At 42.5% G+C, this 142,242-nt stretch overlaps 10 protein-coding genes across 13 annotated transcripts in view; 2 read left to right on the top strand and 8 right to left on the bottom strand.

Moving 5' to 3' along the window:
• The window catches only part of LOC115180270 (diphosphoinositol polyphosphate phosphohydrolase 3-beta), a 13,048-nt gene extending 1,003 nt beyond the window's left edge, over positions 1-12,045 (bottom strand). Inside the window, exons 1-5 of the mRNA XM_029742223.1 lie at positions 11,605-12,045; positions 6,577-6,687; positions 5,106-5,150; positions 4,749-4,836; positions 1-1,686 (exon numbers count right to left, since the gene is read on the bottom strand). The exon at positions 1-1,686 is cut by the window's left edge and continues 1,003 nt beyond it. Coding sequence (XP_029598083.1) covers positions 1,478-1,686; positions 4,749-4,836; positions 5,106-5,150; positions 6,577-6,687; positions 11,605-11,700 — 549 coding nt within the window. The 5' untranslated portion in view covers positions 11,701-12,045 and the 3' untranslated portion in view covers positions 1-1,477. The remainder of the gene's footprint in view (positions 1,687-4,748; positions 4,837-5,105; positions 5,151-6,576; positions 6,688-11,604) is intronic.
• A 14,190-nt stretch (positions 12,046-26,235) lies between these two features.
• LOC115180556 (ubiquitin-conjugating enzyme E2 N) lies at positions 26,236-29,801 on the bottom strand. Its single transcript, XM_029742730.1, has 4 exons — positions 29,668-29,801; positions 28,079-28,325; positions 27,845-27,985; positions 26,236-27,543 (listed from the first exon to the last, which is right to left on the bottom strand). Exons 1-4 carry the CDS (start codon positions 29,695-29,697, stop codon positions 27,497-27,499), a joined length of 465 nt encoding a protein of 154 aa, XP_029598590.1. The 5' UTR covers positions 29,698-29,801; the 3' UTR covers positions 26,236-27,496.
• A 103-nt stretch (positions 29,802-29,904) lies between these two features.
• On the bottom strand, positions 29,905-33,695 carry LOC115180557 (39S ribosomal protein L42, mitochondrial). Its single transcript, XM_029742731.1, has 5 exons — positions 33,570-33,695; positions 33,288-33,345; positions 33,109-33,193; positions 32,655-32,818; positions 29,905-30,406 (listed from the first exon to the last, which is right to left on the bottom strand). The coding sequence occupies exons 1-5, from the start codon at positions 33,649-33,651 to the stop codon at positions 30,361-30,363; spliced, it is 435 nt and encodes a 144-aa protein (XP_029598591.1). The 5' UTR covers positions 33,652-33,695; the 3' UTR covers positions 29,905-30,360.
• Positions 33,696-36,675: 2,980 nt separating this feature from the next.
• Positions 36,676-42,405, bottom strand: LOC115180042 (periodic tryptophan protein 1 homolog). The gene is made up of 15 exons (XM_029741934.1): positions 42,177-42,405; positions 41,701-41,759; positions 41,197-41,375; positions 40,948-41,033; positions 40,213-40,309; positions 39,628-39,735; positions 39,323-39,453; positions 39,148-39,215; positions 38,893-38,989; positions 38,677-38,738; positions 38,430-38,541; positions 38,225-38,315; positions 37,949-38,070; positions 37,704-37,809; positions 36,676-37,194 (listed from the first exon to the last, which is right to left on the bottom strand). Exons 1-15 carry the CDS (start codon positions 42,240-42,242, stop codon positions 37,097-37,099), a joined length of 1,482 nt encoding a protein of 493 aa, XP_029597794.1. The 5' UTR covers positions 42,243-42,405; the 3' UTR covers positions 36,676-37,096.
• Positions 42,406-51,581: 9,176 nt separating this feature from the next.
• On the bottom strand, positions 51,582-65,735 carry LOC115180263 (anoctamin-6-like). The gene is made up of 20 exons (XM_029742207.1): positions 65,430-65,735; positions 61,464-61,534; positions 60,802-60,930; positions 59,804-59,869; positions 58,880-59,167; positions 58,452-58,565; positions 58,204-58,319; positions 57,892-58,026; positions 57,554-57,659; positions 57,179-57,239; positions 56,825-56,970; positions 56,584-56,661; positions 56,215-56,440; positions 55,699-55,868; positions 55,298-55,395; positions 54,441-54,571; positions 53,100-53,305; positions 52,654-52,859; positions 52,463-52,568; positions 51,582-52,316 (listed from the first exon to the last, which is right to left on the bottom strand). The coding sequence occupies exons 1-20, from the start codon at positions 65,521-65,523 to the stop codon at positions 52,101-52,103; spliced, it is 2,763 nt and encodes a 920-aa protein (XP_029598067.1). The 5' UTR covers positions 65,524-65,735; the 3' UTR covers positions 51,582-52,100.
• A 4,307-nt stretch (positions 65,736-70,042) lies between these two features.
• On the top strand, positions 70,043-81,440 carry LOC115180111 (integrator complex subunit 13). Of its 4 annotated transcripts, none has more exons than XM_029742008.1 (17): positions 70,043-70,186; positions 70,731-70,976; positions 71,128-71,202; positions 71,450-71,652; positions 74,567-74,647; positions 74,873-74,963; positions 75,236-75,364; positions 76,806-76,890; positions 77,029-77,121; positions 77,385-77,474; positions 77,601-77,779; positions 78,577-78,744; positions 78,882-79,036; positions 79,352-79,582; positions 80,154-80,287; positions 80,548-80,683; positions 81,149-81,440. In XM_029742008.1, the coding sequence occupies exons 1-17, from the start codon at positions 70,184-70,186 to the stop codon at positions 81,183-81,185; spliced, it is 2,136 nt and encodes a 711-aa protein (XP_029597868.1). In that variant the 5' UTR covers positions 70,043-70,183; the 3' UTR covers positions 81,186-81,440. The 4 variants fall into 4 exon arrangements, with proteins under 4 accessions (XP_029597868.1, XP_029597870.1, XP_029597871.1 ...); XM_029742010.1 differs by having other exon boundaries at positions 70,043-70,326; XM_029742011.1 differs by lacking the exon at positions 70,043-70,186 and adding an exon at positions 70,376-70,494.
• Positions 81,441-81,966: 526 nt separating this feature from the next.
• Positions 81,967-84,139, bottom strand: LOC115180135 (uncharacterized). The gene is made up of 3 exons (XM_029742025.1): positions 83,248-84,139; positions 82,482-83,137; positions 81,967-82,236 (listed from the first exon to the last, which is right to left on the bottom strand). Exons 1-3 carry the CDS (start codon positions 84,137-84,139, stop codon positions 81,967-81,969), a joined length of 1,818 nt encoding a protein of 605 aa, XP_029597885.1.
• Positions 84,140-108,424: 24,285 nt separating this feature from the next.
• LOC115180392 (oocyte zinc finger protein XlCOF28-like) lies at positions 108,425-109,360 on the top strand. Its single transcript, XM_029742449.1, has 3 exons — positions 108,425-108,797; positions 108,966-109,030; positions 109,126-109,360. Exons 1-3 carry the CDS (start codon positions 108,742-108,744, stop codon positions 109,320-109,322), a joined length of 318 nt encoding a protein of 105 aa, XP_029598309.1. The 5' UTR covers positions 108,425-108,741; the 3' UTR covers positions 109,323-109,360.
• A 4,158-nt stretch (positions 109,361-113,518) lies between these two features.
• Positions 113,519-120,296, bottom strand: LOC115180531 (oocyte zinc finger protein XlCOF22). Its single transcript, XM_029742694.1, has 9 exons — positions 120,156-120,296; positions 119,115-119,317; positions 118,921-119,010; positions 118,607-118,702; positions 118,038-118,148; positions 117,803-117,926; positions 117,289-117,499; positions 115,589-115,638; positions 113,519-115,476 (listed from the first exon to the last, which is right to left on the bottom strand). Exons 1-9 carry the CDS (start codon positions 120,211-120,213, stop codon positions 114,362-114,364), a joined length of 2,058 nt encoding a protein of 685 aa, XP_029598554.1. The 5' UTR covers positions 120,214-120,296; the 3' UTR covers positions 113,519-114,361.
• A 3,360-nt stretch (positions 120,297-123,656) lies between these two features.
• On the bottom strand, positions 123,657-140,969 carry LOC115180530 (zinc finger protein ZFMSA12A-like). Its single transcript, XM_029742692.1, has 9 exons — positions 140,825-140,969; positions 139,970-140,172; positions 139,500-139,559; positions 139,220-139,315; positions 127,173-127,283; positions 126,940-127,063; positions 126,050-126,299; positions 125,858-125,907; positions 123,657-125,734 (listed from the first exon to the last, which is right to left on the bottom strand). Exons 1-9 carry the CDS (start codon positions 140,880-140,882, stop codon positions 124,419-124,421), a joined length of 2,268 nt encoding a protein of 755 aa, XP_029598552.1. The 5' UTR covers positions 140,883-140,969; the 3' UTR covers positions 123,657-124,418.
• Between the last annotated feature and the right edge of the window lie 1,273 nt (positions 140,970-142,242).

The raw sequence follows: 142,242 nt of genomic DNA, 5'->3' as shown, positions 1-142,242 counted from the left end.
AAGTATTTGAAAGTTGACATACTGGTATGTATTTGACAATGTCTGCCTCAGAGGAGTATTCTTGTGATAAAATGAATGCTGGGAGTCTGGGTGAGATAGTGGTTGAGTGATAAGATTAAAAAGTGAAACCGCTTATGTTTGTGTAATCTCCAGCAAAGCACTACAATTTACAAGTGTGTTCTCAACTACAATATCTCACATCCATGTCCATCGTAAGAACATTTCCATGTTCAGCCTAACCGCCAGTGTCGTTCCACCATAAATCTAACACGGAAAGCACTCATTTCCATCCTTTCCCTTTCAGACTACTTCCATATTCGTTGTTCCATGTCATGTCATCTCTGTTTTTAGGTGGAACTGAGAGGAACATTTTTACTGTCACACCTTCACTACATGGCACAGCACTTTCTCCATGAAACACACTTTTTTTTTTTTTTTTTACATCATTAGAAAAACAATCGCAAATATGGAGGAGAAAAGTTAATACGGTTGCATTTCTGTTAACCAGACACATAACTCTACACTTCTCTGCAGCAAAGTATTTACACGTCCCCTGTGTGGGGGTTGTTCAATCCTCATTCAGTGGTCAGACAAGATGCTCAAGTGTGGATTAAGGTATATTATCTCAGCATTGAGGAGACATCATTTGTGGCAATTTAATGAAATATAGATATTATTATATTAAAGAGGGCCTGCCTTCAACTAGTAAAGAGACTCTTATGAAGATTGACCAGATCATATATGGGGCGGGGGTTAATAATTAAATTAGTATATCAAATTATTGTTATTCATGATGATGATAGATGGAGAAAAAAACTGATGACAATCAAGGCAACACAATTAAAGGCAATTAAATGTGAAATTCTCCATATAAGAAATTCAAAATGTGTTGTTTTTACAACTAAACTTGAAGAAGGGCACCAATTACTGAGGTAAAGGGGGAGGGACAATAGTGAGCCCTTGTCTTCTGTTCACACATTATGGTACTACTTGAAGTAGATAAACAGTCATATTTTTGAGCTGTAGTTTGTTTGTACAGGTTAAACACCAGCCAAAGTGAATCCGACACCGTGCTAAGACATCCTTCCAGTGCTCGTCCAACTGAGGTAGCATCTCTTTGTTGTCAATACTGCGCCAGCTCCCGAGGTCCAATGACACTGCCATTTTCCATCCTATTGTCAGCCAATGACCCCTTTTCTATGGCAGCCATGTTGTGTGATTTTCTTAATTATGGAAGAAAATAATAATACAATTGACCCCAATAGAACATTCTTAAAGAAGTTACTGAAAGGCATTCCTTAACTGAATCATCCAGACACAGTTCCAAGTATGGCTTTGGTTTGTCCAAGTATACAGTAATTTACATACATGTGGCGTGAGCCGTGACTCTGAGGATTCGTATATTCATGCAAAATGTCAGTTTTCAGTGTATCTGTACAGGTAGAAGATAGTTCATAGGTGTGGGAAGGGGCCAGTCCTATCTGCACGAGGGGCCCAGAACAGATCCTGTGGTGAGGGGGCCATAATGGGGGAAGTTGTCATTAGAGGGCTGGCTGGGGAGCAGGGAGTTCCCATTAGTTGGAGAGCAGCTGAGATGAAGCCGCTTCAAGTACTCAGCGTGGTCCGGCTTGTGGTGCTGCAGGACTTTGATGGCTTCGTCCACTGTGAACCACTCCCGTTTACGACCTGCAGAGGGAGACAGAGATTCAGTGTGAATCACTCATTTCTCATTTTAGTCATTTAGCAGACGCTCTTATCCAGAGCGACTTACAGTAGTGAATGCATACATTTCATTTCATGCATTTTTTTTTTGTACTGGCCCCCCGTGGGAATCAAACCCACAACCCTGGCGTTGCACACACCATGCTGGCGTTGCAAACACCATGCTCTACCAACTGAGCCACAGGGAAGACATACAGCCACAGGGAAGACATACAGCCACAGGGAAGACATACAGCCACAGGGAAGACATACAGCCACAGGGAAGACATACTCCTGCTGTTGACCACGGGGGGGGGGGGTCTATAATACACTCCCAATAACCAATCAGCGTTCAGAACTACTGGGGTTTTCCACATGAACTCAGTGTGACATTTGCCCTTTGAGGGATGGGGATCTTCTCACAAAGAAATCGGATCAGGATCAACCCCATGTGGCACTGTCAATAAAATATTCTGGTATCCCCTTACCAATCTTCAAACACGCCCAATGTTTGTCATCTAAACATTCAAAATGCCCCTATTAATTTCAGCCTACCTAAAGTATTGTGAAGGGTGCTAATAGCCAGTTTGAATACATGTTTACAGAATAGATGTTATCAGAATACATTGATTATCTCTAACAACAGCTACATTGTTATTGCGTGAAGATGAGGCCATAGACATGAGCTGATTTAAAGGTCATTCATAGTGGCATGCTTTCACAACATTCTTTTTGAGGAACAAGTCGTAGCCCATGTTTGGTAATCCTGTGTGTTAACAGGAATGAGGATTATTAGTGCAAAGGAACAAATATTGGTGCGGTTAAGTGGGTAAAAAAAAAGGAAAGAAAGACTGAGGCTGATATACTGCCTACTGTAAGATCTAGAAGGACTAAAAGCTCCAGCCACTCAGGAAAAAGACTGATGAAGTCTAAAGGATGTTTAATGGATTTTCAGAGGTCAGGTCACACTGTTCGGTGCAGTCAGTGGTGAGTCAAGGTCTGTTTGGGAAGGCCTGGGATAGATGACCTGCTCAGTAATCCAATCGCACGTTCACATTTTACTCTACCTTTTACCAGCTATTTTAGTCCACCTCTCCAAAGCTAGCAGGCTGGTGTGATTTAGCAGTTAGCAGCATAAGTTGAGTCTTAATCAGCCACTTTGGAATTGATGTGTTATGACTCCAAACTTTAGATTAGGTGAAGCCGGATATTATTGGAAAAATATTGAACTTGTTTGTTGCTTGTTTTCTGCAATCCCAGGCCTTTTAGTCAGTGTGTGGGATTTCATTATTTAGTCTGTGAGGCCTGTTGGTACTGGCAATATCCTTCCTGGAAAACATATTATTATACTAGACTTTGAAGTCCTGATTATAGGTCGGCCGATTGTGATTTTTCAACGCCGATACCGATACTGATTATTGGAGGACCCAAAAAAAAACGATACCGATTAATCGGCCGATTTTTATATATATATATTTGTAATAATGACAATTACAACAATACTGAAAGAACAATGAACACTTTTATTTCAATGTAATATAATATAATACATAAATAAAATCTTTTTAGTCTTAAATAAATAATGAAACATGCTCAATTTGGTTTAAATAATGCAAAAACACAGTGTTGGAGAAAAAAGTAAAAGTGCAATATGTGCCATGTAAAAAAGCGAACGTTTAAGTTCCTTGCTCAGAACATGAGAACATATGAAAGCTGGTGGTTCAATATTCCCAGTTAAGAAGTTTTAGGTTGTAGTTATTATAGGAATTATGACGCATCGACTATTTCTCCATTTGTATTTCATATACCTTTGACTATTGGATGTTCTAATAGGCACTTTAGTATTGCCAGCCTAATCTCAGGAGTTGATAGGCTTGAAGTCAAGCTAAGAGCTGCTGGAAAACGCAGTAAAGTTTGAATGAATGCTTACGAGCCTGCTGCCGCCTACCACCGCTCAGTCATACTGCTCTATCAAATCGTAGACTTAATTATAATATAATAAACACAGAAATTCGGGGCAGCAGGGTAGCCTAGTGGTTAGAGTATTGGGCTAGTAACCGCAAGGTTGCAAGTTCAAATCCCCGAGCTGACAAGGTACAAATCTGTCGTTCTGCCCCTGAACAAGGCAATTAACCCACTATTCCTAGGCTGTCATTGAAAATAAAAATTTGTTCTTAACTGACTTGCCTAGTTAAATAAAGGTAAAAATGAATATGGTGAAATCCAGGAACTATCATTTCAAAAATAAAATGTTTATTCTTTCAGTGAAATACGGAACCGTTATGTATTTTATCAAACGGGTGGCTACCCTAAATCTAAATATTCCTGTTACATTGTACAACCTTCAATGTTATGTCATAATTATGTAAAATTCTGGCAAATTAGTTCGCAACGAGCCAGGCGGCCCAAACTGTTGCATATACCCTGACTCTGCATGCAATGAACGCAAGAGAAGTGACACAATTTCCCTAGTTAATATTGCCTGCTAACATTAATTTCATACACAGAAGTATATATTTTTAAATTTCATTAACATAACTAAATATGCAGGTTTAAAAATATATACTTCTGTGTATTGATTTTAAGAAATGCATTGATGTTTATGGTTAGGTACATTCGTGCAATGATTGTGCTTTTTTCGCGAATGCGCTTTTGTTAAATCATTCCCCGTTTGGCAAAGTAGGCTGTGATTCGATAAAAAATGTACAGGCACCGCATTGATTATATGCAACGCATGACAAGCTAGTTAACCTAGTAATATTATCAACCATGTGTAGTTAACTAGTAACTATGTGAAGATTGATAGTTTTTTTATAAGATAAGTTTAATGCTAACTAGCAACTTACCTTGGCTCCTTGCTGCACTCGCATAACAGGTGGTCAGCCTGTCACGCAGTCTCCTCGTGGAATGCAATGTAATCGGCCATAATCGGCATCAAAAATGCTGATTACCGATTGTTATGAATACTTGAAATCGGCCCTAATTAATCAGCCATGCCGATTAATCGGTCGACCTCTAGTCCTGATGTCATGTGACCATAAACTCACCTATGTTGACCGAGTCTTCCCATGCTTCCAATGTCTCCGTCACGGTCAACACGTAAACGTACGTTCGGTGCTTTCGGTCTTGATTCTGCTGTAAAGTTAAAAAGAAAACTACATTTCAAAATTCAGGTTGGAAGAATCTCTACCTGTGGCACCCCAAGAAAAAACAGCTGCTTTCAGAGGATGCACATGCTTTAGGGTAGTTTGTCAACCCTTGACTAGGCATCAACCAAATCCACTCATTTTCTATTCTTGAATTTCATTCATGTGACAATTTACACTAAGAGAGCAATGGCAGTTTTTCAGGGAGTAAAAATGTAACTGTCTTATAATTACTGTCAGCCCAGAGTCACGCCTTACCTCAAACACACCTAGGAGACGTCCCAACTTGCCTTTCACTCCTGCCTGGTGGGAGAGAGGCATTAGGGGGATGTGAGATGACAGTATTGGGCCTTTGACAATTTGACAAACCAAAACACTTGTGTTAGATTAAAAAGGAAAGTAGAGAAATCCCAATTCTTGACAATACTGTGTGGGGGTTTAGAATGAAAACCTTTGACTGGAGTTAGGAGTGTGTGTTGAGATGTGAAGAGTGTGTGTTGAGATGTGAAGAGAGAGAGAGAGTGTGTGTGTGTGTGTGTGTGTGTGTGTGTGTGTGTGTGTGTTTGTGTGTGTGTGTGCGTGTGTGTGTGTGAGATCAGAACACGTTGACCAATATAACGTGATTGTATATCACAACACAAACCCACCCAGTCCTGCTGTATATTTAGAGGTCAAAATCAGAGAGGTTACTGGTTCCAAAAAGACACATGACCCAACCCCTTTTCCCCTTCCTGCCCCTTTATCAAGCTTCACAAAGAATCTGCCCACGTCCACTGGACAGGCTTTAGGACCTGTGAATGTGCTGGAATCCAGCAGGGAGACAAGTTTAGCCTGCTGACGTACCCAAGTACGTTAGGTTTCCCACCAGCTGGACCTTTGGAATACCCTGAGCTCCTCAGTCACTACCCGAACCAAATCCTTCTGACCCCTTTCTCTACAAACCCGCTTTGGACCCACCAAAATGTACCTCCAAATTGTGTCATGTCATAAGTGAGTTCCCGTCACCCGCAATCATTGCATACATCAAGTCTCTCAGAACTTAACCCTTTTTAGCTGTGAAGCCACTTTGGAGAGGACATGCTGTGAAGTGCCAATGAGATATCCCAGGAGATCGACAAGGTCAGTCACATGCCACAAGGAAGGCAGTGATGAATTATAGAGAGTGTCTCTCTCTATCGCTCTCATAGTGTATATGAGAAAATGTAGGGCCTGCACGTTGCCTTTAAATACCAATCAGGGGCCAGCAATACTTTTGATACTCATATAGATGACATGATCACTACATGACTTGAAGCCAGAGTTTACAACTAACACATTACAATAGTCTCACCCATCACTAAAAGGCATGTTCTTTACAGACAAATCAATGAATGACAATCAGATCAATGTGTGTTTTGTGCGTGCATATAGCTATTAGTTATACACCCACTGTGATTCATTTCAATTTCATTATCACTGATGATTATGGTGATGATTGATTGGATTAAAGTAAAGATCCAATCATTCTGAATGTGATGTTGTTTTTGTGCATCTCTGAGCGATGCTCTATCGACTCCCGGGTCATTCTTTTATTTTTTATGTGCACCTGAAAAACTTTTGCATCATATGAAAACATGTAATGACCCCGGGAATTGATAGAGCATCGCTCAGAGAGGCACAGAAACAATATAACATTCAAAATGGTTGGATCTTTCCTTTATATGATGAAGATGATGACAGGTGAACTCACCTCTTCAAACACTTCTCTGACCGCTGCGCCACAGGGCTCCTCCTCCGGCTCCATCCCTCCACCTGGGACAATCCACTGGTCCGGGTGCCGACTGCTGCTCACCAGCAACACCTGGAAGAGAAAACACAATAGCTCTGTGAGTCCAGCTCCACCACAGGGCCCTCTGCTCCACCACAGGGCCCTATGCTCCACCACAGGGCCCTATGCTCCACCACAGGGCCCTATGCTCCACCACAGGGCCCTATGCTCCACCACAGGGCCCTATGCTCCACCACAGGGCCCTATGCTCCACCACAGGGCCCTATGCTACACCACAGGGCCCTATGCTACACCTTTGCTGATTGACCCAGATCAGGTCCTTTTGGGGGCATCGAAGCAGGTGCCTGAGCTAAAATTACACCACAGTCTGCCTTGTACAACGATCCGAACAGATTGAATGAGCCTGTATCTGCATTTTCATGATGCAATACACACACATGACCTAAACACACACACACACACACTCATGACCTATGGGGCTCATAGTTGCTCAGTTGTCTCTCACCATGCTGAGGAAACATCCAACTCAAGTCAGTCGAATACGACATACGACAGTGATCCAGCGTCAGCAGCAGCTTGTGTGGCTTTCACCTTCCATCTTTTCCCCATCCACACCCCTCTATACGGGACCAGTGTGTCAGCCTGACAACCATGTAATATCAGCTAGCAGCTCGGCTTTGACACTCCTCTGTGCTGCTCTAATGGGATTGTGGGATTGCTGGAGCAGACCCGTTGTTGTCCGAGCCAGGAGCCAGGCAGTAACAAGTCAAGTGGCCAAGAGAGGCCACCCAGTGGATATGGCACGTGTCACCCTTCCACTCTGGGTCCCCCAGTCATGTTCCCGGGCCCTAACTGAGCCGACATCTCATCAGGCTCATCCTGGGCTAAGAGGGGATGGAGGGTGGACAGGGAGTGGGACGGTTAGCTATATTTACGGGCGCCACATACAGAGGGGATCCATCTGAAGCAGCGGGGTAAACCAGACTGTCTGCTTAGTACCCTACATTATAAAGCCATAAACCATGGAGATAGGTTAGTAGGTTCATTCTATTTATAACAGACTGCTAGCGCTTCAGAATGTGAGTATACATGTGTGTACACAAGTGTGTGTGGCTCTGTGGTAGAGCATGGTGTGGCTCTGTGGCTCAGTTGGTAGAGCATGGTGTGTGCAATGCCAGGGTTGTGGGTTCGATTCCCATGGGGGGCCAGTACAAAAATGCATGAAATGAAATGTATGCATTCACTACTGTAAGTCGCTCTGGATAAGAGTGTCTGCTAAATGACTAAAATGTAATGTGTGTGTTGGGGGGGTACTGTCTGTGTTTATATATGGGGGTGGGGCACCGCTGTGTGACTTTTGCAAATATTCTTTTGGGGGGGGCAAGGCTTTAAGCAGCTCAGGGATGCCACTGTGTTTGACAGTGTCTACTGTGGAGTTTACAAAACAAAGCTAGCTATACATCCTGACAGTGTTATTTTTGCCTCACTTTAAGTCCTATTTTTTCTATTTCTTGCTCAAAATGTGATTGGATATGAACTGTTACGAATTTAACTCTTTCCAGGAAAGATATAAGGCTTGTCAGCACCTCATACAAATTCATGCAATATACAAAACATTGTTCATGTCATTTATGTCAACAGCTTAGGCTAACAAGGTATGTCCCACTGAAAAATCATGGCACTGTGGAACACTCGGCACAGTGAGGAGCAAAACGCCACACCAACATATTAGATAGGTCAAAGGTCAGGTGCCGATGGAGGGGGGAGACCAAAGGGAATAGAGCAGCGTCTCCCAGCGAGATTCCAGTGTGTTTTGTAAGCCTGCTAAACGGGCCAGGAATCTCAGGGAGGAAATAAACACCTAGTTTCTCGGAGGAGCAACACTGTGGCTGTCAAATAAACCAGTCTCCCACATGCCAGCCTACGGAGGTTTGAAGTTTTAGACTGGAGTATTTTAATGCATTAGGAGAGCGGTTAGTCATAACCAAAATAGACCTATGAAGTCAGTTGTCAGTTTGCTGCCCCTTGTTTTACACCAAATACTTTCAGCCTAGTTTCAACCTAGTTTCAGCCTAGTCGGTATAAAAAAAACAAGCCCAAATATATGCCAACTCCAGACCACACGCATTCAATACAGCTTTAACTCCTATCTAGCTATGTACAAGTAAGGCAACATCATTTGCCTAGTAATAGGCTACCCTTTAGTCCATCCAGACTAACAATAAACCATACTTCAACTTCACCAAGTGTCAACAAACCCTTAGTCTTGTAGCAACACAGTGGACTGAAAAGACACTATGTACTGTAATGCAGTCTCGGGGAGACACCCATTTCTGGATGAAGGCACCTATAACAGATCGCTCCTACCCTCCGGCATGAACGCTCTTCTAGTCTCTACTGTTGTTGGATGAAAATGACCCACCCACTGGCCCTGAGGGATGGAATGTTCCAGTTTTCCCTTGATGGACTTTAAACCTTGTCACTGAACACCTGAACCTAGAGGGTTCCTCTTTCTCCTTTTCCATTCCTTAAATAAAGTCTCTGACATCACACAGAGTTCCTATTAACCTACTCAGGCACTCTCAATGGGGGGACATGTCTAACATGTCGTGTGTGTGTGTGGGGGGGGGGGTGGGGTGTTGGAAAACAGATAGGCCACAATCCTTCAGGGATTGAACAGCGTGGGATTGGCACAAAGAGGTGGCAATGGCCACACAGGAGCCACAGAGGCTTTTCTCCTGTTCAGGCTTAACGAGTTTTTCATGCAAGTACGACAGAGTAGCTGGACAGACCCAGAGCAAACTCTGTAAAGATGCTCCTGGGGATGGGCTCTATACATTACAGCAGCTCAGTAACAGTTGAACAGACACAGGCAAAGCATTTCCTGACCTAACAATACCCTTGACCAGAGACACCGGTGGGTGATTGAAGCTGGTCTCCATTTGTTCCACCACAGGTATCTTAAATCTTAAAACAAGCTAAGATATTACACAAAGGTTGACTTGTTTTATAGAATCACAAATGAAATGTCAGCAACAAGATTGTATGTGTAGGTAATTACTCATGTGAATAAATATTTGATTGGGATGTAGCACTGAGACTGAGATTGGGCAGTCTCATTAACATAACTCAGTGAGAAAGCCTTCCAGCTACCCAGCTGCTCGACCACAATGCAATGTGCCTATGGCATGGCACACACTGACACACAGCAAACTGATATATCTCTATTCCTTGTTCCTGAGAGAACCGGCTATGCATGAGGGAGAGAACAAGTCTCCCGCAGTCTTAAGGGACAACAGTTTCTCCTTCTGGCCACCTCTCTCTGTGTGTGTGTGTGTGTGTGTGTGTGTGTGTGTGTGTGTGTGTGTGTGTGTGTGTGTGTGTGTGTGTGTGTGTGTGTGTGTGTGTGTGTGTGTGTGTGTGTGTGTGTGTGTGTGTGTGGTACAAATACTTGAGTGCTCTGATAGAGTTCTTAATGACAGACAGACAGATAAAGTCTGCAGCTTATATATTGCATAACGGTGGTGCAGGGGAAGTCAGAGGCTGCAGCGTCTTGAACTGTCTGATACAGATTTGGATTTCTATCAGACAGTACAAATCCAAATGTAGGAGCTGTTCATAAACAAGGCGTGTGGCTCAGTAAGAAATGAAAAGCATTGCCACTTTTACATTAATGACCAACCTTAGTCTTCTCGACTTTAGTTCATGCTCTGAAACATGACATCATTTGCTTACTAAGTCTCCTATGACAACAAATCAAATCAATCAAATTGTATTTGTCACATGTGCAGACTGGTGTATACTTTACCGTGAAATGCTTGCTTACAAGCCCTACCCAACAATGCAGTTTAAATAAAAATAGTAACACATAACAATGGAATAGGTCCATAGATTTTGGTTTTCATAAAGTGGGCCTATTTAACTTGTTACGGTAGCAGATATAAGTCATATCTGTATAAATTGTGGCTTTAAACATTTAAATAGACCTCCAATTGGAACATGCTAACGTCATATTGACTGAAAGGACACATGCACAACAATATAGCCTATTACATGGAAATAATTGCTTCCCATTTAATAAAATGTAAAAAAAATTGTGGAACAAGTTCTATATGTTGTTATAATTTCGGGGAAATTGACTTGGGTAGATAGTCCATTTTGTCAAACCATAGTGAACGCTTGCATCATGGTGGTACGTAGGCTATGGTGAAGCCCGTTAAAAAACACAAGCTATTACGAGGAATATGTCTAGGTCTACAGAAATTTGTTAAAGATATTCTCTCAAACCAGAAATATAAAAACAAAGCCTTGATTGAGACTACTTTTCAGTTGACTACCTTTGGTTTTAGCCTAGTATACTTGAAAACCTGTCTTACAAAATGGCCACTTCATCAATAACGCATTTTCATTTCATTTTTATGAGGCAGCAGAGATTATAAGGTGTAAAATGATGACGGTGATATTGTTAGTAGTATTTAAACTAGTATGCGTTAGTACAGTGGTATCATCATACAATGGCTGGACTGATGAAACATGCAACAGAGCGCCTCGCCCCCCTCGCTTTGCTCTCAAACTAGCTAAAACTGGATAGCCGCGGGCAGCCACACAACACCACTAAGGATGTATTACTAAAGCTATGGGACGTAGGCGAATAAAAAGCGTATAAATAGACTATAACACTCCTGTTTTTTTTGTGGGGGTGGGGGGGGTTGTTTAACACCAACCCTACTTCTCTAATCATTAGGTTTTAAAAACCCGCAGAAGCATTTATTTCAGTCACGGCAAGACAGCCCCCGCACATCGACGTTTTCTGATGAATTAAGTGGTAAAACCACAATGAAAACCTATTTAAGTCTATTACAATAGGCAAATATAGATCAAATATTGACACGTGTATGATATAGCCGAGAACAGTGGTTTTGTTTAAAAACAGGGACAGCATCGATCCCCTGAACTGTCAATGAGAAATATAACCATCTAACGTTATACCTCTTCTTCACGTTCGTTCTTGAAGCACAAGCATGCCGCTCGTTTCTTGAAGCCCTCGCCATCATAAGTTCTGGTCTGGTTCGGCTTGAACTTCATTATGTAGGTTACTCCTCTCCTCACCGGGCAGGCAACGAAATCCAGAAAAATTAACGAACGAAGAGTGAGTCACCAAACCAAGGTTCTGGATGGCGAAGAGAAAACCTGCATATGTGTATCACTGAGGTACAAGAACGAGATATACCGGCAATCTACCCATTGACGGTGTATTTTCCCATTCACTCCAATTGCGTTTAGTGCGTTCTTTTCAGGGAATTCCCTCCGTGATGTTGGGTTATTGGATGCAGTTCAGTCCCCCATACCCTCCACTTCTATGTGCAATCTCTTATTTAAGTAGAGGGAGTCGATACTGTACCCTCCTCCGAAGTCCTCCCACCTTAGGTAGTAGTCTACGAGGTAGGCTTTGCGCAGTCGCTGACTGTAAATAGACAGAAGGCAACCTAGCAGAGCGCTGTTACGCACGTCACCATACGTCTGATAACTGTTGGAGGATAGGATAAAAATGCAGGACAAATCTAGCTGTGATTGAACCCCTATGCAGTGCTCACTCCATCAGACTTTAGGCTTTCTTGAAAAGTAGCCTATCCTGTTTGTTCCATAGGCCCACCCATTCGGATAGGTAATCTAGAAAAATAGTAAGGTTACAATTTTTAACCCTTAAGCCTATAACTTCATCAGAGTATTTTCTTAATATAAGATGTAATGTGACGTATTGCCCTGAAATGGCAGTAGCCAAGGTCTTTAAAAGACTCCTTATAATAGCCTCAACTGTAAACCACTGTCTTGGGATTGGGGGTGGTGGAAAAGAGGGTTTCTGATCTTCCACTTTTTCTGTATTCACATCAGACAAATAATTTCACAAATAAAGCACTTTTATAGCCTACCTTAGCTACCCTGTGACGACTATTCATGCTATTGACTGAAAGCAAGTTGGGGATATAGACCTATTCTAGGTTTGTTCTGTTTATAGCCTATAAAGGAAGGTGGGCCTACTTGAAGATGTCTAGTTTTGTTGTGTTAATGTATAGCTTTTACGTTATATAAGACAGGTCACACCTACCTTACCCTCATAGAAAAAGGTTGTGAAGCAAGTGATATAACTGTTATGTTTTAAGTGTGTATACACATACAAAGATGTTGTATAGGAGTTCCTCTATCTTAGTCACTGCATTTCACTGTTAGTCTACAGCTGTTGTTTACGACGCATGCGACAAGCATTTGCTGAAGGTGTTGTAAAAGTAGAAAATAGTTATTATTGAGACAATGTTTTAGCAACTGTAAATGCACATTTGTTTTGTTACTTTCTGAAACTAGTGTTGCATAGCAGTAGAGAAATTGTGCAGACTATACATTCAACAACATCTCTACCGGAACCTGAATATTATATTTGTCATTACTGGTACAGGGATCCTTTAGTTGGTTTTGAAATACAAAGTCTCCTGAACACACCGTTTTTCCTCTGCAGAATCTATTATCAATGTTTCGGTCAGAGACCTTTGTCAAGACAAAGTGAGATTCACACAAACATACACATATATGATATATATACACACCTCTGAGTTCATTCATTACACCTGTGTTTTGGTGCTGTAACTCTCTGCATCACAAGCGAGAAAAGCATATAATTGTTAACCCTTCACCTCTAAAGGTTTTTGAAATACCAGTAAGGCCAGTGTAGTCATCTGTCAAACCTGTGTTCTCGTCAAAATTGGAATTCAACGACTGAATCAAAAGAGTTGCCTGCACTGAGCGACGAGCGTTGTGTAGGAGTGACGAAAAGCAATGGGGTAGCCTTTGATGTGTAAAAATCTCATATGAGCGGAATTGCAAAGATGTCAGACTGTGTTGTGGAACACCAAAATAACATATGCCTCCATGTTATTTTCCCTGTCTCAATGGATCTCTACCATCTTTCCATAACTTGAATTGGTCTCTAAAATCACTTTTACCAAAATAATAACTTCTCTCTACCCCCTTCTCTTACACAAAGTACTGTATATCTCTGTCATTATCTTAGAATAGACAGGGTCTCAAAGTCAATAGACCTAGATAAAAAGTCAATATCGTCATCTAACCCAAAAGCAGTTATCTACAGCATCATCTTGCCCAAAGTAGAATGGATATCAACAACCCATAATATTAGCTGCAGTCCAAGTGAGAGGGAGAAGGGGGATTTGATTTCACATGCTTTAAGGATGACAGAAAGATGTGTATGAAGGTACCAGATTTGAACCTCTGCCCATTCCTGTCACCACTCTAATGATAGTGCCGCAGTCTAACACATCTGTTCTCTGCCATCGCCAAGGCAATCTCAAAACACACACAGAACACACACAGCTAGGCTAATCCGACTGTTCTTCATCTATTCTGTCACTTTCCTCATTTGCTAATGATCCACTCTCTCAGCACAGCCGGCTCGGATTGCCCGTGGTGCCAATTAGAATCTGAGATGATCAAGTCACTTACTGTAAGTCCCTTTTAGACAGTATTAAAGGGGAGGTGCTTTGGTCTTTGAATCTCCCAGAATCATGAGGGCATGGCCCATTGCCAGTTAATTCTAAGAGCAGCAGGCTCTTGAGTGGCAATAGCACAGCCCCCACCACGACCCATAAACCTTTCCCTAAAATGTCATATTAGGATATTTATATATGGCTTGTTGAGCAGCACGGGGTGTAATGTCACTACTACTTCTTGGATGGGGTTAGCGAAAGCTAATGGTCCTTTAAGCATAATTTATCCTATATCACACATCTACACTCTCTCTAACGCACGCACGCATGCACGCACGCACGCACGCACGCACGCACACACACACACACACACACACACACAGGTGCTGCAACCAGACTCGTATTTAATATTGCTCATACTGCTAAATTTAAACACTTGTCCCCCAATGCTCCCTTCTCTGATAAATGTGTACATTTTGGACTATAAATTGTGCCGTGCTGTAATATATTTATGCTAAAATGTCTATTCTATTCTACTGAGTCATTTACTTTATGTTCCTACTCTTATCTTCTATTATTTATTATTGTTGTTGATTGTCGAGAAAGAAACTGCAAGTAAGCATTTTATTGGACAGTGTATACCATATGTATCCTCTACATATGACTAATAAAAACTTAAAACTTGAAATTGAAACTATATATCATGTGTACATCTAGATATTTGAAGTGTGTGTAATGTGAAATACTACCACTATTACTACGAAGAATAATAACAGTAATCAAAATTTCATTGTTATATCTGTTCTTTAAAACATTTCTACATGTTTTAATGTTGAGACCATTGTTTTTTTTCTCTCTAGAGAAATCAAATCAAATCCAATTTTATTTGTCACAAGCGCTGAATACAACAGGTGTAGAGTCCTTACAGTGAAATGCTTACTTACAAGAACTTAACAAACAACACAGTTTAAAAAAGATACCTACAAAAAAATAAGAATAAGAAAATAAAGTAACAATAATTAAAGCGCTGTAGTAAAATAACAATAGTGAGGCTATTTTTGAGCAAAAATAGATATCCATCCACCTGATGCCAGTTTTTCTTGATGTCATACTCTGACAGTGTGTCCTCATTGAGAGACAAATAACGGATGATGAAGTGAACTCTGACCGTCTGCTTCGACGGCCATGATGGATCTAATGTTGCTGTTGTCACTATTGAATATAGAACTCCCCTCTATCTGTGTGAAACAGAATCCTCTGCCTCCATATCAGTATTTACCAATGAATGATCAGTGACCCAAAAATATAACCACAAAGAGCAAAATCATGCAGTGTCATTGTAGGTTACCATATAAGGCTGTCATGAAGCCTTTATAAGCATTACATGAAACATTTGTACACATGTACTCACAGCAATTGTCATAACTGATCACCAGGAAACCTGGAAGATGTTTTATACCCAACCAAACAAATGGCTGTTGGCTTAATTTTATATCCATTTTTTTTCTTCCCTGACCCTCAGGTCAATAGTACATTGCCCTCTGACCCTAACTCTATAAATTGAAGGGTCAAACAAGCAAACAAACAAAATTATAGGATTAGGGAATGTCACAAGGTAAAGGAAACAGAGAAACTATTGTGACAGGGAATGAGGCCATAAGTAAACACAGCTTTCACAATCATTATATCATCACAATAACCTGCTCTTCAAGACATAAGACTAACAATGGGTGTTTATCACGGCCAGGTCTTTCTCATGGCCTTTCATTAGGATAGGGAAAACATCACTTAAACACAGACCACCTGACATTATAAGCTACGCTATTATAGGGTTGTGTGTGTGTCTCTCTGTGGGTGTCTCTGTGTGTGTGTGTGTGTGTGTGTGTGTGTGTGTGTGTGTGTGTGTGTGTGTGTGTGTGTGTGTGTGTAATGGTATTATATTACCAACTACAGTTACTTATAGGCCTGTTTTACCTCCCCCTGAGGAAAACAACCTAGTCCTCTGTTGTGTTGCACTCACAATGATAGCACTGTCTCCTTGAGCTGGAACAAACATGGACATGCTGTAATCATGGGAAGAACAGTGTGCTGAGACATAAACAAGGCCAGGGAGCGACATGTAATTGCTAGATTGTGGGAAAGTTCTCTGAATCAAAATACACAGCATGGACAGAGGATATTGTGAAGAACAGTCTGACCTCCTCCAGGTAGACAAAGGCAGTTCACTTCATTCTTTGAATGGGCATTGGATTAATGTGTTTTATTATACTTAGGGCTTCAGAAGTAGACTTGAACTGAAAAAGCAACCTTTATGGTGTGGTGCCTTGAGGGGTAGAAACTTAACGGGTAACTTTAGACATGTAGTCAGCCTGGAACGCTCATGCTGGGGTAGTCTACTAAACTATATGGATTTTTTTTAAAGAAGGTCATACCAAAGATAAAATTCCAAATCAAATAGCTAAATTAAGACTCCTTGAAGTATAAAAAAATATTTGATGGTATTACTGGTATTAGCCCATACAAATGCATTAAATAACAGATTCACTATATGGAACAACAGATAGTCCCCCCCAAAAAATCGAAGGAAGTTTGTTCTGAACTGTCTGTCCTATATCTGAAAGATACCCCGTATTTTTGGCGCTAAACATTCTCCATATATACTTCAATATTTTCAACTTGTACCGGGGACCTTCAGACAAGTCTTGAGAGGCCTGTGGGTGTCCTAGAGCAAAACAACCGAAATGTACAGTACGTGTTCGTGAGATCATAATATTTTGTAGGCCAAGCCGTTTGGACTCTACAGAAGATGTTGTGAGAAGAACAATTTTCTGGATGTCTCATGGTCTGACAAACACCGCTTTAGCTCTGTCACCTTTCACCGCAGATGCGGAAGTGCGAAATCGGCGGATAGAGACTCATCCAATGCAAAAAAACAGATCTCTCTTAATCTAACAGATTTTATGGGATTTTTTTATTACGCTAATTAGATTTATGCGGGGGCTCGGACATCGACTCTAGGGTGTTTTAAGGGTGTGGCTCACAGCTCAATCAGCCACCACACCATGGGTTGTGTCCCCATAATCTCTCCTTCCTCCTCAAGTGTGCACTCATTCACTGTTCTCCACAAGTTTAAAAGCATTGGATAGGTGTAGGCATGGGCTGGAGGAGTTTACGTTCAACAGTAATTTCCTTTCAAATCCATGAAAGGAAGTGAATAAGTCCACACTTTGAGAGAAAGGAGATGTTATTGGGACACAACCCATTATCAGTGGCTGCCTCCTTCATTTCGAGCAGTGTATACCAACTCCAGTCCTCCAGTACCCCCACCAGCACAGATTTATGTTGTAGCCACAGACAAACTCACCTGATTCAACTCATTGAGGGCTTGATGATTAGTTGACAAGTTGATCAGGTGTGCTCACAAAAAATGTGAGCTGTTGAGGGTACTAAAGGATGAGTCGGGAAAAACTGGTTTAGAGGAGAGGACTGAGAGCAGGTAGCTCTGTTCGCACATTTGTGTTGCTGAACATTTATGTTTTATTCATTATTGATTCTTTAGGTTGTAAACTTCATAGGCAATAAAGCTATTTTCTTTTGAATTTACCCTGTCTCACGAGCCTCTGTAGTGGAAGCCTAGATCTGGTCAGTGGCAGCACTTCTCCCCCCGTGCTGACACAATGGCTTTAACCTGGCTTTATAGCTTTAAAAAAATTCAACTAAACAGAAATGATTTTCAATCTATGACAAATTGTACCATGAAAAACACTAAGCAGAATGACACATCAAATGTGACTGCAGAGGGGGTTTAGACGGACAGTGGAATCTTGAGCAGGTTATATTAGAGCACCGTACACTGTGGCTAAAAGCCTGAGTGAACAGAGATGATACACCTGAAGGACAGCATCATCCATCTAAGAGTAATATTTTCCACCATTGTGACTCAATTTGACCTCGGTACGGAATGCTCTCAAGGGGACGGCTGCAGAACTCGCAAGATGAAGAGATGACAATATAAGAGGCTCCATGACATGAATTGTAGCCATCCCTCTAGTGTTCAGAGTACCTTGCTACTTATGTAATGCCCCATTCATAAATCAACATCAGCTTGCTGGGAAATGAGATGTGGACTCAGTTCTGGATTTGGAAGTGTAAAAGGGGTCCTTGCTATTTGGAATCCTTGGGATATCCCTAACCTATTGAAATTGACATTTAAAATTGTTACGGTAAGGGTAAAGGTTAGGATTAGGGTTTGGCAAGGGTTATGATTAAGGTTAGGGGTTATGGTTTTGGACGGGGACGGCCCAGGGATACCGGATAGCACTAACTGTGTTGAAATGGGCAGTCGGAAAACAGGAATTCACTGCAGTTTGTAAATCTGTCTTGCTCCCAACAAATCCTAGCATTGCTTGTGTGTTGCTAGCAATTAGCTAAGAGTCATACTCATTTCTCTCCACTTCTAAAGCAGATTATTCCTCCTCTGTTGACATTGTTGGGCGATGTCACCCATACTAGCTACCTAATCTCTGTCCTCAGACTTGTGGACTGGGTTTGGGTGTTCATTAAGCACTGATCTACAACATATTCAAATAGTGTCATATAGCTATTATCTAATCACTCACAAAGCTCGCCTACTGAGTAATATCGTATTCTAATAGATGTCACAACACTTTGACCCTAAATGCCCAACCCCTGCAATCAGTACGTCTACACGAAAAAAAGTCATCAATTCTATTTGAATGTAACAGGACAGGTAATTCATCACTGACATAGTTGTTATGATGTATATAGTGCTATTTCTATTGTTTTAATTACCATTTTCATTATTTTATTTCACTCGTTTTACCACTGAGCTGTGGTTTATTTCACCAGTGGTTTTACCACTGAGCTGTGGCTTGTTTTCTTCCTGATAACACACTCAGTATTTCACAACCTAATTTCAAAGCATACAATATCTACATGAACAGAGGATATGAATCATTGGCATTGAACACACTTGTGTGTGTGCTTCTTCTGTACCTTTGTTTGTGTCTGCTGTACATTCTGATAATATAATGCAGTGAATCGCTGTTCACACCCATGTCATCCTCCTATCTTGTCACATCAACACCAAAATAAGACATCTTGCACCATTATTCCATACAGCAATCTTGGAGGCCATGCACTACCACCCCTTTCCCTGCAGTCTGCACCTCGGTGGCTGGTTATATGTAAAGGTCAGCGAAGGAGAAGCCTGGCACAGCAGTCTGTTTTCCCACTGCAGATGAAATATTCACAGGAAGAGATCCCTCCACCCACCCCTCCCTGTCATGTGGAGAGTGGATCTCCAGGCAGTGCAGACATTCATAGACACAATTCACTCTCATACTGACTGCAGAAGGAGAGGAATCCCATCACAACAAACAAATACTTCATAATGACGTCAGATCAAAAACAGTTATTACCATGCATCCACTAAGACTAGAGCATCACACCACAAAAAATGCATTTCTACTAGTGATCAAGCAGAAAGTGTTATGTGGGGCAGGGCTACCGACGTTAAGGCTAATCTGAAGATGGTGCTGGTTAAAACTAAAACTGGCGAGTGTAGAGAGTATAGAGATATATTTATCCACGTCGGCACCAACGATAGGATGAAACAGTCAGAGGTCACCAAGCGCAACATAGCTTCAGCATGTAAATCAGCTAAAAAGATGTCGGCATCGAGTAATTGTCTCTGGCCCCCTCCCAGTTAGTGGGAGTGATGAGCTCTACAGCAGAGTCTCACAACTCAATCGCTGGTTGAAAACTGTTTTCTGCCCCTCCTAAAAGATAGAATTTGTAGATAATTGGCCCTCTTTCTGGGACTCACCCACAAACAGGACCAAGCCTGGCCTGTTGAGGAGTGACGGACTCCATCCTAGCTGGAGGGGTGCTCTCATCTTATCTACGAACAAAGATAGGGCTCTAACTCCCTTAGCTCCACAATGAAATAGGGTGCAGGCCAAGCAGCAGGCTGTTAGCCAGCCTGCCAGCTTAGTGGAGTCTGCCACTAGCACAGTCAGTGTAGTCAGCTCAGCTATCCCTATTGAGACTGTGTCTGTGCCTCGACCTAAGTTGGGCAAAACTAAACATGGCGGTGTTCACCTTAGTGTAACAGTGTAGGTTCCGTCCCTCTCTTCGCCCCAACTCGGGCTCGAACCAGGGACCCTTGCACACATCAACAACTGACACCCACCGAAGCATCGTTACCCATCGCGCCACAAAAGCCGCAGCCCTTGCAACGCAAGGGGAAACCCTACTTCAAGTCTCAGAGCGAGTGACGTCACTGATTGAAACACTATTAGCGCGCACCACCGCTAACTAACTAGCCATTTCACATCGGTTACATTAGCAATCTAACTAGAATAAAGACCTCCTCCATTCCTGCCATTATTGAAAGAGATCGTGATACCTCACATCTCAAAATAGGGCTACTTAATGTTAGATCCCTCACTTCCAAGGCAGTTATTGTCAATGAACTAATCACTGATCATAATCTTGATGTGATTGGCCTGACTGAAACATGGCTTAAACCTGATCAATTTACTGTGTTAAATGAGGCCTCACCTCCTGGTTACACTAGTGACCATATCCCACGCGCATCCCGCAAAGGCGGAGGTGTTGCTAACATTTACGATAGCAAATTTCAATTTACAAAAAACCCCAGACGTTTTCGTCTTTTGAGCTTCTAGTCATGAAATCTATGCAGCCTACTCAATCACTTTTTATAGCTACTGTTTACAGGCCTCCTGGGCCATATACAGCGTTCCTCACTGAGTTCCCTGAATTCCTATCGGACCTTGTAGTCATAGCAGATAATATTCAAATTTTTGGTGACTTTAATATTCACATGGAAAAGTCCACAGACCCACTCCAAAAGGCTTTCGGAGCCATCATCGACTCAGTGGGTTTTGTCCAACATGTCTCCGGACCTACTCACTGCCACAGTCATACTCTGGACCTAGTTTTGTCCCATGGAATAAATGTTGTGGATCTTAATATTTTTCCTCATAATCCTGGACTATCGGACCACCATTTTATTACGTTTGCAATCGCAACAAATAATCTGCTCAGACCCCAACCAAGGAGCATCAAAAGTTGTGCTGTAAATTCTCAGACAACCCAAAGATTCCTTGATGCCCTTCCAGACTCCCACAAGGACGTCAGAGGACAAAAATCAGTTAACCACCTAACTGAGGAACTCAATTAACCTTGCGCAATACCCTAGATGCAGTTGCACCCCTAAAAACTAAAAACATTTGTCATACGAAACTAGCTCCCTGGTATACAGAAAATACCCGAGCTCTGAAGCAAGCTTCCAGTAAATTGGAACGGAAATGGCGCCACACCAAACTGGAAGTCTTCCGACTAGCTTGGAAAGACAGTACCGTGCAGTATCGAAGAGCCCTCAATGCTGCTCGATCATCCTATTTTTCCAACCTAATTGAGGAAAATAAGAACAATCCGAAATTTCCTTTTGATACTGTCGCAAAGCTAACTAAAAAGCAGCCTTCCCCAAGGGAGGATGGCTTTCACTTCAGCAGTAATAAATTCATGAACTTCTTTGAGGAAAAGATCATGATCATTAGAAAGCAAATTATGGACTCCTCTTAAACATGCGTATTCCTCCAAAGCTCAGTTGTCCTGAGTCTGCACAACTCTGCCAGGACCTAGGATCAAGGGAGATCAAGTGTTTTAGTACTATATCTCTTGACACAATGATGAAAATAATCATGGCCTCCAAACCTTCAAGCTGCACACTGGACCCTATTCCAACTAAACTACTGAAAGAGCTTCTTCCTGTGCTTGGTCCTCCTATGTTGAACATAATAAACGGCACTCTATCCACCGGATGTGTACCAAACTCACTAAAAGTGGCAGTAATAAAGCCTCTCTTGAAAAAGCCAAACCTTGACCTTGACCTTGACCTTGACCTTGAAAATATAAAAAACTATCGGCCTATATCGAATCTCCCATTCCTCTCAAAATGTTTAGAAAAAGCTGTTTCGCAGCAACTCACTGCCTTCCTGAAGAAAAACAATGTATACGAAATGCTTCAGTCTGGTTTTAGACCCCATCATAGCACTGAGACTGTACTTGTGAAGGTGGTAAATTACCTTTTAATGGCGTCAGACCGAGGCTCTGCATCTGTCCTCGTGCTCCTAGACCTTAGTGCTGCTTTTGATACCATCGATCACCACATTCTTTTGGAGAGATTGGAAACCCAAATTGGTCGACACGGACAAGTTCTGGCCTGGTTTACATCTTATCTGTCGGACAGATATCAGTTTGTCTCTGTGAATGGTTTGTCCTCTGACAAATCAACTGTAAATTTCGGTGTTCCTCAAGGTTCCGTTTTAGGACCACTATTGTTTTCACTATATATTTTACCTCTTGGGGATGTCATTCGAAAACATAATGTTAACTTTCACTGCTATGCGGATGACACACAGCTGTACATTTCAATGAAACATGGTGAAACCCCAAAATTGCCCTCGCTGTAAGCCTGTGTTTCAGACATAAGGAAGTGGATGGCTGAAAACGTTCTACTTTTAAACTCGGACAAAACAGAGATGCTTGTTCTAGGTCCCAAGAAACAAAGAGATCTTCTGTTGAATCTGACAATTAATCTTGATGGTTGTACAGTCGTCTCAAATAAAACTGTGAAAGACCTCGGGAAAACTCTGGACCCTGATCTCTCTTTTGACGAACATATCAAGATTGTTTCAAGGACAGCTTTTTTTCATCTGCGTAACATTGCAAAGATCTGAAATTTTCTGTCCAAAATTGATGCAGAAAAATTAATCCATGCTTTTGTTACTTCTAGGTTAGACTACTGCAATGCTCTACTTTCCGGCTACCCGGATAAAGCACTAAATAAACTTCAGTTAGTGCTAAATACGGATGCTAGAATCCTGACTAGAACCAAAAAATGTGATCATATTACTCCAGTGCTAGCCTCCCTACACTGGCTTCCTGTTAAGGCAAGGGCTGATTTCAAGGTTTTACTGCTAACCTACAAAGCATTACATGGGCTTGCTCCTACCTATCTTTCCGATTTGGTCCTGCCGTACATACCTACACGTACACTACGGTCACAAGACGCAGGCCTCCTAATTGTCCCTAGAATTTCTAAGCAAACAGCTGGAGGCAGGGCTTTCTTCTATAGAGCTCCATTTTTTGGAATGGTCTGCCTACCCATGTGAGAGACGCGGACTCGGTCTCAACCTTTAAGTCTTTATTGAAGACTCATCTCTTCAGTAGGTCCTATGATTGAGTGTAGTCTGGCCCAGGAGTGTGAAGGTGAACGGAAAGGCACTGGAGCAACGAACCGCCCTTGCTGTCTCTGCCTAGCCGGTTCCCCTCTCTCCACTGGGATTCTCTGCCTCTAACCCTATTACAGGGGCCGAGTCACTGGCTTACTGGTGCTGTTCCATGCCGTCCCTAGGAGGGGTACGTCACTTGAGTGGGTTGAGTCACAGACGTGGTCTTCCTGTCTGGGTTCACCGGACGTGGTACCTGTCCCAGACCTGCTGTTTTCAACTCTCTAGAGACAGCAGGAGTGGTAGAGATACTCTCAATGATCGGCTATGAAAAGCCAACTGACATTTACTCCTGAGGTGCTGACATGTTGCACCCTCGACAACACTGTGATTATTATTATTTGACCATGCTGGTCATTTATGAACATTTCAACATCTTGGCCATGTTCTGTTATAATCTCCACCCAGCACAGCCAGAAGAGGACTGGCCACCCCTCATAGCCTGGTTCCTCTCTAGGTTTCTTCCTAGGTTTTGGCCTTTCTAGGGAGTTTTTCCTAGCCACCGTGCTTCTACACCTGCATTGCTTGCTGGGTTTAGGCTGTGTTTCTGTACAGCACTTTGAGATATCAGCTGATGTAAGAAAGTCTATATAAATACATTTGATTTGATATTACCGTGACACACTGATGACGCGACATCCACAACATACTGTCTACTGTGAGTGGCCAGACAGTGTCCTACCCTGTGCGGTAAGCACCTGGTGATGAGTAAGGTTCACCTGTCAGGTCAATAAATCAATGCCTGTCACAGAGTTTCTGAGCTGTCAGCAGTAAGTCACCCTGTGACCACAGATAGCCTACCTTGTAACAACGCCCTGTAACAATGGATAATCTAATACCCCCCCACGACTTACTTTGAGGAAAAATGTACTTACTATGACTGGGATGTTGTTGTCCCATCTAGCCTTCTTAAGATGAATGCACTAACTGTAAGTCGGTGTGGTTAAGAGTGTCTGCTAACTGACTAAAATGTACAAATAAAAAATTATAATAAAGTGATGGACTAATTTCACTGACAAATTTTTATTTATCTAAGGTTAGTTAATGTTTAGTGTCTAAAAGATAATACAAGGAATAATATCATGCATTTATATTCTGAGGATTAGTTCATACACTAAGTGACTCACTGTTGCCATATAAACGAAGACAGGACCATAATATAAGGAATCATTTCCTGCACTTAAATTCCGAGGATTGGCACATGGGTCATTCTATGAAAATGGTGGCTTTCCTTTCCCGCCTTAAGCACCAGGGAAAACACTTTAGTGTCAGATAATGACACAAAATGTTTGTTTTAAATGAAGTGTTTTGTGTTAATAGACAGTATATACAGTGTGTTCTGAAAGTATTAAGACCCCTTGACTTTTTCCACATTTTGTTATGTTACAGCCTTATTCTAAAATGGATTAAATACATTTTTCTCCTCATCAATGTAGATTTATGAGGGGAAACAAACTATTTCATATATTTTAGAATAAGGCTGTAACGTAACAAAATGTGGAAAAAGTCAAGGGCTCTGTATATAGCACAACATGCTCAATACCATGAAATTGGCTTGTCCTACTCCCTAGGGTCATGAATGAGTCATGGTTTAGTGACATAGTTGGAGTAAAAATATATCTTTCTCTCGCACTTTAAAATGTTATAATATAAAAGTATTTAGTGGAATACTTCAACTAAAAAGTATAATTTATAAGGAATAGCTGTCCCTCAATTTCATGTCACTTGTGTTACCCCATTATAGATGACCACTTTGAAAACATTTCAACATCTTCCTGGGTCAAAGGTTCATTGGAGGCGGGGCTGTTTTGAAAAGAACATGGTGGGTCTGCACTCTCTCTCATTTTAGCAATTTTAAGATTAATTTGGTAATTTCATGCTAAACCTTAGACATGCTCCAGAACTTTTTTACCTCCCACTTTGGCCAATGTGTAGTTTATACATGCATAATCTAGGAGCAGAATTAGTCTCACCTTGATTTGCCACAAAATCTCTAGTTGAAAGCGACTGTTTCTGGAAACTGTGCAACAACATTTTCTCTAGATTTTCCTCCATGCAATTCGAGTTTCAGACAATGAGCTTGATGCACAGGTGCGTCAATAGACACTTAAGAATTACGTGATTTATTTACAATTTAAGAAGTGTGGTTTGAGCTACTGTGGCTGACAGCTATGCCATCTTGCCTGCAAATTTGTCACTGGTGTTAATTGTAAAGTAAATTACTAATCAAAACATTTTCTTAATATTATCATTAACCTTTTGTCTTTGATTATATATGCAAATGAAATAGTCAACTTACATGGAAAGCCCGAATTGTCATTAAAATATGTAACACCAGTGACAAAAAGGGAAGGAGGAATTTTTGGGGAAATGTAACAAATTAAAATGGATTAAGCTGCCATTTATTGTTATTTACAATGTTAAGGGTGTTAACTATTATCTGTCTAAGTTTTGGTTAAAAAAAATTACATCTTTAAATTGCTGGTCAAAAAGCCACGATTTTCATGGAACGACCTCCACTGAGTGGCTCACTGTTGCCATATAAACAAAGACAGGACAATAAAACCATTGTGACATACTGGCCCCTAAAGACAAACATGGCCCTGAAATACAGGTACCCATCTACTCAGACAGAACAGACTGAAATACAGGTACCCATCTACTCAGACAGAACAGACTGAAATACAGGTACCCATCTACTCAGACAGAGCAAGCGTGTCAATAAACAAAACAAGTGTGTCGTGTCCCCTCCCCAGATACACAACAGCACACAGACACATTCACAGGAGTCTTACTCAACTTATTTTATTTACAGGAGCCACGTATGCAAATGCATTGTTTTTTTCCCCCATATAATTTCAGACACCGGTAATACACGATTCTCTTTGCCTTTTTCACATGAAGAGTGTACTAACCAGAGACATGGAAGCCATTCTCAATCTAAAGGCCAGACGCTTGAATGACGAATCATTGATATTTAATTCCAAATCCCTTAGAAAAAGATAAATAAATTAGAACATTCTCTGACTTTCTCCCCTCTTTCAGGATGTTGGTTGAACTAAACATGGATACACTTGCAGTAGAGAATTGCAGAAAAGACAAGGGTGAGGACAGAGTATGGGAAAAGCAATGAAACACCACCTACCATAATATGTAGGTACAGTGCCAGCAAGAAAGAGATCAAACAAAATGGCATAACAAAAATATTTTTACTACAACATAACATTTACAGAAAAGCAGTACAGAAGCAACACAAGCCTGTGAGGATCTCAGCAATGAAGTGACGATGATAGTATTTCGTGCCTTGTTGTTTCATGTCAGAATTAGGTGTACATGATACTTCTCAATATCAATACGGATCAAAATTGTTAGAACATTCATGTTCTGAGCTTGGTTAAGTACATGCTTTTAATGAAGTATCATAGGAGGGGAAAAAAAGAGACATTTGAAAAAGTAATAATAATAAAAATCGACATGAAAAGATGCCTTTCTCCCCAGAAGGGCGTCGTAACCGACACCCTCACCTCCCTAATTCTGCCAAGGACTTGCAAACACAGGGCTTCCGAACCCACAACTTCAACTGTCTGAGGGAAACAAAGGTTACACTAAATTCAACAAGAGGCTAGGCGGCATAACCTCAAGTGGACATTTTTCAAATGGGTGGGTGTGGCTGTGTCAAACTCCCTCAGTTTATTGACCTTTGAATAAACTGACCCATTGTATGACTGTGGGTCCAGGGCGATTTTCTATGTTTGTAACCCCTCGGTGGTGTGCCGAGACTTGACGTTCACCCCCCACCCCCCCGCAGAGAAACAGAAAGCATCAGCCTCTGTCCATGCATTCGAGCAGTGGGCCGGGACAAAGACAAAACACATTGCCATGTGTCATAAAATCACCATAGGGCTGCAGTAGTCTCGTTTTCTTTTAAATATATTCTTTTTGTTGCTTGCTTTTATCTTGTTTTTTGTCTAAGACTGTCCTTTAAATGCAAATAAAGGAGATCATCTTAGGTTGTGTTAACATCCAGTGCCCGTCTGTTTTCTTCTATACCTCAATGCTGTTTCCCGCGTAAAGCCTGGTCCATGTCCGAGCTGCAAGGTGACACAGAAAGGGGGTTCATTAACTACAGGTATTAGCTTTCTTCTTGAAGGAATGTCTTGCTATCTCTGAATTGATTTGACCTGCAGTGGCACTTTAGGAGGCTTAAGTGAAGAGCACTACAAGAGGAAATTTGTTCCTTCTCACACTCACTGCCTCTGTTTAAAACCAGGCTTTGTTCACATTCAGAGATAGGTACTCTTGATCAGAGGATGCAAGATAATTTAAAATGCCAAGGGGTGACAATTTAAACTGGGTTCACTTCAAACATGACACGTGCGCGCGCTGTCTCACCTGTCTCAATGGCTTGGGCTTCGTTTGATTTCCACTGCTCTGCAACATCGTTTGCAAGTGGGTCATCAGGGTTAGGAGCGCTTAATAATGCTTGGATTGATAGCAGCACTGTGCGGATCTGCAAAGCTGGGGACCACTTATCTGTGAGAGAAAAAGAAAAACGGTGGAGGAAGGGGTCATACTTTGAGTCAGGTCGTGACTGTGACTAATGATAACTGAATCTGGATAACTCACCTTTCAAGATGTCTAGGCATATCCTACCCAGCTTGTCCACATTGGGATGGTAGATTTTGGTCATGAATCGCACTTTGGGAGCTGCCATGGGATATTCTTCTGGCAGAAAGAGTTCAAGTTTAAATGTGCCTCCTTCGAAAGGGGAGTCCTGGGGCCCTGAAATCACCACATGGAAGTAGCGTGCATTCGCCTCATCAGGCTCTGCCTTTATTCCAGGAACGGGTTCGGCCAGCAAACGCTGAGTCTCCTGAACACGGACAGAGATACAGATCGAGACATGCAGGTAGATAGACAAACACATGCAAACAGAAACGTGTCATGTTCATGTTTGAAGCGAACCCAGTTTAAATTGTCTCAAGCAGAATGCGCCACACATGTAGCGAGACAGATAAGCACCAACAACCAGATGTCAGGTCAGGGTCAATAGTTACCAAGGTTTTGGACAACTATGTTTAGGTGCAAGGACAGCCATCCATACATTCAAGGTCAGGTTTGACATTATGTTTCTGAACTTTTGGGGGGCAAAGAACAACCACTCTGTCTTGTCTCTTTCAAGAGCACAAAACTGTCACTCACCCAGTGTTTTAGATCCTCAGCTAAGAGCTCATAGGATACATTCTATTGCAGTTAAAGGTGAAATAAAAAATATATAAATTACATGCCTGGATGTGAACTAGCTGCAAAGTCTGTTTTTTGTGAATTATTCTGAAGCCTAGTGAGAACCAACATGTAACATCTTCATGGTATGACTGTCATTCTGATGGAAATACATTTATTAACAATAACTTTCAAATTGAACTCTGATAGCCCCATGTAAACTATAACACCCACTGTAAATGTTTGTCGTCTGTTTTTTTATTCAACAACTAGGCAAGTCAGTAAGTTAGGCTAGTTGAGTAGGCTGATAAATTGAATGTTTCTGTCAAACATTTGTTTTTGCGGCCACCTAGTATATGTATGACAAACTATTGTCCCATGTCGCTTCATTCATTTCTGACACAGAACTCCTGCAAGACCAACAAGATCTCCTGATCCTGCTCATTGGGCCTAGACACAGTTTGAGAGAAATACCTGCACTGCCACCGGTTTCTATACTACAGCCAAGTTAGCTTTGCTACCCAAAGCACTTTCATACACAGTAAACCAAGCAAGTAAATGTGAGTTTATAATACACACTCTGGAGTCCTGTAGTACAGCAAGTTCTACCAATATCTAACTAGCTAAATCTGCTAGCTGTATGTACGTTGCTAACGTTAGCTAGCAGTGCCAGTCGAGTGTCACTGTTCAGATCGCTATCTTGAGACCATAGCAAGGTTACTTCAGTACATGTTCACTAAGAACATGATTAATTTCAACACAAATAGGCAATTAAGCAGACTTGGGCCATATTCAGCAGGAAGGATAATACATTTGACCAAACATTCCTCTGACTTGGGGCTGAGCCTGAGACATACAGTACCTAGCTAACGGAAGTAGTTAGCTAGCAAATACATGGCAATGCACGTGCCGAGTCGTATTTTTCTTCGCAACTCAAAGGGGACCGAACTACGGCTTGTGATCCATTTATCGCATGTGGTTTTTGGAATTACCTTTATAATCCTGCGGGGTAGTCCTGCCATCTTGTTTTACTGTATACAGTATTTTTGTATGTTCACTCCTTCGTCGCCGACAAACACGCCTTCCGATGAATGGTGTTGGCCTCTGACGGGATTGTGAATGCTGGGAAATGTATTTTGGTCAACGACCAAGCGTTTACATATTTCAATTAAACGAACTTCATTTTCCAGTAGTGGGTGCTTTTGAAATCTTAAAGAAAATACTAGAAATATGAACGTACTCTTTATTGCAATTTCTTTGAATCACAAAAATGTGAAAGACATGGACTGAATAAAAATGATCGTAAAAATGGACAGTTATCACAATCAATGTAATATTGTTCTGCACCGTAGGAGCCAAAGTTTGAGTCCCAGTTGCAGCTTTTTCTTTCTCCCGTTACACTGGTCCCCATTGCAGTTCTCTCCTTCCTCCACAATAACATGCAGATACCCTAACCATGTCACAGAATTTCATGAAATACAAGGTATTCAGCAAATAGGGAAAATATATATTTCACTGACAGTTTTGGTAATCTGCTTCAAAACATAAGTGCGCAACTTCAGATTTGTTCATTTTATTTTACAGCACAAATAATTACACCAAAAAAACAGTTTGGGATTTGGGGGGTGAGCCAAGCTAATAATTATGTAAGGTATCAATGATTCTTTAGGTAAGAAACTCCTTAACTATCTGTCTTTCGGGGGATCTCTCTTTCTGCGTCGTGTATGGTACCTAAGAAAAAATGGAACAAACGTTAAAATGTTCAATATACAGTGGATTCGGAAAGTGAGTACAGCCTTATTCTATAATTGATTAAGCTGTATTCTCTCGATCTACACACAATACCCCATAATGACAAAGCAAAAACAGGTTTTTAGAAATGTAAAAAATCTGAAATATCACATTTACATAAGTATTCAGACCCTTTACTCAGTACTTTGTTGAAGCACCGTCGCCAGCGATTATAGCCTCGAGTCTACTTAATGACGCTACAAGCTTGGCACACCTGTATTTGGGGAGTTTCTCCCATTCTTCTCTGCAGATCCTCTCAAGCTCTGTCAGGTTGGATAGGGAGTGTCGCTGCACAGCGATATTCAGGTCTCTCCAGAGATGTTCGGTCGGGTTCAAGTCCGGGCTCTGGCTGGCCACTCAAGGACATTCAGAGACTTGTCCCGATGCCACTCCTGCGTGGTCTTGGCTGTGTGCTTAAGGTCGTTGTCCTGTTGGAAGGTTAACCTTCGCCCCTGTCTGAGGTCCCGAGTGCTCTGGAGCAGGTTTTCATCAAGGATCTCTCTGTACTTTGCTCCGTTCATCTTCCCTCAATCCTGACTATTCTACCAGTTCCTGCCGCTGAAAAACATCCACACAGTATGAACCTGCCACCACCATGCGTCACCGTAGGCATGGTGCCAGGTTTCCTCCAGACGTGATGTTGCCATTCAGGCCAAAGCGTTCAATCTTGGTTTCATCAGACCTGAGAATCTTGTTAATCATGGCCTAAGAATCCTTTAGGCGCCTTTTGGCAAACTCCAAGCGGACTGTCATGTGCCTTTTACTGAGGAGTGGCTTCCGTCTGGCCACTACCAAAAAGCCCTGATTGGTGGAGTGCTGCCAAGATGGTTGTCCTTCTGAAAGGTTCTCCTTTCTCCAGAGGAGAGCTCTGGCAGAGTGACCATTGGGTTCTTGGTCACCTCCCTGACTAAGGCCCTTCTCTCCCGATTGCTCAGTTTGGCCGAGCGACCAGCTCTAGGAAGAGTCTTGGTGGTTCCAAACTTCTTCCATTTAAGAATGATGGCGGCCACTGTGTTCTTGGGGACCTTCAATTCTGCAGAAATGTTTAGGTACCCTTCCCCAGATCTGTGCCTTGACAGAATCCTGTCTCGAAGATCTACGGACAATTCCTTCGACCTCATGGCTTGGTTTTTGCTCTGACATGCACTGTCAACTGTGGGACCTTATATAGACAGGTGTGTTCCTTTCCAAATCATATCCAATCAACTTAATTTACCACAGGTGGACTCCAATCAAGCAGTAGAAACATCAAGGATGATCAATGGAAACAGAATGCACCTGAGCTCAATTTCTAGTCTCATAGCAAAGGGTCTTATTTACATAAGGTTTCTGTTTTTTAATAAAAATGCAAACATTTCTAAAAACCTGTTTTCGCTTTGTCATTATGGGGTGTTGTGTGTAGATGGATAAAATTAATTTTTTTCTCAATTTTAGAATAAGGCTGTAACGTAACAAAACAGTGGGAAAAGGGAAGGGGTCTGAATACTTGCAAATGCACTGTATAGGTGATTTTAAAAAGGACTGAGTGAGGATTGTACCCACCTTCATGCAAGTTTCTCACTCAATACATTAATTTACAAATTAGCAACATAAGGTACATTTTGGATACTTAAAAGGCCCAATGCAAACATTATCTCAATATCAAATAATTTTTGGGTAACAATTAAGTACCTTACTGGGATTAAACAAACAAAAATAGCTTCTTAGCAAGAGCAATTTCTCAAGCAAGAATTTTGCTAGGATTGTCAGAGTGGGAGGGGAAAACCGAAGCCTCGTTATTGGCAGAGACGTTTGGAACTCTTTCATATTGGTCTATTAACTAATTTACCACCTGGTGATGTCACCAAGCAAGCCAAAACAGGCTGAAATTTCAGGCAAACTTTTCAAACAGCTCTCTTACACTAAAAGAGCATTATCATTTTCATAGCATTCTTCCAACCTCAGCATGGAAATATATAAAACACAGGAAATTACATTTGTGACTACACTGGGCCTTTAATACTAAGGAAGTGCCATGTGAGTTCAGTACCAATATTTAATATGGAACGGGTGTGGCTTCCATCTATTGCCCTGCTTTGAGCAATCAACAACATAATCTCCCCCTTCTGAGCATCTCTTTATAATTTAGACAGTGCCCAGTTAGTACTGACTATCACTAAAGTGATTCAATCATAGAAGGTGTACTTACTGTCCCACTGGGTACCAGCGGTGCTTGGTGGTGTGAAACATTTTGCTGAGCTCCTCGATGGTGGGGGCCGGTTTGTTCTGCAGCACCTCCCTGCCGAGGTGGGCCTTCAGCACCTGGTCATGTGTCTCTGCCGGATTGGCCAGGGGGTCTGGCCGTAGAATTGGCTACAGTGTCACAAATACATAAGAAAGCCCATAATAATCAAGGACCATTTATGCTGTTTTTCAACCTAAATCGCAGGGCTTATTTTGCCGTTTAATAGCCGGCGTGGTGAGAAAAGGGGCATATTGCTGGCAGGGAAATCTCGGCCTCCCACAGACATCATGATTTTACAGATCAACCTGCAGGGCTTATTGTGTTTGCAAATGCAGTATTTACAGCATTTAAGTGGTTTCCTTTTCCTCATCAGCTCTGTTAACGTCAGTATCAGCAAATCCAAGTTCTAATTTCTTACCTGGGTAAGTTCATAAGGAACATCCTCAGAGGGATGGTAGCACACTATGGTCTTCCCATCAGATGTCACACCAATTTCCACCTTACTGCAATGAAGGTGACAAGAAATGTCATCGCAATACACAGTTACAAAATTATGATTTACTGTAACTAAGGCTACGTAGCAAGCTATCTACTTACCAATCATCATCAATGGAAGGTCCACGGATAGTTGACTTGTGAAGGACAGGCACAACGCCTATTGTAGATATATTGGTTTACATAAATCAAAAGGTACAGTATGATGTGATTAATAACAGCCAAGCTACAGTCACAAGATTGCTAGCAAGCTGGGTTCTCTGCCTCAACAATGCTTGCTAACATTAACTTGATAGCTAGCTGATAAAATCCTTTCAGCACTTGAGATTGTGTTCACAAAACGCGTTCCTCAATCTTGCAAGTTTTACAATAGACCGTACTCACTTGTGCAGTGTTTCAGTTGAGTAACAGTTGAAAACCGTGTAAAGAAACAACTCAACCTATTTAAATGACCTGTAGCAGCCATGCTCAACAGAAATGTTGCATTTGTGTTTCATGGAAATATTTCCGTGTATGTACTACACGGAAATAATTCCGTGTGAATACGTAAACCCTACATGTTAGTTCGGCCGTACAAACCTTTACGAACAAATCTTTTTTCTTTAGTAAAGTCAAAGTAAAAATACAAAAATAAAACAACTGGCACAGTTTAACTGTCAAATGCATTTGGGGAAAAGTACTTATCACATTTGTAGAAATATATTTTTAGAATTGGAATAGAGTAAACTGAGAAATAATGGGATTTTAACATTTTGCTAATTCGTTTACATGAAAGTCAAGTTGCAGCATTGCTCTTAACCTCCATATAATGGCAACTGAACATCGAAAGGGTTACCGATGTGACCTCATACTGGAACCATCTCACTACTCCACAGTTCCACTGCCAATGGAGGAGGAGAAGGCAAAGGTATCAGTGAAACTTCAGCCAGAGGTTTTTAACCCATTCACCCTGTCTCCTCTGCCAGAACAGATGATCCGTGATGCTCTTGTTGACTGGGTGCAAAACAAACGGCTCTTTTCACCCACTGCAGCCAGAGGAATGGTCATCACTGACGTAAACAATGAGGTTGCATACTGTTACAGACTGGAAACATTTACAGAACACAGGTCTGTGTGTTTAAGATTTGAACCGCAATGCAAAACTTCCAAAGCACCAGTGTCTCCAAAATCAGCAGGGGAAGTACAGGAGCCACAAGCCTGTGACCATGGCCAAGATGTTCCACAACCAGGTGTTAAATTACAGGCTGATTCACACAGACCGAGTGACCGGGTGCTCTTACTGCCAGGAGCAGAGGTGGGTTATGTGCAAGGCCTGCTGTGCCTCTACTAGGGTGTGCTGCCCTGTGTGCCATGTGTGAGGCAGGGGCACCAAAAAGCTCTGCAGAGAATGCAAGGGTGAGAAGATGGTGCCCTGCATGTTCTGCATGTCCCTGGGCTGGGTTTGCTGTGAGATGTGCGTGGGAAAGGGCCAGCTGTGCTACTTCAAAGAGCTGCGGGTAGACTACCGCTGTCATCTCGACAGGTACCTCCTAGGTGTCCCAGGCGGAATCCCAGAGGAGGATTTCCCATGCCATAGGGGAGATCCTCCACAATGGCTTTGGCCAAAATCTGTGCCCCATTAGCACCTTCTCTGTGGAAGAGGTCAACGCAGCCTCACGGCGGAGGGTGCGGTCGTCCCACTCCAGCTGCCCACAGTGCCGCATCATTCAACAGAGACATCTGCTGAGGGCAGTGCCAGTGACTCGAGTCCAGTATCGCTAGAGGCATACTTCTGGAAGTGTGTTTATTTTTGGAGTAGACCACTCCATCTACTGGCCAGACTACCCAGAGGAGGATCCGTCTCTGGTTATAGAACTGGTAATGCTCAAATCCCAGATAAAAGCTTCCTCAAACATGCGTATGATAACAAAAAGATTGTCGTCCTTTTTTTCACACCTACTCATTCAAGGGTTTTTCTTTATTTTTAATATTTTCTACATTGTAGAATAATAGTGAAGACATCACAATCATGAAATAAAACATATGGAATCATGTAGTAACCAAAAAAGTGTTAAACAATTCAAAATATGTTTTATATTTGAGATTCTTCAAAGTAGCCACCCTTTGCCTTGACAGCTTTGCACACTCTTGGCATTCTCTCAACCAGCTTCACGGAATGCTTTTCCAACAGTCTTGAAGGAGTTCCCACATATGCTGAGCACTTGTTGGCTACTTTTCCTTCATTCTGCGGTCCAACTCATCCCAAACGACCTCAGCTGGGTCGAGGTCATTTGATTGTGGAGGGCAGGTCATCTGATGCAGTACTCCATCACTCTCCTTCTCGGTCAAATAGCCCTTACACAGCCTGGAGGTGTGTTGAGTCATTGTCCTGTTGAAAAACAAATGATAGTCCCACTAAGCACAAACCAGATGGGATGGTATATTGTTGCAGAATGCTTTGGTAGCCATGCTGGTTAAATTGTGCCTTGAATTCAAAATAAATCACAGACAATGTTACCAGCAAAGCACCCCCACACCTTCTCCTCCATGCTTCACGGTAGGAACCACACATGCAGAGATCATCCGTTCACCTACTCTGCGTCTCAAAGACAAGGCAGTTCGAACCAAAATCTCAAATTTGGACCAAAGGACAGATTTCCACTGGTCTAATGTCCATTGCTCGTGTTTCTTGGTCCAAGCAAGTCTCTTGTTCTTATTGGTGTCCTTTAGTAGTGGTTTCTTTGCAGCAATTCGATCATGAAGGCCTGATTCGTGCAGTCTCCTCTGAACAGTTGATGTTGAGATGTGTCGGTTACTTAAACTCGGTGAAGCATTTATTTGGACTGCAATTACTGAGGTGCAGTTAACTCTAATGAACTTATCCTCTGCAGCAGAGGTAACTCTGGGTCTTCCTTTCCTGTGGCTGTCCTCATGAGAGCCAGTTTCATCATAGTGCTTGATGGTTCTTGCGACTGCACTTGAAGAAACTTTCAAAGTTCTTGAAATTTTCAGCATTGATTGACCTTCATGTCTTAAAGGAATGGACTGTCGTTTCTCTTTGCTTATTTGAGCTCTTCTTGCCATAATATGAACTTGGACTTTTACCAAATAGGGACATCTTCTGTACACCCCTACCTTGTCACAACACAACTAATTGGCTCAAATGCAGTAAGGAAAGAAATTCCACATTAACTTTTAACAAGGCACACCTGTTAATTGAAATGCATTCCAGGTGACTACCTCATGAAGCTGGTTGAGAATACCAAGTGTACAAAGCTGTTAGGGTGGCTACTTTGAAGAACCTCAAATACAAAATAGATTTCGATTGTAGAAAATCGTAAAAACAAAGAAAACCCTGGAATGAGTAGGTATGTCCAAACTTTTGACTGGTACTGTAAATGTTTCACAAGTTGGTCAAATCCTTATTTCTTTACCATTTTTCCCTGATCGGCCTTTCAGTAAATGTTTGAGTAGGTATTTCAGATTTCACACATTTCTCTTTGAACCAATGCAGGAATGTCACTGACACAATAGTTTATTCTGGGGAGGAAAAAAAAGGCCAAGATCAGCAAATTCCTACACAAATAATCATTGATGACACTAAACCAGATACCTGTGCCTTCAAAATCACATTTCAATAATTTGTTTTTGACTAACAATCGATGGAATATCTATTGAATTATTTAGACAAACATTCAGATAAATATTGACCTTCCTTGTTGCAAAGACATTTTAGCTCACAAAACAAATATTTATGTGGCGCTTTATTAGGAGATCTGTTTTAGAAGAAAAGTTTGAGAAAGTCCATCCACAGTTCAGGCAATGTTCTTGAAGTGCCTTCTTGGCCCCGGGTTGACAGAAAGTCTTTGACCTCTCTGTGTGAGTCCAAGGTGTCGCTCTATGTTGATTGGAAGTTGGTCCAGAGTGGCTCACTAGGAAAGCTCCATATCTGCTGTGGAGGAAGTGCTGCTGGATGCCTCAGGCGCTGTGGTTGCTACCAACCGCTCCCGATTGCCAAACACCTTAGCGACTGGAGACAGCACATACATGTATGACACGCAAAGTCAGTGAACATACTCGGTCACGTACACACAAAACACACCATGTTGATGACCATCAGCTACTGATATAACACCTCAGTGACCAAGCGGACACACAGATATACAAACCCATGACTCTACTACCAAGCAGGAGAGATGATAGCTATATAAACTTAACAGTCAAAGCCCATAATAAATAGATGTTCAATACAGAGGGAGAGAGATACTATCCCTCTGTATTGAGCAGGTCGTTTTTCGTAGCCACAGTGCTTCTACATCTGCATTGCTTGCTGTTTGAGGTTTTAGGCTGGGTTTCTTTGTGACATCTTCTAATGTAAAAAGGGCTTTATAAAATACATTTGGTTGATTGATTAAACAAGTGTAAAGGCTAGTTGCCATATTCTAAATATATATATATTTTTCTGGAACAAAAAGAAAATACATGAGACTCGGCTCCTTGTCAGGCCTAGAGCAGAAGGTAGTAACATTGAAACTGTACCTGCTGCCACATCACTTATGTCCCAAACCCGCAGGCCATCCCTCTGTCCTCCAAAGGCATATACAAAGGGCATGTCAGGACAGCATGCTGCACAGAACAGCACCCCCTATCAACAGAAAGGGAGCATTTTACCGCAACAGCCACATATACAGCACACATCCAAACATTCGCTGTTAAACAGAAATGTGATGGATCTTATTGCAATGACATGGCAATGATTACAGCGACAGAGAAACCATCTTTACCATTTTCATGTCCCGGGTGTGAACCAGATTGGGCTTGTTCCCCAAGATGTCCCAAATCTTGACGTGTTTGTCTGCTGACGAGGTGACCAAGCATCCCCGGATCTGGCTGCTAAGGTCCAAGCCTACAGGGCCAGAGACAACTGATTTAAATTCTGTTTCCCTGACCTTGAATGCCATGTTTGTGTACCAGTACTCATCCAGTCTTTTAAAGTCTGAATATGAAGGGGTAGGGGCAAGAGGAAGTGGGGGCAGAAATTGGCCTGTGACCACACCCACCTGACACCTCTCCGTCATGTGCCCTTAGCGTAAACACTGGCTTGTCCGAGCGCGCGTCCAGACAGTAAATAAAGCCGTCCTCTGTGCTCGCCTAAAACACAGCCAAACATCAGTGAGTGTAAACAGGAAAGCGCGCCAAGCATTTTCCATGTGAAAGTTAGCCAATATGCTATGCTATGTGAGAGGTGGCAAGAGGGCAGCTTACCAGGAAGTTGCAGGGCGAGAAGTGGTTCCAGGCGACCCTTTCCACCTGCCCGCTAAACCTCCAAGTGCGATGGCTGCTGTCCGGGCTGCGGCAGTCATACAGGATTGCCGACCTGGCCAGAGGAAGAAGACGCAGGTTAAGACTTGTTAGTTTTGTACTTTCACAATCCTGACCTCCTATATACAGGAGGAGACATTTATTTTTTTTAACAATTTTAGAGGTTGTAATAGATTAAGATTGAACATACTTATCATATGATCCTGATATCAGGGTCTGAGCTTCAAAGGGGTGGAACATCAACGTCTGAACCTAAAAAGGACTTGACTTTAATGTTTGAGATCAACATTACAAGTAAGCAGGCGAGGCTACACCCAAAATCAATTTCACATTGTATTTTTATTATTTATTTAGAGTAGGCCCATTATGGGAAGTTAAACAGGCTGTGATGACTGGATACACGTACCTTGTCAGTGTGTCTGCGCAGTGTTGTTGCCGGCTTTCCCTGTGCCAGATCCCACAGGATCACGGTTTTGTCGGCTGACCCACTGGCCAAGACGTTGCTGTGGAAGAGAAGCAACACACAGAAACTCAGAGTAAAGGTGGAGGGTAGGTTTGTGACAACGCAAGTGACATTGTGATTGTGTGGTTACACTGACATGAGTGGAAAGGTCTGGGGCTAGGGGTCAGGGGTAACGGGTACAACTCCAATATGACTCACCGGACCAGTTTGTTCCAGGATAAGTCCAGTACAGCGTCTGTATGACCTTCCACTGGCTCTGCTGCAGCCTAAAAATTCAAATTGCATGTTAGGATTCGGGCCATAGTGAGGAGACACCAACACCATAAACATAACAGTGGAAACTACCACATCCAAGTCCTTGTGGGAAAATGACCTTTTTGCTTTTCTTTTTCTTCTTGGAGGCCTTCTTGCTCCCCAGGGTGAAGGCAGGCTCTAGGCAGTCCACCACATCCAGGTCCCACACGTCGATCTGCGGTGTCATGTTGCCTACAGCCGCATAATTGCCTGTACAAACAGATGGGATTAATGTGAAGTCAAAAAAAGACATGTTATAAACTGAGAAAACACTGAATTGAATGTCCATTTCGCAGAGTCGGGTTGAGATAAACTGCTGTTTGAGCTTAACTCAAAGTCAAACCTGAGAATCCATTTAACACTATAAAAAGTGAATTCACTCACCTGTGCCTTCTGGACTAGGGTCAAAGTTAAGCCACTCCACACACAATGGATAGGCTGGCAGGAGTATGTCATGGTGAACATAGAGGGATTCCTCCTCGGCGTTGTATACTGTGCAGAGGCAAATAAATATTCATTAAAACAACCTTTGTTTTTACACTGGCATGTACACGGAGTATACCAAACATTAGGAAAACCTTCCTAATATTGAGTCGCAAACCCAGCAGTGTTGCAGTTCTTGACACAAACCATTGCGCCTGGCACCTGATACCATACCCCGTACAAAGGCATTTAAATATTTTGTCTTCCCCATTCACCCTCTGATTGGCACACATTCACAATCCATGTCTCAAGGCTTAAAAACCCTTCTTTAACCTGTCTCCTCCCCTTCATCTACACGGATTGAAGTGGATTTGACGTCAGTTGAAAGCTATGATCGCTTGTTGGTCAGTCTATGTCATGGAAAGAGCATGTTTGGAACACTCACTATGTCTACACTGATACTATTTGATGCTGTGAAGCAGGAGTTTGTGTAAGTCTAAGCTGAGAGTCAAATTGCCAGTTAGAACAACAGTCTCTGCAACTCACCGTGAATCTCCAGATTGCAGGAGTCCTTCTCTGCTCTGCCTGAAATTATGAGGTTATCATTGGGCTTGATTTGAAAGTCCTCTCGCTCATACTGGTCCTGGAGAGACAAAGAAAAGATGCCAACAACTAAGTCTGAATGACACAGAATTACCAGAAATGTAGAGCTGGGACGATAAACCAAAAATGATCGATACGACCACTTATCGCAGACATTTTGCTGATATCGTTCATTATGATAAGTAGCCTATACTACAGAAATGTGAAGTTTGAAATGAAATAAGTTTGTTTAATGGGACAAATGATGGCTACAGCCATCAAACTAGTAGTAGTACTTTAAAGGATAATAAAATAAATACTGTGGTGCACATTATAAACTTATTGTTTCTATTTATCGGTATCGCAACAATTAGGCCATTTATCACAATATGGGTTTTTAAGTGGCAGGTAGCCTAGCAGTTAGAGGGTTGGGCCAGTAACCGCAAGGTCGCTGGATCGAATACCCGAGCAGCCATGGTGAAAAATCTACCGGTGGCCCTTAAGCAAGGCACTTGACCCCAATTTGCTTCAGGGGCGCCGTACTACTATGGCTGACCCTGTAAAACAACACATTTCACTGCACCTATCTGGTGTGTGACAACATATATGTGATATGTACGGCATGCACTACCAGTTGGTGCCAAACCAGACTGGTGAGACGTTTCATCCCTCTGAACTGGCACATAGCCCTGGACTCACTGTGTCTTTGATGGTAATGTAAGGATCCTCCTCATTGGTGCTGAACACTGTGAGGCCGGCAAGGCTGTCACCAAGGTTGGCAGTCACTGTGCCAGAAAAAAAAAGATGAACCGTAAGAGAGAGTTCTTTGGGGGGGGGGGAAAAACAAACAGTGATTAACACAGTCCTCTTGGCATATTAACAGACAGAGATAACCCATGAATTTAAGATCAGACATAATCTGAGAGCAGATGCAGAAACTATATTTACCCGAGTCTTCCTCGTCATATCTATCCAAACCATACTCTGCTAGTTCATCAGCTTCCTCCCTTCCTGCTTCATTTTCATCTTGCTCTGGCTCCTGTCCCTGAACAGCTTCTGCCTCGTCACTCTGTTCCTGCCCGCTGGCCATGCCTTCATCATCCTCCTCCTCTTCACCTACACGTTCACTGAGCAAACACAAATACATTGACACAAATACCTGAATTGCTAATCCTGAAAATGTATAATGTTGGGGTCAATTCCATTTTGAACTAATTTGATAAAACCCCCCATTGAGTAAATTATTTCTTAGTTACTTCGCTGGTCCAGAAATAATGAGTATTTCAAACATTTTGCTTCACATTTCAATTCATTTCCTATATTGACTGGGTTTAAATAGCAGTTTCGGTCTCATAGTCCCACTCAGGTCAGTGTTCTTTTCTGAAGCCCTCCAAACAAACAAACAAACAAACAAACAAAGTGTCAAGTAAGTCATCCAAAAACTCCACCAACCCCAATTGTTCTTTTGCCTCTGCTATAATGCGTTGCAATTCTTCTTTGCTCAACTCCACCTGTAACAAAATGTGGCAGCAGGTTGAAACAGACATTACCTAGCTGGTGCCATTAATTTTATTCGCATGAATTATGCTGTTTATTAACTATAAATGCTGTAATTCCAATAGAACGTATTAGCGAACTTGCTAGCTGGGGTGTATTCATTAATTGGATTCCGTTGCAAAACGTTTATCTGTTGCAAAACGTTTGAAAACATTTTGCAACTGAAACCGTTTACTCCAAACATAAAACTTTTGCAACGAAAATGAGTTTCTATTTGCCAAATTATGGTAGGTCCCTCCCCGTTTCGTTCCGTTTGCTTCAGTTAGGTTCCTAGAGTAAATGGTAAACGGTTTTGCAACGGAATCAGACTAATGAAAACACCACAGATATATTTTCTGTCTTGTTGACAATTTAGCTAGCTAGATTCTTACCTTATCTGGTGTTTCCTTCGAAACGCCTCGCTTTACCCATCCAACACAAGTGATTTGAGAACTCATTATTGACAACGTACTAGTTTCCTAGTAATGCACACGAAATTCAATGTAATGTACAACTCTAAAGTGTACAAAAACAGTTCGTAAAGATCCAGAAGTTACATAAAAATGGCACACACTGGCATGTGAGTTGAGTCCCACTCTGTCTAGACATGCAGTGTCGCAGACTGATGACGTACAGGGGGGGGGGGGGGGGTCTTCTTCTTTGAGTTTTTAGTTCCGGATCGTAACACTGGAGTGTGAGGCCGGTCACGACCTGTCTATACAACTATATCCAAATCAAATCAAATTTTATTGGTCACATTCAAGTGTTTAGAAAATGTTATTGCGGGTGTAGCGAAATGCTTGTGTTTCTAGCTTCGACAGTGCAGTAATATCTAACAAGTAATATCTAACAATTTCACAACATATACCCAATACACACAAATCTAGTAAAGGAATGGAATTAAGAATATATAAATATATGGACGAGTAATTTCAGAGCGACATAGACTTAGATACAGTAGAATAGTATAGAATACAGTATATACATATGAGATGAGTAATGCAAGATATGTAAACATTATAAAAGTGACTAGTGCAATTTGGGTTAGCTGCCTTCGTCAAGGGCACATCAACAGACTAACCTTGTCAGTTTCGGGAGTCAAATTAGCAACCTTTCTGTCACTGGCCTAACGCTCTAACCGCTAGGCATGGTGCCGGAGGGAATGGCTGCCGTTTTATGGGCTCCTAACCAACCATGCTATTTTGTTTGTTTTTTCGCATTGTTTGTAACTTATTGTGTACATAATGTTGCTGATACCGTCTCTTATGACTTCTGGACATCAGAACAGCAATTACTCACCTCGAACTGGATAAAGAATTCTTCTTTATTGAATCGGACGAGAGGGATTTACTCCAGACAACCGACAAGGCCCTCATCCCCGCCATTCGGAGAAATTGCGGAAGGAGGTCGTGGTGCCTTGTAAGGATCCGGTGACGAGTGGCTAATCTGCCTTTACCATCGGTACTATTAGCCAACGTACAGTCATTGGATAATAAAATAGACAAACTACAAGCACATATCCTACCAACGGGACATTGAAAACTGTAATATCTTATGTTTCACTGAGTCGTGGCTGAATGACGACATAAATAACATACAGCTGGTGGGTTAGACATTGTATCGGCAGTATCGAACAGCAGCCTCTGATAAGACAAGGGGTAGCGGTCTATGTATATTTGTAAACAATAGCTGGTGCACAATATCTAAGGAAGTCTCAAGGTTTTGCTCGCCTGAGTATCTAATGATAAGCTGTAGACCACACAATCAACTAAGAGTGTTTTCATCTATATTCTTCGTAGCTGTCTATTTACCACCACAACCCGATGATGGCACTTAGACCGCACTCAATAAGCTGTATACGGCCATAAGCAACAGGAAAACGCACATCCAGAGGCGGCACTCCTAGTGGTCGGGGATTTTAATGCAGGGAAACTTAAATCCATTTTACCTCATTTCTACTAGCATTTTAAATGTGCAACCAGAGGGAAAAAAACTCTGGACCACCTTTACTCCACACACAGAGATGCGTACAAAGCTGTCCCTCGCCCTCGTTTTGGCAAATCTGACCATAATTCTATCCTCCTGATTCCTGCTTACAAGCAAAAACTAAAGCAGGAATCACCAGTGACTCGGTCAATAAAAAAGTGTTCAGATGAAGCAGATGCTAAGCTACAGGACTGTATTGTTAGCACAGACTGGAATATGTTCCAGGATTCTTCTGATGTTATTGAGGAGTACAATACATCAGTCACTGGCTTCATCAATAAGTGTATCGATGACGTCGTGCCCACAGTGACTGTACGTACATACCCCTACAAGAAACAATGGATTACAGGCAACATCCACATTGAGATAAAGGGTAGAGCTGCCACTTTCAAGGAGCGGAACTCTAACCCGGAAGCTTAATGAAAATCCTGCTATGCCCTCAGACAAACCATCAAACAGGCAAAGTGTCAATACAGGACTAAGATTGAATCATACTACACCGGCTCCGACGCTCGTTGGATGTGGCAGGGCTTGCAAACTATTACAGACTACAAAGGGAAGCACATCCACGAGCTGCCCAGTGACACAAGCCAACAGACAAGCTAAATTACTTCTATGCACGCTTTGAGGCAAGAAACACTGAAACATGCATGAGAGCATCAACTGTTCCAGACGACTGTGTGATCACGCTCTCCGTAGCCAATGTGAGTAAGACCTTTAAACTAGTCAACATTCACAAGGCCGCAGGACCAGACGGATTACCAGGACGTGTACTCCGAGCATGCACTGACCAACTGGCAAGTGTCTTCACTGACATTTTTAACCTCTCCCTGTCTGAGTCTGTAATACCACCATAGTCCCTGTGCCCAAGGACACCTGCCTAAATGATTACCGACCCGTAGCACTCACGTCTGTAGCCATGAAGTGCTTTGAAAGGCTGGTCATGGCTCACATCAACACCATTATCCCAGAAACCCTAGACCCACTCCAATTTGCATACCGCCCCAACAGATCCACAGGTAATGCAATCTCTATTGCACTCCACACTGCCATGTCACACCTGGACAAAAGGAACACCTATGTGAGAATGCTATTCATTGACTACAGCTCAGCGTTCAACACCATAGTGCCTTGAAAGCTCATCACTAAGCTAAGGACCCTGGGACTAAACACCTCCCTCTGCAACTGGATCCTGGACTTCCTGACGGGCCGCCACCCAGGTGGTAATGGTAGGTAACAACACATCCACCACTCTGATCCTCAACACTGGGGCCCCTCAGGGGTGTGTGCTCAGGCCCCTCCTGTACTCCCTGTTCACTCATGACTGCATGACCAGGCGCAACTCCAACACCATCATTAAGTTTGCCGATGACACAACAGTGGTAGGCCTGATTACCGACAACGACGAGACAGCTTATAGGGAGGAGGTGTGGTGGCTAATTTCTGCATTACCAAATGAGGAGAGTTAAACACACCAGTCCGAGTTAACTACATCTTTAATACTTAAGATACTTTTGCAAAAGTTCTTGACCTTCAATAATGCACTCTCGAATGAACCATTGAACAAGGTGATTACAGAATGGCTACAGGGATCTTTTATAGCAACGATACACCCCCTTCAACGTACATTGACAAACCACAGATACTTAGTAACAGTTCACAAAGGTTAAGTTTTGTATGACAGATATCCATAAAACACATCAGACAGTAACTGCTATGTCAACAGGATTAATGGTATAGCCCAGTATCTGGTCTCCTTAGAACCGTCACACCCTGGTACGGTATTGAACAGAACTATTTCATCCAATGGCATATATCAATTGTCAACTCTAGATACTCCCATCTCAAGCAAACCCCCTCTTGACCCCACTCCTGGACAGGCTCACTGGGGGGAGTGAGCCTCTAGGCCATATATTATCACAGGATAAGTGCGAGATCTAACAGAGGACATACAAGGGTCCATTTACTGCCATAATCCTCCCCACAATAAAGAAAAGGAGGGAGTGACTTGCTCACAGACATTGTGGAGACAAGTCATTGGTTCCCCATTAATCACGCCATCCCTTCACATGGTTTAAGAATAGGTAAAGACACATTCTCATGATGACAAATCTGACCTCTCCCCTCTCTGGGCCCCAAGTGTCTGAGCCCCAGCTAAGGTAGACGTGCAACTGAAAAGACAACAGAGTCCAATGGACACTTTCTAATGACAAGTACCTCAAATAAGCATATTATACTAATAAAACATCTTAATTATCTATGTTACCCAACTAATTCTGATTCGTCCACGACAGAGGTCAGAGGCCTGGCCATGTGGTTCCAGGACAACAACCTCTCCCTCAACGTGATCAAGGCAAAGAAAATGATCGTGGACTACAGGAAAAGGCGGACCGAACAGGCCCCATTAACATCGACGGGGCTGTGGTGCCCACATCACCAACACACTATCATGGTCCAAACACACCAAGACAGTCATGAAGAGGGCACGACAAAACATTTTCCCCCTCAGGAGACTGAAAAGATTTGGCATGGGTCCTCAGATCCTCAAAAAGTTCTACAGCTGCACCATCGAGAACATCCTGACCGGTTGCATCACTGCCTGATATGGCAACTGCTCGGCCTCTGACTGCAAGACAATACAGAGGGTAGTGTGTATGGCCCAGTACATCACTGGGGCCAAGCTTCCTGCCATCCAGGACCTCTATATCAGGCGGTGTCAGAGGAAGGCCCTAAAAATTGGCAAAGACTCCAGCCACCCTAGTCATAGACAGTTCTCTCTGCTACCGCACGGAAAGCGGTACCGGAGCGTCAATTCTAGGTCCAAGAGGCTTCTAATCAGCTTCTACACCCAAGCCATAAGACTCCTGAACAGCAAATCAAATGGCTTCCCAGGCTATTTGCATTGCCCCCCCCCCCTTTTATACGGCTGCTACTCTCTGTTATTATCTATCCATAGTCACCTACATATACATATTACCTCGACTAACCAGTGCCCCCGCACATTGACTTTGTACCGGTACCCCCTGTATATAGCCTCGCTATTGTTATTTGTTATTTTACTGCTGCTCTTATTATTGTTATTTTACCGCTGCTCTTATTATTGTTATTTTACTGCTGCTCTTATTTGTTACTTTTATTTCTTATTTTTTTGCTTATCAATTTTTTTTACTTAACAGGTATTTTTCTTAAAACTGCATTGATGGTTAAGGACTTGTAAGTAAGCATTTCACTGTAAGGTCTACACCTGTTGTATTCCGCGCATGTGACAAATCAAATTTGATTTATGTTCCATTTATTAAAGTGGGCAGTGATTTTAAGCTAGTGAAATCAATATCCTCTTAATAACTAACCCTGAACAAAACCCCTAAACTGTACTCTTTCAGTCAGATTTAAATGTCTATTCAGATCCTTACACAGGCTCGGGAAACTGAGAGGTGGTAACCTCTTCATTCAGTATTCCCTGTAACATTTCTGCTGTAAATCCTGGAGATTCAGAAATCTATTTGCCGCCTTCACATCCACCTCTGGCCTGCTGGCCTCCCTACCTCTGAGGAAGCACAGTTCCTGCTCAGCCCAGTCAAAACTGTTCGCTGCTCTGGCACCCCAATGGTGGAACAAGCTCCCTCACGACGCCAGGACAGCGGAGTCAATCACCACCTTCCGGAGACACCTGAAACCCCACCTCTTTAAGGAATACCTGGGATAGGATAAAGTAATCCTTCTAACCCCCCCCCCTTAAAAGATTTAGATGCACTATTGTAAAGTGGTTGCTCCACTGGATATCATAAGGTGAATGCACCAATTTGTAAGTCGCTCTGGATAAGAGCGTCTGCTAAATGACTTAAATGTAAAATGTAAATGATGTCTAACTTCTTACATGTTTTATGAGTTTGACTAGTGCAATGTATCACTTGCGCTATAAACGCAACAAAGTCCACCTCCTTCACTGTCGCTATCCTTCTCCTGCATGGCATTCACTGCAGACTGTCGGACATCCGCTACCATCTCATCTCTACTCAGTCCTTCACACTGGGGTGTTCAATCATTTGACTGAACAAAAGACTGTGTTGATTACTACCAGAGAGGAAGAGGCGAAGCGAGATGTTTTACTCCGCACCAAAATCTGTCCATGAATATAATCCCACAATGTGAGGAATTTTTGCATTGAGGTCAATGAGAGTATCGAATTTGCTCAACAAAAAATGTAATTGCTAATTTGCTACTTGAGGCTTATTTGATCGAATAAAAGTGTCGTAAGGTTAGGTTGTTACGAATTCAACGATATAAGTGGACACACGTGACATTTCAGCAACTTTGACAAAAAGCTTTTTATCAGAAGTTATTTTTAATTTAACCAGATAAGAACAAACTCTTATTTACAATGTCGGCCTACCCCGGACAAAGTACTGGGCCAATTGTGCACCACTCTATGGGACTCCCAATCACGGCCGGTTGTGATACAGCCTGGAATCAAACCAGGGTCTGTAGTGACGCCTCTAGCACTGAGATGCAGTGCCTTAGACTGCTGGAGCCCTGTTGTCATAGAGATAGATAGAGGACTCATCATGGATATAACCCGTTTTAGTATGGACATTGCCATTGAGGGCTTCCACCATTTTAAAGTCGTCAACTGGGTGGGGATTCCTATGAGTTAGGAGAAATCAGCCAAAGAAGAAAACGAACTACTTTAAAATGCAGTCACAGATGTGCCATTATAGCATCATTACACATGTGCAGTTTTTTGGAAGATGAGCTTTATCTGACCTGAACTTTGAAATGATGACCAACACAATCACAGTTCTATATAAAATACAGAGAATTTTGATTTTATTTGGCATAACATACAAATTACAATACACTTGACAAAATACTTGAAAGACAAATATTGTACACAGGGGCAGATTGTTAGTTCATATATACCTTTGGTATAAAAAAATCACAATATAATACAGCAACATATATTGAGAGGTTATATAAGAGGTTAGTCTATGGCGATAGACTTCTATCAAAATGCTTCAAATCAAATACATATGTCAAAAATGTTACTGTAAATACTTGAGGTGTCCATGAGTTTGTATGGAAGCCCGTTCCCGCCACCAAAAAATTTAATTGGATTAAGAGTTATGAGATAGTAAGTCATAATTATGAGATAGTAAGTCATAATTATATGATAGTAAGTCATTATTATGAGATACGTTCAGGCGATCTGTATCATATAAATCCAATGTGCACTTTGCATCAGGCCCTCAACTAAAGATCACCTTATGCATATCCTAGTCAATCACACATTGTGTGTGTGTGTAAGAAAGAGAGATTGTGGTGATATTGTTCAATATTAACATATTGAAGAGTTTTGTTGATGTGAGTTGGTGCCTGTATGATGACATCTGGTTGACATCAGATTTAATTAATATGTACAAAACATTAGGAACACCTTCCTAATGTTGAGTTGCACTCCCTTTTGCCCTCAGAACAGCCTCAATTTGTTGGGTCATGGACTCTACAAGGTGTCGAAAGTGTTCCACAGGGATGCTGCCCCATGTTGACTTCAATGCTTTCCACAGTTGTGTCAAGCCGGCTGGATGTCCTTCGGGTGGTGGACCATTCTTGATACACACGGGAAACTGTTGAGCGTGAAAAACCTTGTATCGTTGAAGTTCTTGACACTCTCAAACCAATGCACCTGGCACCTACTACCATACCCCATTCAAAGGCACTTAAATCTTTTGTCTTGCCCATTCACCCTCTGAATGGCACACATACAGAATCCATGACTCAATAAAAATCCTTCTTTAACCTGTCTCTTCCCCTTCATCTACACTGATTGAAGTGGGTTTTACAAGTAAGATCAATAAGGAATCATAGCTTTCACCTGGATTCACCTGGTCAGTCTATGTCATGGAAATATGTTTTGTACACTCAGTGTAAAGCCACTGATTATTCAACACTGTAACTTAGAAATGAGTAACGGTCTTACCCAATCAGAACCCAAAATATAAGCTTGGTTTACTCTATTGTGTGTAAACAATGTAATTGTAAACAACACAGTATAGCTTCAAAACATGGTTAAAAATATAATTTGCATCTGATGGATTGTCAGTCCTTGCATCCATATGTGAGTCCTTGTGTCTATGTATTTGAGATTGGTTAAATTTCTCCTGCCCCATTCCTCAGCTGTGGTGGGAGAAGCTACAGTGGGGCAAAAAAGTATTTAGTCAGCCACCAATTGTGCAAGTTCTCCCACTTAAAAAGATGAGAGAGGCCTGTAATTTTCATCATAGGTACACTTAAACTATGACAGACAAAATGATTAAAAAACAATCCAGAAAATCACATTGTAGGATTTTTAATTAATTTATTTGCAAATTATGGTGGAAAATAAGTATTTGGTCAATAACAAAAGTTTATCTCAATACTTTGTTATATACCCTTTGTTGGCAATGACACAGGTCAAACATTTTCTGTAAGTCTTCACAAGGTTTTCACACACTGTTGCTGGTATTTTGGCCCTTTCCTCCATGCAGATCTCCTCTAGAGCAGTGATGTTTTGGGGCTGTCGCTGGGCAACACGGACTTTCAACTCCCTCCAAAGATTTTCTATGGGGTTGAGATCTGGAGACTGGCTAGGCCACTCCAGGACCTTGAAATGCTTCTTACGAAGCCACTCCTTCGTTGCCCGGGCGGTGTGTTTGGGATCATTGTCATGCTGAAAGACCCAGCCTCGTTTCATCTTCAATGCCCTTGCTGATGGAAGGAGGTTTTCACTCAAAATCTCACGATACATGGCCCCATTCATTCTTTCCTTTACACGGATCAGTCGCCCTGGTCCCTTTGCAGAAAAACAGCCCCAAAGCATGATGTTTCCACCCCCATGCTTCACAGTAGGTATGGTGTTCTTTGGATGCAACTCAGCATTCTTTGTCCTCCAAACACGACGAGTTGAGTTTTTACCAAAAAGTTATATTTTGGTTTCATCTGACCACATGACATTCTCCCAATCCTCTTCTGACCCCACGGGGTGAGATCTTGCGTGGAGCCCCAGATCGAGGGAGATTATCAGTGGTCTTGTATGTCTTCCATTTCCTAATAATTGCTCCCACAGTTGATTTCTTCAAACCAAGCTGCTTACCTATTGCAGATTCAGTCTTCCCAGCCTGGTGCAGGTCTACAATTTTGTTTCTGGTGTCCTTTCACAGCTCTTTGGTCTTGGCCATAGTGGAGTTTGGAGTGTGACTGTTTGAGGTTGTGGACAGATGTCTTTTATACTGATAACAAGTTCAAACAGGTGCCATTAATACAGGTAACGAGTGGAGGACAGAGGAGCCTCTTAAAGAAGAAGTTACAGGTCTGTGAGAGTCAGAAATCTTGCTTGTTTGTAGGTGACCAAATACTTATTTTCCACCATAATTTGCAAATAAATTCATTAAAAATCCTACAATGTGATTTTCTGGATTTTTTTTCTCATTTTGTCTGTCATAGTGGACGTGTACCTATGATGAAAATTACAGGCCTCTCTCATCTTTTTAAGTGGGAGAACTTGCACAATTGGTGGCTGACTAAATACTTTTTTGCCCCACTGTATGTTATTGTGTGAATTCCAGATTGCCCCTTTATAAGGGGTCGACTTGCAGGACTATTCAATGTCCATGATCCAGACATTCTATCTCATAATTATGACTTTCTATCTCATGACTATACCTTACTATCTCATAACTCGTAGTCAGATATTTTTTGATGGCTTGCCTGGTTAATGCAATTTGAGCTTTTGGAATTATTCCTGACTAAATCAAGCACACCTTGAGTATTAGAAATGTTTGGATAGGCCTAGGCCACAAATTGCATAAAAATCTGTATGCTTTGTTTAAAGAAAAAAAAGTATTGTTGTCATTTATAGTCTTCCATATGGCACTGAATCCTAATTTTAACATTACAAGACACATTAAATGTAACCGTGTATACATGTGCTGTATGTAACACCCAGGCACTGTGGTGTTCCTCCCAGAAGTGTCTAAGTTAAGACCTCCAAAAAATATCGTCATTGTAACAATACAAGACACCTTAAATGTATCAGTGTACATGTAACAATCAGTGACATAAAAGTGCTAAATATGCAATAGATCCAGAGATCTGAGCAACAGAGCTGAGCTTCATGGCTGGTTTGGTTGGTCGTAGTCCCCACCAAGCTATTAAGCTACTAATAATATTAATTAATATTAATTAAAGCTATTAAAACATGTATTGAATACATCTTTAGCTGCTCAACAATAATTGGAAATATTGTAGGTCCTGACAAAGGCAGGACTCTCTCTTCAATGACAAAGTTTCAGAGATTAAAAGTGAAGGTCCATAATCTCCTCCTCCTTGTCCTCATTGTGTTTAAGGATCTTATCAGCGACAGGCTTTAAGCGTTTGGTCACCAGTTTGAGGTTGGTCTCGTGAAGGATGACCTGGCTCAAGTACTTCTCTCGTTTGATCTGTTCCCTCACTGTGTAAGGCACGTCCGGGATCACGTAGGACAGAACGAACTTGGTCAGGTACACAATGTGCTGAGGGGACAAGGGTATAAGGGTCGGAAGGAGGGAAAACATTATTAGGATTTCTTGAAAGGCTAGAAAATGTCCATCTGGCATTAGACTATACAGTAGAAAGAAAAATCAGGTCAAAGCAACGTTTCAGAGAAATTTCTACTCACCTCTACAACTATTATGAAAGCCATCTTGGCAGCTATCACATGCCAGTAGTAGATACTGTATTCATATTGCCTGTGGTGTCCTGGTGGATATCTGAAATCTCGATATCTAAAGTATGACAGAGAGACTGCATGAAATATTTCAATGTCTAACACGATTTCATTGAAACCCATCTCATATACATTAACATTACCTGCAGGTGGTGCTGTTATTGAACCAGTAAGGTGTTTGCAAGGGCCGGCTCTTGTTGGAGAAGTCCTGGATGTCGAACACAGAGAGTGTGTTGTTGATGTAGCCCTGCATGGTGTGACTGGAATGGTCTCCATAGGGATACACAGAGAAAGACCAGTAGTAAACCAATCGTGGGATCATGTCTGATGTGAAGGCAATGATCATGGCCTGGCAGAGAGACAAGGAAGTGGAGGAGACAGTGCACATTAAACTGGTGCTCATCATAATAGATTAATTATAATCTATCTAAGAATGTCACTACATCAGCATGGTAACAATCAAATTATATGACTGACATCCAGTGATGGGATTATGCAAGGGAAAATAAACCAAGATAAATAGATCATCTCAAAAAATATATGTATGTTTCATAATACTTCATAATCCAAAGGAGGAGTCATCACTCACGTTTGATGCCACAGCCAAAATGGCGACACCTTGGAGAATGGGTTGCCACGCCCCGATGTCTTGGGCCTTCTCTGGAACCATGCGGCGAAACTGGGTGATGATCTTCCAGGCATCCACCCGGATCTCAAAGAGGTTATTGACCAGAGCCAGGACAGGAGCCAGGGGGAAGGAGGCCACGAACAGAGTCACAAAACCAAACTGGATCACTGTAGGAAAAAGCCATGCAGACACAAAGCCAAATTTGATCACTGCAGAAAAAAAGCCTTTAAATCAATAGATCTAGGAACCTGATACTATGATAGTAGCTGATAGGCTAGCTAGGGGGGAACGTGATACTATGATAGTAGCTGATAGGCTAGCTAGGGGGGAACCTGATACTATGACAGTAGCTGATAGGCTAGCTAGGGGGGAACCTGATACTATGATAGTAGCTGATAGGCTAGCTAGTGGGGAACCTGATACTATGATAGTAGCTGATAGGCTAGCTAGGGGGGAACCTGATACTATGATAGTAGCTGATAGGCTAGCTAGGGGGGAACCTGATACTATGATAGTAGCTGATAGGCTAGCTAGGGGGGAACCTGATACTATGATAGTAGCTGATAGGCTAGCTAGGGGGGAACCTGATACTATGACAGTAGCTGATAGGCTAGCTAGGGGGGAACCTGATACTATGACAGTTAGTACTGATAGCCTAGCTAGGGGGAACCTGATACTATGATAGTAGTTGATAGGCTAGCTAGGGGGAACCTGATACTATGATAGTAGCTGATAGGCTAGCTAGGGGGGAACGTGATACTATGATAGTAGCTGATAGGCTAGCTAGGGGGGAACGTGATACTATGATAGTAGCTGATAGGCTAGCTAGGGGGGAACCTGATACTATGATAGTAGTTGATAGGCTAGCTAGGGGGAACCTGATACTATGATAGTAGCTGATAGGCTAGCTAGAGGGGAACCTGATACTATGATAGTGGCTGATAGGCTAGCTAGAGGGGAACCTGATACTACGATAGTTAGTAGCTGATAGGCTAGCTAGGGGGGAACCTGATAATATGATAGTAGCTGGGGGGGATTTGCACCATATAGCTTATGTCCATCCAACCCTTCTAGATTAAGTAAGTGCCTTGGGGATAGTGGCTAGAGGTGGTTTCTGGACAGAGCCCAAAGAAATAGCAGGATCAGCTTAAAAAACTTCCGAGCATACGCATATAGCTACCACCATATTGTGTCTACACCTATCCAATCCTCTCAGATCTACAGAGATGCCCGGGAATAGGGGCTAGGGGTTGATTTGGGTGGGAGAGAGGGAGAGAGTTTGCCTCATTCTTCATATCTTACCCATCTCCAGGTATTCATAGAAGAGGCCCAGCTTCCCAATAGGCTGCAGCTGATAGTCCTGCTCCCAGCGAGGAATCACCTTTTCAGACCCCACACGTGTGCAGTAGCGAAATATCAAATTCTTCATCCACCTGATGATGAGAAACATGTCAATCGCAGAATCATGATGCTTATAACAAGGTAATAGAGCTCGCCAGCTTGTAGTCATAAAAAACAGAAATGAGTTAGCATTTTAAAAGGAGAAAATCCCCCCAAAAATAAAATGAGTTTAATTTCCTATGGGGAAAATGAATAGGGAAAGAATGGGGTTTTGGGATAAACGCCGAAAATAAGGTCTGAGGTTGAAATAGGATTAGGAGATATCATACGTTTTGTCCTATGAGAAAATATCAGTCAGTTAACATGACCTTAATGAATTATGAAGCCTTTATGTGCTTTATGTTTTTGTTTTGATTACATAAATGCTTTAAAATTCACAAAAAGTGAAGTTAGCTGATGAAGATGATCTCATAGAACAAAACGTATAAGATCTCCTAAGCCTGTGTTTTTGGCATTTATCCAGAAACCGAACAAAAAAACATTAATTTCCCCATAGGCTTTGGCCGATAAGCCATGGTGGAGTTAGTCTCCGTTAGTGCCTACAAAAAGACGCCTTTATGATTGCTCTCTGAATCAGATAATAATGACGTCTGGATACAGATACACTTGAAGATAAGGGGGTATTCCATTTTGAGTTGGGATGGAATAAACCATTGAACCAACCCGGATCCAATGTAACTGGGAAACTTTACGGTTGCTGGGCTCCTAGAGAGCTGATCTGGTTGGTCATTTTGTTCTTCATTGAACGAAAAACTCACGGCAGCAACACCTCCTGAATGTTATTCCAGATGGCTTTACCGCCCATGATGACAGTGAGCTGGGTTGTCAACTCAATCAGGCATCCTCCTGGATCACACTGGTAAGGATAAGACACAAACAATGCATCAAACAATGTCAGCCATCTTGTAGTATTACATGATAAAGCACCTCCATTCAAACAACTTGTATTTAGTGGAAGATTTCCAGGTTCATTCATTTGAAATATGAAGGTCTCTTTTAGTCAAACACAAATGCCACAGAATGCAACAGCTAATAATTTGGCAACGTAGTTAGAACACAAGCGAAGTGGAAAAGCAAAACACTGTCATACTGTGTTATCACATATTCTGTACCAAGCACCAATCAACTGATCTTTCAATCAACTGATAGGCGTACGTACCTCCTCATTTCTGTACTTGCCCAGCAGGTAAACAGGTTGCCCAGGGTAACCAACCACTTTCCCTTTGACAAAGGCAATGTAGAAGCAGGAGGAGTAGTAGTTGACAAACTGGAACAGGAACATCTTCAGAGTCAGACTGTTCTCATAATCCGTCTTGGTCCTTGGAAGCTCTTTAAAATGAAGTAAGGCATCTTCTCAGTCTCATCAAAAAAACATCAGGCTTAAATCAAGCTTTTACTGTGTCTAGATTCTGCAAATGACTCTGGATAAGGACATCAGCTAAGGGCTATTGTGGTGGTGTGAATTTCCTAGAGTATATTTGGATTACTTCAGACCTATTGGCGTGCAATATTTACTCATACCATGGTATAATTGCAGAATGTTTGGGGCACTGCATCAACCTTGCTAAGGCATGTTGAGTGAATATTAGCCCTTGTCTGAAAGCAGTTTGAGAAACACCATAGTTCTGTATAGCAAACCACATTTTTCCTGTTGTTTGACATTGGGTCATCTCACCAAAGTCAGTGATCCAGATGGCAACCCTCTCATACAGGATGTTGAGCACCATGATTACTACGAAGCTGATGATAGAAGCAGTGACGGAGGTGGCCATTTGTGCGGTCACATACTCCTTAAACGGTTCAAGCTCCTTTAGGTCAGACTGGAGTCTCGTCGAAAATGAGAAGAACACTGCCAGTCGGTATACGATGATGGCCACCACTGACGCTAGGATCAACACAATCTGAACACAAGCACAAACACAAGAATTGGAGGGGTCAGACTTGGAACAAAGGTTAGGGTTATATAAAAAAAAATTATGTTGGAGTACATATGAATTGGCCTATTCAGAACATGATAACAGTAGAGAAATCCAAAAGTTTTCACCCAGAATAAGACAGTCCCAATTCCTAAAGACACTCTTATACACCGTCCACAGGCTGTATAAGGTACATTCTCTTTTACCTAAATGAAGAATAACATGTTTTAGAATGAAGTAATGATACAGGTAATATTGTCGTTTTAAAACAAGTATATAACATTACTATCATCAGTTGTGGAGTGTTCTTCTAGCCTCCTGAGTCTGATGCTATGGAATCACCATATGTGACGAACACATCTTCCTTACCCGTGTGACGGGGTTGATTCTCTCGTGGTTACACTTGGCCTCATACTCGGGACGAGGTTGCTCCTCCTGCTCCAGGAACTCCACGGTGTCCCACTCATACTCCAGCTCTGCCTGGTAGCGCTTCCAGAACTCCAGAAACACGGTCACTAGAACCAGGATGGGAACAGTATAACGCTTTATTTTACCTGCCTGGTCCTAGACTGTAGCATGTACTGAGGAAAACTCTAATATCATTATCATGCAACATCTAATTGCTAATAAGCTTAGAAAGACAAAACTACACACTAAAATAATGCAGTTTCTGAAACCTCTACATTGAAACATTTGGTAAGTTTAATGAATTAAATGACTCACCCCAAATGGCCATAAAGACAGCAAACACGAGCGTCCCATAGTTATCAAATATGCACAGTTTCTGAGGAAGGCAAGGTCTCATGAAATACTTAGCTTTTCACATCATTTTTCTCTCCATCCATGACACTTTGTAAATATATATGAAAACAAACCTTGTTCAAAAAGGTTTAATATGACTCATGTCTCATGGGCCAAAGAGTCTAAGAAAACGGTCTGACATAAAAAGCATTGGCAAATAGAATTTTAAGGGACTCGCTATACATATAAGTCACTTTCATAATCATAATCACACTGAATTGACCATGTGAGTGAATGAGAAAAAACCTGTACAGCCATGGACCAGAATTAGTGAACCCTAATGTATGCATTACTTACTTTAGAAGATTCACAGGTGCTGTTGAGCCTCCAGTATGTGCACTCCTTATCACACTGCGGACACATCACAATATTTCCTCCAATCAAAGGGTCGCACACCTCTTTGCTGTCCAATAAATGAACAGAGCAGATGGGTCAAACTTCACCAAAAACTCAACAACAAAATGCAACAAAATTGTTGACATGGAAGGAACATCAAGCAACTTATATTTACTCTACTTATGTGTCTGTCCTGCACTAATTGATCTTCATTTGATATTCACTAGATTTAGCAACTTGTAATATATTTCTATGGTGATGTGGGTTTCTGAAGTACTTTCTTTGAGTTTTAAACGTACCTCCAGGTGCTTGTTTCTTGAGTCATGTAACCATAAATGAAACAGGCAAGTCCAACAATGGCAGCGAGGGCGAGCATGGCTGTATAGAAGCCCAGCCAAGCAAAGTAAATGCCAATCTTTTCCCCATAATACTTTCTGTGAGAAAATGAAAGAAAATATTATTATTTCCATCCCTTATTTGCTATAATTACAATGATTAGGCCTCTAAGCACATTCTGTTTGGAAGAATAATTCTCAACACCTTATTAAACTAAAGCAGTGATGTGCATGCAATGTGCATTTTTGCAAAAGTAGATTAAAGTATGAATTTACCTTATGAGATCAAGTGGCTGCATCTTATAGAAACTCTTAGGGTGAGCCCACTCGTTATACAGGAGGTATCGCTCATTGGGGCACTCATCTTCTTTCGACCTGACGTTGAATCTGCACTAAAGTATGTTCACAGAAAACAAAACTAAAAAGTCCATAAAAACACTGCTCAGTCTTTTCACAGATAGATTGGTGTTTAATGTTCTATGTTGTCAGTTACTAGTGCCACCCTGCTCTTCACTGCCACTCACATCATGCAGGGGATAAGCAGCCTTGTACACCCCCCCATCGAGCAGCTTGGTGACACCAAACTTCTTGATGTTCCCTCGCACCTCATAGGGGGCTCGGCTGAGGATGTAGTAGGCCTGAGGAGGAAGACCAACCATTCTGTTATCATTGAAGTGTAAAGAAAGGAGCGTTAACACTGTGTTTTAAGTATCGGTACATGGATATTTTTGTAGCGCAAGGGCTGAATAACCAATCTAAGTGGTCTACCGACCAAATATCTTCCAATACCATTTAGCAGCATCAGAAACCTGAGATGCTTAAACTACCGAAAGAAAGTCAATGAGATTACTTCTTTTTAATCTCTATCAAAATCTAGTGTGCCGCTGCATCTTTAACCTCTTGACTTTTGACTTTATGTCCCATGATGAGGTAAAGAAAGCAGCGCACTTGCCATTCTACTCCTCATGGACGGCGTGAAGAAGAGGTCCCGGTCCTTCACGTAGAAGTACTCCAGTCTGTCCTTCTCGAACGGGGCGGTGAAGTACTCCGTCTCCTTGGCTATGAGGTCCTCGCTGGGGTAGAAGTGTTTGGTTATGCAGCTGAGGAAGTTGAAGGTCGAGGACGTGGTGGACAGGTCATTGGGCTGAATGGGCATCTTGATGTGGAGGACCTCGGCGTAGGTACACAGCATGTCCCAGGGCATGTGCACCTTGACGAACAACAGCTTCTCATCCACCACCTTGTCGGAATGACGAAGATAAAACAACACGATAAGGCAGCCCTTTTCATTTCAACTAAATATATTACAACTTCAGTAATCCCCTAAGGGGAAATTAAGAAGATATTGCCATGATCATAAAATACATCCTCCACATAAAACAAGTACTAAAACATCACATGAATCTAATGTAATGCTTTATTATCTACAAAATCAGAAGTTGGCTCTGTGTTTATCAATGTTAACTCATTAATCGTGTTCCATGAAATACCACTAAAGTTGACAATTATTGGGAAACTACTCAAATAATGGAATCGGTGCCATAGTTTTCCACTGCAATTCAATCTCAACCCTTCTGAGGAAATAGTTGGCTGTTAAAAGGAAAACTTTGTAAAACAACTGTGTCTGCCATCTAAAATGCAGCCCAAAACAAGATCCACAAGGTCATTTAAATAAGCAGTATGATAATAAAACTGTGTAACAAAAACAAACATTAGGTGTTTCTCTACCATTTAAGACCAAACGAATGTAATATACTAAATATTGTTTCCACCCAATCGTGCCTGAAGATCGACACACTCAACCCCACTCTGCAAGCTAACAGCAGAGTAAATACATAAAGCCAGTCCTTGTAAAATGCATTATGTGGCCACTCACAGATCTGGCAGCCTCTAGTTCCATCCCCATCTTCATCAAGCTGGCCTCAAAGTACTCTCTGCGTTGCTAGGGTAGAGAATACAGGATGTTAAATCAATGGATCCCGTGTTTGTAACACTGTCCCTTCGGTTTCCCTATTGGATAAGGTCCAATCTGTTTCTCTTATTACTCTTGTAATGAAAAGTGCTTTACAAATGTTAAATGTAATATCTAATACATTATTACATTAATATTATTTACCCATCTTAACTGTGGTTGTGTATAATAAATAATGAATGAAAAGTGTCATTATATTGACATTACATTGACTGATTTCCCCTCGATGGATAGCAATGCATTGACTGATTTCAACCATGTATGAAACTGACTACATCTATATGGGAATTGTGTGTACGATACAAGACCCCTTCTGATAAAACCACGTCAAATAAATAAAAGTTCATTGGTCAATCAAAATACATTGCTACTACATGCATATGTATGCTTCTGTTAAGTGCATCCACAATACTTGTAAAGAATTGTAAATACAGTATATATATGTAAATGGACTCATATTAACCATAGGGATACCTTAGATCTGACACACAGTGACTGAAACAAAGAAAAACTCCCTGTACAAATATTCAGAGTCAATATTCCGGGTGTACAATGAGGAAGCGTTGTGTGAATTCCTTAGGTCCTGGCATAATACAACACCAGCTTCTATGACGGAACATAAAACTGATTCCTACAAGTTAACATCTTTGATGGAATGCGGCTTTAGTAACTTGTTTCATAGATAATACAGTAGTCCTCTTAAACTATAAGAAAACACATTTAGATTCACATATTCCTCAAAACTATGCTTACATTGTGAAACTGCATTTAATTTCAAACATGCTTTTTCACAGCACAGTAGGAATACTGTTTTTAACTTCTGTCAGACAGAAACCTGCTGACCATGTTGAAAGTGAATAAGGATGCTTAGACTCACAATCTGCCACCAGAAATGCACTTACTTTACGTTTCTGGAACATTCTATTTTTGTCAATCTCCTTCATGTCCTCATCTTCATAGACTAAGACAAAGTCGATCCGTCTAACCCCATCATTGAAGAACAGAGAGTCAGATTTGCCGTTGAACTCAGCCTGTGGGTAAAAACAAGAGGCGATATCTGGTAGCTCCACAGTGATATCTGGTAGCTCCACAGCCTCAAACTCAAACTCTTCTTCTTCCATGATATCATACATGTCCTTTAACGAGAGCGGGACTGACAGACAGCCTCACTGTGCTTGTACGAGACCCTACTAGACAACGTCTTTCACTACTGACATCAGACTTAGATGGGAGAGGGAGGGAAGAGTCTACAACGGCAAAAAGTGACACACCCTTTTTTGTTCCATGAACAATAACTGTCCACATTTGGATTGGCATCAAACATAGACCTCTCTTGTAATTACAGATATTTTGCACATTTTCTGCAAAGAAAAATACAAAAGCGAATCAATCCACATCCCTCTTGGTGAAATAAATGCAAGAACAAGCCATGTTATACAAATATGGTATTAATTGTCAAGTTATTCATTGGCAGCTCAAAATACTACAACTACTATGAAAGCTATGAGTACTAATCATTTTCATAATGCAGAAATGTCATACAATTTAAAGGGTTGAGACTCACCTTCTCCACTATGGGCACTGATGCCCCCTCAGGTATAGACTCATAGGTTGGCAAAAACTCCTGAGAATAGACTGCCCCCCCCAAAAGAAAACATGTATTAAAGACATGAGAGACATGCATGACAAGATCTTGATGGATATTTGACTCTTCTTAACCACCATCTTTTGTAAGACTCTGACAAGGCCCAGCAGATGCACATGATCAGATTTACTGAGCATATGCACCAGTGCAAAGTACTCACATCTTTATTTCAGAGGGGAATATAATAACAAAGTAAAGCACATTCAACAACCCACATTAAATTGTGTTCATTCAGTTAAATTTTACATTTTATTGTGTCTGGTAGTACATTCATACTTTACACAACAGATGCCATTCCATCAGGAAAACTTCCAAACATCCCATGGTAGAAAGTACTATGGGAACCTAATGTAACTGGAATCAGATGGTGTTTGGAAAACATTACCCTTAGTAATGCCCTGGAAAAGACTGTAAATGTTCAAACTCAGATACTCCATGATGGAATAGTTTGTTTAAGTCTCTTAGGCAAATACCTCCATTCAACAAGATAATAGCAACTGTGCTAATAAAACTGTGCTGAAAACATTATTTTAAAATCGTCCAATGTTATTGAATTGAAGCATGCCTGATGTACTTCACTTGACTTGCTTGTATGCAATATCTCTCACTTGTTTGGCATGCAGATCCTTTGAAGTTACCAGAAATACTTTGATACTTGCATACTGCATGCCATGTGTCATGTATTTCTCCAAGTTTGACTGTGAACATATGAGACACAATACAATATTTACCTTCAGCAAAACCATCCACCTAGCTATGTGATTTATACAGGCAACCATTTTCCCCCTGTAGAGTGCTTCCCTAGGAACAGACATGCTACGCTGAGCCTGCTTGTACTGATGCTAGACCAGGTCAAAGGCTATGTTTACTAGCTCATGGCAGAAAAACAGACTGATGAAGCACCAGCACTTGTTGGAAGCACTTTCAAAGTACTTTGTTAAATGGAGAGAGTATAAGACACACTAAATGGATGTGGATGTTTTTCAGACCCTCCCTCATTACATATATAACCTGAAACTACTATTATCATGTAATTATCTAGTAATGAAAACCTGCCTGATCCCAAATAATTGATACATTGTAGGAGAGTGGGAGTCTACATTGGGCCAATAATAGGTTTGTTTTTTGTGAATTTAGACTGGGGTAGGGGCAAGCTGTGCAATCAGCCATTGGCTATGACTGAAATCTGGCATCTGTGAATGTAATCAGTGCAGTTGTTAGGCCTATGCCTATCTATTGCTATGTCCTCCATTGTGATCAAGGAATACTTACATATTCCAGCGACCTTAGTACAACAACTAGCGACTTAGTCAAGTAAGTCAGTGTAATGGCTAAGGCCTTAGCCTGACAACCACAGATATCCCAAAATCCGCTGCACTTGTGTAAGAAGTGGGAAGGGGCATCCATGGTAAACACTGAGACCATCGAAGGTGTGCCTGTGCATAAAGAGATTTGGAAACATTGGCGCTTACTTTTCAAAGGAAGGATTGACCAGTCACAGTGACTGGGTTTGATTCCCAGTTATGATACCCTCTAATTCACTACAGTATTATAGACACTGTGGTATATGATAATGAAGTTTATGATAATGTATAGTGTAGGGTAGAGCAGAACCCTCTCATTACAGAGGGAAATGGTGGTGCCAAAAGTCAGTACTGTTATTGCATAATTTTTTAATGTCTTAAATAACAAAGGAGAAGATATATAAGGTAAACAACAGAATAACATTTGAATCGCATAGCATATGGTTCATGATAGGTGGAAACGAAACGCGACAAAGGAAGATTACATTCTTCCGCCCTTTTCTCTTGCGATAAAATATCTCGTATTGCGAAAGATAATGAAATCCACGTGATTTTACCGTCGTCCTCTATCATTCCCATCTCTATCTCCGTGTCGCCCTCCAATTTTGTTTCAGACACATAATCAATTTAAAAAATGTCGTTGTACACGTCCTCACTCATTTTAATAAATCTGTCACATATCACAAGTCATCAATGGTTAAAAGTGGAGGGTTGTCTGGAAAATCTTTCCGCGGGAATAACGCATCATGTAGATTACTGCCAATGAGCTGCGTTTGTTTAAAAAGTTCCCACTTTATTTGTCAACATTGTTTCAAAAGAAAAAAACGCTGCATGCTTTTCAGAACAAATTCTAATTTCAAAGAATGGGTGGGGTAGTCTTATACGGACTATGGGTACATTAGGAGGAGGATTTTTGAGTAGTCTCTCTAGACGTACCGGTTCCCTCCCACCAGCCTTTGAGCGATTTGGCAGCTTTGTTACGCACACAAACTGTCTGAATAGCATTCGTTAGGCCCGTAGTGTAGTTGTCGTTTTCCGATTTCCATATGCAGTGAATGATTTTCATTGGGAAATGTTACTATTGCATTTGCTTGTTTTTATTGACCAGTGGGCCCGTGGGTGTCCTCAAAGAGCTTTGAGGTCCTGAAAAGGCAGGGACAAAGCGAACAAATTGAACATAACAGTTCGGCCAGAATATCTCACATTTAATTGAAAGATTGTTTGACATCCATATTGTGGAATTTCATATCTTGAGTGTTGACAATAAATATAGAGCACATATTTTACTCTTAAAATGTGACCCCTTGTTATCCGTTCTGTTCCCAACCAAATTCCCTGTCAGATGCTGTTCCCTATACTGTTCCATATTAGATAGACCTACAGTTCCCCACCATACTGTTCCCCGTTTGGTAAGTTCAGTGGCGACCAATCATTCATTGCCTGTTTTGCATGTCATTTTGGCATTAATACGTGTCACATATCAGTTTGCAAACAACGTAAAACAAATATACACTACCATTAAAAAGTTTGGGGTCACTTAGAAATGTCCTTGTTTTTGAAAGAAAATAATTTTTTTGTCCATTAAAATAACATCAAATTGATCAGAAATACAGTGTAGACATTGTTGTAAATGACTATTGTAGCTGGAAACAGCAGATGTTTTATGGAATATCTACATAGGGGTACAGAGGCCCATTATCAGCAACCATCACTCCTTTGTTCCAATGGCATGTTGTGTTAGCTAATCCAAGTTTAGCATTTTAAAAGGCTAATTGATCATTAGAAAACCCTTCTACAATTATGTTAACACAGCTGAAAACTGTTGTCCTGATTAAAGAAGCAATAAAACTGTCCTTCTTTAGACTAGTTGAGTATCTGGAGCATCAGCATTTGTGGGTTCGATTACAGGCTCAAAATGGCCAGAAACAAAGAACTTTCTTCTGAAACTCTTGTTCTGAGAAATGAAGGCTATTCCATGCGAGAAATTGCCAAGAAACTGAATATCTCGTACAACGCTGTGTACTATTCCCTTCACAGAACAGCGAAAATTGGCTTTAAACAGAGTAGAAAGAGGAGTGGGGGCCCCCAGTGCACAACTGAGCAAGAGGACAAGTACATTAGAGTGTCTAGTTTGAGAAACAGACACCTCACAAGTCCTCAACTGACAGCTTCATTAAATAGTACCCGCAAAACACCGGTCTCAACGTCAACAGTGAAGAGGCGACTCCGGGATGCTGGCCTTCTCGGCAGAGTTCCTCTGTCCAGTGTCTGTGTTCTTTTGCCCATCTTAATCTTTTCTTATTATTGGCCAGTCTGAGATATGGCTTTTTCTTAGCAACTCTGCCTAGAAAGCCAGCATACCGGAGTCGCCTCTTCAGTCGCCTCTTTTTAAAGTTTGAAATAACAAAGGAGAAAATATATAAGGGACACACCAGCATAACATTTGAGCAAATAAAATAAAATGTTGCTTCGTGATAGGCGGAAACGATAGGTTACAGAGGAAGGTTACATTATTCCGCCCTTTTGTCTTGAAATGAATCCTCTCCCGTTGCAAAAGATAATGAAATCCACGTTAACTCACCAACTTCCATTCCCATCTCTATCTCCGTGTCGCCCTCCAAGTTTGTCTCGGACAAAGAATCCATTTCAAGAATGTTGTCCCCACTCTCATTCATCTTAAATATGTCACATATCACAACAAGTCATCAACGGTTAAACCTGGATAGCAAAATGTTACGGCGGAATGAACGCATCATGTAAGATCACTGCCAATGAGCTGCATGTATTCCAAAAGTTCCCACTTTATTTCTCAACGTCGTTTCAAAAGAAAAAACATTGCATGCTTTTTAGATCAAGTTCAAACTTGAGAGAATGGGTGGGGTAGTCCTATACGTACTACTTTATGAGGAGTTTTTTTAGTAGTCTCAGACAGGCGGGTTTCCTCCCACAATATTGTTACCAAAACAATGTTGGTCTGCCATTTCCGAGTTCAGTTTTTGAGCGACTTGGCAGGACGGGCAGCTTTGTTATGCCCACATAAGTACGGTCTAATAATTGACTGTAGGCTGGTATATATATATATATATATATATATATACACTGCTCCAAAAAATAAAGGGAACACTAAAATAACACATCCTAGATCTGAATGAATGAAATAATCTTATTAAATACTTTTTTCTTTACATAGTTGAATGTGCTGACAACAAAATCACACAAAAATAATCAACGGAAATCCAATTTATCAACCCATGGAGGTCTGGATTTGGAGTCACACTCAAAATTAAAGTGGAAAACCACACTACAGGCTGATCCAACTTTGATTTAATGTCCTTAAAACAAGTCAAAATGATGCTCAATAGTGTGTGTGGCCTCCACGTGCCTGTATGACCTCCCTACAATGCCTGGGCATGCTCCTGATGAGGTGGCGGATGGTCTCCTGAGGGATCTCCTCCCAGATCTGGACTAAAGCATCCACCAACTCCTGGACAGTCTGTGGTGCAACGTGGCGTTGGTGGATGGAGCGAGACATGATGTCCCAGATGTGCTCAATTGGATTCAGGTCTGGGGAACGGGCGGGCCAGTCCATAGCATCAATGCCTTCCTCTTGCAGGAACTGCTGACACACTCCAGCCACATGAGGTCTAGCATTGTCTTGCATTAGGAGGAACCCAGGGCCAACCGCACCAGCATATGGTCTCACAAGGGGTCTGAGGATCTCATCTCGGTACCTAATGGCAGTCAGGCTACCTCTGGCGAGCACATGGAGGGCTGTGCGGCCCCCCAAAGAAATGCCACCCCACACCATGACTGACCCACCGCCAAACCGGTCATGCTGGAGGATGTTGCAGGCAGCAGAACGTTCTCCACGGCGTCTCCAGACTGTCATGTCTGTCACATGTGCTCAGTGTGAACCTGCTTTCATCTGTGAAGAGCACAGGGCACCAGTGGCGAATTTGCCAATCTTGGTGTTCTCTGGCAAATGCCAAACGTCCTGCACGGTGTTGGGCTGTAAGCACAACCCCCACCTGTGGACGTCGGGCCCTCATACCACCCTCATGGAGTCTGTTTCTGACCGTTTGAGCAGACACATGCACATTTGTGGCCTGCTGGAGGTCATTTTGCAGGGCTCTGGCAGTGCTCCTCCTGCTCCTCCTTGCACAAAGGCGGAGGTTGTGGTCCTGCTGCTGGGTTGTTGCCCTCCTACGGCCTCCTCCATGTCTCCTGATGTACTGGCCTGTCTCCTGGTAGCGCCTCCATGCTCTGGACACTACGCTGACAGACACAGCAAACCTTCTTGCCACAGCTTGCATTGATGTGCCATCCTGGATGAGCTGCACTACCTGAGCCACTTGTGTGGGTTGTAGACTCCGTCTCATGCTACCACTAGAGTGAAAGCACCGCCAGCATTCAAAAGTGACCAAAACATCAGCCAGGAAGCATAGGAACTGAGAAGGGGTCTGTGGTCCCCACCTGCAGAACCACTCCTTTATTGGGGGTGTCTTGCTAATTGCCTATAATTTCCATCTGTTGTCTATTCCATTTGCACAACAGCATGTGAAATTTATTGTCAATCAGTGTTGCTTCCTAAGTGGACAGTTTGATTTCACAGAAGTGTGATTGACTTGGAGTTACATTGTGTTGTTTAAGTGTTCCCTTTATTTTTTTGAGCAGTATATATATATACAGCATTCTACAACAGCATATATATAGCATTGGTATTGCTATCATTTTATTATACGGATTTAAATTGAAAATAATTGAATATGTTTTAGTTTGATGTTTTAGTTTGACACACAACAGCATTCTTTAGGCCCGTATTGTAATATGAAACTGTTTCCAGTTTCCATATGCAATGAATGATTCTCATTGGGAAATGTTATTATTGCATTTGCTGGTTATTAATATAGGTCTGTGATTCTCAACCAGGGGGCCCCTGGGGGGCATCAAAGAGCTTAGGGGTATTGAAAAAGCAGTGATAAAACGAACAAAATGAACATAACAGTAGGAAGGCCAAAATACCTCACATTTAATTGAACAATCGTTTGACATCCATTCATATATTGTGCAATTTCATGTATTGAGAAACCCGCACACTGCTCTTGCCAGTATCACTGCTCGTTATTAAGCAAGTATCAGCCGCAAGGCCTGCGTTAGAGCTTTTCAAAAAAATAAAAAAGCTCTGACGAAGGCCTTGATGCCGATACGTATAGCTTAATAAAGAGCATTGATACTAGCAAGAGCAGTGTGCGGGTTTCTTCTTTTTTCTCATCTTATTCAACTGTTACCATGCACCTGCAACAAAGATAGCTCAGATGTGCGAGTGCCTTTTGAATTTTATATCTTGAGTGTTGACAATGAATATCGAGCACATATTGTTACCTGTTCTGTTTCCAACCGAATTCCCTGTCAGATACTTAAAAAAAAAAAAATATATATATATATATATATATATATATATTTCACCTTTATTTAACCAGATAGGCCAGTTGAGAACAAGTTCTCATTTAGAACTACGACCTGGTCAATATAAAGCAAAGCAGTGCAACAAAACCAACAACACAGAGTTACACATGGGATAAACAAATGTACAATATAACACAATAGAAACATCTATTTACAGTGTGTGCAAATGTAGTAAGATTAGGGAGGTAAGGCAATAAATAGGCCATAGTGCCCAATTAATTACAATTTAGCATTAACACTGGAGTGATAGATGTGCTGATGATGATGTGCAAGTAGGGATACTGGGGTGCAAAAGAGCAAAAATAAATAACAATATGGGGATGAGGTAGTTGGGTGGGCTATTTACAGATGGGCTGTGTACAGGTGCAGTGATCTGTAAGCTGTTCCATATACTGTTCCATATACTGTTCCATATTAGATAGACCTACTGTTCCCTGCTCCATATTCGATGTACCTACTGTTCTCCACCATAAAGGTTTCCCATTAGATAAGTTCCATATCACAGTATTCGCAGATACTTTTCTTCCCCATCTTTGCTTCCTATCAGATACTGATACCCCATCAGATAGGTTTGGGTCAACTGTTCCTTATACTGTTCCCTATCAAATAGATACTGTTCCCCATCATAATAGTGCCCCGACAAATACTGCTATAACCTTTCTTATCAGAATACAGAGTATAGCCATGATGACAAACTGAAATGAAAGCAAACACATTATTTGTCGAAATACATTATTTATATGATTCAATGAAAAATATTACATATTGAACGCGTCATATGCTGCACATTGATTGTGCACATTTTCAACAGCAGGGATCATCAGCTAGATTCAGCCACGGGACATTTTTTTCTTGAGCGGATGGTCTGAGGGGCGGAACATAATAAAACCATATTTGTAGACTTCAAATTGACCGCAAGAAGCCTAAACAGATATAATATTTGACTAAAACAGAATCATTTCAAACCTTGATTACATTTGGGAACATTGGGTGCCGTCTTTCGAATGGGACATTAAAACTGGAGTCCTGACTCTGTGGCCAGTCAAAATCCCATGAAGTTTATTTTAAGAGTAGGGGTTTCCCCCCGGTGTCATGGCTAAATTCCCAACCTGGCCACATTCCATCATCACTGCCTAATCATCCCCCTCATTCCTAATTGGCATACATCACTCCTCACCTCTCCACCTGATAGCTGATGTGTGGTGATCGTTCTGACACAAAAATGGTTGCTCAGTCGGTAGAAAATTGCTATATAAATGTATATTTTTTTTGTATTAGGGTATACAATCACATACGTGGCGGCAGGTAGCCTAGTGGTCAGAGCGTTAAGGCCAGTAACCGAAAAGTTGCTGGATCGTATCCCTGAGCTGACAAGGTAAAAAGCTGTCGTTCTGCCTCGGAACAAAGCAGTTAACCCACTGTTCCCCGGTAGGCCGTCATTGTAAATCATCATTTGTTCTAAACTGACTTTCCTTGTTAAATAAAAAACATGAGTGTGAATACTTGGGGACATATTTCCAAAATTAAAATCAATTGGAGCTGATTTCCTGGTCTTTTATGTCCAACAATGAAAATTCTGAAATCTTGGGGGGTCAAATAAAACCAAATTTGGTCCGCGGGCCTCTACTCGGGGAACCCTGCTCAATGTATCTAAGCAAAGATGACAGGAACCATGAAAATATATTGAAGTAAGACACGGACCATCCATACACGACGGACGTAGTTCCATCAATAACATCTACGTCCGCCTTTGATTATTTTTCTCCAGCATTATGTCGTTTTTTTATTATTACCTACATAGATATCTATTAACTTAGTTGTAGAACTACAATCTGTATTTTCGTTGGAGGAAAGGAACCATGGTGCTATATGGTGTGAAAACCTAACTTTATTTTAGACACATTTGTTAGCTAACTATGTTTGATAGCTAATCTGGCTAGCAAACTAAACTAACATTAGCTTGGGTTAACGTCAGCAAATCGACGCGCCTCAGTCTCTCTCATTGGTCCCAGGTACTTCTGCAGACGGCTCACCCACTACTTAGCTAACGTAGGAATGAAGTGTTTTAATCGGTCTAGAAACTAGCTGGCTAGCTAACGCTAGTAAGTAAATCTAGCTAGCCAAGTTAAGTAAGCAAGCTATCTAACGACCGTTATCCTAACGACATTGCAGGAGCCAGGGTAACTTATCTTAGCTAACTAACGTTAGCTAGCTAAGTCTATAGCTAAAGGACATGGTCATAGGGCATGTTTCTCTTTCAGCCTAGTTAGCTACAGTATATATTAGCAATGTAAATTGGTGTCAGTACGTAGGCTGTAGCTAGCTAACGTTACTGGTGCCTTGCTTTTTTCATATAAATTAAGAAGAGATGGTATCTTAACATCAGACAAAATGTTTCCTCCGATCACCTCTGCAGAACTCACAGAGGGCTGAACCAGAGATGATGTTCTCAGTCTCCCACAAGACGGCCTTCGTGGTCGACCACTGCCCTTACATGGCAGAGTCCAGTCGGCAGCAGGTGGAGTGTGACGTGCTGACAAAAAGCCGTGGTCAGGGCATGATCCCGCTGGCCCCAGTGTCCAAGTCCCTGTGGACCTGTGCTGTGGAGTGCTCCATGGAGTACTGCCGCATCCTCTACGACGTTTACCCCCTCAAGAAACTGGTGAGTACCTCCATCCCATAGCCTGGCGGTCTAGTCTGTTTTAGCCCAGGTCAGAACAGAGTATAGTCTGTCTGTTGGCCAACTCGTCTGTGTTTATTCATATTCTGAGTTGGGCACAGCACATTATATTGCTTCAGTGGTTATGTTTCAGATCAACTACATTGTGAGTGATTCAGAGTTCCACATTCTGAACAGCTGGAGGCAAGACGACCAAAGCACTCATGAGGTACTTTATTTCCATCTTCGAGAGATGGATGCTTATTTATCAACAGGGCAACGATTTTGCTTAGAATCATAGAATTAGTGCTGTACAATCTATTGTTGAAAGTCTACACCTTTTTGTTATTGCACCACTCACTACACAACTACCAATCTCATTGTCACATTTTGAGGTTAACCAATCTTGTCGAGATAGAGGTTTTGTTGTAATGTATGGTTGACTTAACCTGCTTCCCTTTGTATTCATGTGATAGCTCATGTCAGCTCTGGCAGCAGTGGGTCCACCTAACCCACAGGAGGACCCTGAGTGTTGCAGTGTCCTGCACGGCCTGGTGGCAGCGGTGGAGTCCCTGTGTAAGATCACTGAGTACCAGCACGAGGCACGCACCACCCTCATGGACACGGCTGACAGGGTGGCCAACAGGGGGCGCATTATCTGCCTCACAAACGCCAAAAGGTAAACATTAACATAATTAAGTAAACCTGTTTATTTCTTATAATACCATTTTTTAAGGGATAGATCAGCTATGAAATTAACAAAGATTTGGAGCTATCAAATAACATTACTTGAATCATTTCTAATCCCCTTTTTTTATACAGTACCAGTCAAAAGTTTGGACACCTACTCATTCACAGGTTTTTCTTTATTTTTACTCTTTTCTACATTGTAGAATAATAGTGAAGACATCAAAACTATGAAATAACACATATGGAATCATGTAGTAACCAAAAAAGTGTTTAAAAATATCTAAATATATTTGAGATTCTTCAAAGTAGCCACCCTTTGCCTTAATGACAGCTTTGCACACTCTTGGCATTCTCTCAACCAGCAATTACCTGGAATGCTTTTCCAACAGTCTTGGAGTTCCCACATATGCTGAGCACTTGTTGGCTGCTTTTTCTTCACTCTGCGGTCCAACTCATCCCAAACCATCTTAATTGTGTTGTCAGGTGATTGTGGAGGCCAGGTCATCTGATGCAGCACTCCATCACTCTCCTTCTTGGTCAAATAGCCCTTACACAGCCTGGAGGTGTGTTGAGTCATTGTCCTGTTGAGAAACAAATGATAGTCCCACTAAGCGCAAACCAGATGGGATGGCGTATCGCTGCAGAATGCTGTGGTAGCCATGCTGGTTAAGTGGGCCTTGAATTCTAAGTAAATCAGACTGTCACCAGCAAAGCAATCTAGAAGAAAAAGAAACGCACACCTATTAAGGTGAGGTGCTGGCTAGCGGAGTAAACTTGAAAATAAGGGAGAGCCGCACACTCTAGGAGCTCAGATGCAAAAATGTAATATCCAACGTTATTGGATATTTGTTTAGACCAGAGGAAAGGGGGCCTCCTACTGGCACTCCAACACCACTTCCAGCAACATCTGGTCTCCCTTCCAGGGACCAACCAGGACCAACTCTGCTTAGCTTTAGAAGCAAGCCAGCAGTAGAATGCAGGGTGGTATGCTGCTGGCTTATGTCTTAAAGTAATGATGGACTGTCATTTCTCTTTGTTTATTTGAGCTGTTCTTGCCATAATGTGGACTTTACCAAATAGGGCTATCAAACACATTAAGAAGGAAAGAAATTCCACAAATTAACTTTTAAGGCACACCTGTTAATTGAAATGCATTCCAGGTGACTACCTCTCGAAGCTGGTTGAGAGAATGCCAAGAGTGTGCAAAGCTGTCGTCAAGGCAAAGGGTGGCTACTTTGAAGAATCTCAAATATAAAATATATTTTGATTTAAGACTTTTTTGCTTACTACGTGATTCCATTTGTGTTATTTCATACAATGTTGTAAATAGTAAAAATAAAGAAAAACCCTTGAATGAGTAGGTGTGTCCAATCTTTAGACTGGTACTGTGTATATATATATATATATATATAATTTAAAAAAACATTTATTCCCCTCTCCCCTAGTTGGAGTACCTGTGGGAAAACATTACAATTCTATATATACACTGAGTGTACTTTACATAGACCAGGGATCATCAACTGAATTTAGCTGCAGGCCAATTTTCTTTTTTTCATGAGGGAATGTTCAGGGAGCTGGAACATAATTACAAATAATGTATAGACTGCACATTGACCGCAAGAAGCCCAAACAGAAGTCTGAAACCTAATCACTTCAAACCTTGCTGACATTTGTATACAATTACATATTTATATTATGCGTGGTAATACTTTGGAACAGATTTCCGAAATTAAAATCACTTGGAGATGATTTCCTGGTCTTTTTAGTCTTTTATGTCCAACAATAATTCAATTTTTTTACTGTTCATATAATTTTTGCGGCCAAATTAAATTTGGCCCACGGGCTGCCAGTTGGGGAACCCTGACATAAACTGATCAGGTGACTCGAGGTGAACGCTATGATCCCTTATTGATTTCACTTGTTAAATCCACTTCAATCAGTGTAGATCAGGGCTCTCCACACTGTTCCTGGAGAGCTACTGTCCTGCAAGTTCTCTCCAACCCTAATCTAGCATACCTGATTCGCTTAATTAGCTGGTTGATAAGATGAATCGGGTTAGTTACAACGGGGGTTGGAACAAAAACATACAGGAGGGTAGCGCTCCAGGAACAGGGTTGTGGAGCCCTGTTATAGATGAAAGGGAGGAGACAGGGTAAAGAAGGATTGTTAAGCCTTGAGACATGGATTGTGTATGTGTCATTCAGAGGGTAAATGGGCAAGACAAAATAGTTGTGCCTTTGAACGGGGTATGGTAATTGGTGCCAGGTGCCCCGGTTTGAGTGTCAAGAACTGCAACGCTGCTGGGTTTTCTACGCACAACAGTTTCCCGTGTATATCAAGAATGGTCCACCACCCAAAGGACATCCAGCCAACTTGACACAACTGTGGGAAGCATTGGAGTCAACATGGGCCACCATCCCTGTGGAATGCTTTCGAGAGCTTGTAGCGTCCATGCCCTGGCGAATTGACCACTACAATCTTAATTCCAACCCTCAGATGTCCACAGACTAACCCATCTTTCCCAGTACACTAAAGTTTTAATATTTCCTTTTGCAATACATTCTTCTATTTTAATGTGAAGACTTACAAAGGTCTTGAACCTCTGTTTGTACCAAGATTTCCCTTAAATAAATACTCATATTTACCATTGATTGATGGTGGTTTTTCAGATGTCCTAACAGTACTGTTTGTAGGTCCCTCTGAAAACAGACATTATGACTTAACCACTCCTGGACCTGTCTCCAAAAGCGAGCCACCGAAGGACCGTACCAAAAGAGATGATCTATTGATTCTGTTAAACCTGGTTATTAATTGAGAACCTGTAGATACTGAAGTAATGCCCATCTTTGAAGGCATCCATGGAAGTCTTAATGGGGTATTGTGTGTCTCTCTCTGTTACACAGTGACACCCATGTGCGAATGCTGGAGGACTGTGTGCAAGAGACCATTCTAGAGCAAAACAAGATGGCAGCAGGCTCAGACAGGTATGAGAGATTGAGAAGAGAATACCACTGTTTTTACACTCTTTAGTGGGGATAAAAGATGAACTCTAGAAGTCAGATTTTTGATGGGAGAATTCAAATGGATTTAGAGGAGGAGATTTGTTAGACTGGGTTAATTTCATTGGGCAACTTAGAAGGGCTTTGAGAGGATCTTAGGGAAGTATCTTGAATCCTTCCGATGCATTCCAATGTGTCTCTGTGTTTCAGACTGATGCCTATCCAGCAGTGTGAGCTGGTGCTCGTCCACATCTTCCCTCAAGGAGAGGACACCCTGGTCTCAGACCGGCCAAAGAAAGAGGTAGGTTTAAACCTGCTCAGGGTTGCATTAAATTGACTCTGTTTTCACCTAGTCTAAAGGTTAATCTAGATATGTATAACATCGCTCCAAACACACTTTGTCATATCAACGCATACTTAATCTGATGGAGATAAAGTATACTATTAGTATCCTGTTAACATGTGCTCATTTCCACATGCTGTAGTTACCAAGTTCTATCGAGATGCCATACAATAAAAAATGGCATGCTACTCTTATTGTTAGTCCTACACAGTCCTCCTCTGTACCGGCAGGTCTCCTCTCTGCTGACCAGCGAGGTTCACAGTGTGCGGGCAGGGAGGCACCTGGCCACCAAACTCAACATTCTAGTGCAGCAGCACTTTGACCTTGCCTCCACCACCATCACCAACATCCCAATGAAGGTACGTCTTCTGTCCTCTAGCTCTCCCATGGTTCAGGCCTTCACCAGCCCCATCTATAACCTTTCACCCTTTTCACTGACTCCCACCCATACTTCCTTCAGGGCTGTGTCCCAGCAGTCTTGAGTTAACTATTTTCCCGCCTCCTTCATGTCATGACTGATGTTAGATTAGCTATTTAAGGTATAAGGTGGGCTATTTTTGATGGCTGGACGAATGTTTGAAAAGGGCGACGTCCTGTCTGCAAAATGACCTATCCTGACCCGTCCACTTATTTTCTCTGCATCCACAAACCTACACATTACAAACCAACACATCTATTGGCCCTTCCACCCAATGCACCTATCGCTTCACTCGCCTCAACCTTCTGATACCCTAACCTTGCCCTACCCCATCCTCGGCCCCAAAATGTCCCAAACTTCCTTCTCCTTCCCCATCAGCCATTGTGCACTATGATTTTACACACTGTTCTTTGTTCATCATCATGTTGAAATGACTCTTGGAACCGCTGCTGTTTTCATGCTGTATTTTCTGTTTTGCTAGCCCACATTAAATGTTTGCGAGCAGGTCAGTACTCTTAAACACACACCAAGAGGGACCGCAGAACGCAAGGCTGTGTGGATTGGTTTTGTCCATCCATCGGACGCTCAACGGCCCTCACTTTTGATTGACTGCCGATTGTCCACATGACATTCCAGCAGCCAATCAGAGTTGAGAGTGTTAGCATGTTTGGTGGATGAGAATGTACGCATTACGTGCCCTGTAGTTTGCCCCCGGCCTCATGTCCTGTCTGACTCCTTGTTGGTGACTCCTTGTTGGTGCCTTCTCTACCTTAGAGTTGATTGGTCGCAGTCCCTCCTTGTAGTGTCTTGTTGTGGTCCTTTGTGCTGTGTTGAGTAGTACGTATTGATATCAGACCACCCTCTGTCCCTCCTGTCCTTTCCCTCTCTCTTTCCTCTCTTTCTCTCATTTGAATAGTAAGTCATTTAGTCCTTAGCCATGACAGGCATGTAGACGCCTATCTCCTAACTTTCGCCCAAAATGTTTTTGTCCTCCATGTAGTCCCATGTTATTCATCTGGGTTAGAAAACATGTACGCCCCTTTTCGCTGAAATACACGTCAGACCCTTAAACTTTAGACTGCAACAACCACAGCTGTCCATCTTCACATCACCGGAATCACCTTGTAGGAAGAACGAAAGAGAGGGAGCCAGAGAGAGAGACGATGCAAAGATCAGTGTTTTATGCATTTGCTGGTACTTCTCGAACCCTTGTTGTTAACAAGAAAGCAGCAATGTTTGTTCTGTCTTGATGGCAGCAGTGGATAGGCACTCACTACTGCAAGTAGGATAAGAGCGTCTGCCAAATGACTACAATGTCAATGAAAATAATACCTCGCTGATGTCTGTTTTTTTTGTCTTCCCCTTCTCCTGTGGGTGTGAAGGAGGAGCAGCATGCAAACACGTCGGCCAATTACGACGTAGAACTCCTGCATCACAGGGACGCCCATCTTGAGTTCTTCAAAAGTGGTGAGGTTTTTAAAAAAAACCAATAATAATCTGTATTCTTTTGGCCACTAAGTTATTGTGGCTTTTAGTGGCTTGGCCATAAACCACTACAGTAAACATTCAGTTTCTCCCTTTCATCTCTCCTTTTCTGTTGTTCAGGCGACCTGCACATGGCTGGTAGTACGAGTCGAGACAGTGGACTTAAGGAGACAGTTACTCTTAAGTGGTGCACTCCTCGCACCAACAGTGTAGGTAGGCACCATGAACCCTGGGAAACGTAGTTCTTTTTTTGAATGTTTGATGTCACGCTAACTGAAAGAAAAGTCCCGGTAGAGGTGGGGCTTGAGTGATGTTTGAAATGATAAAGACAAAAGAAGCGATTGAAAAATGACTGAAAATATCCTTGATATCGACACATCAAAATCCCAAGAGCATTTCATGTAATATTCTCCTTTGGCTTATCTGGATATTTCCTATCTTTCTTGCGTGTGTCTGTGTGTGAACTGGTGGCTCAGAACTGCACTACTGCACTGGAGCATATCGGATATCCCCTACGGACGTCAACAGCCGACCCTCATCGTGTTTGACCAACTTCTTGCTGAACGGTGAGCCTGAATATTTTTGCCCTGACCCCATGCCTCTACCACCTACCCTAAATGTTAATACTACTTGCATATGGACAATACAAACAAATGTAGTTGAAATACAGATGGCGATTGATTGCATTGCAGGTCGCTCAGTGCTGCTGGAGCAGCCCAGGAAGTCCGGGTCAAAGGTCATCAGCCACATGCTGAGCAGCCACGGCGGGGAGATCTTCCTGCACGTGCTCAATAGCACCCGCTCCACCCTGGAGGACCCTCCCTCCATTAGCGAGGGCTGCGGGGGCCGGGTGACTGACTACCGCATCACTGTAAGCCCCTCCCACCCCTTCCTCCTCTACCCCATAGTGACTGACTACCACATCACTGTAAGCCCCTTCCTCCTCTACCCCATAGTGACTGACTACCACATCACTGTAAGCCCCTTCCTCCTCTACCCCATAGTGACTGACTACCACATCACTGTAAGCCTCTTCCTCCTCTACCCCATAGTGACTGACTACCACATCACTGTAAGCCCCTTCCTCCTCTACCCCATAGTGACTGACTACCGCATCACTGTAAGCCCCTCCCGCCCCTTCCTCCTCTACCCCATAGTGACTGACTACCACATCACTGTAAGCCTCTTCCTCCTCTACCCCATAGTGACTGACTACCGCATCACTGTAAGCCTCTTCCTCCTCTACCCCATAGTGACTGACTACCACATCACTGTAAGCCCCTTCCTCCTCTACCCCATAGTGACTGACTACCACATCACTGTAAGCCTCTTCCTCCTCTACCCCATAGTGACTGACTACCACATCACTGTAAGCCTCTTCCTCCTCTACCCCATAGTGACTGACTACCACATCACTGTAAGGGGCAGAGGAGGTTTAGTCACAACTAATTGGAGTTTGATTACAAATCTAATGCAAATAAAATGTCAACATGAAAACACACAAACAACAAATTCTATATGTTCTATATAACAATGTGTACCTGCAATGTAATGTCCTATATTTACACTGTCTATGTAACTACCATGTTAACACTGGTAGGTATAAAATACTTATTCTAAAGTGGGACCAAAAGTTTGATACCAGTCTTTTTGGGGTGTCTGCTGCAGGACTTCGGAGAGTTCATGAGGGAGAACCGTCTGACTCCTGTCCCAGAGTCCCCAGACGCTGAGGCTAGTGGGAAGCCCCCGGCAGAGCGGGCCAAAGCCCAGCTGGAGCGTTACACTCGCTATTGGCCAATGATCATCTCCCAGACCACCATCTTCAACATGCAGGCGGTGAGCAGGACAGCATTCTTCCTTCACACACTGCACAGTTGTTTACCTCACAGCACTCAGTTTGTTTATTTTTCAACCTTGTGTATAATTCTGTCTGTGTTCATTGTGTGCATTAACTGTGTGTGTGTGTGATACAGGTGGTTCCACTGGCTAACCTCATAGTGAAGGAGAATCTGAGTGAGGAGGACTTGCTGACCTGCCAGAAGACAGTTTACAACCTGGTGGATATGGAGAGGAAGAACGACCCTCTTCCCATCTCCACTGTGGGCTCCAGGGGCAAGGGCCCTAAAAGGTAGTCTGTCTCTCTGTGTGTGTGTGTGTGAGAGAGAGAGAGAGAGAGAGACGGATGTTGTGACTTAGTGTCACCCTGAGTGTTTAGGGGTGGGAACAGCGTGTGTGTATGTGCGTGTGTACACGTGTTTGTACGTGGGTGGGTGTACGTGTCAGTTTTTATGTGTGTGTTTGTATGTTAAGGATGTGTGCGGGAGAGAGTCTGAAAGTGTAACTGTGTCGCTCCCTGACTGTTTGGAGGTGGGAACCGTATATAAGTTCAGTGTGTGTGCCTGGTCTCCTGTCCTGACTGGTTACTGTCTCATCCGGGCTTTAGGGATGAGCAGTACCGCATCATGTGGAACGAGCTGGAGACTCTGGTGAAGACCCACGTGGCGGGCAGCGAGCGACACCAGAGGGTTCTGGACTGCATCGTCGCCTGCCGCAGTAAACCCCCCGAGGAGGAGGAGAGGAAGAAACGGGGGAGGAAGAGGGAGGACAAGGAGGACAAGGCAGAGAAGAACATCAACAAGGATTCAGAGGACAAGAGCTGGCAGGAGTCAGAGAGGTCAGGGTGACACAACACACATTTTGTTTGACCCCAGCCCGACCTACTGTTTTAAACAACAGACCTGCATCCAATGAACTCTGTGATTCTGAAAAAAAATAGCAAAAATAAAAACCCTTGAATGAGTAGGTGTCCAAACTTTTGACTGGTGCTGTATATACCAGTTTAGTATTTTACCCTGGTATTCTCCTGGTCACTGTGTCATACTGTGTTGCATTCTACCCCCAAGCCATAAGACTCCTGAACAGCTAATCAAAGGGCTACCCAGACCCCTCTTTTAGGCTGATGCTACTCTCTGTTTATTATCTATGCATAGTCACTTTAACTCTAACTACATGTACATATTACCTGGACTACCTGGTGCCCCTGCACATTGACTCTGTTCAGGTACCCCCTGTATATAGCCTCACTTGTTATTTTACTCTATTTTGTACTTAACACTTATTAAATAAAAAAATCTTAACATCTTAAAGCATTGTTGGTTAAGGGCTTGTAAGTAAGCATTTCACTGTAAGGTCTACACCTGTTGTGTTCGGTGCATGTGACAAATAAGATGTGATTCCTCCACCAGGCTGAAGGGGGCGGTAGAGCGCGGAAAGGAGGAGCAGGGGGAGTCGGAGGTCATAAAGGATTCTCCTGACTCGCCAGAGCCTCTCAACAAGAAGCCCCGTCTGGAAGAGATCCAACTACCTGAAAAAGCCAAAGGTGCATGCCCCCCCCCTTCTGGTTGGCCTTGACCTTATTGTCCTCAGCTCCATGGTGTGAACTGGCATGTTTGTCAAATGCCAAGTTCATGGTTATCATTGCAATGAGTAGTATTCTATTATTATTGGTTTTGTATCATCACTGCATTACCTTTTTTATTCAGAGACAATAGGTTGATTAGGCGTGCCAGTACCAGTATTGTTCCTTTCCTCTGATCTTTCTGTCTCTGTGTGTGTTTTCGCCCTGTGGTTACAATGTAGGTCCGGTGTCCCTGCTCACCATGTGGACTAACAGAATCACTGTGGCCAACTCCAGGAAACACCAGGAGTTTGCCGGAAGGATCAGCTCTGTGAACAACAAGGCGGAGTTATACCAGCACCTTAAAGATGAGAATGGGTGTGTGATAATGTACTGTATATAACCATTCCCCACATCAGTGTATTATAGCCCCTAGTTCTAATTACGCAATAAGGCCCGAGGAGGTGTGGTATATGGCCAATATACCACGGCTAGTGGCTGTTCTTATGCACAATGCAACGTGGAGTGCCTGGATACAGCCCTTTAGCCGTGGTATATTGGCCATATAGCACAAACCTCAGAGGTGCCTTATTGCTATTATAAAATGGTTACCAAAGTAATTAGAGTGGTAAAAATACATGTTTTGTCATACCCGTGGTATACAGTCTGATGTACCACGGCTGTCAGCCAATCAGCATTCAGGGCTCGAACCACCCAGTTTATAATGTTTGATAGAGATGTTGTAGTTTGTTTTCTTGACTGAAATCTGATTGTCCAGTACCTGTTATGGAGTAGACGGTCTTATGATAAATAATTAGTTGACTTTTTTCCTACTGTTAACAGAATGGACCTCCACGAGAATGGGAAAGCCACCAGATGATGTGACCTGTCTCTGTACAGGATGCACCCACTCCACCGAACACCTTCCCACAGCAGGAATATGAGCTTGGACCAGAGATCATGTCAATCTGAGGTGTATGGACTGTCCTCCCCTACTCTGTCCATACCAGGCATAGTTGAATGGATAGCAGTCAGACTTTGTAATTTTTAGAGTGATTTTTGTTCGTTTTCTACCCACATTTGTATGGATATGCTCACATATTGTGTGAAGCAATAAAGTTGTCAACAGGCAGTATTTTCTTTCTGTGCCGTTCTACTTTTCTCATGGTTAGTTTAATGGTACGGTGACCGCGAAAGGTTGGCATCAAGTCTCAAATATATATATATATATATATATATATATATATATATATATATAATAACAAAATGCAGTTTTGTCAGTTTGGAAGGTTTGAAATATAGTAAAATCCAGCTATGATGAATATTGTATTTTAATTCTACTTTAAAATTCCTCAATGAAATGAAAAACACCCATTTTCATGCTTTAAGTTGTACGTTTTGGTACATAGAAGTACAAATGTGTGTAAATTATCACAGCAATACAACGTTCCAGTATAAAAGGCACATTTATAATTGCCCTCCAAAGATCCATTAATACTTTGTCTTCCAAAACGGTTGTGCAACACATTTGTCTCAACAGTTGTCTCAACAACCCTCGTAGTGGCATGACTAGTGTGTGTATGAACATGTCACAACCTCACTTCTAAGAATGGATTCATTTGTTTGTATGCTTTTCTTGGGATTTGTGTTCCCATGGTCTGTTATGTGGGTATTGTGGTGGGAGCTGGTATTGTGGAGGTGGGTGAAAAGACGCTGCTCTTTGATAAGGCTGACTGCCCTGGAGATATGTGGGAGAGAGATGCTCTCCACTGGCTGGTGAGGTGTTCAGCCACAACCTTGGGGGAGGTGGGGGCACTTCTGGTTGGAACAGGGGGGGCATCCTTGGCCTTATTGCCCTCAGATCCATGGTGTGACCTGGGACAACTCCCTCTGAGGGCCAAATCGCAAGAGTCCTTACCCTCACACAGCTTCTACAGAAATAGAAAATTGTAAACGTAAGGGTGACTGCCAGAAAGAGGCAGCAGACCACTAGCAGAGCTGTCAACACACTGGCCATCCAATGATAGGGGTCTGTCTGTCGCACTGATGCACCAGTGGGATCCGAGGCTGGGACGGTGTTGACAGAAGTGGGATATGGAGTACTGGGGGAAAGAGTGGGACTAGAGGCTGTAGTTGGGCTGGAGAAACAGTCACGTCTGAAGCTCACAGGGCCTACCTTGCTGATGGGGAACTCTGGTAGCATTGCCTGGCTGAACGCAGGGCTACTCTGTCTGGTCTCTGAACTAATTTCCTCCCACATGCGCCAGACCTGACCCACAGGGCACCGTCCCTCGACCCCATCACCCCCCACCTGGCATAGGGTGAAGTTGTACCAAGACACAATAGTGGATCCAGGTGCCAGGGACAGCACGGCAAGGTGGTGGCTGCCAGAGTCATTGAAGAAGCGGGACAGCTTGTCCAGGAGAAGCTCCACCCTGTGGCGCTGGCTGAGGAGGGAGTAAAGGCTCCGGTGAGCTGTGAGGCTAAAGCTGTGGCAGGGCTCCGCATGGCTGCGGTGGAGGTCCAAGGTGAGGGGGAGCCAGGCAGCCAGGCCCTGATTGTCCCGAGCAGCCAGCAGCAGCTGCTGAGGGGCAAACTGCAGGTCCACTTCCAGAGGGACACCATGCAGCTCAAGTCCATCCAAGGCCACCCAGGACCCTAGAGTCACAGGAGGGCCATCTATGAACGTCAGCTCCAGGGAGAGGGACTCTGCTGCCCCATCCTCAGGATCCAGAAAAGTCCTTGATGGTATTGTGTAGTGGAAAGGGAAGCCGACTGTGGCTTCCAGAAGTGGGATGGACTGCAACACTTTGGGAGGGAGATTGGAGGGCCCTGGAATAACATCAGTACATATTTAGAAAGACCGTTACATCATGCCAAAGTTCATACAGAGAGGAAGTTATGCATGAGAAATGTGATGTGAAAGTTAGTAGTACACTAACCTGAGGAGGCAGCTGAAGGAGACATGGGCTGAGAAGATGCTCTAAGTACTCCAGTTGGAGCGAGGCCCAAAGAAACCTCTCGCATCTCAGCTGGACCTGATGAGAAGCTTGAAGTTGCGTCATACTCTCTCCAGCCGGTGCTGAGAATCAGAGGGGAGGTCAAAGGGCAGTAACCTGTGATTGGACACACGGTGATTGGTCTGCCCATGCTTGTGATACCTTGAGTCCTGGGCAGTGATTGGTGCATTGACACAGCTGACCTGTTTGTGGCACTGAGGACAGATGCTGGAATGCTGGAGGTTTGTGTGGTTACTGAGATGCTGGGTAGACTTTGGGAAGAGTGAAGGGATGAGAACAATGTAGCAGTTACAAGCTGATTGGTCTTGGAGAGAAACTGCAAAGAGATGTATTCTGAATTTTTATCTGTTGTGGCAGCTGTTTGCGGACGATCCTTGGGGGACTCTGAGGAAAACTGCCTTGAGGTGTCAGTTTGGATGTCAACTGGATCAGAGTAGTGGTCTCTTATCTCTAAATCAGTGAACTTTGATGGGAGCGGAGTCTGTTCTGTCTCCGCACTCTGTGACATGAAATCTAGAGAATCAGTGGGAAAAGTCTGAGTGGAGTTACCCAGCGTGTTCTCCTGGGCTATGGACTGGGTATACTGAGGGTAAGAGGGATCCTCCTGGGCTATGGACTGGGTATACTGAGGGTAAGAGGGATCCAGACTCTGCAACAGAAGGAGGGAGGATTCTGTGTATAGTCTTTGAACAGCAGACAGTTCTATTGGATAGAGCTGGCCGTGAGCTGTTGTCCCCAGGATCTCTACAGTTGCCTGTGGAATACTATATGAACTGTCAAAGTCTGATTCAAGGTCAGCCACTGTTGGCGTCATCATGAATAACACTGAATCTACGTATAATTCCGTCCTTGGTACTGAGGTTATTTGAGAGTACAGTTCACTTGTGGCTGGAGCATCTAATGGTATTTGAGTCAAGGAAGGCTCCAGAGTTATGTTGCTCTCCATTTGCCAGGATTGCTTAGCTGACATTGGCGATAGGAGAGGTACCTGTGATAGTGAGGCTATGGATTGTGCACCAGTATGCTGTGTCTTTTGGCTGAGGTCAACTGTCTGCGATCCTGGCCTGTCACCCAGTGGCCCTGCAGTTATCTGAACACTGTGGGTTTTAGGTCTATGGTCATCTGCTAAGACAGTCACAAGCTGACCGCTGTGAGTCAAAGGCACTCGGGGCAGATCCTCATACGGATAAAGAGGTGAGGAAACGTATGTTGTTACAGGAGTTTTGTCAAAGGCTAACTGCCTACCATTTACTCTACTGAATATCGATGTTAATCGGTTTAGGTCAACCTGTTGAGGCGTGCTTACTAATCTCTCATTTTCAGATTGTGGAACTGTGGTCACTGACCTCTCTAGATTGAATGGCAACGATGTGGTATGTGATATGGTCTTCTCCAGTTCTAACTTTAAGAACATGGCCAATGAAGGTAAGTTTGGCGTAAATGTGAGTGTTGAACCCTCCAAAGGTGATGTAGATTTGGTCCTTGATTTCTCAAGAGAAGAGAGCATAAATGTTTGCCTCTGCTGTTCTGTAAGTGAAGACATGGCCAGAGACCTCTCGTGTATAAACCGTAGAGATTTGGTCGCTGGTTGCGCCAGCTTAGAGCCAAGCCAGATAGAGAGGTGACTCTTTGTCAGATCCTGGCCTGGGACAGTCAGGAGTTGATGGAGATGAGGAGTGGATGTGTCGGACAAGTGAGTTTCAGGCTCTTTCGTAGTCTCTGTGATGCCCATGTTGTTCCCTAGGGAAAATGTATAGAGATACAGGTCCTTTCAATTATCTATTTTTGTGTCAATCTTTAAATGTCCTTCAACATGACATAGCAAACAAAAAGTACATTCCCCAACTCACTCCCCTCCCTCTGCCCTTTTGACCTTCTGATTGGATGGGCTAGATAGATGGAGTTTCTACATACGCACACTTATCCAAATCCTCTCAGATCGTAAAGGGCAAGTCAATGAGGAGGGTTGGCGAGTGAGTTAGTCACAGATAGAAGCCTGGAAGAATAAGACTTACCAAACAAGTCTAGGCCATACTTTGACTGCCTGCCTTCCAAAGTAGAGGTGGGTAAAAGAGCTGGGCCTGTATCCTCAGCTAGACTTGATGCAGTCAGGGATCCATGGCCCTTTGAAAGGGGGCATGGAGATTGAGAAGTTCCCTTTGATTGTTTAGTGATGTTGTCCAGTAACCCTGTAGAGAGAACGCTTTCAAGTCTAGGGGTCTCTGATACTAATGAAGGGCAAATACTGTGGAGTCGAAGGGTTTCCAATAATATTGGAGCAGGCCAAGGGGTCTCAAGTAACGTCATAGAGTAGATACTTTGGGACGCCAAAATACTTTTCATAGACAAAATAATGGAGGACTGTTTTGGCACTCCCACAGCACTAAGCAAAGACAAGTGAGAAGCTGGAACAATGGAGCTCAAGTGGGAGTCTGTATAAATGGGATCAGGCCTCTCTGGATGCCCCAGGTTTGTTGAAGTAAGCACAGAGTCTAGTCCCACTAGTTTCCCCATAGTGGTCCTCTTAACCATAGTCTTCTGTGCAGATTGGCTTAGCTGTGCTCTTGTGTCTCCGGGTGGGTCTAATGTTAGCTGCGAGGCCTCCATTATAGATGTACGTCGACTGTGCTCTTTTGTCCATGGTGGTGCAGTTTGGACTAGTGTCAGTGGTAGAAATCTTTGACTGCTGGTGCTCTGGTCTACCAGGTTTATGATTGGTGTACTATGTGAAGTCGAGGGGTTCATTGTTCTTCCATTAGAGTCATACTCTGACAACAAAGTTGGGCTCCTGCTTATAAAGGCTACATAGGCAAGGTTGTGAAGAGCTGAGGCAAATGTTGTTACACTATGGGTGTGTGTGTCCATGGAAACGTGTCCGTGTTCTCTGAATGGGAATGTGTATGTTTGCTGTGTTGGAAAACGTTTAGTTGAAGATGTCGCGATTAGCTGTGAGTGGTTTAAATCTCTGGACATACTAACAGTTGATACCATCTCAGTTTTGGTGGCTGTGTGAAATGTAGGCCTCTTCAGTGATTGTGTGAAACACTCTGGGGTGAGTAGGGATGGTTTGAGAGGCACGGACAACAAATCGTCTCTCGTGCCAGATGGTGGTGATTGCAAAACACCCTCACAAGCAACAGAGGATGTTAGAGGGTAACTTGAGGCCTGTGTTAGTTCTAGGTTTGGGACCCCAGTGTGTGTCTCCAGGATGGCTGTGGGGTATGACATCATCAAACTAGTAGAAGGCTCCGGAGCAGGTATGTGTGAAAGCTCCAGTCTGACTGACTCTGGCACCTGCGTTGGTGGGGGGAGAACTACAGTTGGGGTGGCTGTATGACGCAAAGGTTGCAGGCCCCTCCTGATCCTAGGAAGCAACCCCTTGCAGAGAACCCTCCAGCCTAGTATGGGGACTCCCAACATGGTGGTCAGCCGACCTGAAGCAGTATGCTCCAAAATCCGGGCTAAGTCTGATAACTGCTCCCCCACCCCACAACCGACCGGCCACAAGAGCTCGGCAGCCTGCCCTCTTCCCAAGGTCCCTTCCCCCTTTCCCTGGGTAGTGTCAGCAGTCAGGGGATCCTGCCTGCACACCCTGGTTTTCTCTCTCTGCAGTGCAGTGGGGCCCCTGAGCGAGAGGAGGTGGACGGAGCCAGGAGCCATTCGCAGATAGTCAGCCATTGTGCTGGTCAGCCGTACACGTTGGTCTGCGTCCAAACTGCCAGGGTCCACCTGAAGCATTAGATCAGCCCAGATGACAGTCTCCCCCACAGGGCAGACGAGACCGGCCCTGTGAGACACACCACCAACCAGGATTAGGGTCAAAAGTATTATTCAATTCGGTCAGTTTATAAAGTGAATTTAAATACCTACATTTCCTAAATTGGAAATTAACTATTAAATTCATAAATTGAACAGATTAACTTTATTTAAAGCTGGAATCCTTAAATGCAATTTATTTACTTATAAATGAATTATATATACCTATTGAATCTTGAAGAATATAACTTATAAGTGCCTAATGAGCTTAGTTCAACTGTCATACCTCAGAACTCAAAATACAAACATGTTTTACTGCAATGTTTGTAAACAATATAAATGTAAACAAAGTCTGTATAGCCTTAAAACATTGTTTCAACTCTCATTTTGATATAATGGATGGTCATTCCTTGCATCTATAGCGCTGGCTATGAATTTGAGAGTGGTTACATTTCTCCAGGCCCATCCCTCAGCTTTTTACCGAAACACAGGCGGGGTGACCAAATTTATTTTCAATTTAATCAATCAATACATGCGTAATGCACATGATGAATATAAAAGGATCAATGTCCTCTTACTTTATGTGTGTAGAGAGTAGGCTCCCCTCTCCCACTGTTCCATTAAGGACATGAAGATGAAAGTAGGTAATGGATACACAGTGGCCTGCGACGGACACTTTAAGAGGGTACTGCCCGCAATCTTCCCTCAGAGCCAAGCCAAATAGCTTGCCAGTCTTCTCGGTCAACGCCAACCACCTTGGTATTGCATCATCATTGGCCAAAGAGACCTGAAGGAGTGGATGAACTTTTATTCAGTAACCCTTTTCCTCCATGAGTTACTTCATTATTCTGCCAGGCCTATATGGCCATATTCCATTGTAGTTGTTGTCCATAACTCCCCAGCCAAATGAGTAAACAGTGCCCCCACTCGTGTGTTAGAAACAAGCATTCGTTACCAAGCTATTGAAATATCAGCCTCTAGTTGACATTATTAATGGCCTTGGATTTAAATGGCAACTTTCAGTACAGTCAGCTCACCTGATAGTGCTGTAAAAGTCCCCGGATGGCTGGCAGGGGGAGTGGAAAGTAGAAAGCTGTCCCAGCTTGGACTGTGCGGTTTGGGAGGGCCTGCTGCCGTCCCACTGGAGGACAAGAGTGCGGTTTCACCAAGCCCTGGGACTTCGACACACATCCCAGCAGCATCAAGATACAGAGGAGAGGGGAGAGAAGTTCAAAAAGCATGGACTCCACTTCCTCTGTACCTTCGTATCCAATAAGGAACAACACCCGTTGCACCAGGTATCCGTTTTGGAGGGTGAATACAACGTATCATGTCCCTTGGGCTCCCCTCTCACATTTCCCCCAGTCATCCAAACCGACAAATAAACACATATTCCAATTGAACTTGTGCGAGGATCCGCAGGCTTATGAATACATCTGGTCCAGAAGAAAGCAGTAATCTAGGTCCAGGAGAGCAGTGGAATGTTCCTAGCAGGAAGCACCAGTTGAACATGATCCTTCAAGCCGTCCTCCGCGTTGCTGTCATACCATGTCCTTATGTGTCCAATTACTAGGCTGCCTGGTTACTAGGAAACCAGAAATGCTACCAGGCAGGGACCCTCCAAAGGCTTCTATGACCCATTCAAGGCTGGCTGAACACATTGCTTTCTATAGTTTTACATATTCAGGGTTCCACTTTACTATCATATAGAAAATAACATAAAATAGCCTTACATTATAACGAACTCAAGTTATGTAGTCTGTATATGAAATACACCTGTCAGCTCATCTATGTAGACAAAACCCTGTAGCAACATGCACAAGATACAGCCACATCAAAAGCAGCCCAATCCACCCCTATTCTTCAGCCATGTCGTATTTCATCCCCCTCTTACAGTTGTGATGGATAGAGTGGGGGATGTTGACAAACCCAGGGGGTGACATCAACGAGACTTTCAAAAAAATAAACTATCACTGGGTTTCTCAATGCCGCTAGGCTTTAGTTGCCCTGTCCCTTGTTCAGTTCTCCACTGTGAAAGAATGGGGTCACGCAACAGGACAACAGTGGTCAGTTGTTGCTCAAAGTCTCAATATTTCCCTTTTGACTTTTTCTTTACTTATGGAGTTGAGTAACAGAGCGTTACTTAACTTAGATTTTAATTGACCCAGTTTCCCTGCAGTGAAAGAATGTTTGGCTTGAGTTGCAAGCTGACCCTTGACAAAGTGACCCCCTGGTCCCGCTGGGTTTGGGTTTATGCTGTGGGGTCACACCTGAACTAATTTGTATTGGGGTCCACCATGTCTGAGCAGGGTGTCTGTTCAGATAGCTACCTGGATATGGGCCAGGCAGTTTAATGGTTAACATGAGGAAATTGGCGCACTGGAATCCCAGACCATATCGATTCCTTATAAGGGATGTAACTGATGACAGAATACAGCTCAGTGTAGTAGTGCAAAGCTAAAATAAATCAGTAAATCATAAATTCCACTAATATATTTTTCACAGTGTGGTCAACACATGGTTTTACTACAATTGTTTTTGCATTTTAGTCCACATGAGTGTACTGTAATGACCAATTATTAACTTGTTATATTGACTACGCTAATAAACTCCTAGGACTAGAGGGAGGAGTTAGAAGATATTCTCAAAGTACATTTGTTTTTTTCCTCTGAGAGGATCAAGAAAATTGCACATTGAGGTAAGTTTAAACCGTTCTTACCATCTTATATTTGTTTTGCTATATTGATTGTACTTGGGAGTACACTTTGGTATGTCTCAATGCTGAAACATCAATCAAAGAAGTGTCTACTGAACTTGAAGAGAAATACTACAAAGTATATAAAACCAATTAAATAAGTGATACAGTATCTATTTAATATTGGAACATTAAAATAGGACTAAATTAATATTAAAATGTTACACTGTACTTGCATAATTGACTAACCTTTAGAAATAAAATTTTAAGGGTGTACTGTTCTGTCTTTGATCTCTTTTATAAAAATATTGCAAAAACATATAACAGAATTGTATAAGATACGTTTATTTACATAACAATATAGTTTCCATATATGAAACCACAATGAATTTGAATTTGAAATTTTTATTTTATTCATTTTTTTATTTCACCTTTATTTCACCAGGTAGGCTAGTTAAGAACAAGTTCTCATTTACAACTGCGACCTGGCCAAGATAAACCAAAGCAGTGCGACACAAACAACAACACAGAGTTAACATGGAATAAACAAACATACAGTCAATAATACAATACTGTATGTGCAAATGAGGTAGGATAAGGGGGTGAGGCAATAAATAGGCCATAGTGGTGAAGTTATTACAGTATGGCAAATGAAACACTGGGGTGATAGATGTGCAGAAGATGAGTGTGCAGGAAGCGGTACTGGGATGCAAAGGAGCAAAATAAATAAATAATATGGGGATGAGGTAGTTGGATGGGCTATTTACAGATTGGCTATGTACAGGTGCAGTGATCTGTGAGCTGCTCTGAAAGCTGGTGCTTAAAGCTAGTGAGGGAGATAAGTCTCCAGCTTCAGGGATTTTTTTTTTGCAGTTCGTTCCAGTCATTGGCAGCAGAGAACTGGAAGGAAAGGCGGCCAAGGGAGGAATTGGCTTTGGGGGTGACCAGTGAAATATACCTGCTGGAGCGTGTGCTGCGGGTGGATGCTGCTATGGTGACCAGTGAGCTGAGATAAGGCGGGGCTTTACCTAGCAACGACTTAGATGACCTGGAGCCAGTGGGTTTGGCGATAGATATGAAGCGAGGGCCAGTCAATGAGAGCATATAGGTCGCAGTGGTGGGTAGTATATGGTGCTTTGGTGACAAAACTGATGGCACTGTGACAGACTGCATCCAATTTGCTGAGTAGAGTGTTGGAGGCTATTTGGTAAATGACATCGACGAAGTCAAGGATCGGTAGGATAGTCAGTTTTACTAGGGTATGTTTGGCAGCATGAGTGAAGGATGCTTTGTCGCGAAATAGGAAGCCGATTCTAGATTTAATTTTGGATTGGAGATGCTTAATGTGAGTCTGGAAGGAGAGTTTACAGTCTAACCAGACACCTAGGTATTTGTAGTTGACCACATATTCTAAGTCAGAAACATCCAGAGTAGTGATGCTGGACAGGTGGGTAGGTGTGGGAAGCGATCGGTTGAAGAGCATGCATTTAGTTTTACTTGCATTTAAGAGTAGTTGGTGGCCACGGAAGGAGAGTTGTATGGCATTGAAGCTCATCTGGAGGTTAGTTAACAGTGTCCAAAGAAGGGCCAGAAATATACAGAATGGTGTCATCTGCGTGGAGGTGCATCAGAGAATCACCAGCCGCAAGAGTGACATCATTGATGTATACAGAGAAAAGAGTCGGCCCGAGGATTGAACCCTGTGGCACCCCCATAGAGACTGCCAGAGGTCCGGACAATAGGCCCTCCGATTTGACACACTGAACTCTGTCAGAGAAGTAGTTAGTGAACCAGGCAAGGCTGTCATTTGAGAAACCAAGGCTGTTGAGTCTGCCTATAAGAATGTGGTGATTGACAGTGTCGAAAGCCTTGGCCAGGTCGATGAATACAGCTGCACAGTATTGTCTCTTATCGATGGCGGTTATGATATTGTTTAGGACCTTGAGCATGGCTGAGGTGCACCCATGACCAACTCAGAAACCAGATTGCATAGCGGAGAAGGTACGGTGGGATTCTAAATGGTCAGTGATCTGTTTGTTAACTTGGCTTTCAAAGACCTTAGAAAGGCAGGGTAGGATGGATATACAGTGGGGGGAAAAAGTATTTGATCCCCTGCTGATTTTCTACATTTGCCCACTTACAAAGAAACGATCAGTCTATAATTTTAATTGTAGGTTTATTTGAACAGTGAGAGGCAGAATAACAACAAAAAAATCCAGAAAAACGCATGTCAAAAATGTTATAAAATGATTTGCATTTTAATGAGGGAAATAAGTATTTGACCCCTCTGCAAAACATGACTTAGTACTTGGTGGCAAAACCCTTGTTGGCAATCACAGATGTCAGACGTTTCTTGTAGTTGGCCACCAGGTTTGCACACATCTCAGGAGGGATTTTGTCCCACTCCTCTTTGCAGATCTTCTCCAAGTCATTAAGGTTTCGAGGCTGACGTTTGGCAACTTGAACCTTCAGCTCCCTCCACAGATTTTCTATGGGATTAAGGTCTGGAGACTGGCTAGGCCACTCCAGGACCTTAATGTGCTTCTTCTTGAGCCACTCCTTTGTTGCCTTGGCCGTGTGTTTTGGGTCATTGTCATGCTGGAATACCCATCCACGACCCATTTTCAATGCCCTGGCTGAGGGAAGGAGGTTCTCACCCAAGATTTGACGGTACATGGCCCTGTCCATCGTCCCTTTGATGCGGTGAAGTTGTCCTGTCCCCTTAGCAGAAAAACACCCCCAAAACATGTTTCCACCTCCATGTTTGACGGTGGAGATGGTGTTCTTGGGATCATAGGCAGCATTCCTCCTCCTCCAAACACAGTGAGTTGAGTTGATGTCAAAGAGCTCCATTTTGGTCTCATCTGACCACAACACTTTCACCAGTTGTCCTCTGAGTCATTCAGATGTTCATTGGCAAACTTCAGACGGGCATGCATATGTGCTTTCTTGAGCAGAGGGACCTTGCGGGCGCTGCAGGATTTCAGTCCTTCACGGCGTAGTGTGTTACCAATTGTTTTCTTGGTGACTATGGTCCCAGCTGCCTTGAGATCATTGACAAGATCCTCCCGTGTAGTTCTGGGCTGATTCCTCACCGTTCTCATGATCATTGCAACCCCACGAGGTGAGATCTTGCATGGAGCCACAGGCTGAGGGATATTGACAGTTCTTTTGTGTTTCTTCCATTTGCGAATAATCGCACCAAATGTTGTCACCTTCTCACCAAGCTGCTTGGTGATGGTCTTGTAGCCTATTCCAGCCTTGTGTAGGTCTACAATCTTGTCCCTGACATCCTTGGAGAGCTCTTTGGTCTTGGCCATGGTGGAGAGTTTGGAATTTGATTGATTGATTGCTTCTGTGGACAGGTGTCTTTTTTACAGGTAACAAGCTGTGGTTAGGAGCACTCCCTTTAAGAGTGTGCTCCTAATCTCAGCTCGTTACCTGTATAAAAGACACCTGGGAGCCAGAAATCTTTCTGATTGAGAGGGGGGCAAATACTTATTTCCCTCATTAAAATGCAAATCAATTTATAACATTTCTGACATGTGTTTTTCTGCATATTTTTGTTGTTATTCTGTCTCTCACTGTTCAAATAAACCTACCATTAAAATTATAGACTGATCCTTTCTTTGTCAGTGGGCAAACGTACAAAATCAGCAGGGGATCAAATACTTTTTTCCCCTACTGTAGGTCTGTAGCAGTTTGGGTCTAGAGTGTCTCCCCCTTTGAAGAGAGGGTTGACCGCGGCAGCTTTCCCAGTATAAACATACGGTTAGGGTGAACTCCAACCTAATTTGAATGAGATATAACAACATTTTTTGTGTGTAGTAATTATAGTGTAATGCTACATTTATGACAAGTCAGAAACTCGGGAACCTCAGTTAAAATGAATGTTAGTTATTTGCGTAGAGCTTCCTATTGGTTGATTCTGACACTTTCCAAGTGTGAAACTCGGGTATCATCTTTCTACAAGTTTCTAAGTTTGACATTTCCGAGTTTCCTAGTTCTGACATGCAGCATAACTATTTTGTAACTATACAGTGAATACATTACCCTTTTCTTATGTGCATGACCATCCACATGTTTCCATCCACCTATAGTATGTGGTTCTGGTGTAATGCCTTTGCAAAGAGATTTTTTTGGTATGGGATGCGTGTGTGTGTGAGTCAGTCAGCATGTTAATGGAACCAACTGACTGACTGAATGCAAATCTGCTCTCTCTTTACTGGTTGCCTTGGTGACTTCTTGGGCTAAAGTGAAGATGAAGATTTATGGTAAAATCTCTGACCACAAATCCCTTCGAGCTTTACCCTTATTTGGGTTTCATGTTAATTTCTCCCATATTTTTCATGTGGAGAAGACTGCTGTGGAGTGGACTCCTTTCTGTTGTTCTAAATGCTGGTGTTATGCAAATTAGGTTGGAGTTCACCCTAACAGTACATTTATCCTGGGCATTACTTTGAGAAATCAAACAACTGTAAATCAGTCATTTCCAATGGGAGGAAGAGACACAAGGAGACATTGTCAGAGGTTGTCCACTATATGCGACAAATTGCAGAAGTCATTATTTTTCAAAGGAAGGAAACACCTTCTGTTAACCCTCCTATTATGTTGCGGATCAATTTGACCCCTAAAATACTAGTTAACCTCTCTTTATCTCCATGAAATTAAATACCTTGTCCTCGTTTTGCGTCATGAACCTAACTTCAAAATGTGGACACACTGATGTGTTGTGGAATGTCTGTGTAGATTTTGTATACGACATGATGTTGTGAGTCATTTTGACCCGAAGGCTTTCATGTGTATAGATATTTCCACGGGTCCAAAATAACAAGGGTCTGATGTATTTTGTTTTGACTGGTTCTGGTTGCACTTTTATCATTATGTTTGGGTGAAAAGGAGCATTCCCAAGCTTCTCAGTGAGAGAGCAGCAGATCTCTGACACAGACACTCCAAAATAACCTCCAACAGAAAATGCTTGTTTGTGAGAAAGGAAATATGTATAACAAATAGTTCTTAAATATAGTTTTTAAATCAAATGTTCTTGTATTTCTTCTTTCTGAAAGGTCTGACATGACAAAATAAAGTTTTGGTTGTTTTTACTTGATTCTTTTTACTTGGCTGTCTTGAGTGTGTTTAAACTGTACGGCTCAATCTGACCCATACCACAATGGCTGTACATTTTTTTCAGCAATGCACCAGGGTTAAATGAGTGAGGCAAACCAATTCTGGTGAGCAGAAAGAGGCAAAAAGCTGAACTTTATGAAAATGACAGAGGAAAACCACTGTGCGATTAACCAATCGGGGGAGGGAAGGTTTTGCTAGCTTGAACACTGGGCTGGATTGGCTATTGATAAGTTCTCTACCTGGTTGAATGTTATTTGATACCACAAGCTACGTTTCTTTGGAAATAACAAACTGAAGTGATCCGTCACTTACCGGGCATGTCCACTAGCAAGAGATGCCTCCGACAAAGTGACGGAGCCCATTCATTTTCAGGGCAAAGCTAGCGTGGCTAGGTGAAGCATTGCTTGCTGGTGGATATTGGCCATTTGAAGTAGACAGTCTCTGAGCAAGAGGCAACCAGAGTTTTGCTAAGCTGAACATTATGCAAATTATCATTAGATGTATGTAAAAGGTAAGAATTAGTTGAACTTTTGATGGACAAAATGGACAAAACTATATAAATTCTTCAATAAAAGAAACGTCCCCTTTTCAGGACCCTGTCTTTCAAAGATCATTTGTAAAAATCCAAATAACTTCACAGATCTTCATTGTAAAGGGTTTAAACACTGTTTCCATGCTTGTTCAATGAACCATAAACAATTAATGAACATGCACCTGTGGAACGGTCGTTAACACACTAACAGCTTACAGACGGTAGGCAATTAAGGTCACAGTTATGAAAACTCAGGACAGTAAAGAGGCCTTTCTACTGACTCTGAAAAATACCAAAAGAAAGATGCCCAGGGTCCCTACATTTCACATGCCCAGGGTCCCCACCAAATATCACACCTGCGGGACAGGTACAGGATGGCGACAACAACTGCCCGAGTTACACCAGGAACGCACAATCCCTCCGTCAGTGCTCAGACTGTCTGCAATAGACTGAGAGAGGCTGGACTGAGGGCTTGTAGGCCTGTTGTAAGGCAGGTCCTCACCAGACATCACCGGCAACAACGTCGCCTATGGGCACAAACCCACCGTCGCTGGACCAGACAGGACTGGCAAAAAGTGGTCTTTACTGACGAGTCGCAGTTTTGTCTCACCAGGTGATGGTCGGATTCACGTTTATCGTTGAAGGAATGAGCGTTACACCGAGGCCTGTACTCTGGAGTGGGATCGATTTGGAGGTGGAGGGTCCGTCATGGTCTGGGGCATTGTGTCACAGCATCATCGGACTGAGCTTGTTGTCATTGTAGGCAATCTCAACGCTGTGCATTACAGGGAAGACATCCTCCTCCAACAGGGCTCCGGGCAGCCGAGCGGAAATGGAGGAAAACTCGCCTCCCTGCGGACCTGGCATCCTTTCACGCCCTCCTCTCTACATTTTCCTCTTCTGTCTCTGCTGCTAAAGCCACTTTCTACCACTCTAAATTCCAAGCATCTGCCTCTAACCCTAGGAAGCGCTTTGCTACCTTCTCCTCCCTCCTGAATCCTCCTCCCCCTCCCCCCCCTCCTCTCTCTCTGCGGATGACTTCGTCAACCATTTTGAAAAGAAGGCTGGTGACATCCGATCCTCGTTTGCTAAGCCAAACGACACCGCTGGTCCTGCTCACACTGCCCTACCCTGTGCTTTAACCTCTTTCTCCCCTCTCTCTCCAGATGAAATCTCGCGTCTCGTGACGGCCGGCCGCCCAACAACCTGCCCACTTGACCCTATCCCCTCCTCTCTTCTCCAGACCATTTCCGGAGACCTTCTCCCCTACCTCACCTCGCTCATCAACTCATCCTTGACCGCTGGCTACGTCCCTTCCGTCTTCAAGAGAGCGAGAGTTGCACCCCTTCTGAAAAAACCTACACTCGATCCCTCCGATATCAACAACTACAGACCAGTATCCCTTCTTTCTTTTCTCTCCAAAACTCTTGAACGTGCCGTCCTTGGCCAGCTCTCCTGCTATCTCTCTCAGAATGACCTTCTTGATCCTAATCAGTCAGGTTTCAAGACTGGGCATTCAACTGAGACTGCTCTTCTCTGTGTCACGGAGGCTCTCCGCACTGCTAAAGCTAACTCTCTCTCCTCTGCTCTCATCCTTCTAGACCTATCTGCTGCCTTTGATACTGTGAACCATCAGATCCTCCTCTCCACCCTCTCTGAGCTGGGCATCTCCGGCGCGGCCCACGCTTGGATTGCGTCCTACCTGACAGGTCGCTCCTACCAGGTGGCGTGGCGAGAATCTGTCTCCGCACCACGTGCTCTCACCACTGGTGTCCCCCAGGGCTCTGTTCTAGGCCCTCTCCTATTCTCACTATACACCAAGTCACTTGGCTCGGTCATATCCTCACATGGTCTCTCCTATCATTGCTACGCAGACGACACACAATTAATCTTCTCCTTTCCCCCTTCTGATAACCAGGTGGCGAATCGCATCTCTGCATGTCTGGCAGACATATCAGTGTGGATGACGGCTCACCACCTCAAGCTGAACCTCGGCAAGACGGAGCTGCTCTTCCTCCCGGGGAAGGACTGCCCGTTCCATGATCTCACCATCACGGTTGACAACTCCCTTGTGTCCTCCTCCCAGAGTGCTAAGAACCTTGGCGTGACCCTGGACAACACCCTGTCGTTCTCCACTAACATCAAGGCGGTGACCCGATCCTGTAGGTTCATGCTCTACAACATTCGCAGAGTACGACCCTGCCTCACACAGGAAGCGGCGCAGGTCCTAGTCCAGGCACTTGTCATCTCCCGTCTGGATTACTGCAACTCGCTGTTGGCTGGGCTCCCTGCCTGTGCCATTAAACCCCTACAACTCATCCAGAACGCCGCAGCCCGTCTGGTGTTCAACCTTCCCAAGTTCTCTCACGTCACCCCGCTCCTCCGCTCTCTCCACTGGCTTCCAGTTGAAGCTCGCATCCGCTACAAGTCCATGGTGCTTGCCTACGGAGCTGTGAGGGGAACGGCACCTCCGTACCTTCAGGCTCTGATCAGGCCCTACACCCAAACAAGGGCACTGCGTTCATCCACCTCTGGCCTGCTCGCCTCCCTACCTCTGAGGAAGCACAGTTCCCGCTCAGCCCAGTCAAAACTGTTCGCTGCTCTGGCACCCCAATGGTGGAACAAGCTCCCTCACGACGCCAGGACAGCGGAGTCAATCACCACCTTCCGGAGACACCTGAAACCCCACCTCTTTAAGGAATACCTGGGATAGGATAAAGTAATCCTTCTAACCCCCCCCCCTCCCCCAAAAGATTTAGATGCACTATTGTAAAGTGGTTGTTCCACTGGATATCATAAGGTGAATGCACCGATTTGTAAGTCGCTCTGGATAAGAGCGTCTGCTAAATGACTTAAATGTAAAATGTAAATGTAATGTGGTACCCTTCCTGCTCATCCTGACATGACCCTCCAGCATGACAATGCCACCAGCCATACTGCTCATTCTGTGCGTGATTTCCTGCAGACAGGAATGTCAGTGTTCTGCCATGGCCAGCGAAGAGCCCGGATCTCAATCCCATTGAGCACGTCTGGGACCTGTTGGATCGGAGGGTGAGGTCCAGGGCCATTCCCCCCAGAAATGTCTGGGAACTTGTAGGTGCCTTGGTGGAAGAGTGGGGTAACATCTCACAGCAAGAACTGGCAAATCTGGTGCAGTCCATGAGGAGGAGATGCACTGCAGTACTTAATGCAGCTGGTGGCCACACCAGATACTGACTGTTACTTTTGATTTTGACTCCCCCTTTGTTCACGGACACATTATTCCATTTCTGTTAGTCACATGTCTGTGGAACTTGTTCAGTTTATGGCTCAGTTGTTGAATCTTGTTATGTTCATACAAATACTTACACGTTAAGTTTGCTGAAAATAAACGCAATTGACAGCAAGAGGACGGTTCTTTTTTTGCTGAGTTCATGTTTTCGTACCTCTCTGTGTGACATTGGCCTAAGTCTCAATGGTCTGTCGTCAATATTCATGTATCTTATAGAAATTCTCTCTCCTCCCTGAAGATGGCGCTTAACTGGCCTGGCCTGCTGTTATTCGGGGTGTTCTTCCTCATTGTCCTCGCGACAGGCATCCTGAAAGTCCAAGCGCGAGGAGAGGAAGTGCACTGGAAACCTTAGTGAGGTTGCCATGGTTGGAGGGCGGAACCTCAACATCTGGGTCAGCATCTTCACTACCACAGGTGTGTACTCAACCTAACTAACTTGTAACATAAGATCACCCAGATTTGAAAGTCATTGAGTCTCTTTCAAAGTACTTTAGTGTTTTTCAATGTTTAGTGGTTGTTCTGTGTTTACCACCCTCTCTCTACAGCTACATGGGTGGGAGGAGGTTTCATCTTATGCAATGCTGAGGTGGTCTACGACCCTAAAAGGGGCCTGACTTGGGCCATTGGACCAATAGGCTTCTCCCTTAGCCTGGTTGTAGGTATGTATGGTTGTGTTATCATAATCCCTGGGCAGTGGAGGCTGCTGAGTGGAGGATGGCTCATAATAATGGCTGGAATGGAGCGAATGGAATGGCATCAAACACATGGAAACCATGTGTTTGATGTTGTTGATACCTTTCCACTTATTCCGCTCTGTCCATTTGACATGCCCGTCCTCCTCAATTCAGGTGCCACCAACCTCCTGTGGTATAAGGTAAATAATTCACAGTAAATGGATTCGTGACTGCAGGTCCATTGTTCTTTAGGAAACCTGTCCGAGAGAATAATTATGTCACCATAATGGATCCGTTTCAGGAGAAGTATGGGAACACGTTAACTGCTATTCTCTGTCCCATCACTCCTTGCTGACATCTTCTGGATAGCCTGTGTGCTCGCTGCATTAGGTAAGTCAGTTGTTCTGTCAGAAAAATAGCCATCACAGCACCTTTTAGCACGTGCCATGACTCGAGCCACGTTTACCTGGCTATGTCACGTGGAAAAACTGTCTCTAGCTTAGATTTATCTGAGTGAATCTTTGATGTAATTTATTGAAGAATAAGCAATTGTTGTCCACCACCACATTATCCGGAAGCATGAGAATGAGTCTAAACTATTACATTATTAGTTGGTGATGTTGGCCAACTCCCTGATGCATGAATGAGTGCATGAACCTGAGGCCTTCTAGCGACATAATGACACTCAGATCTCAGGGATGTTGTTGGCTATGGACTACACACAGAAGCTTGCAAGCTACTACGCTAGCTAGAATGTGTGAACAATCTGCACAATGCTTTGCTCTAGGGGGAACGGTGAGTGCGATCATGGATATCCCATCACCCTTGGCTGTGGCCCTGTCTGCTGACGTGGCAGTTCTCTACACATTGCTGAGAGGGCTGTACTCGGTGGCCTACACTGATGTCATCCAGCTCATCTTCATGTTCCTCAGCCTGGTGATAAAACTTTGTCCTGCACTCTTAGAAAAAATGGTTTCAAAACGGTTCTTCAGCTGTCCCCATAGGAGAACCCTTTTTGGAAAGGGTTCAGCATTTAACCCAAAAGGATTGTACCTGGAACCAAAATAGGTTCTTCAAAGGTTTCTCCTATGGGGACAGCCGAAGAACCCTTATTGGTTCTAGGGTCAACGTATTATAGTGAGTAAGGGCACGTGTCTAGTCTACTGTATATATACACACCAAGATTCACTTTATTTACGTGTCGGAGTTTCTGTATGGGAATTGCTTTAACTTTTTTTATTTTTCTTTCCTTTCAATGGTTTTGTGGTTTAGTTTTTTTTCCTTTCAGTGATTTTGTGGTTTTGTTTTTTCCCTTCCAGTGGTTCTGTGTGCCCTTCATACTGATGAGTCCCACCTCAGCAGACATTACAGTCACAGTGGTGACAAAACTGTATCAGGAGCCATGGACCGGCAGGCTGAAGTTGGCAGATGCAGGGCGCTGGCTGGATGACCTGCTACTGGTGGTAATGTCAACTTAAAGTCACATTTCACTCCAATTTTGTATAGATCTATATCTAAATTTCTCAATCCCTACAAATGCAAGCTTATTTTTTCTCCCTCACTTAGATTAGAACCAGACCAGTTGTGGTCTACCTACTCCCTACGAGCAGGGCGGATATGATTCTGCCCATCTCCCTGCACCACCTGTGCCCGCCTCTTGTCGGAATCGGCGCCATTGCTGCTGCCGTGATGTCATCGATTGACTCTGCCCTGCTGTCTTCTGCGTCCCCTTTCCCCCGAAACATCTACAAAATCATTTTCAGCAAAAGGGTGAGAGAAAGTTGGAGAATCTACTTACAAACATCTTAGTTTATTCTATGTAACTATTTATTTATTCTTCAGAAAGAGATTCTACTGGTTGTAATGGTGTCCATCCTGCTGTTTGGTTTGATTGGGGCGGGCTTGGCAATGACGACCTCCTCTGTGTATGTCTTCTGGATTCTCAGTGGAGATGTGATGTACACGGTGGTGTGTGCACAGTTGATCTGCGTGCTCTTTCTGCCTGGGTATGGTGCCTTGGCAGGCCTTGTGGTAGGGCTACTGCTGCAGCTCCTAGTGGGAGAGCCCCTGCTCGGTATGCCAGGACTCATGCCCCTTCCCTGGGACAGCCTACACGAGGACGGGCGTCTGCTGCATGTCTTCCCGTTCCGCACCATCCTGGTTGTGTCACGTTTCGCAGCCTGCCTTTTCCTTAAAGGACTACTGCCTGACAACTGGGATGTATATGGACTTGGTCAAAAAAGGATGATTTTGATAAAGGATATAGTAGCTAAGGATCTGACTGAGAAGATTGGACTGAACACAAGGCAGAATGACCCATCTCCTCATGCGAGCACAGAAGATATGAACTCTTTACAATGACCTGGTGTCCCATCATGTAGATAGTTACAGACAACGGCCAAAGGCCAGGAACAGGCAGGACTCAAACACCACAGCACAGTTAAGACTCTTAATTCAATAAAGAATGCTACCTTTTCAAAGAAATGTAGCTTGTGGAAAGTACTGTTTCCTTGTTCTTGTTATTGTTGTTCTTGTATGTCATCTTCATGTTTATGGTACATTTGCATGAATATCCTTCAAAGACTGTTTGTTTAGAAATAAATAAAAATACAAGCTAAATAATGAGTGATCAAGCATGAATCGACACCACCCTAGATAGGTGGAAAAACAAGGTAAAACGGTGAACTGGCACTTTAAGAGTTGGTCTCCCAGACACATATTAACCCACTACTGGACTAAGTAGCATTTTCAATGGAGATTCTTTATGTGCACATTCTGGATCCTGAGTGTCTATAATATCACATACACACCGGTGTTAGCCCAGTTAGCGATCCTATTTCTGTCTAGACAGGTCAATGACTATGGAGTGTGCTTGGGCTTTGGGATATGGCTTTTCCTCTGTGGCCTGTTTGATGTGCCCACACACACACATACCTCTTATTTGCTCTTAAAGTGGACGGGAACATCGTACATGCCTTTCCCTTACTTCTCTCCTTGGCCACAATCCTTCTTGTGTCACGTTTGACAGGCCACATTTTCCTTACTGGCTACTGCCCCATAGATAGGATGTGTTAATTAGGTCTGTCAGAAGGTGATCTTTAACAGCTGTGGCTGCTAAGGATCAGACTGAGGAGAAAGGACTGAATACTGTCAAAGAAAATCTAAGGCCTTTCTTCTGCCTGTGTCTCGTTTACAGTTTAATTCATTTGGTATTAATGAACTGATCAAATTAGTTGTCAATTAATCAATCCATAATTTAATTTGTTTAAAAATGGTATTCAATTCAATAAACATGTGTTTGTTAGTTACTTCCACTTCATAAAAAAGAAAAAAGAAACACCTTCATGAATTATGTAGAGTACGTTACTTTATGCACAGAACACGTGCAGTGAAATAACTTTTATTTTGACAATTTTGTGGACGTTCCCACCCGAAAGTAGCTAAATACTAGATGACACGTTTTTTCTCTTCTGTTTTGTTCATGCTTCTTAGAACAACATCCAATAATAATACTGCTGTTTTACAGCAGAATGCTGTAAACCGTTTTCAGCATTGATACAGTCATTTAGCAGACTTATAACACAGCAAAATATGGATGATATGGGTATGTAGCTAACAGCCTCCTGTAGCTAGCCTAGTTCTATATGGTTTCAAACTTGCTGTGGACATTATAGCTATTTTAACACACAGTTTATTTTTGTATAACGTGTTAAATGTGTCTATATGGCCCCAGCTAGCTAGCTTTGCAACCTGGTCTCTGAGCATGTCTTATTCTGTATGTAAATCTGTAACCTGCCATTTATTATATGTTAGGTTAAATGGTTAGGTGAAGGGTTAGCTAACATACTAAGTAATTGCAAAGTAGCTAAAAAGTAGTAAGTAGTTGAAAAGTTGATAAAATGCTAAAATTGTCCTTCATGAGATTCGAAATAGCAACACTTGGTTGCTAGACATTCGCAGTTCGGCGCGAGATCAACGTTAGATGATGACTTGTTTCTGTGCATGAGTTTAGCTAGCCAACGTTGCCACGTCTCCAACAAGCAAGATCAGGGATTTCTATTGGAGAAGCGGTTATCTTCATACTGTACTGTCTTTGATATCACTGTACATCCTTGTCTACACAATAGATTACCCCCTCCTTTCCTCCTCCCTGCGCTTTTTGGTTCCACCTCTATGGCTATTGTCTGCATTTATGTGGCAGGTAGCCCAACAGGGCCATCAAGCACTATGGAAAATTAGAGGAGTTTGTGACCGTGGTAACACAAACTGTCTCAGAACTTATAACTGACAGACAGAGGACATTGCTTCTTCTGGCATTAAGTAAATTCTGAAACTTACCCTGGGTGTAGAAATGTGTTTAACAGTGTGTCAGGTGTATGAAGGGCCGTGTCTAGCCCAAGATGTACTCTTAAGAATCCTACCGTTACTCCTTAAGGACCTTATGCTATTTTCAGAGGTAGATTGGCTCCTGCAGCCAAAACAGCCAAATACTCCCATCTAAACGTGAATCGATTTCAATTGTGATACGGTTCTAGAAACTAAAAACCCTCTACTTTCATATCACATCAAAATAATTTCACAAATGCAAAAATGTTCACTTACTGTACACTGTTTTAACCGGCTTTATCACAGTTGCAGCTAACAGTATTTTCCAGTGACAACAGTATTTTTCAGTGACAACACGATTCTGCCGGCCTTCTTCGGTTACACACAGGGATGCGTAAACATGCGCCGTAACGAGATATGGCCGTGTGGGAACAATACTTATCCATATAAAGGTTCGAATCAATTAAACCTTTTGTTTTTTTGAAAATTATTTCTCGCTAATATGAAAGATAAGGTCCGATGCGTGTTAATGTTCAGATTGAGCATAGGGGCTCTTAACAAAACTCAGTACAGAAGACGCCTTCGTCCAATGACTCTTATGTGTAATGTAATAAAGGTTAAATAATGGTTAAATAAATACAAAATAATGGAACTGAGAGTCATGATCAAGGGCTAGGCCGTGTAGACTTGACAATTTTTGTATTCTGATCATGGAATTCCGAACACATCATGTGTCTACACCTACATTTAAATGTGTCCACATTGTGTCCCGATTCCCTTTTCCTGCGCTATATTCAAATGCCAGTATGCTTTCTGCAACTGGTGGAATAAGCAAAATATGATAACATGACAACAACTTGATGGCAGTAGTTAACTACTGTAGCTTACTAGCCAGCTAACCTCTGTAGCTAGCCAGCAAGCAAAGTTAAAGGGATTGCAAATGGGTTAGCATAACTCTAGCCAAAAAAGTGAATTATTTTTCTAAATATTAGCTAGCTGGCTAGCAATTATGAGACCAGCAAACACCTTCCCCACATAAGATCAGCTCTGCAAAAGATCTGTGAAAAGATCTGATGTGATTGGTCAAAAGACCAATTAGTGGAAAAATATCAGAATTGGGCTGCCTGTGTAAAAACAGCCTTTACCTATATTTTCAATGCTTTTTATATATATATATAATTTTTTTTTACATTAAACAGTAACATGCAAAACACAAACAGAACAGCCAGAGGGATTCCACAAAGAAATAAGAGAAGAAAAAAATTATAGTAAAACAAATCCACATGATATCAATTCAAATACAGACATGTAGCGAATACATTTTGTTTTGACATTTTGTTTTGTATACGTTTTAATGACTCTAAATAGTTTTCCAAATTAGAAAAAGAGCTTTTTCTTCATAAATGTTTATTTGTGTATGAAACATTTTTCTAATAAAATCAAACTTAGATATGTCAATAGTTGTATGCATTTTGAGGCCAAGATATAGTTTTACATCAGTCCAGAACACTTCACTATATAAACAATGACAGAATAAGTGTTCAATAGATTCAATTTCTAGTTCACAAAAACTGCATTCACTGTTAATATCAGGTATATATTTAGAAATCAAGCTATTACACAGATAGAATCTATGGATAATCTTAAAGGAGATGTCCTTTACTGTATTGGTCACCATCAATTTGTGTGGAGTGAGCCAAGCACGGTGCCAGTTTACATCAAAACGATGAAGCCCAACAAAATATCACAGAGGGAATAGACTTCCTGTAGAAATATCCATATAAAACAATTGTTGAATTTCTTATCTAGTAAACCTATGCCATTCACCTTGGATATCGCTTACAATAGGAGATATACCAAAATATGCATTATTCTGAAGTAAGGATTTTATCCCACTAGGTATAGCTTTTAGAACTGTGTCCTATTCCTTGCTTGAAACCTCAGTTGTATCTTTCCATAAATTATCTCTGCGTAAATAGATTCCCACTAATACTAACTAATTGGCTGACAAGGACAATGTTTTTTGAGTAACCAGTTACGGTAAAATAACATCTTGTTTCTATGTAATATCGACCCATTATTCCATATAAAACATTTATGAGGTGAAAAGTTGTGTTTATACAGCAAAGCCCAGCACATTAAAGCCTGCTTGTGAAAAGCTGCCAATTTCACAGGAAGTTTACCCACAATTTACGGACATTGTAGTAAAAAAATTAAGCTCTCCGAGCTTCTGAAAAACAAAATGAGGTATAATATTCCAGAAACTATGAGGATTTTTTTTCTGTACCTTTTAACCCAGTTGACTTTTGATATCTGATTGAAGAGAGTGAAGTCTAAGACATTTAGACCGCCATCACAAACCCTGTTGGTGATAACATCTTTTTATCTTATGTGGCTTGTTTTTCCATATGTAGTTGTACAAAAGCCTATCTAAGGTACAGCAAGTGGATTTGGGAATGTCAATAGATGAAAAAAGATAGGATGCATGAGATAGCCCCTCAGCTTTGGATAAAAGCACGCTTCCTTGAAGACTTAAATCCCTCCCTAACCATGATGATACTTTTTGTTGTTGACAGATTCAGTTACAGGGTTCAAATTAAGATCATTCACAGCCTTAAGATTTTTGGTGTTCTTATACATCGAGGTAGGTTACAGTATCTTTTTCAGAGATGTTACAATCTGCTGGATTGACAGCTCCTTTCAGAACAAACATCTCACATTTGAAAAGATTTAATACCAAACCTGAGAACTGCTTCACAATATCCAATGCTTATCTAGTTTGTGACACATTTTTCAAAAAAAGTGATGTCATCCGCCAGTTGGGATATCTTGATCTCTCTGGCCTGGAATGTAACGCCTTCAAATTAACTTTGATGAACTAATGAGCATAAGATTTGAGATACTAACAAAAATAAAAAAGGTGAGATTGGACAACCTTGTCGTATTCTTTTGTAAATGTTAAACCTTGAGGATGTTCCATGACAGAGTTTGATACAGCTATTGCCACCATTATACAGAATTCTAATAGCATTAACAAAAAATGACCAAACTTCAAATGCTTAAGACGATCAAAGATAAAATTGTGATTTACGGTATCAAATGCTTTCTGAAGATTCAAAAACAAGAAAACAGGGAAGTCATCCAATAGATCACAATACTCAACCAAGTCTAACACCAGCCTCAGATTATTAGATATATGGCGCCCTTTCATTAACCCTGATTGACATTCATCAATCAGATAATTCAAGCAAGACTTTAACCTTTTTGCAAAGATTAAGGCTATAATTTTGCAGTTGTTAGTTAGGAGTGTGATTGGACGACAATTATCAATATGTAAGAGAACCTTGTATGGTTTAGGTATAAGAGTAATAACCCCTTGCTTCTGAGAGGCAGGTAGTTCTCCCTTCTTTATAGCCTCCTTAAAGGTTTCAAGAAAAAATTGTGCTATTGAGAGGGATAAAAGTTAAGGTTACTAAGAGCAAACTAAAATCTCGTCTGCACTCGCCACCATCTTCCTGGAACCTCCTATATTTTCAGTGCGATCTTCGTGTTCTGATAGCAAAGTCACATGTAAGTGTCAAGTGTCGACACGGCCAAGGATACTGTTAATATTTTTCAGATAACTCTTCAGCTGTTTCAAGGTGAGCATCCAGAGGACCTCAACAAAATTAAGATCCATCTTGACAGATTCTCATCCAGTGGTCTTTCACAGGTGAGTTGATATGGTATGTTCTTTCTGTATATAGGGTAAAATATATCAAATTTTCTGGTTGCCCTGCTTTTTGTATCATTGTGTTGGATTTATGTTACAGAATAATGATGCACAGATAGATGCGTTGGAAGCAAACTTCCTCAAGCTCACCAAAAACCTTGAAGACCCAGTCGAGAGGATCCAATTCTTCAAGTTATGAAACTGTTTATTCCCAGTGCCAAGAGCAGCAACATCAATATTATCTATCCTTGGTTTGCAGATGTACTTGTCTGTCATACAAATTGTGGGACTCCTTTCACTTGCTCTCTCTATCTCCCTCTCAGGCAGATTTCCCTGTGGTGTATGGCAAATCTGCTACCAGTGCCAGACCTTAAGCAGGTAGAGAGAAAACCAAGGAATATGTAAATATCACTGATATTCAATGGAGTCATTATGAGCTCCATTTTGGCTCTATGTTTGTTGTTATATCATCTTTAAAATGTTGCATTTAACACATTGAGAATGATGTGTGAGATGTAAAAGGATTTCTATGCTTTTGTTAGTCTCATTTTTGGTGTACTGTCTTCATAGACTACATCCTGGCTCAGCGCTGTACCCTCTGCCTCAGATGAGTGTCTGCAGTCTGTTTCTCACACAGAGGACCTGCAATACCTGCTTCAGCACCCCACATGCTGTGGAAAGTTAGACAAACGTAATAATCTAAGCTCCTTTATCACAAGAAACACATTGTGACAGGCCACTCCATGTTAACTTTTCTGACATACTGACTTTTTAGTTTACTGTCCTCTACCCTTGTGTCTGTCAGTATTTCCCTCCCCTGCAGAAGACTGCATCCTCGCTTCACTGTCCCTCCCTACCACAGTGGGAGTGGCATATGGCTCAGACAGCAAATTAGATGTCTTGCCTAACTTGGAAGGCTCTACCCATGTAAGCAGAGAGATGGAGACTTTGTCAGACAACAGAGATTATCAACAGGCAGAATCAAGAGCACGTTTAGATGACAACCAGAACAGTAACGAAGACAAGAGTGTCTACCATGGGTAGCGATGATGATGAATGCACAGAGAGAGGTGTGGAAGAGGAGAATGAAAACATAAGTGCTGTGGGAAGGGTTATTACTGAACGAAAGGACCAGAGGAGATGTGAAGGGGCTGTTGGGGACCTGTGTGCTGCTGGAGCACCAGACCTTGCAGCCAACTCTCCAATGGTCACCTCCAGTGTGGCTCAGAGTCCTCAATGTTTCCCCCCTGAATTACACTCAAAAGTAAAGGGGACTACTGAGTTAATTCCTCCAAGAGATCTAGAAAGAGCCTAGGAGGGAGGATGGCTGAGTCCAGTGTGAACTCTGATACACCTCTGCTTGAATCCTCACAGGAAACGTAAGAGCAAAGTGTGTTTGAATTGTGCTTGTGAATTAGGTTTGTTTGACATACACCACCAACACCATGCATCTTTACGTTTGAATCCATTATATTAAACTACTGTTATCTACTACTGTTGTGCATTAGTATTTAACTAAACATGCTCTGTGGATCCTTCCCTAACAGGACTGGTGCTGAAGAATCAAGACCATTTTCTCTAGACCATAACGACACAGAAGAGGAAAACAACGGTAAGACTTTTGAAACGTACTTATAAATGGGGCCCCAAGAATTCCATAGTTGTGCAAAGACAATGGCATTTATTTTCTTGCTTTATTCTCCACAGAACCTGCTTCAGGGGAGTCTTCTCGGCTGTCTAGCTACGCTCAACCACCACCTAGTGACGCATCACCATCCTCGGAGACCCTTTCCAAAGCATTGTCCACTGCACGGCGTATTGCCCACAAGTGCTCCCAGTGTGGAAGGTGTTTTATCTATCCATCTCAACTGGCTCAGCATCAGCGAATTCACACTGGAGATTGACCCTATAAATGCACCCAGTGCGGAAAGACTTTCAGTAATTCAACTGGGCTTTCAAAACACCACCAACAACACTGTCTAGACGTGACCTTCGATTGCCCCAAGTGCGGAGAGAATTTCAGATCTCTCCGCGAGCGGTTCAAACACCTATCTACTCACAAGTCCCTCATATGTCTGTTGTGTGGAAAGAGTTGCCAGACAACTTATGATTTGCGAAAGCACCAGCAAACACATAGTGTGACGCCTTCGTTCAACTGCTCTCTCTGTGAAAAACGTTTCAAGATCCTGTCGAGCCTAACCAGGCACAACAGGACCCATTCAGTGGAGGGGGGGTATGCTTGTTCCAAGTGTGGGAAAACATTTGGATCTTTAAGTGAACGGCTCCAACATAAGAGGACACATAGGGCACAGCTCAACTGTACGGAGTGCGGACGGAGTTGCAGTTCCCGCTCCGAACTAAAGAGTCACCAGCAAACTCAATCTCATGAACCGCTCTTCAAGGCAGGTTACCTTAGTGTTCTTGGGCATAGGCACTATGGTGGTCTGCTTAAAACATGTTGGTATTACAGACTCGGACAGGGAGAGATTGAAAATGTCTGTGAAGACACTTGCCAGTTAGTCAGCACATGCTCACAGTACACGTCCTGTTAATCCGAATGGCCCTGTGGCCTTGTGAATGTTGACCTGTTTAAAGGTCTTACTCACATCGGCTGTGGAGAGCGTGATCACACAGTCTTCCGAAACAGCTAGTGCTTTCATGCATGTTTCAGTGCCATTTGCCTCAAAGCGAGCATAGAAGTAGTTTAGCTCGTCTGGTAGGCTCGTGTTACTGGGCAGCTCTCGGCTGTGCTTCCCTTTGTAGTCTGTAATGGTTTGCAAGCCCTGCCACATCTGACGAGTGTCAGAGCCGGTGTAGTACGATTCAATCTTAGTCCTGTATTGAAGCTTTGCTTGTTTGATGGTTCGTCGGAGGGCATAACGGGATTTCTTATAAGCTTCCGGTTTAGAGTCCCGCTCCTTGAAAGCGGTAGCTCTAGCCTTTAGCTCAGTGCGGATGTTGCCTGTAATCCATGGCTTCTGGTTGGGGTATGTACTACGGTCACTTGGGACGATGTCATTGATGCACTTATTGATGAAGCCAATGACTGATGTAGTGTACTCCTCAATGCCATCGGAGGAATCCCGGAACATATTCTAGTCTGTTTCTAGCAAAACAGTCCTGTAGTTTAGCATCTGCTTCATCTGACCATTTTTTTTATTGATCTAGTCACTGGTGCTTCCTGCTTTAATTTTTGCTTGTAAGCAGGACTCAGGAGGATAGAATTATGGTCAGATTTGCCAAATGGAGGGCGAGGGAGAGCTTTGTATGCGTCTCTGTGTGTGGAGAAAAGGTGGTCCAGAGTTTTTTTTTCTCCTCTGGTTTTACATTTAACATGCTAGTGCCGCTAGCTAGTAGCGCCGCTAGCTAGTAGCGCCGCTACACACTACTAGGAGCGCCGCCTCTGGGTGAACGTTTTCTTGTTTGCTTATGGTGGAATACAGCTCATTCAGTGCTGTCTTAGTGCCAGCCTCTGACTGTGGTGGTATGTAAACAGCTACGGAAAATACAGAAACTCTCGATGTAGATAGTGTGGTCTACAGTTTATCATGAGATACTCTACCTCAGGCGAGCAATAGCTCGAGACTTCCTTAGATATCGTGCACCAGCTGTTATTTACAAAAATACATAGTCCGCCGCCCCTTGTCTTACCAGACGCTGCTGTTCTATCCTGCCGGTACAGCATATAACCAGGCAGCTGTATGTTGATATTGTTGTCGTTCAGCCACGACTCCGTGAAGCATAAGATATTACAGTTTTGAATGTCCCGTTGGTAGTTTAATCTTGCGCATATGTCATCTATTTTATTCTCCAAAGATTGCACGTTTGCTAGCAAAATAGAAGGAAGTGGGGGTTTATTTGATCGCCTACGAATTCTCAGAAGGCAACCTGCCCTTTGGCCCCTTTTTCTCCGCCTATTCTTTATGTAAATCACGGGTGATCTGGGCCTGTTCCTGAGAAAGCAGTATATCGTTCGCGTCGGGCTCGTCAGACTCGTTAAAGGGAAAACATTATTCTGCCAGTCCGTGGTGAGTAATCGCAGTCCAGAAGTTATTTTCGGTCATAAGAGATGGTAGCGGCAACATTATGTACAAAATAAGTAAAAAAAAAAGTTTAAAAAAAAGCTAATAAACAAACAAAAAAAAGAATCGGTTGGGGACACACAAAATTTCTGTGCCTATATTGAAATGCCTGCCAAATGGCCACAATCCTCATTGACTGTGGATTGAAAATGTTGTCTGATTGCTTGGGAATGTCCTCCCAAGCCCATGTTTGATTGAGATATCTAGAAAATATAGTTTTTGTAGGCTTTGATGATATCTGATTGGATTTAAGTTATTTTGTTTGTGGGTCATTAGCAGTAAGTCTATATGGATTTCATAGAAATATAATGAATAGAACGAGCGACCTCATTCAAGTCAATGATTAGTCCGTTCTATTCATTATATTTCTATGCATTTCATCCTATCCAGGAGAATAGATACCATTTGAAAAACTGGGTTCTGTTGATTCACAACTATAATTGTTAGTGAAAACAGTAGATTTGATATAATACACAACCAACTCTTACAGTGCAAAGGTATTCAAGTCTGCAAGTTTTTATTTTGATGACCAGGTACGCTTTCTGAAGGTTAGAAAATACCCCCACCACTTTGTGTTAATTGTTTCATTTGCAGAAATCGCTTCAATGAGACCATTTGCAAGATTGACACACAGAGAAGAACAAATGACAAACGTTCTGTAGCAGAGTAGCGATGTATCTAATACCTTTTCCTTTCTGGGTGTTCAATACAATCACCAGCATTACTTTAGCATTGTGAAGAAGAATTTTATTTATTTTATTCACACAGAAGATATCACCCCTCTAGGAAACTGGTCCTGAGGTCCATAGTGTCAGGTCTGGATGAGACACTACCCCCCAGCTGGAGGACTCAGTCCCAACTTGAAGCTCGTCTGCATGTGATGTAGTGGTAAAACAAATAGATGGGGTAAACTCTGATCACCGGTCGTGGTGAGAAAAGTAACACCCTATACTTTCAATTAATTTTTCCTCAATGATGGGTAAACTGTAAAAAAAATAATAACCACTTCCTCTGTAGTAAACAACTTGGAAGAACCTCTGTGAAACCTGTATGTCTGCATTTACACAGGCAGACAAATTCTGATATTTTTTCACTAATCTTTTGACCAATCAGATCAGCTCTGAAAAAGATTGGTCAAAAGACCAATTAGTGGGAAAAAGATCAGACTTAGGCTGCCTGTGTAAACACAACCTATGTGAACTGTGCTGATTGAATCATGTTTGTGGATGGGGTGATAGAGACATCTGTTTCAGCTCATATGTTTGACCCACTGCAAAATGAGAACATGTTACTGATAGAAGCAAAGGAAGATACAGGTAACTTCCTAAAACCAACATAGTGTCTTAATAGGGCTTTGGGCCTGCCAGCACGGCTTCAATGCCACTTGGCATAGATTATACAAGTGTCTGGAACTCAATTGGAGGGATGTGACACCATTCTTGCTCAAGAAATTCCACAATTTGGGGTTTTGTTGATGGTGGTGGAAACGCCTGTCTCAGTGTTCAATTGGGTTGAGATCTGGTGAGACACGCTTTAAACCCCCTAAGCTTCTTTGAAACCCCTGTTTCAAAGTCACTGAGATCTCTTCCAGCCATTGTAGCTAAAATAATGGGCAACTGGTTATTTTTATACATGACCCTAAGCATGATGGGATGTAAATTGCTTAATTAACTCAGGAACCACACCTGTGTGGAAGCAACTGCTTTCAATATACTTTGTATATATACACTCACTCATTTACTCAAGTGTTTCCTGTATATTGGCAGTTACCATCATTCTGAGCTTTGGCTTGTTTGATTGCACGAAGCACAGTCGGGGGCCTTCTGGCATCCTCTGGTCCAACCAGGACATCTAGGGCAGTCCCGTTCCAGTTCTGAACAGTCACCTGTACCATAACCCTGTAAGCCAGTGCCAGATGGGAGCACACCAGCATGTAATGATTATGAAAATGCTTGACTCAATCATTCATCTACTTTAATGTTTTGGAATGGCACAACGTTTTCACAAAGGCTAAACGGTTGGCATTTTTAGATGGATATGTTTATTGATATATGAATGCATAACTCAATTACAGAAGAGTAGATTCTGCCGATTATACTGCATTCAACAGAACACTAAATCACTATATCACCATAGAAATAAATCCAGGCGCTGAACATTTAAACAGTTTCACCAAAACTCCATATAACATTACGTAAACAAACAGGTGGAACAGCCTCAATATGTACATAAGCCATTCCACTGGTTTTCATCCTCGACTATTATGCAGAGTGATTTTCAAAAAGAGCAAGTTCAGTATTTAACAACTTAATGTTAGATGGTGCATCACCTTGAAAGTAGTCTATGGGCCAGGAAAACCTGTAATCTATGGTTCAGTTTTCTTTAAGCAGCCACTACAAACTTAAGCTAATTTTAAACACCGCTAACTACAAATCAAAGGGAGTGATCGGGTCAATTATGCAATTGTTCTAAATGTAATAGCCAAATCACCCGTAATAAATCCAATATTATTGGTTTTTACATTAGCATAAGGTAATTTAGCAATTTCACGGATGCCCCATATCACTTCCATTGATTGTCAGCTAGTGGGGGCTCAAGTTAGCTTGTTAGTTTGTAGTGTCTGTTTAAAGAAAACGGAAGCACAGATTACAGTGTCTCCTGGCACATTGACTACTTAAAGGGTGAGGAATCGTCAAGCTGTAAATTACTGAACTTCCCCTTGAACTGGGAAACAAGGCTTTAAAGTGTTGAGGATATGATAAATTAGTTTGGTACTGGGTGTACTTCCTGCATCTCCACTAATGCCACTATTACAAAAGCTCTACCCAAAAAAAGCATATTGTAAATACACACTACAACTTTCAATGATTTTTCTTCATGTGATAGTTCAGGTGTGAACTGCGTTTGTAAGTATTCGGGCAACGAAGACATGAATATGGCCTCTCCCCTGAATGAACTAGCAAATGTTTTTTTAAGCAAGTTCTCCGGATAAAACCCCTTCCACATTCATTACAAGTGTAGGGACGCTCTCCCCTATGCCCACGCATGTGGACGACTAAATGGCTTGACTTAAAAAAACGTTTGTCACACTCTTTGCATTGGTAAGGTCTCTCCCCAGTGTGAAAGCGCTGGTGTACCTGCAGATCCCCTCCTGATGGAAACGCCTTCCCACACACAGAGCACATGTACGGTCTCTCCCCTGTGTGGAGCCTTATGTGCACAGTGAGATTACCTTTCTGAGTGAAACATTTCCCACAGTAGGAGCAGGAAAAGGGACGATAATTCATATGAGTGCGCATGTGATCCTTGAGGCGACGGTTTGTTACGAAGGACTTTCCACATTGGTGGCAATGGTGTGTTCTCGGAAGTTGCAATCCTTTCTTCTTTGGAAGGTGCGACGATGGCCTCAGATCCGACCTCTTGTGGGCTTCCACATGGTGCACTAGGCTGGGCAAGTTGCTGAAGGTCATTCCACATTTGTGACAGTCGAGCGTTTGGACGACACTGTGACTTTTTTCGTGGGCGTCCAGTTGATTCGATTCGGGAAAGCTCCTTGCACAGTGACGACACTGGAATGGATATTGTGGTGATGTCTTAAAACTCTTCCCGCTCTGTGGACAGATGTACATGGATTCGTTGTGTGGACACTGGTGTCTCAATTTCTCACGCAGAGAACCAAACTCTCTCCAGCACTTCAGGCAGCTAAAGGCAGTGCCCACACATTGCATCCTCTTATGGTTTGACAGACTTGTAAAGAATTTGAATCTATTCCCGCAGTTGGAGCACTTGTATGGATTATCCCCACAGTGAATTTGCTGGTGTTGGACAAGTTGAGACTGATAATTAAAGCACTTCCCACACTGAGGACACTGGTGGAAAATGTTCATGTGTGATGAACTGGAAGTAGATGGGGCACACTCATTTGAAGCTGAAGAAAGGGGAGTCAACACCTGAAACGATACCCCTGCAACTGGGTCTGCGGAAAAATGAATAAAAACATTGACGTTTCCCCTACCATTGTCCCACAATGGTCAACTGAGGCTATCCAAAGGGTAAATGTACTTGACTAAAAGTTAGTGAGGTCTCACCTGTATCACCACCTTGCATGACACCGGTAGGAGAAAGACCAGAACCAGCCCTGTGAAAGGCACAAAACAGAAATGCAAATTGATGACCATTACTAAGTCAAGTGGTAAAGTTGTTTGAGGCACTGTTTCAAACAACAAAAATGTATAAATTAATTCTCACATACAGTGTCTCAAAGTATTCACACCACTTGACTTATTCCACATTTTGTTGTTACAGCCTGAAATCAAAATGGATTAAATAAAAACAATTCTCACCCATCTACACACAATACCCCATAACGACAAAGTGAACACGTTTTTAGAAATGTTTGCAAATGTTTTAAATTATATACAGAAATATTTAATTTACATAAGTATTCACACCCCTGAGTCAATACTTTGTAGAAGCACCTTTAGCACTGATTACAGCTGTAAGTCAAAACTGTAACTCGGACACTCCGCAACATTCACGGTCTTCTTGGTAAGCAACTTCAGTGTGGATTTCGTCTTGTGTTTTAGGTTATTGTCCTGCATCTCCCAGTGTCTGGTGGAAAGCAGACTGAACCAGGTTTTCCTCTAGAATTTTGCCTGTGCTTAGCTCCACTCCGCTTACTCCATAACGATTACAAGCATACCTATAACACGATGCAGCTACCAGTATGCTTGAAAATATTGAGACTGGTACTGAGTAAGTATTATTTTAGTGCCTTGTATTTTTATTTAACTAGGCAAGTCAGTTAAGAACAAATTCTCATTTACAATGACGGCCTACTTGTAAAGCCCCCCCAGCCAAACCCTTCCCTAACCCAAATGGCGCTGGGCCAAATTGTGCGCCGCCCTATAGGACTCCCCCAATCACGGTCGATTGTGATACAGCCCGGGATCGAACCCGGGTCTCTAGTGACGCCTCTAGCACTGCGATGCATTGCCTTAGACTGCTGCGCCATTCGAGAGGCCAAGCATGATGCATGTTTTGGAATATTTGTTATTCTGTACAGGCTTCCTTCTTTTCACTGTCAATCAGGTTAGTATTGTAGAGTAACTACAATGTTGTTGTCCATCCCCAGTTCTCTCTTATCACAGCCATTAAACTCTAACCGTTTTATATTCACCATTGGCCTCATGGTGAAATCCCTGAGCGGTTTTCTTCCTCTCCAGCAACTGAGTGAACGCCTGCATCTTTGTAGTGACTGGGTGTATTGATACACGATCCAAAGTATAATTAGTAACTTCACCATGCTCAAAGGGCTATTCAATGTCTGTCTTTTTTGGAACCATCTACCAATAGTTGCCTTTCTTTGTGAAGCATTGGAAAACCTCCCTGGTCTTTGTGGTTGAATTTGTGTTTGAAATTCACTGAGGGACCGAACAGATAATTGTATGTGTGGGGTACAGAGATGAGGTAGTCATTGAAAAATAATGTTCAACGCTTATTGCCCACAGAGTGACTCCATTCAACTTCTTATGTGACTTGTTAAGCAAATATTTACTCCTGAACTTATTTAGGCTTGCCATAAAAAAAGGGGTTAAATACTTATTGACTCAAGACATTTCAGCTTTTCATTTGAAAACATTTCTAAAAACATAATTTCAATTCGACATTTTGGGGTATTGTATGTAGGCCAGTGACAAAACATCTCAATTTAATCCATTTTAAATTCAGGCTGTAACTACATTTGGAAAAATTCAAGGGGTGTGAATACTTTCTGAAGGCACTGTACCTTTTCTGTGCTGACTCGTCCTCTACATCTATGTCATCTTCATTCGCTTCATCACAGGTTTCATCGCAGCCTATAATATCTCTTGTGCTCCCCATTGCCACTAAATGTGCTGTCCTCATAGCCACACCAGTGTCCAGATTAGTACGGTTTAACTGGTCAGGGAAGGCATCAGATTCAATATCTGATTCCTGAGGAATGTCAGAGGAGGAAACTACACAGACAAAAACAAATATGTTAAAAAGAAATGTAATATCTGCCAGGATGTTCTGAATACTTATCTCATATCCATAACTTACATTTTAATCTGTCAAATTGTTTATTATTTGGCTAATCCTTCCAACTTTAAATCCCTTTCAAATGAACAAGAAAGGTAAGGAACATGGTGAGAGGAACTTCCTGCACATAAATCAGATTATTATCCTCAGATGTAGTTGTTACATCAATAAACCTTATCTGACCATGTGGTGCTAAAATGATGGGTAAAAAAAAAAAGAGTAATTTTCTATGAACTTACTGTTTGTGTACAATGTTCTGCATTGTTTGTAATTCTGGAGCAGAAACTGGAGATCTTCTGAGTGAGAGAAAGACTGCAGGCATTCATCTAGGCCAGAGGAGCCAGCACTCAGCAACAATGCAGTCTAGGGAAAATAGGGACACAAATAAAATGCCAAAATAGATTCCAGGCCAACTACAGTTATTAATTTGAATGCCGTTCTCTCAAGACTGTCTTACGAAAGTGATTTCTGCACCTGCTTAAAGTCTGGTAGTGTAAGCAGCTCTTCCAGCCGAGTGAGGAAGTCACAGACCAGTTCCTGAAGCGCTTTGTCAAAATCAGGTCTGAATTCCTCAAGGAACACCACCTGAAAAGATGGAGAGTCAGCGAGATAATGCAAAAGGAAAACGGTTAGCCTTCTTAATGATTGGTTGGGAGACCCTGCATGATCCTACTTTGGGTGCCAAGTCTTTTCTTCTCTCTTGCCAGGGTCTACTAGTTATGACTTATCATACAACAAAATGCCATTTTTCAAGGACATTATTACTAGGTTCTCCCTGGCTGTACCATCGATCCAGTCAAGCCATATGGCAGAGACTGCCTTTCCAAACTGCCTCAACTATCTGAAGCGGACTAGACACCATTTACTTTCCATTTTGATTATTTGTTGTGCTGGTTTGTTTTGCTTTTGAAGCGTTTCGAGATTCTATTTTGTAATGAGAAGTGCTATATAAGCAAAATCAATTATTATTAGGTTGAGTCAGGCTAAAGAAAATGTTAAAGTAAAACAGGTTCAAGACAAGCTTGACATGAACAGCTACTTACTTGAACGAAGTGTTCACGCTCAACTGGGTCTGTAATCAAGCTTTGGGTGAGCTTGGCGAAGTTAGCTTCAGGTGATTCCATGCCTGCATCATAGGACTGTAAAACAATGTGGAAAACACACCGAAACCGGATGGTCATTTTTAGACTTGGTGTTAAAGGGGGTGACAAATGGCACACAACTGTCCATACCAACAAACGTAAGCTCTTGATTTGAATGTGGCTGAATTATCAGGGTATTAATTCTCATGTAAGTGTCCAGCAGGGGAAAAAAAGTTCAAATCTTGGCATTGTACTATGACATTTGATTTACCAACCTGAACCTGTGCAAGTTGAGAAGACTTTATAGAATAAAGGAGGGTTTGGAGGCTGACAGGGTGTTCAGCAGAAAATCGCCCCAAAGTTACCTGCAAGAAAAGTGGTGATGGAGTCTGATACTTTGCATAAAACTATTCTCTGCACTTCACCAATTGAAGTGATCCTGTATGAAAGATTAGACAGAATTTCTTACCCTTGCTCTCAGCCCCAAAATAAGGAGGGTTCTCTGTCTGTCAGTCATAAGTTCTGGGACAGTTTGTGTTACCACGGTCACAAACTCCTCTAATTTTCCATAGTGCTTAATGGCCCTCTGTTGTGATACCTGCCACATAAATGCAGACATCAGTCGTAGAGGTGGGACCAAAAGGCGCAGGGAGGAGAGAGGGATGGGGGAATCTATAATGTGAAAAGCACAGTGTGTTACTGTTAGATGGCTAGTTAAATCAATTATGTTTAGCTATGCATATCTTAGCTACCGTTATGTCATAATAACATTGTCATAACAAATGTCATAACAATCCCAGCAGACAATAGCCTGCGCCGAATTTGCATGTGGACACTCAATAACATAATAATAGCTAGCTAGCTAGTCAATAGCATATTATAAACTGGGTGGTTTGAACCCTGAATGCTGATTGGCTGACAGCCATGGTATATCAGACCGTATACCACGGGTATGACAAAATATGTATTTTTACTGCTCTAATTACGTTGAAAACGAGTTTATAGTAGCAATAAGACACCTCGGGGGTTTGTGGTATATTGCCAATATACAACGGCAATGCTCTGTATCCAGGCACTCCGCGTTGCGTCGTGTCGAAAAACAGCCATTAGCCATGGTATATTGGCCATATACCACACCCCCTCGGTCTTATTGCTTAAAAATATCGAATGGCACAGCTAGCTAACGTTAGATATACAAGTGGTTTTGCTAGAAACCGCACAATAGCTAGCTAGGTAGACGGCTACTTCCTTGACGTCAGGGTCGTTTTCACTAGACACCAAACGCTAGAATACTGACCGAAACGTGGAGCGACAACCCGAATTTGTCCAATTAGAAACGCTCGTTTACATGTTCCGTTGCAAAACGTTTAGCTACGGTTTGCTCTTATACAACCCTGGTCATAGCTAGCTAGCGACCTGGTTATTACGCCCACCTAGGTTAGAAAGCTAGCTAGCAAACACACAATATTGTTTTCTATCTTGCAAGTTACCACAAATACCGTATACATACCCATTATGGCCCATGTGCCAATCAATATCTTAGCTACCTTAGCTAGTGAGCGCCGCATGAGACAGTAGAAAGTAAATCTAGCTAGCTAACGTTACCACCATAAAAGAGGATGTGAAACCTTTGCCACCAAGTACTAGTTTAACGTCAGTGTCTAAAAAGTCTTCAAAATAAAAGTCAGCAATTATGCTAAATGTGTAATATTTAACTATCAATCTGTTCAATAGATGTATTTATGAACTTGATTATTGCCAATACAATCTGCATTTTAGTTATTACTAACTGTATTTACATGTAACCATTGACTTAATCATTAGTATAATAAGAGGTCTAAGACATCTGTAACAAGGGCATTGTAGACTAACATGAGACATCTACATCATCATACCATTATAGACCATATCTGTCTAAAATAGTATGCCTACTAATCACTTCCTCATGCTGTGATTGTGAATTGAATAGTCATAATCAATGCCAGCCTAAGATGTGTCCCTGTCAAGGAAAACTATGTAAGGGTAGGGCTTACATTCGTTATATACTTACATTTTTTATTATGCGAGCCACTTGACCCACTGGAGCTTCATGGGGGTGGAGTCATAATTCTCTGTGATATGTCAGACCGAGGGACAATAGGGAATTTGGTCATTTCTGATAGTTGAAAAGGTATCCACAAATGTGTTTACCTGTGTTGTTCATGATGCCTCTCCATTGCTAATCACTTCGTGCCAATATAGAACACACACTAAACCCTGTTTATATAATTCACTGTACACTATTCAGGAAGTAAATGCTGATAACATCCACAATTTGATGAAACTGTATGGAAGAGGGTGAATGTTTTAATAAACCGTGTGTTGTGAGTAGGGTTGCATATTTTGGGGAATATTCAGTGGTGGAAACTTTACATGGGAATTGACAGAATATATGGTAATTAACAGAAATATATATGGGAATTAATATTAATACCACTTAAACATAGATGTTCTTTTGCATTGGATATACAGTTGAAGTCTGAAGTTTACATACACCTTAGCCAAATACATTTAAAAACTCAGTTTTTCACAATTCCTGACATTTAATACTATTAAAGATTCCCTGTCTTAGGTCAGTTAGGATCACCACTTTATTTTAAGAATGTGAAATGTCTGAATAATAGTAGAGATAATTATTTATTTCAGCTTTTATTTCTTTCATCACATTCCCAGTGGGTCAGAAGTTTACATACACTCAATTAGTATTTGGTAGCATTGCCTTTAAATTGTTTAAATTGTGTCAAACATTTCGGGGAGCCATTCACAAGCTTCCTACAATAAGCTGGGTGAATTTTGGCTCATTCCTCCTGACAGAGCTGGTGTAACAGTCAGGTTTGTAGGCCTCCTTGCTCACACATGCTTGGGGTCCAACATGTACGCTGCGGCGTGTATGGGCTTCAGACAAAAGTCTTCACGCTTTATGATTTATTTCAGAACTGCAGTTTCCTCTGCTTGGAGCAACAGTGATGTGGGCAGGGTAGTACGGATTTCTTCTCTTACATCTGCAAGCAGAGTCTGAACATCAGGCAGGATGGCATTGTCTCTCTCAATCCGTGCAATGGCTACTGCTATAGGTTTCAGGAGTTTCAGGCTGCTTACCACTCTCTCCCAAAATACATCATCCTGGAGGACCCTCTTGATGGGGCTGTCCATATCGGCAGACTGTGATATGGCCATTTCTTGGAGACGCCTTCCCCTCCAGGAGACTGTCAAACATGATGACGACACCACCCAAACGGGTGTTGCTGGGCAGCTTCAATGTGGTGCTCTTATTCTTCTCACTTGGGCTTGGTGAGGTAGATTGCTGTTATAACTTGATGACTCTTCACATACCTAACCGTTTCCTTTGCTCTCTTGTAGAGTGTATCCATTGTTTTCAGTGCCATGATGTCCTTGAGGAGCAGATTCAATGCATGAGCAGCTCAGCCAATGGGTGTGATATGAGGGTAGGACTCCTCCACTTTAGACCAAGCAGCCTTCATGTTCGCAGCATTGTCTGTCACCAGTGCAAATACCTTCTGTGGTCCAAGGTCATTGATGACTGTCTTCAGCTCATCTGCAATGTAGAGACCGGTGTGTCTGTTGTCCCTTGTGTCTGTGCTTTTGTAGAATACTAGTTGAGGGATGGAGATGATGTAGTTAATTATTCCTTTCCCACGAACATTCGACCACCCATCAGAGATGATTGCAATACAGTCTGCTTTCTCTATGATTTGCTTGACCTTCACTCGAACTCTGCATCCAGCAAATGAGTAGTTAAAGCATGTCTGGTTGGAGGGGTGTATGCTGGGCGAAGAACATTCAGAAATCTCTTCCAATACATATTTCCTGTGAGCATCAGAGGTGAACCAGTTGCATTCAAAGCTCGAGCAAGACATTCATCAGCATTTCTATGGCTACGTTCCTCCATTGAGTCAAAAAAACATCTGATTCCAGGAGGCCCATGAGCTGTTGCTATCGATAAGGTGTCTGATTCATAATTTTCACCTCAAATAGAAGTAGAGGGACTTTTGTCAGAGGTTGCTTGTTGTGAGTGCTGAGGGAACTTTATGCACTTGGTCAGATGATTCTGCATCTTTGTTGCATTTTTCACATATGATTTGGCACAGTACTTGCAAATGTACACAGCTTTTCCTTCTACATTAGCTGCAGTGAAATGTCTCCACACATCAGATAGTGCCCGTGGCCTTTTCCTGTAAATATTAGAAAATAATGAGTAAAAAAACAAAACAAATACAATTCCATGTACAGATAAAAAGTTAAACAGATGAAACAACTTCTTTGTAAGATAAATGTTTTAAAATTAAACATGTATGGAAACAGGTGAATTAACACTTCAGTTAGCAGGCGAAAACCCACATCGTAGCAAAAACTAACTAGCAGAAATTGTTAACAAGTTAGAAATGATTTAAACACACTTTGTTGTAGGCTACTGTTTACTAGTTAACAAAAAATAATGTATGCCATATAAAATATATTCACCCCACCCAGTATTGTAATCAAAACTTACCAGAAAGCATGTTGTCCTTGGCTCAGACAGTGTAGTAGTGTGGGCTCAATAGCATCTCATTTGTTTACAAGATCTTGAGAATCAGCTGTACATGTGATGGAAGAGTGCACTGTGCATGCAGAGGGTTGCAATTCCATTGAATTGGGGATAGTTTAACCAAAATATGCCACAAGACCTAGAATTGCCTTATGTGTATCCCACTAAAAAGAAAAGGTTCACTTTTATGAGCTAACATTTTTTATGAATTTAAGCAAAATTCCCAAAATTCCCGGGCTTAACTTCCCATGGAGACTTACCGGAACGTTTCCAACCCTTTGCAACCCTAGTTGTGAGCAGCCAATAACCCAGAAAACAGAACACACAACCAAACGGCCTTGCGATAGCATGCGATTGTGCAGTTTGGTCACAAGTAACACAGAGAGAGCACAGTGCTGAGTGCCCCTAAAATAAATAAATAGAAGCTTAAGTATTAAAACCTTTAATAATAGGTATAACAAAGAATATCACAACCCTCCAAATATAACACCAGGAAATACACTTTTCTAGATTCCTTGGAAGTCTAGAAATACGCTTATCAAATAACACATTATCATTATTACTGTTAGAGCAAATACTTATATTACAATTGCACATGCATTTACTAGTTCAACCCCTATCCATGACTACCGCTCCTATTACATAAACATGTGTACATGCAAACAGCTCTACATGTCTAATACATCTGTAAAGGAATAATATTTGTAATGAGAAAAACAGAACATCACATGAAACTATAAAGTAGCTTCTTAACTGGTCCGGTAACCTTGGCAACCAAACCAGCTACTTGATGAGGTTCTGAGACATGATGTATAGAGAAAGACTAGAGTCTACACCCCTGTCACCTTCCAAAGCCCCTCCCCCATCCGTGAATGACGCCATTGCCGCACGTTTTTGGAAAACCTATACTGGAAAATTCCTTTGTTTCTGTGTTAATGATAAATTCTTAGTTGTTCTAATTAAATTCCGTGCATGAAGCCATTGCAGAGCGTTTGTTTGAAACCTACAATGAAAAATGCTATTGTTTCCATGTTAACAATGATTAGAACACCCATTAATCTCTCTGGACTAGTATTGATTTTTCCCCATAACTTGTTGCTTCGCTAGCGAATTGCACTCCCAACTACCCACTAAGAGGTAGGGGCGGGGGGGAAGTATTGGGACATTTTTCCGTGCGCAGGGCAGCGTTCAACAATTTGAAGGACCGCCTCCTAGTCTCTCCATGGCATAGCCTCGGGACATGCCAACATGTGCCAACATTTTTATGTTAAGGCTGTCATGATAGATTGCTGGTACGGACACATGTCCAGCCACGGCGGCCACATGTCCAGCCATGGCAGCCGCATGTCCAGCCATGGCGGTCGCATGTCCAGCCATGGCGGTCGCATTAGTAGGATTCTCCTTCATGTGATAGCTTGGTTGTGAACTGCGCTTGGAATTATTCGGGCAACGAGGACGTGAATAAGGCTTCTGCCCTGAATGAACTAGCAAATGTTTCTTTAAGCAAGTTTTCCGGATAAAACTCCTTCCACATTCATTACAAGTGAAGGGACGCTCTCCAGTATGCCCACGCATGTGGACGACTAAATGGCTCGACTTAGTAAAACGTTTGTCACATTCTTTGCATTGGTAGGGTTTCTCCCCCGTGTGAAAGCGCTGGTGTACCTGCAGATTCCCTGCTGACTGAAAGGTCTTCCCACACACAGAGCACATGTAGGGTCTCTCCCCTGTGTGGATCCTTATGTGCACATTGAGATTACCTTTCTGAGTGAAACATTTTCCACAGTAGGAGCAGGGGAAGGGACGATAATTCAAATGAGTACGCACGTGATCCTTAAGGCGTCGGTTTGTTACAAAGGACTTTCCACATTGGTGACAATGGTGAGTTTTCGGAAGCTGCAATCCTTTCTTCTTCTTTGGAAGGTGCGACGATGGTCTCAAATCCGACCTCTTGTGGGCTTCCACGTGGTGCACGAGGCTGGGCAAGTTGCTGAAGGTAATTCCACATGTGTGACAGTCAAGAGTTTGGGCGATTCCGTGAATTTTTTCGTGAGAATGCAGTTGATCCATTTCGGAAAAGGCCATTGCGCAATGACGGCACTGGAATGGTTGTTGCTGTGGCGTCTTGAAACTCTTCCCGCTCTGTGGACAGATGTACATGACTTCGTTGTGTGGACACTGGTGTCTCAATTTCTCACGTAGAGAACCAAACTCTCTCCAGCACTTCAGGCAGCTAAAGGCAGTGCCCACACATTGCATCCTCTTATGGTTTGACAGACTTGTAAAGAATTTGAATCTATTCCCGCAGTTGGAGCACTTGTATGGATTATCCCCACAGTGAATTTGCTGGTGTTGGACAAGTTGAGACTGATAATTAAAGCACTTCCCACACTGAGGACACTGGTGGACAACCATGTGTGATGAACTGGAAGTAGATGGGGCACACTCATTTGAAGCTGAAGAAAGGGGAGTCAACACCTGAAACGACACCCCTGCAACGGTGTCTGCGGGAAAATGAAAACAAATTTTGAACTCATGAGGAAGTTTCCCCTACCATTGCCCCACAATGGTCAACTGAGGCTATCCAAAGGGTAAATGTACTTGACTAAAAGTTAGTGAGGTCTCACCTGTATCACCACCTTGCATGACACTGGTAGGAGAAAGACCAGAACCAGCCCTGTGAAAGGCACAAAACAGAAATGCAAATTGATGACTACTACTGGGTCAAGTGGTAATTTTGTTTGATAGACTGTCCAAATGCAAATGGTTATTTACCAACTGTACCGTTTGAAACAATAAAAATACATTTATTTTCATACCTTTTCTGCGTTGGGTCATCCTCTACATCAATGTCATCTTCATTCCCTTCATCACAGGTTTCATCGCAGCCTATAATATCTCTTGTGCTCCCCATTTCCACTAAATGTGATGCCAACTCCATCCTTTGGCAGTCTCTGCTTTGTATCCCAGTCCTCATCCCCACACCAGTGTCCAGATTGGTACGGTTTAACTGGTCAGGGAAGGCATCAGATTCAATATCTGATTCCTGAGGAATGTCAGAGGAGGAAACTACACAGACAAAAACAAATACATTAAAAACACACTTTGAATAATATCTAGGTGACTGTTGAGAACAACTAGAGGTAAAACTTCTCAAATCCATAATTGACATTTTAATCCATCACTCTATTTGGCTAATCCTTCCAACTTTAAATCCCTTTCAAATGAACAAGAAAGGTAAGGAACATGGTGAGAGGAACTTCCTGCACATAAATCAGATTATTATCCTCAGATTCTGTTGTTCTATCAATAAACCTTATCTGACCATGTGGTGCTAAAATTATACAAACAAAAATTTATACTTTTCTATGAACTTACTGTTTGTGTACAATGTTCTACACTAAACTACACAGACAAAAACAAATATGTTAAAAATAAATGTAATATCTGCCAGGCTGTTCTGAATACTTATCTCATATCCATAATTTACATTTTAATCTGTCAAATTGTTTATTATTTGGCTAATCCTTCCAACTTTAAATCCCTTTCAAATGAACAAGAAAGGTAAGGAACATGGTGAGAGGAACTTCCTGCACATAAATCAGATTATGATCCTCAGATGTAGTTGTTACATCAATAAACCTTATCTGACCATGTGGTGCTAAAATGATGGGTAAAAAAAAAAAAGAGTAATTTTCTATGAACTTACTGTTTGTGTACAATGTTCTGCATTGTTTGTAATTCTGGAGCAGAAACTGGAGATCTTCTGAGTGAGAGAAAGACTGCAGGCATTCATCTAGGCCAGAGGAGCCAGCACTCAGCAACAATGCAGTCTAGGGAAAATAGGGACACAAATAAAATGTCAAAATAGATTCCAGGCCAACTACAGTTATTAATTTGAATGCTGTTGTCTCAAGACTCTTACGAAAGTGATGTCTGCACCTGCTTAAAGTCTGGTAGTGTAAGCAGCTCTTCCAGCCGAGTGAGGAAGTCACAGACCAGTTCCTGAAGCACTTGGTCAAAATCAGGTCTGAATTCTTCAGGAAACACCACCTGAGAAGATGGAGAGTCAGTAATGCAAAAGGGAAAATTATTAGACCAATTAATTATTGTTTTATATTTAGAGACCCTGAATGATCCTAGCCTGGGTGCCAAGCCTGTTTCTGCTGTCTTGGCACCCAGGCTAGCATAATCCAGTACCCACAGAACAGGAATCAGTGTTGTGGCATGTAAGCCTACGTGTTGTGGCATTGACAGGTATCCCAATTCTGATATTTGCTTACACTTTGACCAATCACACCAGATTTTTTCACATCAGATCTGATTGGTCAAAATACCAATGACTGAAAGAAAATCTGTATTGGGCTGTCTGTGTAAATGCAGTTTAGACAAATTAATGTTAGTGAATGACTAGTTATGATTTATAATAGCGTAGGCCTATTCACTATTCAAATGCTATCTTGACTAACAATCTTACTGAATCTCAACTCAACTATATTTTCCACGAATATCATAACTAACTTGAGTCAGGCCAGAGAAAATGTTCAAGTAAAGGCCCGCACAGACTGCATGATTTTAGCAACCTTATGCCACGATTTTGCCATCCCAGACAAAATGTCCACGTGGTGGGCAAATTCTTAGATCGTAAACGATTGTCGGACGTCTTGGCTTGTTCAGTGTGACAGGGTCTGCCGATTAAAGGAAAACTCCACTCTTTTGGTATTTTTTTCATTAGTTCATTGTTGATATAGTCCCAAAATGTTTTGTATGTCAACAATCGAGTTAAGATGTATAACTTTCAAAATACAGCTGCGTTTTGCGTCATCATATGATGCTGTGTTTTGGTATTTGTGTATTTCGAAAGTTATATATCTTGAAAACTTGATTGCTGACATGTGCCCTCCAAGCTCACCACTAAGCTAAGGACCCTGGGATTAAACACCTCTCTCTGCAACTGGATCCTGGAACTCCTGACCCTCAACACGGGGGCCCCTCAGGGGTGCGTGCTTAGTCCCCTCCTGTATTCCCTGTTCACCCACGACTGTGTGGCCGCTCACAATTCCAACACCATCATTAAGTTTGCCGATGACATAATGGTGGTAGGCGTGATCACTGACGATGATGAGACAGCCTACAGGGCGCTTCAGAGTGCAGTGCATATGGCAGAGCTTCCTGCCATCCAGGACCTCTATACCAGGCGGTGTCAGAGGAAGGCCCTAAAAATGGTCAAAGACACCAACCACCCAAGTCATAGACTGTTGTCTCTGCTTCTGCAATGCAAGCGGTACTGATGCACCAAGACTGTAACCAACAGGACCCTGAACAGCTTCTACCCCCGTTAATTAAATAGTTCATCAATAGCTACCCAGAGTATCTGCATTGAACTCTTAAATCATCACAGCATGCTGCTTTTACTGTTTATTATCTATCCTGTAGCAGTTAGGAAGGCACTGCCACACTGTGCCTACTCTCCCACTTACTGTTTCTCTCTCCTTCCACAGACTCCTAAGAAGGGGAGTTACGGACTCTGCCAGTGAGGCCACACCACCGCAAGAAACTACAGGTGGCCGCCATCTTCAACCACCCTCTTGCCTGAACTGCTTGTGGACTAGAACGCAACAGACACTAAAAGCTAAAGCATCTGAAACTTTTACTCTTTTGTTGTGTGTTTACTCATTGCCGCTTGTGTAGTCGGGCACACCCCACTCTTCCCGACATATGGTGGAGAATGCAGACATCTGAGTAAACACACAACTTATTTTTTATGTAACTTTTTTTTGGCGCAAGAGTGGAACCATGTCTAATCCTGGAGTTGGAAACTTGGACAACATGCTGAGATAACTCATAATTCTTCATGGAGTCAGCCAACAGATCTCCGATACCATGGTAGAAGGCATGGCCGGGCTCATGTTTGAAAGTGGCAGAGAGAGAGAGAGAGAGAGAGAGAGTTATGGGACCGGACGACATGGCCACTCTTGTAGCCCCGTATGTCACAGGAGAGGCCCAACAAGCCTATCAGGATCTGGAGACAGTAGGGGTCAATAACTATGACCGTTTGAAGGAGGAGATCCTGAGCAGATTAAGGCTCAACCCATTTGCAATGCATCCAACGGTTCAAAACCTGGGAATAACAAGCTGGCCAAGCACCCCGGGCCCAATTATACCACCGAAGGCGGCTTGGGAAAAAATTGTCTGAAGCCATAAGGCAATTCTGTGGACGATGTGATCGACAAAGTCGTCCTGGGCCAGTTCATGAGAGGCCTTCCCTATGAATCTGCACAAAGCAGCCACCCAACAATGCCCTCAGACTTACCAGGACATGATTTAGCTGGTGGAAAAGTTGGGTGCTTCAAAAGATGCACTTAAGTCAAACAAACAGGAACGACCTTCACCTTTGAAGAATCAACCTGACACAACCTTTTTCCTCAAGAAAATATGAGCCTCCCAAAACAGCCGCTTACTTCCCAGCCAGAGAGGAGCAACGTAATGTTGTCTGGTGCGGAAAATGTGGGGCCAAAGGTATACAACTCGATTAACAGATGGGCAAATGCATTACAGACCTACCAGCGATTGCCACCTGTGGGACTTGAGGGAGGAGAGAAGTGAGGTACCTGCTCGCTAGTATCTAGTGCAGGTTAACATAACATACTGGCTCTCTTGGACTCACTCTGATACAGCCAGAATAGATTCCTGTAGGGTGTCTTCGAAACCATAACACCCTACCCTTCACCTGCATCCATGGGGACACCGAAGACATCCCACATCCGGTTCAACACTGATTGTGGGGCATGGACGGTCATTGCAGGGGTGATGCCAGAATTGACGACTCTAATGCTCCTAGGTTGAAACTGCCTGGGATTTGAGTCTTTGAGGCTGCTGGGGTAAGCAAAAAATATTTTCGCACTACCTCTGTTCTTCACCACACACATAGACCCAAGCCTTTGCTGCCTGTTCTGAAGGGGCAACATACTAAAAAACGTTCTCGCCAGCAGAGATCAGTAAAGGTGCTGCTGGGTGATGCCGCACAACCAGACCAGCCTGAGGACAGCGGAGATACCGCTGATGTGGAAGGTGAGCCCCCCCCCATATATCAATGACTTCTCAGTTATGTTGTAGGGCCGTGTTGGTGATGCCCAGAGACCAAAACCTCGCAAATACCCTTTGGTAACTCTTTACATTGCCCTTCGTCAAGGGCTACTCTATCGGTTACAGAAGTAGGCAAAGAACTTATACCCTCCTTGTGCCCAAAGTGTATGTTCCAGTTGTTCTCCAACTGGCCCACTCTCACATCTTGGGCGCTCATCTGGGTGAGGGAAAGACAGGGGAACGAATCCTACAGAAGGTTTACCGGCCCGGAATCTACATGTCTGTCGCACGGTACTGTCAGAGGTGTCCCACCTGTCAGCTGACTGCCCCAGTAGGGTGTACCCTGCTACCCATCATTGAGACCCCATTTGATAGACAAGGGATTGACCTAATTGGACCTCTCCCAAAGTCTGGGAAAGGATACCGATATATCCTGGTGGTGGTGGTAGAAGACTATACCCGGAGGCAATTCCACTATGAACCATCACTACCAAGGCCATAGCCAAGGAGTTGGTACATATGTTCACAAGGGTGGGCCTTCCTAGAGTTCAATCCTGGTGACCGAGTGCTCCTTCTGCCCAGCACAGAAAGCAAGTTCCTCGCCCAGTGGCAGGGGCCTTACGCGGTCATGGAGAAACTAGACCCAGTGACATATGGGATAAACCAGCCAGATCGCCGTAAACGGGAGCAAGTATATCACATTAAACTTCTGAAGAAGTGGGAGGAGGATGATGTTACTGTGGCCTTTGTCTCCACAGAGCTTCCTCAGGAAATACCCAGAGATGTCGTAAACATGGGCCAAGACCTTACTCCCCAACAACTCCAAAAGGTAAGACACTTCGTTGATCAGTACACGGATATTTTTCGTCACGGATATCTTCTGTGGACAGATGTGCTAGAGCACGATATCCTTATATTAGCTGGGAAGACTATATATGTGAAGCCGTATAGGGTCCTTGAAGCTCATCGCAAAGCCATCTGCACCGAGGTCAAAAATGTGTGTGAGTTGGACGCCATAGAGGAGTCGAAAAGTCAGAGGGCCAGCCCCATCGCCCTGGTATCCAAGCAACTGGCCTTATCCAGCCACCAAGACTCAGGTGAGAGCCTTCATGGGACTGGCCAGTTATTACCAGCAGTTTATTCCGTGGATCTTCAAACCTCCCTCTGTTTAGGACCAGTCCTGAAGTCACCAGACTACTCCCAGCCTTTCGTCGTCCAAACAGAAGCCTCTGAAACTGGACAGGGAGCCGTCCAGTCCCAGGTCTGGGATGGTTAAGAACATGATGCTTTATTCAACAGTCAAAAGCTCCTATGCTACTGTATAAAAATGTCTGGCTATAAAATGGGCTGTCTGCTCCCTATCCTACTATCTCATGGGAAGGCAGTTCACCCTGGAGACAGACCATGCATCCTTGCAGTGGATGGCCAAGGACACCAATGACCGGGTGACCCGCTGGTTCCTCGAGCTACAACCATACAACTTTGTGGTTTGACACAGACCAGGGTCTGCTCATGGGAACGCTGATGCCCTCTCCCGGCTCCATTTTCTCTTCCACCAATTTCTCTCATGGCTCGGAGTTAAAGGGAGGGGTGTGTGGCACCATGAGAGGCATGGGCATAGGTGTGGCTGAAAGGACTCTCAGTGCAGCAACATGGACAGAGCCACCCACCTTAGCACAGGAGACAGGTGCGCTCACTTCAGCCCCATGGACAACGGCACTCAGTTCAGCACTGTGCAAGGCCGCACTACCTTCAGCACCAGGCCAGCCAAAGACAGTGCCACAGCGCTGCTCACCGAACACACCTGTGCAGGATTACTAGTCAGCACACCTGCAAGGTATTTCCTAATCAACTGACTTGCACAAGTGTGCAGGCTGGACCTAACTCAAGTGAGCAGTTAGGAAGACACAGCGTGCCCACTCTCCTTCCAGACTTCTCAGAAGGAGAGTTACGGATTCTGCCAGTGAAGCCACACCACCGCAAGAGACTACAGGTGTGCGCCTTCTTTAACCACCCTCTTGCCTGAACAGCTTGTGGACTACAACGCCAGAGACACAAAAAACTAATGTAAAAGCATATCAAACTAGAACTCGTGGCGTTTACACTTACTGCCACTTGTGTAGTAGGGCACAACCCACTCTTCCCGACAGTACACTATGTATACAGCCAAGATATCGTTACTCATTGCATTTACACCTTATCAATTTATATAATTTCTCTGCATTATTGGAAAGGGACACATAATCAGAACCCTGCATAATGCACATTCACTAACTTAATGTAGTAGGCATTAGGCTACAGAAAATGAACACAGGTTAAATGAAGCTTTATTTATACAGCACATTTCAGAAATGAACGCAACAACGTTCTTCACAGGAAAAAAATATAGATATTATTTACTACAAAGATAAGAGGATGAATAACAAAATCTGAACGACTAAAAAGCACCCGATGGAAAAGCAAAGCTAAAAAGGTGTGTTAAGATCTTATTTTTTTTTTTACAGTTTCGGCCCCCTCAGGTTCTCCGGCAGGTTATTTTTATTTTACCTTTAATTAACCAGGTAGGCCAGTTGAGAACAAGTTCTGATTTACAACTGAGACCTGGCCAAGATGAAGCAAAGCGACAAAAACACAGAGTTACAAATGGGATAAACAAATGTACAGTCAATTACACAATAGAAAAATATATGTACAGTGTGTGCAAATGTAGTAAGATTAGGGAGGTAAGGCAATAAATAGGCCAATAGGGGCACATTAATTACAATTTAGCATTAACACTGGAGTGATAGATGTGCAGATGATGATGTGTAAGTAGAGATACTGGGGTGAAAAAGAGCAAGAAGATAAATAACAATATGGGGATGAGGTAGTTAGGTGTGCTATTTACAGATTGGCTGTGTACAGGTACAGTGATTGGTAAGCTGCTCTGACAGCTGATACTTAAAGTTAGTGAGGGAGATATGAGTCTCCAGCTTCAGTGATTTTTGCAATTTGTTCCAGTCATTGGCAGCAGAGAACTGGAAGGAAAGGCAGCCAAAGTAAGTGTTGGCTTTGGGGATGACCGGTGAAATATACCTGCTGGAGCGTGTGCTACGGGTGGGTACTGCTATGGTGACCAGTGAGCTGAGATAAGGCGGGGCTTTACCTAGCAAAGACTTAAAGATGACCTGGAGCCAGTGGGTTTGGCAACAAATATGTAGCGAGGGCCAGGTCTCAGTGGTGGGTAGTATATGGGGCTTTGGTGACAAAACGGATGGCACTGTGATAGACTACATCCAGTTTACTGAGTAGAGTGTTGGAGGCTATTTTGTAAATGGCATCGCCAAAGTCAAGGATCTGTAGGATAGTAAGTTTTACGAGGGTATGTTTGGCAGCATGAGTGAAGGAGGCTTTGATGCGAAATAAGTTGCCGATTCTAGATTTAATTTTGGATTGGAGATGCTTAATGCGAGTCTGGAAGGAGAGTTTACAGTCTAACCAGACACCTAGGTATTTGTAGTTGTCCACATATTCTAGGTCAGAACCGTCCAGAGTAGTGATGCTAGTCGGGCAGCAATCGGTTGAAGAGAATGCATTTAGTTTTACTAGCATTTAAGAGCAGTTGGAGGCCACGGAAGGAGTGTTGTATGGCATTGAAGCTCGTTTGGAGGTTTGTTAACACAGTGTCCAAAGAAGGACCAGATGTACAGTTGAAATTGGAAGTTTACATACACTTAGGTTGGAGTCATTAAAACTCGTTTTTCAACCACTCCACAAATTTCTTGTTAACAAACTATAGTTTTGGCAAGTCGGTTAGGACATTTACTTAATGCATGACACAAGTAACTATTCCAACAATTGTTTACAGACAGATTATTTCACTGTATCACAATTCCAGTGGGTCAGAAGTTTACATACATTAAGTTGACTGTGCCTTTAAACAGCTTGGAAAATTCCAGAAAATGACATGGCTTTAGAAGCTTCTGATAGGCTAATTGACATTATTTGAGTCAATTGGAGGTGTACCTGTGGATGTATTTCAAGGCCTACCTTCAAACTCAGTGCCTCTTTGCTTGACATGGGAAAATCAAAAGAAATCAGCCAAGACCTCAAAAAAAACAAAAAAACAATTTTAGACCTCCACAAGTCTGGTTCATCCTTGGGAGCAAAATCCAAACGCCTGAAGGTACCCCGTTCATCTGTACAAACAATAGTACGCAAGTATAAACACCATGGGACCATGCAGCCGGCATGCTGCTCAGGAAGGAGACGTGCTCTGTCTCCTAGAGATTAAGGTATTTGTGCGAAAAGTGCATATCAATCCCAGAACAACAGCAAAGGACATTGTGAAGATGCTGGAGGAAACAGGTACAAAAGTATCTATATCCACAGTAAAATGAGTCCTATATCGACATAAGCTGAAAGGCCGCTCAGCAAGGAAGAAGCCACTGCTCCAAAACCGCAATAAAAAAGCCAGACTACGGTTTGCAACTGCACATGGGGACAAAGATAATAGTTTTTGGAGAAATGTCCTCTGGTCTGATGAAACAGAAATAGAACTGTTTGGCCATAATGATCATCGTTACGTTTGGAGGAAAAAGGGGGAGGTTTGCAAGTCGAAGAACACCAACCCGAGCGTGAAGCACGGGGGTGGCAGTAATCATGTTGTGGAGGTGCTTTGCTGCAGGAGGGACTGGTGCACTTCACAAAATAGATGGCATCATGAGGCAGGATAATGATGTGGATATATTGAAGCAACATCTCAAGACATCAGTCAGGAAGTTAAAGCTTGGTCGCAAATGAGTCTTCTAAATGGACAATGACCCCAAGCATACTTCCAAAGTTGTGGCTTAAGGACAACAAAGTCAAGGTATTGGAGCGGCCATCACAAAGCCCTGACCTCAACCCCATAGAAACTGTGTGGGCAGAACTGAAAAAGCATGTGCGAGCAAGGAGGCCTACAAACCTGACTCAGTTACACCAGCTCTGTCAGGAGGAGTGGGCCAAAATTCACTCAACTTATTGTGGGAAGCTTGTGAAGGCTACCTGAAACATTTGACCCAAGTTAAACAATTTAAAGGCAATGCAACCAATTACTAATTGAGTATGTAAACTTCTGACCCACTGGGAATGTAATGAAATAAATCATTCTCTACTATTATTCTGACATTCACATTCTTAAAATAACCACTTTATCTTAACTAACCTAAGACAAGGAATTTTTACTTGGATTAAATGTCAGGAATTGAGAAACTGAGTTTAAATGCATTTGGCTAAGGTGTATGTAAACTTCCGACTTCAACTGTATACAGAATGGTGTCGTCTGCATAGAGGTGGATCAGATAATCACCAGCAGCAAGAGCAACATCATTGATATATACTGAGAAAAGAGTCGGCCCGGACCACAAGCCCTCCGATTTGACACACTGAACTCAGAGAAGTAGTTGGTGAACCAGGCGAGGCAGTCATTTGAGAAAACAAGGCTGTTGAGTCTGCCGATAAGAATACTGTGATTGACAGAGTCGAAAGCCTTGGCCAGGTTGATGAAGACGGTTGCACAGTACTGTCTTTTATCGATGGCGGATATGATATCGTTTAGTACCTTGAGCGTGGCTGAGGTGCACCTGCGACCAGCTCGGAAACCAGATTGCACAGCGGAGAAGGTACGATGGGATTCAAAATTGTCAGTGATCTATTTGTTAACTTGGCTTTCGAAGACTTTAGAAAGGCAGGGCAGGATGGATATAGGTCTGTAACAGTTTGGGTTTAGAGTGTCTCCCCCTTTGAAGAGGGGGATGACCGTGGCAGCTTTCCAATCTTTGGGGATCTCAGACGATACAAAAGAGAGGTTGAACAGGCTAGTAATAGGGTTTGCAACAATTGCGACGGATAATTTTAGACAAAGAGAGGGTCCAGATTGTCTAGCCCAGCTGATTTGTAGGGGTCCAGATTTTGCAGCTCTTTCAGAACATCAGCTGTCTAGATTTGGGTGAAGGAGAAGCGGGGGGAGGCTTGGGAAAGTTGCTGCAGAGGGTGCTGAGCTGTTGGCCGGGGTAGGGGTAGCCAGGTGGAAAGCCCGGCCAGCCGTAGAAAAAGCTTATTGGAATTATCGATTATCGTAGATTTATCGGTGGTGACAGTGTTTCCTAGCCTCAGTGCAGTGGGAGGCTGGGAGGAGGTGCTCTTATTCTCCATGGACTTTACAGTGTCCCAAAACTTATTGGGGTGAACAATCATGGATTGATTTAAAAACCAATAGAAATTCATTCTAAAAACACACAGGCAGCCAGTACCGAGACCTTAAAACCGGTGTAATGTGTGCTGTCCATCTGGTCTTGGTCAGTACCAGTGCTGCAGCATTCTGTATGTTTTTGCAGTTAACCAATGACTTTCTTGGGTAGACCAGACAGAAGAGCATTACAGTAGACAAGCCTGCTTGTAATACAAGCATGAATGAGTCTCTCTGTATCAGCCCAAGAGAGAATTGGCCACACCTTGGCAATGTTCCTCTGGTGGTAAAAGATGTCACATTCCTCATGTGTGAGTCAAAATGGAGTTCAGAATCTAAAATAACACCTAGGTTTTTTACCTGGTGTTTTATCGGTCTTGTCCGTGAATTAATAGGTGCGTACAGATTCTCTCTGTGCTTTGGCTCCAACAAGTACCACCTCGGTCTTGACTTGATTTAGTTGGAGGTAGTTGTGAGCCATCCAAGTATTTAAATCACTAAGTCAGTCTAATAATTTATCCGTTGATCTAAAATCCTCTGGTGACACTAATGTAAAAAAAAAAATCAATGCTGTGCTTTCTGATAATGTTGCAAAGGGGTAACATATATAAACTGAACAGAACCGGACCCAAAATCGAACTGTGTCAAACGCCACGTGATATGTTCACCAGGGGTGACAAAAAACTCAAGACTGGTTAAATAGGTACTAAACCAATTTAAAACTGGACCGGAGAGGCCAACCCACCTCTCCAGTCTGTCCAGAAGGACATCATGGCCAACAGTGTTGAATGTAGCACTTAAATCCAAGATTAAAGGACAGAGAGCTGTTTGGCATGTGTTGCCTCTAAAATAATTTTACAATTTTAACAAAGGCTGTCTCTGTGCTAGTCCTGAAAACCAGATAGAAAAAAAAGAGAAGCTGTTTGAAAACCAATTTCTCCAGATTTTTGCTTAAGAATGGAAGGTTGGAACATAGCCGAAAATTGCTAAAAGCTGAAGTATCTAGATTACTTTTCTTCTGAAGGAGCTTCACCATAGCAGTGTATTGCAGTGGGGAAAGTGCCTGCGAACAGGGAGTGATTAACAACAGCTTTCACTTCTTCAGATATGCAATTAAAACCTGTTTTGAAGAAGGTGGTGGGGATAGGATGGAGAAGGCAGGTAGAAGGCTGAAGTTGTGATATCACTTTCCTGAGCATGTCTGTCAACCAGGGAAAATAAATCTATAGTGCCTTTGCATGGTAGTCTAGGGCACATATCAAAACGTATCATCAGGTCTTGCTAGACTGAAACATTAGGCTGGGTATCTCTGAAATATGCCGCAAACTCATGACATTTAGATGTAGAGGAAAGTTCACATTGGTTTGCGAGGGTAGGATTTATCAGGCCATCAATGGTCGAGAAGAGCACTGTCGAATTATCCTGATTAATAGTGATCACGTTACAAAAATGAGCCCGTCTGGCATTTCTAATTGCTTTGTTATACATGCCAAGATGCTCTCTCAGAATATCATAATGGACTTGTAACTTTTACTTTCTCCACTACTCCTTTCTGCAATTTCTCTTTAAAATGTATTAGTTTCCTCTCTCAAATGCAAATAGCGAGTTGAAACCACTTGTCAAGGAGGAAGAAGTGATCGCTCATCTTTGTTGTTGTGAGTGACAGGGAGAGGGGCTTGGTGTGTGTGTAAACCAGAGGAAGAGGCAAAGCGAGCGGTTTCACGCGCGCTAAAATCTGTCCAAAATAAGCCCAATGCGTTTCAATGGGCTTATTTTGGACATTAGCTTGTCGCTTGCCTTCCCGCCTTTGGGACAACGACCCCCATTGTTAGGGTGGAGATGCGCATCTCATCATTATATACAGATCTCTGGTGTAAATGGGAAGGCGCAAAGGAGACAAGACCAAAAAGACAACAAGTGAACATAAACGCTCATAAAAAATAAAAAAACTTGATTCTTGTGATACAGTTACTTGGAATATCGCACAAAAGATCAATTCAAATTAAATTTGATATAGTCGCCCAGCCCTACAATGGACTAATAAAACAAATACCAAAAGAGAGTTTTTGGGTGGAGTTTTCCTTTAAGTACATCTACTTTTCCTAAGCTCCGAAAAAGTTATGGCAGTATCAATAAGAACAGAACCAGCAATGACACCATTCATAAAAAAAAATAATAATAATCACACATTGTATAATGAAAGCTTTGTGCAAGTAATTGGCTCTGTAGTTATAAATAACCATCACACCTTGAATGTCAAAATTGCAATGCTTTTATTGAGCAATGCCAATAATCATGCTACGGGGATTATATTCGGCATTAGCTTTTCCATGTTGTGACGTGCCTCTTCAATTCGAAAGTTAAGCTTTTTATTACAAGGACCGCTCAGTCACAGAGGTAGGAGGAGCAGTGTCTGTCAATCAACATAGCAACAGCTTGTTGTTCTTCTTTTGACGCCAATGCTTGATACGCCCAGCTGACGTAGCCTAAGTCGACTGACGTAGCCTCGCAAGCCAATCGCAGAATGTGACGACAGAACTGAGGTAAACCTTACAACCCAGCCAGGTTGATGTCAAGATTTTAAATTTGGTCACGTTGCACAGTGTGACATGTAATAATCGTAAAAGACTGAATCTGACATAGTGTGGGAAGGCCTTGTAGGTTCAAGACAAGCTTGGCATTAACAGCTACTTACTTGGACGAAGTGTTCACGCTCAACCGGGTCTATAATCAAGCTTTGGGTGAGCTTGGCAAAGTTAGCTTCAGGTGATTCCATGCCTGCATCATTGGACTGTAAAACAAAGTAAAAAAAAATTAAAAATAGACAATCATTTTAAGACAACTATCCATACCAACAATCTTAAATCTCTTGTTTTTAAATGTTGCTGAATTATGAGGGTGTTAATTATCTCATAAGTGTCCAGCAGAACAAAAGCTCCAATCTTGGCACAATATTTATACTTTGATTCACCAACCTGTGCATGTTGAGAAGACTTTATTCTATAAAGGAGGGTCTGGAGGCTGACAGGGTTTACCTGCAAGACAAGTGGTCAAGTCTGATACTTTGCATAAAACTATTTTCTGCATTTTACCTATACACCAAGAAAGTCCCCCTACTTCCTGGATAAAGTCTCATACTGTTTTTAATGAGCTTCAAGATATCATCAAATTCATGAAAACACAGTAATTTGACATATGTGAAATTCTTCCTGATGCCTTATGGTTTTCGATGACAAAAACACAATTGAAAACCTTCATAAAAGGCCTTGGGTAGAAGTAAATTCATCCATAAATACAAACAGAATGTAATATCTTAAATGCCCATGTTGTCATTATTTTTTTTAAGCCCATTCAAAAACAGTATGTGACAGGATGCAGGAAGTAGGTGGGACTATCCCAGCATATTGAAGTGATTCTGTATGGCATTATATGTGGCATTTCTTACCCTTGCTCTCAGACCCAAAATAAGGAGGGTTCTCTGTCTGTCAGTCATAAGTTCTGGGACAGTTTGTGTTACCACGGTCACAAACTCCTCTAATTTTCCATAGTGCTTGATGGCCCTCTGTTGCGCTACCTGCCACATAAATGCAGACATCAGCCGTAGAGGTGGAACCAAAAGGCGCAGAGAGGAGAGCGGAATGGGGGAATCTATAATGTGAAAAGTACAGTGAAGTGTGTTAGATGTCTAGCTAGATCAATTACATTTTGTAAGAACATTAACATAGCAGAACTAACTAAATTTGCTAGTTTTGCATATCTTAACTACAGATAGTTATTCATTGAGTGATAAGAAATGTTACGGTTGATATAACATTGCCAGCAGATAGCTAACGTTAGCCAACTTAACGTTACAGTTTAGCTTGCACTTACGTATTAGCTATAAGGCTAGCTTGCACAGAATGTGCCCAAGTGGACACAATAACATAATTCAAAACTGAACGTTAGTTAGTCAATAACATAACAGATCGCCGTAGCGGCACTGCTAGATAGATCAAGGAGTTTTGCTAAAAACGGCAAAGTAGGCCTAGCTAGCTACCCAGCTACTTCCTTGAGATCAGGGTTGTGTTCATTATACACCGGAGGAGAAATAAACGGACAGGGACAGCCTGAACTTATCCAATAAGAAACGCTCGTTTTCATGTTGCGTTGCAAAACGTTCAGTAAAGTGTACACTAATGAGGACGACCCTGCCTGATCATGGCTAGTTGGCCACCTAGCTAGAAAACCCAACCTAGACAGATTTATAGCAAGCAAAAACAAAATATTGTTTTATCTAATATAAGTTACCACGAATACATACCCATTATGGCCCATGTGCCAATCAGTATCTTAGCTACCTTTGCTAGTGAGCGCCGCATGAGACGGTAGAAAGTAAACCTAGCTAGCCAACGTTACTGCCGACGAACAAAGAGGATGTGAAACCTTTGCCACCAGTAGGCCTATTACTCCAGCGTCCAAAATTGTCTTCAAAATAAAAGTTCTAATTACGGGTTCACAGCAAAGATGTACTGTACACTGAGTGTACAAAACAATAAGAGCACCTTCCTAATATTGACTTGCAACCCCTGTCCTCAGAACAGCCTCGGATAATCAGAGTGGGGGATATTATTGTGGCCCTGGTGGCACAAAATAAATTTAATACATTTTTATTTGTCACATGCGCCGAATATGCCGTGAAATGCTGACTTACGAGCCCTTAACCAACAATGCAGTTCAAGAAATAGAGTTAAGAAAATATTTACAATATAAACTTAAGTTAAAAAAGTATTAAATCAAAAAGTAAAACAAGAAAATGACATAACAATAATGAGGCTATATACAGGGGGTACTTGTGCCGAGTCAATGTGGGGGTACAGGTTAATCGAGGTAATTTGTAAAGTGACTATGCAAAGATAATAAACAGTGAGTAGCAGCCGGGTGGCCATTTGATTAATTGTTCAGAAGTCTTATGGCTTGAAGGTAGAAGCTGTTAAGGAGCCTTTTGGTCCTAGACTTGGCGCTCTGGTACCGCTTGTTGTGCGGTAGCAGAGAGAACAGTCTATGACTTGGGTGACTGGAGTCTTTGACAATTCTATGGGCCTTCCTCTGACACCGCCTAGTATATAGGTCCAGGATGTCAGGAAGCTTGGCCCCAGTGATGTACTGGGCCGTACGCACTACCCTCTGTAACGCCTTACGGTCAGATGCCGAGCAGTTGCCATACCAGGCGGTGATGCAACAGGTCAGGATGCTCTCGATGGTGCAGCTGTAGAACTTTTTGTGGATCTGGGGACCCATGCCAAATCTTTTCAGTCTCCTGAGGGGGAAAAGGTGTTGTCGTTCCCTCTTCACAACTGTCTTGGTGTGTTTGGACCATGATAGTTTGTTGGTGATGTGGACACCAAGGAACTTAAAACTCTCGACCTGCTCCACTTCAGCCCTGTTGATGTTAATGTTAATATAATCAAAGGTCTGACTGCACAGAGATGCTTGGGAAAATGGTCACAACGGGGGACCTGCGTATCTTTCAGGGGAAGGGGGTGTATCTGATCTCATTCATCTAGGACTTGACAACAGTTAATCAAATCTCCCCGTTTTTGCTCAATTTTGCATGCCTTCTCAAACAGCTGCAACTGTATATGCATTTATAAATCAAGTCATTTCTTGAGTTGGGCTCAGGGATGGAACAACTGTTGAGCATTTCAGCTTATGGTTGTTTGTCGGGGAAAGGGTTGAGTG

Source organism: Salmo trutta, chromosome 40 (genome assembly GCF_901001165.1).
Source record: "Salmo trutta chromosome 40, fSalTru1.1, whole genome shotgun sequence".
Classification (NCBI taxonomy): Eukaryota; Metazoa; Chordata; class Actinopteri; order Salmoniformes; family Salmonidae; genus Salmo; species Salmo trutta.
Note: the sequence above shows the minus strand (reverse complement) of the source record. Positions and strands in the feature narration are given on the sequence as shown.

What these genes read in the sequence shown, in the direction of transcription:
- LOC115180111 (XM_029742008.1), top strand. An exon ending in TTTACCCCCTCAAGAAACTG is followed by an intron (nt 70,977 to 71,127) that starts GTGAGTACCTCC and finishes GTTATGTTTCAG; the next exon opens with ATCAACTACATTGTGAGTGA. An exon ending in TGACTGACTACCGCATCACT is followed by an intron (nt 77,780 to 78,576) that starts GTAAGCCCCTCC and finishes TGTCTGCTGCAG; the next exon opens with GACTTCGGAGAGTTCATGAG.
- LOC115180556 (XM_029742730.1), bottom strand. Translation starts at nt 29,697, where the DNA reads ATGGCAGGACTACCCCGCAGGATTATAAAG. An exon ending in ATGCCTAGACATCTTGAAAG is followed by an intron (nt 27,986 to 28,078) that starts GTGAGTTATCCA and finishes TTTCTCTCACAG; the next exon opens with ATAAGTGGTCCCCAGCTTTG. An exon ending in AGCCCAAGCCATTGAGACAG is followed by an intron (nt 27,544 to 27,844) that starts GTGAGACAGCGC and finishes GTCACCTTGCAG; the next exon opens with CTCGGACATGGACCAGGCTT.
- LOC115180531 (XM_029742694.1), bottom strand. Translation starts at nt 120,213, where the DNA reads ATGCGGCGCTCACTAGCTAAGGTAGCTAAGATATTGATTGGCACATGG. An exon ending in CTCAACTTGCACAGGTTCAG is followed by an intron (nt 118,703 to 118,920) that starts GTTGGTAAATCA and finishes ATTGTTTTACAG; the next exon opens with TCCTATGATGCAGGCATGGA. An exon ending in GACGAGTCAGCACAGAAAAG is followed by an intron (nt 115,639 to 117,288) that starts GTACAGTGCCTT and finishes TGCCTTTCACAG; the next exon opens with GGCTGGTTCTGGTCTTTCTC.
- LOC115180557 (XM_029742731.1), bottom strand. Translation starts at nt 33,651, where the DNA reads ATGGCTGCTACAGGTCATTTAAATAGGTTGAGTTGTTTCTTTACACGG. An exon ending in TCAACTGAAACACTGCACAA is followed by an intron (nt 33,346 to 33,569) that starts GTGAGTACGGTC and finishes TATCTACAATAG; the next exon opens with GCGTTGTGCCTGTCCTTCAC. An exon ending in TTCCTTATGAACTTACCCAG is followed by an intron (nt 32,819 to 33,108) that starts GTAAGAAATTAG and finishes GTGACACTGTAG; the next exon opens with CCAATTCTACGGCCAGACCC.
- LOC115180135 (XM_029742025.1), bottom strand. Translation starts at nt 84,139, where the DNA reads ATGACGCCAACAGTGGCTGACCTTGAATCAGACTTTGACAGTTCATAT. An exon ending in TCCTTCAGCTGCCTCCTCAG is followed by an intron (nt 83,138 to 83,247) that starts GTTAGTGTACTA and finishes ATGTTATTCCAG; the next exon opens with GGCCCTCCAATCTCCCTCCC. An exon ending in CAGAGTTCCCCATCAGCAAG is followed by an intron (nt 82,237 to 82,481) that starts GTAGGCCCTGTG and finishes CTATTTCTGTAG; the next exon opens with AAGCTGTGTGAGGGTAAGGA.
- LOC115180263 (XM_029742207.1), bottom strand. Translation starts at nt 65,523, where the DNA reads ATGAATGAGAGTGGGGACAACATTCTTGAAATGGATTCTTTGTCCGAG. An exon ending in CATCTGGATCACTGACTTTG is followed by an intron (nt 55,869 to 56,214) that starts GTGAGATGACCC and finishes TTCATTTTAAAG; the next exon opens with AGCTTCCAAGGACCAAGACG. An exon ending in GCAAGTACAGAAATGAGGAG is followed by an intron (nt 55,396 to 55,698) that starts GTACGTACGCCT and finishes TATCCTTACCAG; the next exon opens with TGTGATCCAGGAGGATGCCT.
- LOC115180392 (XM_029742449.1), top strand. Translation starts at nt 108,742, where the DNA reads ATGGCTGAGTCCAGTGTGAACTCTGATACACCTCTGCTTGAATCCTCA. An exon ending in CTTGAATCCTCACAGGAAAC is followed by an intron (nt 108,798 to 108,965) that starts GTAAGAGCAAAG and finishes CTTCCCTAACAG; the next exon opens with GACTGGTGCTGAAGAATCAA. An exon ending in CACAGAAGAGGAAAACAACG is followed by an intron (nt 109,031 to 109,125) that starts GTAAGACTTTTG and finishes TATTCTCCACAG; the next exon opens with AACCTGCTTCAGGGGAGTCT.
- LOC115180042 (XM_029741934.1), bottom strand. Translation starts at nt 42,242, where the DNA reads ATGAGTTCTCAAATCACTTGTGTTGGATGGGTAAAGCGAGGCGTTTCG. An exon ending in AGAAAAAGAAAAGCAAAAAG is followed by an intron (nt 39,216 to 39,322) that starts GTCATTTTCCCA and finishes TTGAATTTTTAG; the next exon opens with GCTGCAGCAGAGCCAGTGGA. An exon ending in CATAAGTGATGTGGCAGCAG is followed by an intron (nt 37,195 to 37,703) that starts GTACAGTTTCAA and finishes TGCTGTCTCCAG; the next exon opens with TCGCTAAGGTGTTTGGCAAT.
- LOC115180530 (XM_029742692.1), bottom strand. Translation starts at nt 140,882, where the DNA reads ATGCGGCGCTCACTAGCAAAGGTAGCTAAGATACTGATTGGCACATGG. An exon ending in TTTTGGGTCTGAGAGCAAGG is followed by an intron (nt 139,560 to 139,969) that starts GTAAGAAATGCC and finishes CTTGTCTTGCAG; the next exon opens with GTAAACCCTGTCAGCCTCCA. An exon ending in CACTACCAGACTTTAAGCAG is followed by an intron (nt 127,064 to 127,172) that starts GTGCAGACATCA and finishes TATTTTCCCTAG; the next exon opens with ACTGCATTGTTGCTGAGTGC.